Source organism: Notechis scutatus, chromosome 9 (assembly GCF_049901735.1).
Source record: "Notechis scutatus isolate UNSWTSFEM ecotype Mainland chromosome 9, rNotScu1.2, whole genome shotgun sequence".
NCBI lineage: Eukaryota > Metazoa > Chordata > Lepidosauria > Squamata > Elapidae > Notechis > Notechis scutatus.
Genome location: NC_142017.1, coordinates 1,761,067 through 1,901,477, shown reverse-complemented (window position 1 = coordinate 1,901,477; position 140,411 = coordinate 1,761,067). Strand labels below are relative to the sequence as shown.

The window sequence follows — 140,411 nt, the reverse complement described above, 5'->3', positions numbered from 1 at the left end:
TTTGCAAGCGGCCGGACTGCCAAGCCGGGTTCCCGACCCCAAACGGGACGCCCCTTCCCCAAGCAAGGCGCGGCGGAGCTCTCCAAAAGCGGCCGCGGCGCGCTCCTTCTTCTTCTTCTTCTTCTGGGCAGGCGGCCAGCATCCCCGGCCGTTTTCCAAGCCGCCCAGGCCAGGCTGGGTTGCAAGGCAGCGCCTCTGAGCACGCACAGAGAGCCCCCCTTCCGGGTGACGTCACCCTCCCCGTCCTCCCCGTCCTCCCTTTCCCTCCCCCCGTCCGGTTCGGGGAAAGTCGGTCCCCGGTTCCCCGGACTCGGCGCGCCCCGGGAGCGCCGGCATGGCCGGTCTGCGGGCATCCCCACCCGGCCCCTTCACTCACCCAAGGCCCCCGGGGTCCGGCCGGCCCAGCGGGGGCTCCTCCGCTCCTCCATGGCCAGCGCAACTTTCCCGGGCGCGCACCGGGCGGAGCGGCAGGGCGCAGGGCAGCCCTCGGCCTCGCTGCTGGCGGCTGGCTCGCTCGCTCGCCCGCCCGCCCTGCCTGCCCCACTTCCTGCTTCTGGCGCTGCGGCGGCGGCGGCGGCGGCTGCTGCTGTGCTCGCTTCCCCCGCCCGCCCGCCGCGGGGCCCGGCCCGAGCCAGCCCAGCTGCTCCTGTGCTGCTGCTGCCGCCACCGAGTGACTCACCGGCTCCAACCGGCCCGCGGGGGGCTCGCCGCCTCCCTCCCGGGAAGAGCCAGGGGGCAACCAGGGGAGGGTGCGGGGCAGGAGGGAGGGGAGGCGTCCCCACGCGGGAGCGCGTCCTGGGAAGGCAGCCCCGAGGTCCCGTCCCCCCCCGCGCGCGCCTTCGCCAGTGGCCAAGCGGAACGGAGCGGGTGGGCAGGCAGACTGGCAGACGCCTGAGCGTCTTTTATTTGGGGGAGGGGGGAGCTGTCGGGGCGAAGCCGCACTCTGCACCCGCTCAGGAAAGCACTCCGCATCACACACACACACAAACACAAACACAGGCAGCCTCCAACCTCCAGCCCAATTCAGTTTCGCCCACCGACCGGCAAAGGTGGCATTGAGTTCGGCTGGCACATGGCGCACGGCTAAAGGTGGCTTTGCTGGTTGGTGCCAGCCCAGACCCCGTTGGGGCTCAGAGCAGCTCTTGGCACAACCACCCTCTGCTACACTATTAAGCCACCCCTCTTAAACCCTGGTTTGTGGTCTGCAACAACACTGGGCGGAGGGGGAAACCCCAAAAGGAACAAGCAGAAGGGGCCGTGGGGGAAGCCAGCAAGCAAATTACAGCTTGTGGGTGGGTGGGTGGGGTGCTAGGCATTTCTTTTGACAGCCGCCCCCCACCCCTCCTCCTCCAAAGAGGCACTGAAGCACTTGGAAGTTTCCCCCAAACTTTAAATCAGAAGTGGGGCCAGGAGAGAAAGAGAGAGAAAGGGAACCTGAATCTCCACGCAAATTTGGAATTTTGTTTAAACAGGCCCTTTAGGAAAGGCTTGTAAAAGCCCCCCAAGTAGCTGGAGGACATTTCAACAAAGAGGGACTTTAGTCAGATCAGCCTAGCAGCAGGGTGTCCACACAGATAAGCAGACCTGGGGGGGGCGGCAGGGAAGGGAAGAGAGGGAGCTGGGAGGGAGGGGTCCCAGCTTTGCGTTTTGGCAACCTTCCCTGGATGATTTGCTCAGGGCTTGCGGATGCCATCTGCCGGCGGCGCTGAAAAATTATAATGATCATGATGCCTCCAAGATGATGAGGGGACTGGAGGCTCAAACATATGATGAACGGTTGCAGGAACTGGGCCTGGCTGGTCTAGGGAAGAGAAGGACCAGGGGAGACAGGAGAGCAGTCTTCCAATATTTGAGGGGCTGCCACAGAGAGGAAGGATTCAAGCCATTTTCCAAGGCACCCAAAGGCCAAATAAAGAATAATGGATGGAAACTGAACAAGGAGAGATTCAACCTGGAAATGAGAAACTTTCTGACAGGGAGAACGATCAACCAAATGGAACAGAAGTTGCATTTAGAAGTTGTGGGAGCTTCATCCCTGGAGGCTTCCAAGAAGAGATTGGACTGCCATCTGTCAGAAATGGTGTAGGGTCTCCTCCTTGGGGGGGTGGACTAGATGACCTACAAGGTCCCTTCCAACTCTAATTATCTGTTATCTGCCTCTCAGGACTTTGAGAAAGCAGCAAAACTCACTTCGATCAATTTTTGCAGTTCCCACCCCCTCCCAAAACAAAACCATTTTCCTAGCTGTTGTGGGAAAATCCTGAGGAAACGGGGGGCTGAGATGGTATTAAAACAAAGCCAAGAGGTCTCCCTTGTACTGGTAGTTCTCAACTTACAACAGTTCGTTTAGTGACCGGTCAGTTACAATGGCCCTGAAAAAAAAGGGACTTAACGACTGTTTTTCACACTTCTGGAATCCCCAGGGTCACAGGATTGACGCTTTGACAACTGCGTCATCTTTATGACGGTTGTTAAGTGGTCACATGATCCCCTTTGGTGACCTTCTGACAAGTGAAAAAGGTCGGAAAACGGGACAAAACTCAATGAGCAAATGTCTCACTGAGCAGCATTAAATCTGGGCTCAGCTCTGGTCGTAAGGAACGCCAGGAAGCCCCATAGGGAGTCTCTCTAATAATGCGTGCTGGCTGGGGGATTCTGGGAGTTGAAGTCCACCCTGTCTTAAAGGTGCCGCCTTAAAAAATCTCTGCCCTAATATCTTGAAGAAGGCCCCACTCTTAACTTTGTACATCTGCAAATATGGAGATCTCCGGAGATACGTTCTCTACAGAGGTTAAAAAAAACAAACATGAATTTAAAACAGAAGGCTGCCTTTCCTACATCAAGATAATTTTTACTCCCTGCCCTACAAATTGGGTAGCTGAACCCTATGCGGCAAAAATTCCAGAGCAGAGAGCTTTGGGGAAAGGGGGGGAAGGCACCTTAAAGGACACATTTTCTCCCATGCTGATTGCTCCAGATTCCCAGAGGAGCATCTGAAATCCGTTTCAGAAGTCAGCAGTTTTGTTTTTCAGCTGGGACAGAGCTGGAGGTGATGAGGATGGATGCCGGAGGGGGGGAGAGAGAGAGAGAAAAGGAAGGGGTGCACAGCTCACCCAGCACCGTGGAGCCGCTGCGCCTCGCACAGCTGCACTGCAGGCAAAGATGCAAAGAGGGCAGGCCAAAATCAGATGCCCCCCTTGGTTGAGTTGCAGGGCTGGCTGGCTGGCTGGCACGAAGTCGGGGGAAAGCGAGGCTGGCCGAGGAAAAAACTGGAGTGAAGGTCACTCTGGGAAAGGATGGGATGGGAAGGCAGCAGTGGAATTCTTGCTCCTGAAGGGAGGCTCGGGGTGGGTTGTGGGGAGAGAATATTTTCTGGAAAAGCGCCGGCTGGAATGTGTCTGTTGGCCTTGAACTTCCTGCAGAAGAAGCCCCCCCCCCTCTCTGTTGCAAGAGGCCGGCGGAGAAATTCCCCCAGGGACCGACCCCGTTGCTCATCTGGGGGTCTTCCTCTGAGGATTACAGATGCTTCCAGACAAGTATTTGATTGTGCAACGGAGGGCTTCATTCACAAAATTTTAAGGGGGAGGTGGGGAGGGAGGAAAAGAAAACCCAGAAGAATTTTCCCTTGGCAGATTTCCTGTGCCATCCCGGCTCCTCTTGCAACTGTTTTCCCACCAAGTGGAGGGGGGAGGCAGAGGGGAAGAAGGCTGTGGGGAAGGCTAGCATAAGTTGTGCATATATATATACAGGTAGTCCTTGATTTACATATCCCGGAAGCCCTGGGGGAGAAGGTCGCAAATGGAGATCATGTGACCCTGGGACCCTCTCAACCGTCGTAAATGCAGGCTGGTTGGCCAAGCTTCCAAATTCTGATCACGTGACCTTGGGAATGTTGCGATGGTTGTAAGTGTGAGGACTGGGGGTAAGTTCCGTTTTTCAGTGTGCCAACTTTGAACGGTCACTAAACCAATGGTTGTAAGTCAAGGACCTCCTATCTCTATTCAAAGCATTAATCTTCTGAGCTGCCCAGACTGGGACTTCATCCTAAATAAGCCAAGTGGCTGCAGGAAGAAAGTTTTCCGAAGCAAAACACACATTCCCATGTGCCGGAGACCAAGCTGTCCCCACCCATTGTTGACCCCTTTTAGCCCTCTCTTCCCATCCGACTGGGATTCACCTGGCCTGGACCAAACCTCCCATCCTCCCCAGACATCGTGACCGGGTGCAAAACGAAAAGTTGTGCTTCCATACGCCTGGAGGCCATTCCCCAAGAAGGAGGATTTATACAAGTGGGAAGGACACTGGAATTATCCCGCCCACCCCCTTTACGGCCGTAGAAAGTTAGCACCCACCCTTCTAGAAGAATAAAGTATTTTGAGACATATTAAAAAGGCAAAATATTATATTTCCCTGGATGAGAAATGGGAGAAACATGCTCTTGAAAAGCACCACCCCACCTTCCTTAATAGCCCTCAGCAGATGTTCAGAGGTGAAGAGATGGCTAGCTCTATTCATAAGTAACTACCCTCACCCAAGATCCAACAAAGGTAGGATTAGCCCTCAGCCACAATAAGAATTGACCAACAAGCCCCTTCATTGCCCCCCACACACACACACCCCGGGAAACCTTCAACCAAACTTAGACAAACTCCTAGGATTTGCACACGGCCCCATGGGAGTCTGACAAGAGCCAATAGAATACACGATCTTGCACAGGAACAGGAAGCTCAAGTGCAAAGCCCAAGAGAAGGTATAAATACGCCCCCCACCCCTCAACTCCATGGGGTGAGCTGCCCAGAACCACCCATGTGGTTCTGCTTCATCATTAAACCGTCCTTCCAATCAGCCATCCTCTTTCCAGCATCTTTCTCCCAGCTTGGAACTGAACCAGATGGATATTTCTTCCAACACATTTTTACAGAAAGGCCAGATACCATAGGATCACCAAGTGAGGAACAGCTCCAGATTGAAGCCCTTTTCACCCCACCCCAAGTGAAAAGAGTCCTTCACATTCGCCCCTTTTACTTCTCCCTGCCCCCCACAAACAGAAGCAAGGTCGCCCCACTTTTCCGATCTGGAAGCTGACCCGTCTCTGCCTTACATGCAGTGGGTGAGATCTCTCCTCCCACCTTCCGTATTTCTCACCAGTGTACAAGCACACACACTTCCATGGATGCCCACATACACACCCTTGGCGTGGCAATCAACACAGCACTTACTTGTAGCTGGTGGGGCGGCTTCGTCCACATTCAACGTGGCCCTGCAGTCCAGCCTGGCTGCGTTTCCCGCAGCCGTGCCCTCTGCGGTGCCCGCAGGGCGTTGGTCAGTCTCGTCCGCCACCCCCGGATTTGCAGGAGAGGCCTCTGAAGGCGGGAAGGGGACCTAGATCAAACGAAGGGAGAGAGAAAGGGGTCAGCAGGGACCATCTGGACACTGGAGGTCATAGCTGAACCTCACCTCAGCTCTCCAAAGAAATGTAGATTATTGTTTTCCCTGCAGACAAGAAGAACCTCCCACACAGAGAGATTGGAGCTCCTTCTAGCTTGACATGGACCAGGGCAAACATCACCCAGATCCATGCTTGCTTAACCATCACTCATTGTCCAAGGTGAGAAGTTGTGCGAAACCAAAACTAAACCAGCCACACAGCCTTCTTGGAGGACAGTATGTGAACCAGGTTCCAAGTTCACAGATCTGGGCAGATGCCATGGAGAACTTCCACCAGGCCATACTTCTTAGCAAAATCTTTGGGCTATGAAAGGGCTACTGCGTTTTGGAGACACATGACATGGAACCGGCATGTAGTCCCCAAATTGTCAAAGAGGCTATCCGTGAGGAGTATGAGATTAGCAGGCCCATCTGAAGAAGTTAAAATGTGTCTCCAGAGACTTTTCACAAGAATCTTTCTACCGGGCAGTCCAGAAGGAGACCCCCTTGGAACCCTCCCCAAAGACCCCTAAACTCAGGAGACCAAACCCATGTGCAACCAGACCCAAAGAGGTCTTCTTCTGTCCCAGCTCTTGACGGGAGATGCTCAACTCCTCCCAGCTTAGACCTCTGCAAGTAGGAACACCTTGAAGCCTCGTCCTCACTGCTTTGGTGAGAACTCCAAGTCCTGACCCACATCACTTTCAGGATCAAAGAGACAAGGTGTTCCAGGCCAGGTGAACACAATAAACAAAGGTGTGGCCTTCCCAGCTCGTCCTTGTTTCACCTTTCAAAACCACCTTGAGTTTGACACAGGTGTCCTTTCATTCTTTCCAGCAGGAGATGGGCTGTGGAGGCGTATGCCCACACACGTGAAGAGGTGGTCATGTCACACAGGTGCGGGAAACTTACTCATTTAATTAACTAATTAATTAATTATTAATAAGTACCAACAAATATTGGAGGAGGTGGCTGTTTTCAATCATCATCCTAATAAATCCTTAGATAGAGAGATATATATCCTTCCTTTTCTCTGGGCCATTTCTTCTCAACCTTGGCAACTTTAAGAGGTGTGGACTTCAACTCCCAGAATTCTCCTAATGGCTGGGGGATTCTGGGAGTTGAAGTCCATACCTCTTAAAGTTGCCAAGTTTGAAAAAACCCTGCACTTCCTTCTTCTTACTCCTGCTTATAACTCCTACTCCGAACAACTCTGAAGTCACCATCTGACTGCGATCACCGTGAAAAGTGGACCTCGCCGTGGTCTCTTCCAGGACTGTGAGCTCCTTGTGGTTTTCAGCTTTCATTTTTCCAAAGGACAAAACAGCCAGCCTGATCCCCCTCACTTTTCAGAGAGAGACTTGACAACAGAGTGCAAAATCTCACCTTCCCAGAGATTCGAACGGCAGCCCCTTCTCTGTCTGCCTTTCTCAATTGCCCAGGTTTAATCATGCCAATGTGTGCCCAGGCACTTAAGGAGCCTGGCTTAGTCCAGCCCGTGGCTTCTTCACGTTTCTTTGATTCTGCCTCCCCACCCCAGCCACAATCCTTGACCAAACCTGGCATTTTCACCACTGTTGTTGTGGTTCTGGATTACACAATGCCCCGATCTTCATAGTAAACGGGGGCGTGTGTGTCTTGCAGAAGAAACAAACAAACACGTAGCCCAGCCCCTGGCTTGGCCTGCCTCCCTTTCTTCCCTCAAGTCAGTCCGGAGATAACAAAACAGAGCAAGCTTTTCCTATATAAGGCAGGACCCGCATGCAAAACTTGTCAGCTGTGGGGATGACAAGCGGGAGGAGATGAAAGGAGAACAGGCTCCCCTGCCTCTTCCTCCAGGGTTTTGATTTACCACGGCACAGCCCTCTCCGGCTGATAAATAGAAAGAGGGTTGCTGTTGTTTTTTAATGGCTGATCCAATTTTTTTTTTCTTCTTCTTCTTCTTCTTCTTCTTTAAGGATTAGTCCTCTAAAGCCAGAGCCGCTAAATAAGATGAATGCCTTGTGCTGAACGCAGCAGCGGCTGCCATTGCCACAAAGCTCTTAGGTTCAATGAGGCTCGCAGGCACGCAAAAGCATATAAATCTACCCTTGGCTTCCTGCAATGGCTTAATTTATGGGCTCCATATGGTAATGCCTCTCCTGTGTTTTTTTTTAAAAAAACAACAACACCCGGCCCTCCACAGATCCTGCAACCCTCGGCATGGCTCTGCCACCTCCCCAGAGAGCAGGAGGGCACCTGGGTTGGCCCCGGTGGGAAAGAGAGGCCGGAAAGAGGAGGAGGTGAAGCCAGGGTCAAGAAGAAAGATGTAGAGACTCTGGAAAGAGTGAAGAGAAGAGCAACCGAGGTGATTAAGGAGCCGGAGCCTCAAACCTACAAACAAAACGGTTGCAGGAATCGGGTCTGTCCAGTTTAATAAAAAGAAGGACTAGGGGAGACAGGATAGCGGCGTTCCAGTCTTTGAGGGGCTGCCACAAAAAGGAAGGGGTCCTGTACAGGTGATCAGTCTCCCCCCCCCTCTTTAAAAAAAAAACAGAACCATCAACATTCCGCATCTCAGGAAACTTCCAGCTCATCTCCACTTCAAAGGAGCTAAACCAAAGTTTGTAGCCCTGGAAATCCGAAGGTGAAAATGAGTCTTCAAGGGAGGGAGGGGGCAATTGTTGGTCAAGCTGTCAGGGCTTGGGGGGAGAGACAACTCAGAAGCCAAAATAAATAAATAAATCACTGACTTCCGCAGAACCAAAGCTTTCCCTAGAGGCGCCGCCGTCGATCCCACTGTGTCTGGGGGCAGAATTTATGCCCAGCCCAACCCCACCTTCGCTTTTGGCAATCAAAGGCTGTGCCCACTGCAGAGGTGTTGGAAGGTCATTTAAGGTCAACTTTGGGAGAGACAGAGCTGGTATTGAGTCATTTATTCTTTTGAGTTGAGTTGGGAAGGAAGGAGGAGACCTCCAGATGGTTGGCTGCCCGTTAAGACCCATGTAATCTATTTAAGTGCAAATTTCCAACTTTTGCAGGAAGGCCATTCTGGAATCTTTTCTCTGCATGTGCGTGTGGGTGGGTGTGGGTGTGAGTTCATGTGTCTGTGTCTGTGTGTTATAAAGGCACGGCAGGGCCAACAGAGCCAACCAGCTTCATCCCAAAGAAGTAACCAATATAGTCTCCAAAAAGATAATCTATATATAATAATAATCTCCAACACGCGCCAGCCTGCACATCTTATAATTAGATGTTCCCAGCCGTGAGGCTACAATCTCCCAGGTTCAAAGTGGGTGGCTTGTTTTCTTTCCAACAGCTCTCTTTAAAAAATAAAATAAAAGCAAGGGGAGGAATGGAAAGCCTTGAGCATTTCGTGGCTTGAAGGGTTCCTACAAGAGCCGGATTCTGTTGGAAACTTGCCCATTAAGATGCCAAGGTTATGGTCTTGTTCACCTCTGGTTGGCAGAATATGCCACCACTGGGCTGAACTACATGCTGGTTTACAGAACCACACAGTTCACAACCACAGACTAATCCCACATCATGGCTTTGGGCAAAACATTCATGATTAGGGAACATTTGTGATTAGTAGAGCAAGTGGTTTCTTGGAGAACGTCTCTGGATGTCCATGCGCTGAAGCAAACTCTGATCTTCTCTTCATGTCACAGAATCCTAGAAGGGAAGGTACCTTGAAGTCTATCCCCCATGTCCACTGTAGGAATGCAGGACATGAGTATCCTGGTCAGATGTCCCCCCCACACACACTCCATATCCACTTCTAACCACAATGCTGAACCTCGTCATAGACATCACAACAATGCCACCAGTTCGTTCCTGCAAAGTGGTGCCCTTGTCACCTGCCCGTCCTCTCCCATCATCACAAATGGATTTCAGGCCACCAATACATCTCAAACCAAGAAGACCAACCTTTGATTCTGATCAAGCTGGGATTATTTAATGACAAAGAGGCAGTCCATACATAGTGCTAAGCCACAGCTTGTCTTGCTTTTAGTTTAGAACCAAAGGCCAACAATTACAACAGAGCCTGGCGTAGGGTGAGGGGCAAAGACAGCTCACTTCCGCCTCCTGTCTAGCAAATGAGGGCCAAGCCATAAGGCTGATCCGCTTGGAGAACTGGGAATATTTGGCCAGAGATGTGAGGAATCAGTGGGGAGGAGCATGGTGCATGGCTTCAGGGAAGGAGCCCTTCTCACACCTCACACTGCCTCATCATGGCTTATCTCGACTAACCCAGAGAAGGTTCGTGTTGTTCTCCAAAGCACCAGAAAGCCCAACAAAAGCAACGGATGGAAACTAATCGAGGAAAGAACCAACCTAAAAATAATTTAGCAATAATAATAATTTGCATTACTATTAATCTTCCCATCCTTCCTTTCACCCATCTCCTGCGACTGTGACTGTAACTTTGTTGCTTGTATCCTTACAGTTTTATTGACTGTTCCTAGCATGATTTGATTGCTTATTGTACCTTATGACTATATAACCCTATGACTATCATTAAGTGTTGTACCTGATGATTCTTGACCAATGTATCTTTTCTTTTATGTACACCGAGAGCATAGGCACTAAAGACAAATTCCTTGTGTGTCCAATCACACTTGGCCAATAAAGAATTCTATTCTATTCTATTTTAGTTTACTTTATTGTCACTGAACCTCGTACATCAAAATTAAATGCCATCTTCCGTGTACATTATGACTATGAAAATAAACACAAACACACATCCTTCGCATTCTATGCAATTGAATTGAAAGCCCCTGATATTGCATTAATATTGCACCGTACAGTAGAATTCAAAAGTTACTGCCTATTCTATTCTATTCTATTCTATTCTATTCTATTCTATTCTACTCTACTCTATTTCCTTCCATTCCATATTCTATTCTATTCTATTCTATTCTATTCTATTCTATTCTATTCCTCTATTCCATTCTATTCTATTCTATTCTATTCTATTCTATTCTATTCTATTCTATTCTATTCTATTCTTTCCTTTATTTTATTCTATTCCCCCATTCCATTCTATTCTATTCTATTCTTTCCTTTATTCTATTCTATTGTATTCTATTCTGAGAAATTTCCTGACAGAACAAGGATGGCTTGCCTCCAGAAAGAAGAGGGGTGTCCAACCTTGGCCACTTTAAGCCTGGTGGACTTCAACTCCCAGAATTCCCCAGCCAGAGTTGAAGTCCTCCAGGTTTAAAGTGGCCAAGGTTGGACACCCCTGCACTAGAAGGCTTCCAGCCTTCCAACTCTGCTATTCTGTTCTCTGCATCTCCCACTTGGGCTCCAAGGGAGAGCGAGACCTGCTGAGAGCTCCCTCCTCCTCGGGGGTCTCCTGCTTTCCAAGGGACAAGAGTTTACCGTTCCCTCAAACCAGCATGCGGCCTGCTGCAAACCCATCTCAGCTTTCACTTCAGGCAAGCATCCATTCCAGCTTTTAATTTACACCCCCTCTTTTGTGGGGGGGAGAAGGCAGCCAATCTGCTTGCTAAGAACCGGGAAGAGCCAACGGGGCACTTCTTCTTCTTCCGCCTCCAGACAGAGTGCTGGAAAACACAGGAGTGGATTTAAAACACACACACACACACACACACACACACACACACTGTTTTTTGTGTGTGTGTGTGCACACCACAAGTAATCAAACCAGTTTCAGCAAGCCCCAGGCTGAGGATTTTGGAGAGGGAAGGAAAACAATTGCTCCAGAACGCAGCCAGTTCCCCCTCTCCGTCAGAACATGCTGATAGTACGACGATGGCTGTGCGGTCTCAGCCCTGCTATCTTGTTAAGTTGTGTTAGATGCAATGCAGAGGGGGATCATGGCTCGGGCTTGGGGGAATGTGGTGTTTGCAGGCTGAAGAGAGGAAAGACTCACAACCCTCTGGGGAGGGAGGGAGGGAGGGAGGAGGGGGGGAGTAGATGAGAAGGAGGAGGAGGTGCATGAGCAGAGAAACAGGAGGAATGGTACAGGAGGAGAGGAAGAGAAAGGTAGAAATGAGGAGGAGGAGGAGGAGGAGGAGGAGGAGGAGGAGGATTGTGGGGTCCTTGGTGCTCTCTGAGCTTGACTGCTTCTTGCAGATATTTCAAGACCCAAGTGGGGAACATCATAAGTGCTAGAAGGGAGCAGGATTTGCAGAGGAGGAGGAGGAGGAGGAGGAGGAGGAGGAGGAGGAGGAGGAGGAGGAGGAGGAGGAGGAGGAGGAGGAGGAGGAGGAGGAGGAGGAGGAGGAGAGGAAGAAGCACAGATGTCTAACACCAACATGGCTACTCCTGGGAGCAACCCCACTCCAGTGGCCGCATGACCACTAATGCCAGGAAATATTGAGAAGCCCTCAAACTTCTCAAGGGGGAAGAGAGAAGCAACTTTTCAAGAAAAGAAAAATTGTTGGCCATGAAAGCAACTTCCACAGATAATTGGATTGGGGTGATGTTGAGGACAGGCCCCCTTGGAAACCTGCCTTTGGAAGAAGCCCGTCTCCTTTCGGAGCAGGTCTTTCCATTTGGCCATAGAGTCAACACCGATTTCCTAGCACCATCTCCTCCTTCTCTTCCTCCTCCTCTTCCCATCATCATCATCATCATCACCATCATCTAAGGGATCATGAGGCAGGCTGAGGGGCAGAAGACTTTCCAAGAGGCGGAAAGAGGCCCCGGAAGCAAAGGACGGGAAGGCAGCCCCCAAATCAGGAGGACTGTAAAAAACCAGAAGAACTAAAAAAACCAACAGCTGAGAAAAGAGCCCAAGAAAAGCCCTGTTTGGAGACCTGTAGAAGCAGCTCTTCACTGGCTTCCACAAGGCGAAACTGTCTAGATCAGGGGTCTCAGACCTTGGCGAATTTAAGCCTGGAGGACTTCAACTCCCAGAAGAGAAGAGAAGAGAAGAGAAGAGAAGAGAAGAGAAGAGAAGAGAAGAGAAGAGTAGAGTAGAGAAGAGAAGAGTAGAGTAGAGTAGAGTAGAATAGAATAGAATAAAATAAGGAATAGAATAGAATAGAATAGAATAGAATAGAATAGAATAGAATAGAATAGAATAGAATAGAAGAATACAGAATACAGAATAGAATAAGGAATAGAATAGAGGAATAGAATAGAATAGAATAGAATAGAATAGAATAGAATAGAAGAATACAGAATACAGAATAGAATAAGGAATAGAATAAGGAATAGAATAGAATAGAATAGAATAGAATAGAATAGAATAGAATTGAATAGAATAGAATAGAATAGAATAGAATAGAATAGAATTCTTTATTGGCCAAGTGTGGTTGGACACACAAGGAATTTGTCTTAGTGCAAATGCTCTCAATGTACATAAAAGAAAAGAAAAGCTGGCTAGGGAATTCTGGGAGTTGAAGTCCAGAAGTCTTAAAGTGGCCAAGGTTGGAGACCCCTGGCCTAGACCCCCTCCCTGTGAAACAAAAAGTTGATCCCAGCTCCACGATGCTGTGAAGGCCCAAATCTCAGAGCTTGACCAGAAGTTCAACCCTCCCTAGATGGCTTTCTTGGAGCCTCCACCATCTCATCTCACCATTGAGCGAGGCATGGACTCTGCCTCATGGTGTCTATGCTTTGGCCTCCCTCCCCAAGGGGATGAAGCCACGGGTTCTCCAACAGAAGGGTGGAGGCCTTCCATGGTGCCAGGCTGCCAAGGCATCAAGGACAGCAGGACCTCCCGAGGGATTGAGTGGGACCCATCCTTCCGCCTTGGAAGACCGCAAAGGCCATATTTGGGACAGGAAGGAGCCTCAGATGCATCTTCTCCCATCCCTTCCTTCCCTCCTCCACTCCCTCCCCCTCTCCTTGCTATCTGTCAGAAAATCATCCCCACTGAACAGATAAGAAATAAATGAAGCCAAAGAGCCATCTGTTTGCAAATGCAAACTATCTGCTCAATTAAGAGGAATCTGTCCCGCCAGATAACGCATTTCTCATCCCCTCCTGGAAGCCCAGAGCTTCCAACCAGATCCTCTCAATCTCATCAGACATCACAGCCCAGCGGAAGGAGGAAGGGGCTCAGGGGTTACCTTGTGCCCCCCTCACCCCCTGGCATTCCTGGAAAGGAATGTGCCCACCTCTGAGCTTAGGGTTGAAAAAGAGGATTGCAATTCTAAGGAAATGTTTTACCAGCGTCAAGCCCAGTTGAAGTAGCTGCCCCCAGTGAAGGCAAAGAGGAACCCCCAAAACTGCATGCCCATTCCCTCTCCTCTACCCCTCAGCTCCCCATGCCCCAAACAGGGGCTGCAACCCGCAGCCATTATCCACAATGAAGACCTCCAGATTGGCTTCCTGCAGATTCAGCAAGCAGAGGTCACCATCAGCAGATGGTCTCGATATTCCCTCACTAGCCTACTCATCAAAACAACCCGAGGATTATTTGAGTGAGCGAGTTTTGGCGGTGCGGCTGCTGTGACCCCAGAGAGATTGAGTTGTCAGCCACACAGTACTGACCCAGGCCTGTGCGTTACTTGAGAGCCAGCTGACCTACTGGCCTCCTTGACCTCTGCTTTGAGGAAATATGTCAGCTTCCTTCTGGGGAATCGGAGATATGATGACTTACTTGAATTCATGAAAGGGAGGGGGAAGGAAGAAGAGAGAAAGGCGGATCCACACCGAGGAGCTTTTAGTCAATCAAAGGATAACCAGGGAACTAGAAGGTGCACAAAAGATACCACTCTAGGAAACCAATGAATGCTTCTCTAGAAAGTCAATGGGTGCCTCTCTAGGAAGTCAATGAATTTCTCTTTAGGAAGTCAATGAATGACTCTCTAGGAAGTCAATGAGTGCCGCTCTAGGAAGTCAATGGGTGCCTCTCTAGGAAGTCAATGAATGCCTCTTTAGGAAGTCAATGAATGCCTCTCTAGGAAGTCAATGGGTGCCTCTCTAGAAAGGTCAATGGGTGCCTCTCTAGGAAGTCAATCCTGCAGATTAAAAAAGTCTTCCTTGAAATGAGACCAGATGGAAGGGACAGACTCCCACTCGCCCAACTACAAAGAGAGAGTCAGAGAAGGACCAGCCATGTTCATGGTTGTAATTGAAGAGGCTGCTTGGCCTGAGAAGGGGAGCAAACACAGACCCATGGAAACATAGAGTTGGAAGGGCGTCTAATCCACCCCATTGCTCAACCCAGGATCTGCCAAAGAAGATAGATAGACTCATGACACTGGAAGGGATAGCTTGGTCTTTTTCTAAAGCAGAGATCTCCAAACTTGGCAAGACCTGTGGACTTCAACTCCCAGAATTCCTCTGCCAGTGTAGACCCCCTGCTGTAAAGCTGAAGCAATGTTTTGGTTTGCACAGTCACCCAAGGCCACGATGTCACTGGTTTGATTCCTGTAGTGATATGTGGGAAGGACCTTGGGAGATGCTGCCAAGGAAACAATCAGATAAGAGGCAGCATGGCCCACACCTGACAGTAGGTGGGGCAAGAGACGCAGAAGGGACTCTTCCCTAGTTTCTCGGGCTATAAAAGAGAGAGAAGGAGATTTCTGCCTTCAGACTTGCAAGATTCTGTTAAGCAGCCTTACAACCGAGTAGAATTAGCTCCTCTAGTTATATTTCCTTCCCAGCCCAGTGGGGGAAACCGACAATTCAGAATTGTATGGAAATCTACCACCATACGTCTCAGAGCTGCTTTTTTTTCTTCTCCAAAAGGAAACTGAACTTTCTTGGGTTTTTTTTTTTATTTGAAAAAAAGAAAAAAGAAAAGAAAAAAACTGGAGTTAGAACCGAAGAAGCTCCTTGGACGAGATCTCACCTCCCTCCTTTTTCTCAAGCCTGATCCAACGCTTACCTAACTGCTCTCACATACCTTCAAGGTTACATACTCCTCAACATTGAGACACCTGCCTGTGGTTCTTGCTTTCACGCAACTGGACAGGTTGGGTCAATGTCTCCCGATCATGAGGTTGATCCTTCATACCTTGCCAGTTTGGGCAGGAATCTGATCTTTTAGGCCTCTGGGGAGCCTAACCCAAGAAGAGACACGCTCACCCGGGGACTTGCAAGAGGCCTCTTTCTAGGCAGCTCCCTTCCTCATCCCTTCCTCTCCTAGGTCAACACTGTGTGAATTCCCTTCCAGGGTGTGCCCACGAGGGAGTCGTAGGAGAGAGCAACAGGACTCATCTTGCCTCTTTGGAAGGCCAGGAGAAGAACGAGCTGCCCACGCAGTGCGGTGCCTTTCAACCGATCCCACCCCATGAGATCCTCCACGCTGCGAGATCTCCCAGCCCGGAGAGGGTGGCAATCTCTGGCTCACCACAAAAATGCTTAGAAAAGGATTAAATCTTGCCAGGGCTCCAGGACAACGTTCAACCTGGAAAACGGACCTAAACCGCCACCCCTGGGTAGAGCTTGCCAGAAGGGAAACCACAGGGACATTGAGGGACGTCTACGAAGCAGCTGCCCTGCCCTGCCCAGGTGTTCGAAACCATGGGAGCTCTTCTGATGAAACCCGCTTGGAACGAGACACGTTCAGCGTTAAGGAGCCGATTCCTTAAAAGGAGCAGAATCTTTTCTCCAGCCGTGGTTCCTGCAAGCGGCTTCCACAGCTCAAGGAAAGCTGCTTATTCTTGCCATTTTTCTGACCAACTGTTGATTTTAGCCATCCTGCATTCTGCTTTTTTTCTCCCTCAAGCTTCAATCCAGGTTACAGGGAGGGTCCCTCTCCCTCCTTTTGTCCCCAGAGCCACCAACTTTCAAGGTCAGCTGTCCAAAGGGCCACCTCTTTTCAGCAGGCAGAGAAAAACATTTGAAGGTGTAATGAAAAGGGTGCCAACTTGGATGATCAGACACGAGAGGGGGAAAGTGATAATTCCTCACCCGCCCAATTCTGCCTGTTTTTAGCCCCTGATTCCCCTTCAGTCACATTGCATGATATTGACAGTCTGGGGTGAGCAATTGTTTATTTTATTTATTCTATTTTTATTTATTTGATTTGTCAATTGCTTACAAGATAATAGGTATAAGTATAAACATAGTTACGAATCCGTGGATACATCTAAGAAAATAAAAGAAACAATAGGACAGGGACGGTAGGCACTTTGGGGGGCGAGGCTCTCCGTACAGATCATCCAACTGCTAGTTGCAAGAGGTGAGGAGAGGGGCACCCAAAGGCCATTTGATGGGTCTTTCTAAACCACAATTTTTTATAGACTTTCTTTGCAATTCGAAGAGAGTCTCTAAAACAGGCAAATTGCTGCGTTTAGTGCCCTCTCCTGGCCCAGTTCGTACCTACAGCTTGGCTCACCCCAGATCAACTTGCAGGCAAAACGTCTACTCCTTTTTCAGCTGCTATTTTTCTACAGTATCAAAACATGTTTATACTTCCAGGCAATAAATTCTCAACGCACTTTAGCGGGAGAGGCTCTCACTGATGACAAGAGCGTATAAAACAAATCCAAGCCAACTTTGGAGCATTTCTCCACTTCGACTTTGAAGAGGGGTCGACTTTAACTCCCAGAATTCCCCAGCCAACCAGCCACGGAAGGAAGGAAGGAAGGAAGGGAGGGAGGGAGGGAGGGAGGGAGGGAGGAAGGAAGGAAGGAAGGAAGGAAGGAAGGAAGGAAGGAAGGAAGGAAGGAAGGAGAAGGGAAAAGGGAAAGAATGAAAGAAGGAATAGGGAAAAGAAGGGAAGGAAAAGGAAAGGGAGCTAGCTGAAGGTTTGCATTCAGAGCTCACTAAGTGTCAAATAAGGAAAATTGTCACTGAAAATTGTCTTACCCCTCTGCCGCCTCTTACGACCTCAGTGAAATGAGTGTAATATATTCCACGCTGTTGGGAATGTTCTGGGCTCCCTCAGAGGACGAGGGGAAAAAAACCAAGGGCTGCTGCTCATTTGCACCAATGCAAATGCATGTAAAACATCTTCAGATGCAGAGCTGCCAATGGGGTGGGCATGAGGAGGGAGAGAGAGAGAAAGAGAAGAAGGGAGGAAGTGAGAAGAGGAGGAGGAGGAGGAGGAGGAGGAGGAGGAGGAGGAGGAGGAGGAGGAGGAGGAGGAAGAGGAGGAGGAAGAAGAAGAAGAAGAAGAAGAAGAAGAAGAAGAAGAAGAAGAAGAAGAAGAAGAAGAAGAAGAAGAGAAGAAGAGGAGAAGGAGGAGGAGGGAGGAGGAGGAGGAGGAGGAGGAGGAGGAGGAGGAGGAGGAGGAGGAGGAGGAGGAGGAGGAGGAGGAGGAAGAAGAAGAAGAAGAAGAAGAAGAAGAAGAGGAGGAAGAAGAGAAGAAGAAGAAGAAGAAGAAGAAGAAGAAGAAGAAGAAGAAGAAAGAAGAAGAAGAAGAAGAAGAAGAAGAAAGAAGAAGAAGAAGAAGAAGAAGAAGAAGAAGAAGAAGAAGAAGAAGAAGAACTGGGCCGGAGGGTGGCTTTCCTGGCTTTTTAAGAGAATCTACTTCCTGCCCATATCACCCTTTACTTCCAAGCATTGTCTTCTCCTCAAAGAAACGTTTTCTTCCTTCTTCCCTGAAAAGGGCTGACTCAGAATATTTGGAAGAAAGCAGGAAGCCTTTTCTCCACTCCTGCCAGCGTGCTTATAAGGTCACCTGCCTCACCTAGCTACCCTGGGGTATACCTGTTTCGTGCCTGGATGGGAGGCCACCAGGAGATCCCATTGGGAGGCTGCTCCTACGCTCTTTGCCAAGTAAAACTATGGACTCCTCCGGAGCCGAACTTGACTGAGGGGGGGTCTTCCCCGTTTCCCCAATTGGAAAACTAAAGATTCGATCCTCATGCACAGGCCGCCCTTGAGTTAGGACCGTTAAAGGAGACCACTCGTTACGGTAGTCAGTCATAAAAGTGGGTTGCTCACACGACGGACCTGACTTTGCCATCTTTTCTGTGGGGGTTGCTAAACGAACACGGGAGCCACGAAGTCATGTAAACCCATGAATTACAATGAGCCCGTTTTGCAAAAACACACACACACACAAAAAAAAAACTGGAAGTAAATGACATTTTGGGGCAAAACTGTCATAAGACGCAATCCTCTGCCGGTGGGATTCTGCAAACGTTCATCAGTGCAGACCCCGAAGTGCAGCCAGTCAGGGGGGGTGTCCGACTGTCCGGACTTCTAATGTCATCTCTATTCCCCCATCATAACGTCAAACGGCCGCTCAGTCGCAAACCGAGGACGCCCTGCATTTCCTCTTTCTGGAAAAGAGCCCACCGATCTGAGCAGGGTGACCCCAAAACACCCATCAGCAGATCGTGCTGATGCCACCATTTCCTGGGGAGGCCCTGCTGCATCCGTCATGCTGCCCCATCTTTGTCCAGACCCCAAGCCCACCCAGCCCCCCTCCTTATTCAGTGAAGGCGGGGGGAGGGGGGGGGTTGAATCTGTTTCCAGCAGATGGAGAGTGAGGTGAGGCCGGGAGGAAGACAGCAGCCCCCACCTCCTGCCCCCTTTCTCAGCAGGCAGAGGAGTTGAGGGAGGGGAGGGCCGGTCATTGTTTCCCTGCTTTTTACAAGGGGACCCTGCAGACAGATTGGGGGGAGAGCAGCCCCTAAGTGGCTTATGGCTGTCGAGAAGGGGCTGAAGCTGCCAAGCAGCCCCGGGATTAACAAAGACGGCCTCTGTTCTCGGCTGGGTCATGTGGAAAAGGCCGAGAGGGGGAGTCTCCGGCAAGGGGGCAGGGTAGCCTGGAAGCAGGAGGGGTGGGGTGGGGAGGGGAAAGGGGGAGGCTGGCTGCCACGAGCGGGGCAACTTCTGTGCGATCCAGGAGATGAGGAAGAATCTGGACTTGCAAAACCGACTGCAGGGCAATTCTTCCATCACAAGGCAAGGGAGACTGGCAGGCCACGCCAGAGGGTTTAGCACTATGGTCCTCCCTTAGTGACTGCCCTGTTTAGCGACCCCATGAAATCCGAGGGCTACCGCAGCATGCTGCAGTCGCCCGATTGCCCTTTGCACGCTCCACAGCCAGATTCCCAAATGCAATCCCGGGAGGATCCAGAGGTCAACTGGATCCATACAGTCACAGGATGTCTCCCTTAAGAACCGTCCCATTTAGCAACAGAGGGACCCAACTCAACGGTGGTCGCTAAGTGGAAGCCACCTGCACGAGGGGAACACAACGGAGGGCATAAATAGTGCTATGAACACAGCAGCTCTTGTCACGCTTTCACCAATGGCTTGAAGAGGTGCGGACTTCGCCTCCCAGAATTCCTCCAGAACCCAGATGGGTTTAAGGTGCTGGCTGGGGGATTCTGGGAGTTGAAGTCCCCACCTCTTCAAGCTGCCAAGGCTGAGAAACCCTGCTCCAGAACATGGCATTTTGGGGAAGTGAACACAGCCTCTTCCGTGCTGGGAAGGAGAGGATCTCATGCCAGGAGGGGCCACCAGGATTCACCCCAACCGGTGTGGCCCTCAAGTTGGCTGGCCACAATGCAATGGCTGCATTCTCCTCCCAGGCAGCTCTTGAACCCACAACCCTCTTGATCCCAACATATGCTGAAATGCAAACAACCCAACTGCACAGCCAGCCTCCTCCATGGGTTTAGGGAAGCCAGCTGTTCACCGGGGTAGTTTGGAGACCGACCCGTTTGAATGTCCGCAGGCTACAGGAGCTATCCTAAGTGAGCCAAAAATCTTGGATGCCAATGAGGTGCTGTTAGAAGACACAAACCAGAGGTGGCATTCATTCTAGAGAACCGGTAGCAGAAATTTTGAGTGGTTTGTAGAACCGGCCAATCCCACCTCTGACTGGCCCCGCCAACCCCATCTCTTCTCCGCCTCCCATCAAGTCCCAGTTGATCAGCTGGGTCTCCTTTGGTTGCCCTACCCAGGAGAACGGAGCTGGAAAGCAGGTTAGTGGGATGGGGAGGGAAGGGGGATTTTGCAGTATATCCTTCCTCTGCCACGCCCACCAAGCCATGCCCACAGAAACGGTAACTAAAAATGTTTGAATCCCACCACTGACACAAACCATCATGTGAAAGAGGCTCGGAAGCAAGTGTTATTTTAAGCCTAAATTTGCTCTCTCCCACTGCCCCAGATGCATGTAAGGAGAGGAAGTGATTTTCAAGCAGGAGAAAGGGTAAAACGCAGCCCCCGCCTCCTTGCAAGAGTGCAAAATAGAGATGCCGCTCCAGGTTGCTTCTCACAAAAACAAAACACACTCAGCCACCGATATGCCCACGCATGCACACACACCCACACACACACACAACCAGCACATTTCTTCTCCACCCACCCACACCCCCCCCTTGCATTCCTCTTTGGCCCAGGTCAAACCCTTAAGCTTCCTTCTTCTAATCTGCTTCACCAGCAAGGCTCAACCTCTGCATGAACCTTGCACACATTTCTGCAAAGCCAATAAAGGGGCCGGGAGAACCACTGGGCCGGTCAACGGGAGGAGAAGTGTGCAAGAGGCAGGGGTGAAACCTTGCACCCCCAATCCCACCCTGCTGGTCTTAGCAACCTGGCAGGAAACCAACACGCCTTGCACCCTTCCCTTGAAGTGCTTCAAACAGCCATGTGAACAAGACACGCTGAATGTGCGTGTGGCCATCCCGTCTTCCAGGAAGGGAGGTCAAGGAGGTGATAAAATCATCGGGGGAGGAGAGAGGAGGAAAAGTGGGGTGAGGCGTATAAACCATGGGACTCCAAACTTGGCAACTTTAAGACTTGTGGACTTCAACTCCCAGAATTCTCCAGCCAGCTATGCTGGGAGAGTTGAAGTCCACAAGTCTTAAAGTTGCCAAGTTTGGAGGCCTCTGGAACTTTCAGCAAATCTTAAAAGGTGTCCTTGCAAACTGGGGTGCAGGAAGAGTTGGGGTTTCTGGCCTCTTCCAAATGGCCAAACTCAAGAAAGAAGAGAACCACGAGATCTGTGGGGATGGAAGGAGCCACCGGGACCCTGGAAAACATCGCTCTGCTTGGTGCCAGGCAAAAGTGAGGAAGGGAGTCCTTCTGGGGGAAATTTCAGGCTGTCCTTCCTCATCTGGCCTTCTGCATCGGGCAAAGGGATCCCCACTCCTAAAGGATCTCGTAATTCTCCAAAACTGCAGGAGAAAAATATCTCCTTCTTCCTCTTCAAAGGTGACGTCTTCGGCAAGGCAACTCAACTCCCCACATCAAGTTTGTTCGTTTTTGGGATTCTCCCCCAGGATGCAAAAGGCTGCCTGTGTCTGTCTTCCAAACAGTGTTTTCAACTCTAGCCTTGGGATCACCTGGTGGCCTTCAGTCCAAGTATTACGTGCCTCTGATCCTGCTGAGCCAGTTGCTGCCTCTGCTGGAGACCTTTTCCTGACCTCCCAAGGTTTTAGTAACGCCTCCTGTGGCCAAGTGGCAAGCCACCTTAGCTCCTTCTGCACCAGGGCTGTTATTCAACAGGAGCGGCTCCTTCTCCTCTGCCCAAAGCCTGAGTCTTTGAACCAGACCTTGAAACAAACCCTGGTTAGTCTCCAGCAGGGATATAAAGCAAGTTGTCTTGTTTGCTCTTGCACTGCCCCCTGGTGGCCCTGGGGGGTGGAGGAAGCCATACTCAGTTAAGTCAGAAGGGGATTTCTGCCTCCCCCCACCCCTATTTTGCATACTGAGAGCTGTCCGGGTAACAGATAATCAGAGTTGGAAGGGACCTTGTAGGTCATCTAGTCCAACCCCGCCCTCCCAAGCAGGAGACCCTACACCACCTCTGACGAATGGCAGTCCAATCTTCTTCTTGAAAGCCTCAAGTGATGTCACTGTAGAAACAATGCATTAGTCCAGAAAACAGGGAAGCCAGAGACCCAGACAGGCTGGAGGAGGTCATCACTGGGTCGACAAAAAACGGCGTTGAGACTCTGGAGACAGTGCCAAGAAGAGCAACCAAGATGATCAGGGGACTGAAGGTTAAAACAGGTGAAGAAGGACTGCAGGAACTGGGTATGTCTAGTTCGATGAAAAGAAGGACTAGGGGTGACACGATGGCAGCAGTCTTCCGATACTTGAGGGGCTGCCAACCTCCAAAGCACCAGAAGGCAGCAGAAGCAGCAGCAACGGGTAGAAACTAATCCCTGGAGGCTTTCCAAGAAGAGACTGGACTGCCACCTGTCGGAAATGGTGTAGGGTCTCCTGCTTGGGTGGGGGTTGGACTAGATGACCTACAAGGTCCCTTCTGTTATTCTGTTCTGTTATTCTGACAATTGGCTCTCTCGGGGTGGCCATAATCATGGGGGAGGGGAAAGGGAGGGCAAAGAAGGCTGCCCACCCCTTACCTGAGCTGTGGCAGGGGAGATCTTCTGCGCCACCCATTCCCCAAACTTCAGAGGGCTCTGATGCTGCTGCCCTGCGGGGACCCCAGCTGGCCTCCCTCTTTTCTCAGGTATCAGCTTCAGACCCTCCAAGAACCCCTTGCCCCCTCCTTCTCACAGCCAATCTCCTGGGAAGAGGGCAGCAGAGCTCCAGGAGTCGGTCCAAAGGGCTGGAGATGCCAACATTGCAGGAACCGAGTCGAAGGCGAAGCCCCCCTGACCCCAGCACAAAAAGCCAGCGCTCTCCCGCTTGACTGAGCCCAACAGCTTGCTGCATGCAGGGCAAGCTCCTAAAGCCAGCTAGGAAAACCCTGGGGGGTACCCCCTTCCTCCACCCCCACCCCCACCCCAAACCAAGAGGGTGCCAGAACTATGGGGCAACCAGGCAGTGCAGAATGGGGACAATCAGCAAGCGTGGAAGGATGATCACTGCCAGCCCAAACACGAAAAGGCAGAGACGCTGGCAGTGCTCATCCCCAGCCATGCATTCACCCTCCCAGCTGCTTCCCCCACACTTCCTTCTCTCCTCCCCCTCTCACACACACACGCACACACACACACAGTCTGCACGCACATGCCAAGGGGCAACTGCAGGCACGGAGCACACCCCTCTCGCCCTTCTCCCCTCCTTGAAGCTGTCGCCAGCTGGTCTTCTGAAAGCCCAGTTAAAAGACCCCGGTTGCTATGGGGCTGGAGGTTAAGCCACAAAGTCGTAAATCAGTCGAGACAGGACAGTTTCCAGCTTTATTCGGGATGCACCAGAGTGCGTATATTCAGCCTGCTTTGAGCCCTTTAACTTGAAACTTGGACCTAAGAACTATATTACCACTACTCATTTCTATCAAGCATTTCAAGTTGCAATCTATGAACCTCCCTCAATGTGAGTTATTAGGCATCAAAACCAGAAGCAACAAATAAAAGTGGTTTTTTTTAAAAGGTGATTAAAAAAAATAAAGATGGTACAAAGGCCACAATTTGGCTGGGGGAGAAATGTTGATTTCACCAAAGTTGTTAGGTGCAAAACGGGAATAGAATACAGAATAACAGAGTTGGAAGGGACCTTGGAGGTCTTCTAGTCCAACCCCCTACTCCTGTTGGAGGGGTCGCTTCCAGGTCAGGGATCTTCTCCCTGTCTCAGGCTTTTTTACATGACCAGCTAGGTTCCTGGACAATCCAAACATTTGCAGGAAAACAGCCAGGATAGAGCCAGCATTTCTGAGTCTTCACAACTGGGGAGAGCACAGCCATCTTTTCTGTCCTGGAATGCTAAACAATCCAACAACCCAAGGTCATTATCTCAATAAAACTCTTTGAACTGCTGTCCACGGCTGTAAAATATCTGGGCTAATTTTGGAATGTCCTTGCCTCTTCTCCACCTCCTTTTTGCAACCTCCTGAAAAACTATCCACCCTGTTCCCAAAGGGTCCTGGACACGACTAAACTATCAGTGAAGCTTTTGAATGGAATCTTGGAAGCCGGGGGCAACCGGAGTTCAGAAGTCTTTTTTGACCCAAATTTTTAGAGGGATCCATCACGGCACGAGGGAACTTCTGCAGGACAGCCCACCATCCCACCAGCTTCCAGACACATCTAATACCAAGCATGGATGACCTGCCGTTATGTTCAAACATCTGGGCAGCCTCTTCCCACAGGGTGCTTTCAAGCAGTGTGGAGACTACAAACCCCATTATCGCAGCCAGCAAACCATACACATCTGAAGAAGAGACCGTTGACGCGGCGCTACTCAAAACTATTTGCCGGGAATTAGGACGGTCTCCTTTTTTCAATGCACCCCAAATTTTCTTGGTTCTAGTGGAGCCATCTGAAGCCAGCAGGGAAAGAGGAGGGTGGATGTTGACATCTCCCAGATGGTACCCATGTCAAGAGGAAGATGGGATGTCACCCCCTTTAATGGCTTGGTCTCCAATTCTCTGATACCAACATGCCTTCCACGCAACACACAATTCATTTAGAACAAGACAGCCTACTGGGATTCAGTAGCAAGTGAAGAGGCCACCTCCTCACCTGTTCTGCAGTTGACAGGTGTCCCAGGAGGACTAATGGAACACTGAAGGAATCGGGATGATGGATGAAGTCAGGGACCAAAGAACCATCCACCTGGAACCATCAAATCTGCAGAAGCCAAGCCCAGAAAGCAGATGTTCTCCACCTTGATTTTATCCATCTCTATCATAGTTTAGGGGTTGTTGTTGTTGTTGTTTTACAAAAAACTTGTAGTCCTCAGTGGGCAACTTGAAGGTGGTGGACTTCAACTCCCATGCTACTTGGGGAATTCTAGGAGTTGAAGTCCACCCATCTTTGAGCTACTAAGGTGGAGAAACATGGCTATGGAGAAAGACTGCTACATATAGCCTGCTCGCTCCGTTTCACTTTGTCAAAACGCAAATGGGAATCAGAATTTGCATTCCCACAACAGAGTGTGTGTGTGTGTGTGTGTGTGGCCCCACGCAGCATCTTCAGATGTTTCGGGCAAGTTCCTGACGGAAAGGTTTGAGGGTTGATCTTCTGCCTCCAACTGTCCATTCTCTCTCTAGCATTATTTACACAGGTTTGTGGCCCCTGGGAGTGTGATCCACAGGAGAGTTTTAGTGCAAAGGACCATTCCGTTCCTGACCAGAACCTGGAGAGCAATAGATCCTGGTGACCAGCCATACCGCGTAGAAGAGCTATCTCAACAGCCACAAACTCCAGAGGGGGAATCTCGCCATCCATCTCACTGGGAGACGATTCACAGGAGGTTCACACCAAGAGAATAAACTTCAGACAAACACACAGAGACAAGACTCACAAAGGCAACTGCGATGCTCAGCTGCACCTGTCTCTCTCTCTCTCTCTCTCTCTCTCTCTTTTCCAACAACGCACCAGCTTGTAGTAAATTTCCCAAGCCAGACCAACAGAAAGTCTTGAAAAGAGCAAGTCCTGGAATAAATGCGAGCCTCCGAGTGAGCACAACCCGTCCCTTCTCCAACCTTTGACTTCCAATTTACAGGGAAAGGTTTGATTTCTGCCAGCCTGGGTGCCATGGATCCCTTCCCCCATCTTAAAAGTTTCAACTATTTGCCAAATTTTAACCAGGAAAGATAAAATGTCACTGTCTGGTCTTCATACACACACACACACACACACCCCTTTAAAAAGCCCACTTCTCCATCCCAAACAAGCAGGTGCAGTCTGTAAACTGAGGTTAGCCCAAACTTTTTTCAACTAGGGGCAGATTTTTCCCCCTAGTGAAAAAACAAAAAAACAAATAAGAGCAGCTCCAACGCATCATAAAGCAAAATATATTAGGGATGCCCCAGTCTTGGATCTAAGCAACAAGTTTTATAAAAGGGGAGAGGGGAAGTTGTCCTTGTAAGTCCTGCCCTGCCAAAGAGAAAGATACACAGAGAGAAGAGACACACACACACACACAGTCACAAAAACAAATCCAAGAATTTTGGACTTCTTGTCGATCTATCCACCTCAGTGCAGGGAGCCTTTAACAAAGGCTGCAGTTTCTGGAGGGGGTGGCAAGGGCCTCTGCTCCCCCAAATCCACCTTCCCTCCCTGCCCCCCCCCCTCTGCAAATCAGGAGTGGGGGGGGGGAATCCTGGACAATGAAAGACCATCCTGGTCTAGGATGCACCTACCTTAAAAACAGAGGGAGAGAAAGGGACGCAAGACGCAGCCAAACCGCCAGGCTCTCCTGGAGTGAACTGATGACAGATTGGGGAGGGGAGAACCACAAAGGGGAGGGTGGGGGAAGGGGAGGAAAGAGGTGGTGGGGGGGGAGATCTCTGTGAATCCCTCTTCTCGGTCTGGAAGGGATGGGAACGCAGGAGGAAAGGGAGGATGGATGGACGGACGGATGGAGAAAGGGGAGACCTACAAATCCCCCCCCCCACTAGCAGAAAAATCACACCATGATGGGGGGGGGAGGAGCTGGGGAAGGGAGGGGGGGACAGGACTGAAAGGGAATTTCCTGCAATTGCCTCGTGTTTGGGGGGGGGGCGAGGGGGTGGGGGAGGCAGAGGAGGAGGGTGGATTTCTGCGCGAGAAGCAAATTAGAAGAGGCAAAACCCGTGACACAACAAAGGGACAAGCGGGCGCAAGCCTGTAAATTAAACATAAAGGGGACATTAGATAATTAATGAGTGGCTGCCCGCCTGCAACGCCGCCCCCTCCCCCGGGGCAGAGCCAGCCACTGCTGGCACAAGAGGCAAAGGGGGGGGAGGAGGAAGCAGCCCACACCGCGGAACCAATCGGGCTGCAAGGGGGCAGGCGAAAGGCACGGGGAGGCTGGGAGGGAAACCACCTGTAAGGGCCAGTCTGCCCCACGGCCCCACGCCTAGGAGGCCAGCTGCTCTGGCTGGCATCTGTGGGGATCCTCGCCAGAATGGGGAAGGGGTGTGAGGAGGCTGGACACTGGATCTGGAGTCGGAAGGTGAGAAGCAAGCAAGCTGGGTGAAGCAGCAGGTGAACAGCTCCACACACACACACCCATCGATGACCTCAAGGGGGCTCTCTGACCTGGGTGGTTTTCTTGCAGACATTTCGTGACCCAACTAGGGAACATCATCAGTGTCACAAGACAATGGGGTTTGCGAGGAGGAGGAGGAGGAGGAGGAGGAGGAATCCTTGGAGGGCGGAGGTTTCTTGCAGGAGGAGGAGGGGGTTGAGGAGGAGGAGGAGGAGGAGGAGGAGGAGGACTGTGGGAATCCTTGGTGCTTTCTGAGCTTGGTGGTTTTCTTGCAGACGTTTCATGACCCAACTAGGGAACATCCTCAGTGCTGATGTCGAGGCTTGGGTAACACTGATGATGTTACCTAGTTGGGTGGTGAGACGTCTGCAAGAAAACCACCAAGCTCAGAGAGCACCAGGGGCCCCTCATCTCAACCCTGAGCTGCAAATACTCTCTCATAGCAAATGCTCCCAGTCCGACCACCCAATTGGTGTGGCATATCGGAGTTAAAGTCACCCTACTGAGGAGAGGGGTGGCATATATTGTGGCACAGCCAATGCCTGGCATACCGGTTTGCTCTGCAGCCTGGCATGTAAGACAGCCACCCATCCCTACCCTTACAGACAATATCTCCCTCCCTCTCTCTTTCTCCATCACTTCCTCCCTCCCTCTTTCTCTCTCCCTCCCCACTCTCCCTCCCTCTTTCTCTTTCTCCATCACTTCTTCACCCCCTCTCTTTCCCTCTCTCTTTCTTTCTCCATCACTTCTTCCCCCCTCTTTCCCTGCCTCTTTCTCTTTCTCCATCACTTCCTCCCTCCCTCTTTCCCTCTTTCTCTCTTTCTCCATCACTTCTTCCCCCCTCTCTTTCCCTCCCTCTTTCTCTCTTTCTCCATCACTTCTTCCCTCCCTCTTTCTCTTTCTCCATCACTTCTTCCCTCTCTCCCTCTCTCTTTCTCTCTTTCTCCATCACTTCTTCCCCCCTCTTTCCCTCCCTCTTTCTCTCTTTCTCCATCACTCTTCCCCCTCCCCTCCCTCTTTCTCTCTTTCTCCATCATTTCTTCCCTCCCTCTCCTTCCCTCTCTCTCTCCTCCCCCCTCTCTGCCTCCCCCTCCCTCTCTCCTTCTAATGTCTTGCCTTCTCCCAGTTCCTCATGGGGGGGGGGGGTCAGATGCCAGAGGAAACCTGACCAGGATCCAGACAGGCAAAAGGGAGGGGGGGCATGTGGGGGGGTGGCAAGGCACACAAACACATTCTCTCCCCCCCTTTGCTTTGCACACCCCTTTGAAATGCAAAATGTGTTTGTCCTCCCTGGCTCAATTGAAGCCTCCACAGTCAGACTTTGAGTCACATCCAGGCACACAAAGGCGAAGGCGAGGAGGGGGCTCAGGGTGGGCCAACACACTCCAACCTGCCCCCCGCTGGCCCACACATTGTCCTACGGCCGAACAAAATGCGTTTATTAATCTCTGTCCCAACTGCAGCCGCCGCCCCCCCCTGCAAACACCCAGGCACGGTGGGACTCTCTCCCCCTCCCTCCCTCCCAGGGTGCCTGGGTGCGAGTGTGTGCGTTGTGTGTGTGTGTGTGTGTGTGTGCGCACACACACACACGCACGCAGAGGCCTTAATTGTCTCTCCAGCCTCCAAGGACAGCCGGGGTGAGTCACGGAGCAGATGCTGAACACGGGAGTTCAAGAGAGATGGGAAGGGGGCAGCGTGGCGAGGAGGCTGGATTCTCCGCAGGTCAAGATGGCTGCTAAGTCAATAGCCGGGTGCTGTTTACCGAGCAGGGGGTTACGAAGCAGCTGTTCCTCCCATCTCTCGACATCTTTCACACACACAGAGGGGGGGTGTGGGAAAAGACAGCAAAAAAAAAAAAGGGATTAGGGAGCGTCTGCAAAGATTGGCCGCCAGCCGAGGATGAAAAAAAAAAAAAGAGAGGGGGGAGGAGGACGTGTATTAGTCATGCAGGATTTGCAGCTGTAGAGGGAAGTCGATCTTGTGGGGAGGGGGAGACTGGCCTGGTCGGAAAGGGAGGGGGAGGCACAGGGCAGGGAGGTAGCCAGGATTCGGGGCTTGCAAAGGGCAAGAAGAAGGGACCCCGGAGGTCTTCTAGTCCAACCCACTGCTCAGGCAAGAGAACCTGTCCTATACACCATGTCAGTCCAATTTCTTAAAAGCCTCCAGTGATGGAGCTCCGGTGGCGAGCTGTTCCGCTGGTTAACTGCTCTCACTGTTAGGACGTATCTCCTTGGAACGGTCACTCAATGAGCCATTGTAAGCTGGGGACTGTCTGTGCTGGGCCTTGTGGCCCTTAGCTGCATGCAGTCAGGTGACTCGGTGTTTCTGCCAACCTGGCTGCCCATCTTTTTAAGCCAGGATTTGCTGAACCAACCAACCACCCCTGCCTGGCTCACCTCTTGTGCCAAGCCCAGAATGGTGGTTTGCCAAGCTCCAAAGCCGGAGCCCTTTCAACTCAAACCAAACCGCCACCCAGTCGTGGCTTGGCGTCCCCTGCATTCCTGGGAGCCCTGCTCCTTCCCTGCCGTCTCCTGTTACCAGGAAGCCAGGGAGCCCGGTGCCAAATAGCCAGCCGCCCACCGCGACATGTTGCACAGGCTGGACGGCCGAACACACAGAAGCAGCTTCCCAGCAGAAAGCAGCCAAACCAGAGACGCCAACAGCCGCCGTTGTCGTCTGCGATCTGATGCGCTCTGCACTTCAGAGCCCTCCAGAAAAATATCCTGAATCCTTTCTGGGCATTCCCCCTTTTTTCCTTGCCGGTGGTTCTCCTGCAGAGCGCTGGGCTCTCCTCCCAGCCCCAAAACCGCCACTGGCCGTGTCCTGCCTGGGTGGTGAGGGGGCAGCTGCGGCAGTTAATGTTTTGCACCATCTATCCAGAGCTATGAATCAGAAACCACAGGTCTTCTGGCCAAGAGCTTCAGCACAGAACAATGCAGGAAGCCAATGGCTCAACTTGGAAGAGAGCAGGGGATGCCTCGTTGACAGCTGAAGGAGGAAGGAGGAGGCCTTAGCCCAGAAGATCCCAGGCTAGAGCATCTTTCCAAACTATTTGGGTTGTCCCTCAATGAAAAAGCTGGCTGGAGAACATCTGGAAGAGGAACTTCAACACTGGAGCCTCTGCCTTGGCCTGGGGTCAAGAGGAATCCCAAGGGATCAAGTTCTGCCAGCAGAGATCTGATTTTGGAGCTGGCCCTGATCAGGGAGAACCAACCCCAGCAATTGCCGGACCTTCACAGCTGGCTTGGGGGTTCTGGGAGCTGAAGTCAACCCAATTTAAAGTTGCCAAGACTGAGACACACAGTTAGACAATCCAGTCGGGAGGGGAAATTATCAATCAATGCAAACATAGCCAGGACCCCCTTCCGAAAGGGATCCCCTCTTCTCAGTTTTTATTCCCAGGTTCCAAAAGCGGAGCTCTTCCTGTTCAAGTCCTCTGCCTGCCTCCCAAGATGGGCTCCTTCCTCCTCACTTTCTCGGCGCGAGTTTTAATTGCACCGCCCTTCCTGAAGACCCCGCGTCAATTAAGGAACCCACTGGCAAAGCAGAAGCCGCTTGGAGGGCTGCAAATCCCTTAACCAGCCCAACGGTTTGTTTGTCTCCAACCAGCTCTGAAGAAGAGCAACTGGGAGGACTCCAAGCAAGTGTTCAAACAGAGGCTCTGGGAGACCCTCCTTCCTCCCCGGCTCAGTGAACTTCCACCAAGTCGGCTGTCTCCATGGGACCCCAGAGATTCTGCCCTCCCCACGTGCAACCGAGGGAGGGGAGGGGAGCTGGTTTTGCAGCTGCTTAAGAGCATCCGAAGCAGCTCGACTGGAGGAAAGGCCCCCATCATCTCCAGGATCAGGGACTTTTCTGGGAAAATCCCCCCCCTCCACCCAACAACAGCAAGGCACTTCAATCCTCCTCTTGGTCTCCCAAACTGCTTCTCTTCAGCCGAAGGAAGCCAAGTGCTCCCACATCCTCCCACCAGCTTCAAGTTCAAAGCAGGAGTGGCCTACACGCCAGGGAGCCAGGGCCGTTAGGCTCTTTTGAAAAAGAATCCCCAGGACTCCTTCTGACTGTGTGGAGGAAAGAAACACATTAAAAAAAGTCGAGATGGATTCTGTGCCATCAAATTAGCAACCACATCGATTTTCCTGCAGGTGGATCGGCTAGTCTTTCAAATCTCCCAACAGGATCCATCACCCCTGTATCTGAGCCCACCCATATCTCCCCTTCCTCCTTCTTCCTTTCCCTTTTCTTCCTCCTCCTCCTTTTCCTCCTTTCTCTTCCTCCTCCTCCTCCTCCTTCCCTAACTACCTACCTACCCATCTTTCCCAGGTATTACAGACCTCAAGGGAGCTGAGGCTTTGCATTGATTGATTAAGTACCATCAAGTCAACTTTTGCTCATCAACCAGGTATAATTAGTACTATAATCCTCCTCCCAGGCCAATAAGGGGCCCAGGGCTTTAAGGTTCCTCCGAGCCCCCTCCCCCAGGAGGGAAGAGAGACCACCTGGAGACAGATCCCACCCTGGAATGCAAGGAAGCTCTTGGGCCAAATTCCACTCGTTCATAGCCAAGCAGATGCTTCTCTTCTGTCATGTTCTCATCAGATGCTTCTAAATAAATATCTTTGGCAAAAAAAAGGAGGTGAATCCCCGTTTAAGCCTCACCCCACCAGCGAGCCCAGGATCCCCCCCTCTGCCCAGCTGGGCCTGAAGCAAAGAGGGAAGGCAGGACGAGGCCCCTAACCCAGCTGAAGACCCTGTTTCTTGCAAGCAGCTGGGAAGAGGGTGGGAAGGACAAGAGGCACAATTGGGGGTGGGTGGAGGGGGGCAGAGATGGCATACATCATGGCTGAAACATCTGCTAATAAGGTCTCTGGGGAATTATGAAAGCCCAAGGTTTTCGCCAGGGGCATCCAAAGGGGGGCGGGAAGCCAGGCCCCCCGGGATGAGAAATGCCAATAGGTTCTGCTGCAGTCAGTTCCCCAAGGTCCCCCTCGGCTGACGGGAGGCTGACCTTCGAGCGGTGACGGGACAGGTAGGGGGTGGGGGGCATGACAACCTTGAGGCAGCAAGCAAAACAATTTGCTTGAAACTTAGAAAAAATTGAGCTGAGGAGGAGGAGGAGGAGGAGGAGGAGGAGGAGGAGGAGGAAGAGAAAAAGGAGGAGGAGGAGGAGGAGGAGGAAGAGGAGGAGGAGGAGGAGAGAAAAGAAGAGGAGGAGGAGGAGGAGAAAGAAGAGGAGGAGGAGGAGGAAGAAGAAGAAGAAGAAGAAGAAGAAGAAGAAGAAGAAGAAGAAGAAGAAGAAGAAGAAGAAGAAGAAGAAGAAGAAGAAGAAGAAGAAGAAGAAGAAGAAGAAGAAGAAAGAAGAAGAATTAGCGCCCCCTAGTGTGGGCTGCTGTGCCTCTGTAGCATGTTGGCGCCCCCTAGTGCTGGGTGGGAGTCATTACGCCAACTGCTTTGCAACCGATGACGCCTAGGAGAGCCAATTCAAAGGCAAGAAGAGTCTTCGGGTTGTATTAAGCCCCGATTCAACCAATCAGCCCCGATTTGCACAAGGGAGGGTTGGGCCCAGAGGTTGACCAGAGCAAGGAGCTGCAGCCCCTTTCCTGTTCCAAAGCCCCTCTTCTCTGTCCCTCTGCCATGCCCTAAATGAGTCCCCCCCCTCCCCTTTTGCAGTCAGGGTGCTGCTTGTTCCCCGCCTGCAGCAAATCGCCAATGTCAGAGCGAGCGAGAGCGAGAGTGGAGGATGCGGGCTTTGGGCCAAAGGCTTTTGTTTACCTTCCTCTCTCGTGCCAGCAGTGACCCTCAGGGACAGACCTGCCAAATGGCCTTGTGGCAATAAGGGAGGCGGCAGGACCCTCAGCCTCCTGCTTTCTCCACCTGCTTGCAAAGCATTTAAGGCCTCCCAAGGTGGATGCTTCCAAAGTGAGGGGGGGCAGCCTGTTTGACGGACAGAACCTTCCCCCACCCCGAACAAACTTCCCAAGAGGAAGTCAGGCTACTTCGCCCTGACCAGCTCGAGCCAGAGAAGGGCAGCGGGAGACGTTTCCTGGCTTGAATGCAGCTCGTAATCTTGGTGGCCTTCGGACTGGCCCCACTGGCCAGAGACTCTCGGAGAAGGGAAAATGCAGAATGCAAAACACTTTGGAGGGTGTTAAGACAGGACTGGCCCTTGTCCGTAGCAGAAGGACCGACCTCAGGCTCCTGCAATGAAGGAGGAGCAACGGATGGAACCCACCAAGAAGCACGGATAAATTTCCTGCCAGTCAAAACAATTAATCAGGGGAACGGCTTCCCTCCAGAAACTGGGGTTTTATTTTTTTAACTGAAGAAGAGATTGGACAGCTGTTTGTCTGAAAGAGAATAACATCTACTGCTTGAGGAAGGGGTTGGACTAGAAGACCTCCAAGGTCCCTTCCAACTCTGCTACTCTGTTATTTTGATATTCACGCTTACGGTCCTTTGAGTCGGCAAATGGAATAATGTTAAATCTTATAATATTAGCAACAACGATCGACTATTATAAAGAGCAGAGGTAGTTCTTGCCTTACCACCATTCATTTAGAGACTATTCAAAGTTTTACAAGAGCACTGGGGGAAAAGGTCATTTAAAGCAGCCCCTCGCAAATATGACAGTCATAGCATCTCCATGGTCCCTCAACAAACATCCACTGGCTCTGTTGTTAGTTCAACTAGGGGCCACACCATCGAGGCAGGGGGGCCAAAAAGCCAAGGTGGGCACCCATACCTGTATGCACCTGAGCCCTGAGATTTTTTTTAAAAAAAATATGCATTGTTTTATAACAGCTTGGTAAACATCTATCAAGTTTGCTAGCTGGCTCAGGCCTCCTTGTGAAAAATGGGACATCCCTTTTTTTTTATTATTTGGGGTTGGGGAGTAAAGAAAGACAAGCCAACTCGGTTGAGATCAGGCGAAGCTTCTTGACCTCAGGCAGTCATAAAAACACCAAAGCCGAGGTTTTGGGCCAAGTCTTCCCTGAGCAAAGCGGCCGAACCAAATCCAAATGAAATGGAGACAACGGGGAACCCATTTGGGTCTCGCTCTTTTGCTCTGCCCTCCCCCCCCCCAGCACTAATGACGTAGAGCTGTGAATTGCAGCAGCAGAACCAATTGAGCAGTCAAAGCAGAGATATGGAGCGGGGTGGGGCTTCATAGCCCCAGTCCATAGCCCCCAAACCGAAGAGGCTGGGGGACTCAGCTGGGACCCCAGGCAGCCTCCCTTTGCAGCCCTGACAATGCATAATCGCACTGCTGACCTCCTGAGCGAGGAAGATTTAGAACTCCCTGCAGAGCGGAGGGCTCGTTTATTTAAATAATAATAATAATAATAATAGTAATAAAATAATAATAATAATAATAATAATAATAATAATAATAATAATAAAAGGAATTAAAAGTATGCAAGAAGAGAAATCCTCTGGGGAGAGGAGAGGACGGGGGTCTCGGTTTTACCCAACGATCTGCATCTGCAGCTCCCACCCACCGACCCTCCTCCCTCAAAATACGACAGCAGGAGTTTCTGCAGCTCAGAAGTTTGTGGGGGGGGGGAGGTTTACACACACACACACACACACACACACACACATTAGGACTAGGAAGAAGAAGAGGGGGAGGAAGGAAGACTAATACAGCCAAACGCTTCTCCCACCCTTGATGGAAAAAGCCTTGCTTTTCTTCTTCTTTTTTCCCCCCCCTTGACCTGTGACTCCAGGAATCTTCCAGATAAATCATTTCGGGAACTTTAGACAATGAGGCTGAGGACTCTCCCGGGCAGGACAGAGAGGGGGTTGAGCGGGGGGGCTGTGGGGAGCCAAAGAGAAAGGAATTTGGTGGAAATCAGAGGCAGCTGTTCTTCGGTTGGAGGGGGACAGGGCACTCCTGGGGGAAGATTGCAAGCATTCCCATCCTGGCCCAGCTCGGGGCTCCTCGCAGCCACAACAAAGGGAGGGAAAGGCAAACACGGGAGATGGTCGCCTCTCTCTCTCTCTCTCTCTCTTTCTCCAGGCTTCTCCCCACCCTCCCTTCCCAAGGTTTCCTTGGCCCCCTTGCAAAGGGGGAGGGCAGACCTCTCACGCCTGCCGTGCAGCAGACGAGGCCAGCAGGGAGAACAAGGCAGGCCCTGCATGGAATAAACCTGCAGTTTCTCCACCTCGGAGGTTTTCGCAGGCGTGGACGTCAACTGCCAGGATTCAGCACGCTGGTTGGAGGAGGGGATTCTGGGAGTTGAAGTCATCACAGGGGTAGTCCTTGACTTACAACCCCTATGGAGGCTCAACATTTCTGTTGCGGAGCGAGGCGAGACGGCGGTCTCGCTCCGCAACGGGAATTCTGGGCTGAACCGTGAGTTTTTGGCCCATTTTACACCGCAGCCGTTCAGTGAATCCCTGCCGTTGTTAAGTGAGGAATGCAGTTGCTAAGTGTGTTTTTTGGCTTGTCAGGAGGTCGCAAAAGGGGTCTCCCGTGACCCTGAGACACTGCCACTGTCATAAATAGGAGTCAGCTGCCAAGTCAGACGGCCGTAAGGATGTTGCAATAGTCATAAGTGGGAAGAACGATCCTAAGTCACTTTTTTCAATTGATCAGCTGGAAGGGACCTTGGAGGTCTTCTAGTCCAACCCCCCCGGCTCAGGCAGGAGCCCCTGGCTGCCCAGTCTCTTCTGCAAAGTCCCCAGTGCTGGAGCAACCACAACTTCTGCAGGCAAGTCGTTCCACCGATTAATGGCCTTCCCTCTTGGGAAGTTACTCCCTAATGCTTCCCCCCTTGCATCCGTGGTTTGCAGCCGTAGCTTCATGCGTTGTAACTCCGAACGGTCATGAAACAAAACTGTTGTAAGTCGAGGACTACCAGCGACCTCGGCAGCCCTGCCAAGGGGGAAGCAGAGCGATTTAGGGCGGAAGGAAGACTGCAAGATGCAACCCAGATCCATCTTGTGCTGGAGCAGAGTTGCGGTAGAGTGGGAAGCTCCAGTCAAACCACCCACAGCTTCACCCTCCGCGCACACGCGCACACACACACACACACACACACCCAGCCTCCCAGCCTCTTGGAGCTGTGCCGCCCGCCTCCCCCCCCCCAGCCCAGCCCCCCTCCAGCGGCATTCCTGCAAGGTAACGCAAAGTCAGGCGCAAGGAGACAGTGAGAGCACTATCCGGCTTTCCTCGCACCAGATGTTTGCATAAATAAGGCAGCTGCCCTCTAAGCTAACAAGGTCAGTCTCTGGCTCCAGCAAGCCGAGCAAACAGGCTGGGTCTTGGCAGCCGCACGGCTCTGGCTTGGCACAAGCTGCGCTTCGGCTTCCTGAATTCTTCAAGCATCAAGAGAGAGAGAGAGAGAGAGAGAGAGAGAGAGAGAGAGAGAGAGAGAGAGAGAGAGAGAGAGAGAGAGAGAGAGAGAGAGAGAGAGAGAGAGAGAGAGAGAGAGAGAGAGAGAGAGAGAGAGAGAAGGAAGAAAGAAAGAAAAAAAGTGGCCAGAGAGGAGGAAGAAAAAGTGGTGAAAAATAAGCAGCAAAAACCCAGGCTCCCTGCCACCATGGCTTGCTTACACACACACACACACACACACACACACACACACACACACACACAGAGTCTCAAAATAAGAGGCTCCCTTCAAACAGCACCAAGGGGGCTGCCAGGGTCCCAGGGTGGAGGGGAGGCAGATGCCAGGGTTGGGCGCCGTTGCCAGTGCTGCCCCTGGCACCGTAGGGCAGAGAGGAAAAGGGGCCAAGATCTCCCTGGGTAGGAAAAACGCCGGTTGGTTTGCAGGATGTTGTGGTTTCAAAGTGAGGGAACTCGATCCTGTCCCTCTTCCGTCCAGGGCAAAACAAAGGCAGCTTCAGAGCGGAGCCAGGGTTAGCTTGAACTCAGTTTGTTGAACAAGCCATGTTCGGTCGCACATCATGCTATGTTTTATAGGCTACAAGCAGGGATTCGCCTATCACGCATAGCCAAACAAGCTCTAAGCACAGGGTTTTTTCTCGAACTGGGCACCCTTTCATATTTTGTGGGGTTAAATTTATTTTATTTTATTTTACAACAAATCGATCTTTCAGTTATACAGTGTGTCAACTGGGTATTGTGCAAATATTGTGCCAATATTTATATTTAGTATACATTTCTTACTACAATTACATTCATATTAAAAACTACTCAACCTTATATAGCTTATCATTATACCCATATTCATTTTACTTCTTACTTTATTTTCCAACCGTTTATAAAATAAATCCCATATCCTATAATATTCCGCTTCTTCTTGTTCTTTAATTGCCAATGCTAATCTATTCATTTCTGCACATTCCAATATTTTCATGATCCCCTCTCCCTCTATCAGAATCTTTGCATTTTTCCAATTTTGAGCAAATACCATTCTAGCTGCTGTTAATACGTGTATAATTAAATATATTTTTTCTTTACTCTGACTCGGCTGGGCAATTCTGGGAGTTGGAGTCCACCCATCTGAAAGGGTGCCCAGTTTGAGAAACACTGCTTTATCGTAGGCATACAAATAATGCCCCAAATGCCAGCCACTAAACAGCAACCGAACCCCCACAGGCCAAAGGGAGATAACCCTGGAACCGCTCTCCAAATTCAGCCTTTGGACAAAGTACTGTAATTTTGGAAGAGAGGCTGGCTTGGAGGAGGGGGAGAACCAAATCAGAGGCCCCAAACTTCTCATCCCAGGATCCTCAGACAAACTGGGTTTCCTTTCCTTTAGTTAAACCATGTCCTGCAAAGGTCTGCTCCAATAGAAGACACTCTCATCTGGGCCAAGCCATCTTGGCTACTGCTGCAAATACAAAAAAACCACCATTTTCAAAGTTGGGTGCAAGACCCACTTAAAAATGGGGTGGGACACGAAGAATAGGGGGGTCAACCAACCCTATGGTTGAGCAGGGGGCTGGACTAGATGACCTACAAGGTCCCTCCCACCTCTGTTATTCGATTCGATTCTCCAAAGCAGCAGAGGCCAGGACAAGAAACCAAGGATGGTCTTGAAATAATTGAAATGAAAGGAGAGGATGTTTAGATTGAGATTAATATTAGAGATCAGGATTAATTTGTTTGTTCTTCTTTTCTGTAACAGTTTGAAGGGAAAAGGTAATAATAGAATTAAGTAAAAATTGGATGATAGGAAGTTGAATGTAACAAATGAATATATAACGATTGTCATATTTGCATGTAAAAGTGATGACCCGGAAATATGTTGTCCACTGAAAAGAGCCTTTTAGTATTTGCAATGTGAAAAATTGAATAAAACTTGTTTAAAAAGAAAAAGAAACCAAGGATGGAAACTAATCAAGGACACATCCAACCTAGAAGCAGAACTTTCCTAAAAGTGAGGACAATTGACCAGTGGAGCGGCTTGCCTCCAGAAGGTGTGGGCGCTTCTTCACTGGAGGTTTTGAAGAAGAACATAGGACACAGAATAACGGAGTTGGAAGGGCCCTTGGAGGTCATCTAGTCCAGCCCCCTGCTCGAGCAGGAGAGTCTATTCCAAATAGGCCATTTCTCTGAAATAACGTAGGCAGGGTTTCCTGCTTGAGTAGAGGGCTGGACTAGAAGACCTCCAAGGTCCCTTCCAACTCTGTTGTTCTGTTAACATTTCCGGCAGAAGCAGCGTGCGTTTGCGCAGGTTCCTATCTTTGCAACTGAAGAGGAAGGTGACAGAGTTGGGTCCAAGAAGCATCAGCCGAGCAGAGTCCTTCCACCCCCCCAAAGGGTCCCAGTTAGGTCAGGAAGGGCGGCAGGAACTCTGCAGGCGGTTAAAGGACAAAAAAGGGGGAGAGAGGCCTGCCTGACAGTCCCGATCCGCCCCTCCCCCCACCCCCTTCTCCGCTGAGCTCAGCTCAAGTCTGCTTTATGGGCCACTAAAAAGTGGGGGGAGGAAGGGAGGGGGTTGCGTCTGCTGTTATCACCGCATAATTTCCCAGCATTTCACCTCTACCAGCAGCCTCCCAATCACCAGCCGCCCCATCTCGGCGCCTGCAACCCTCTTTGTTTTAAATATTATAAAGCAAGCCAGATGCTGCCTCTAATCCCCCAGCTGGTGGGGATTTGCAAACACGCTGGAAAAAGGCCAGCCTGTTTCTGAGCCAGGCTCACCGCCGCTACTGCACCTCGCCTCCCTGCCTGCCCAGCCTGCCTCCCTCTCCTCCCTCCCTCTCCTTCCTTCCTTCCTTCCTTCCCAATCTTCCTCTCTCCCTCCCTCTCTCTCCTTCCTTCCTTCATCTTGTCTCTCCTTCCTTCCTTCCCTTTTCTTCCTTCCCACTCTTCCTCCCTCCCTCCCTCTTTCCTTCCTTCATCTTGTCTCTCCTTCCCTCCCTCCCTCCTTCCTTCCCTTTTCTTCCTTCCTACTCTTCCTCCCTCCCTCCCTCTCTCCTTCCTTCCTTCATCTTGTCTCTCCTTCCTTCCTTCCTTTCCTCCCACTCTCCCTCCCTCCCTCCCTCCCTCCCTTCCTTCCTTCCTCCGTCTGCTGCTGCTGATAGTCTCTATATTAAGAGCAAGAAAAGGGTCCCTCCAGGCCCACATGGACACAGGCTGGGGAGGGGGACTCTGGGGTCCCCAGGAGAATGTCATCCCAGAGGAGAAGCCGGGGTTTAGCAGCAAAGGATCAACCTCTCTCGAGGCTCTAAGACACTCAACTTCAACTGAAGATGGGTGGACTTCAACTCCCAGAATCCCCCCCCGCTTGCTAGGAATTGGAAGCTCACCCATTGAGAAGCTCCGCTTTCACCTCTTTCCGGGGTGGGATTCTACCGGTTTGGACCGGTTCGAATGAACCGGAGGTTAAAGTTACAGCTGGTTTGCCGAACCGGTATTTCAACTGACCGGCTGGCCACTCCCCTCCCAGGAGTCTCCATGTGGCCCCCTTTTCAAGGGAGGTAAGTGCAGGGTCCCCATGGAGGCTCTGGGAGGGGGGAAATGGGCCTTCTGGAAGTCCGGAAATGGGCTGTTTCCGGCTTCCGGAGGGCCTCCAGAGCCCTGGGGAGGCTGTTTTTGCCCTCCCAGAGGCCCGGGGGAGGCCTCTGGACCCTTGGGAGGGGGGAAAATGGTCTCCCCCGGGCTCTGGAAGCCCACTGGAAGCCGGAAACAGGAAGCTCCAGGAAGCCATGCCCACCATGGGGTTTTAAAGTTGCAAGTTACAAACTCAGCCCGGATTGGATAAAAGGCTGATCTGGATCGTCCAGGCTAAGAAGCCCCCTTCAGCTCAATTGGGGGGGGGGGACATCTGGAGGGAGGAACAGATGTTGGACGTGGGCGAGGAAGAGGGCAGAGATCTGAGCTGTTCCAGAGGGGCCTGGTGAAATTACGGGCAGGTGAGAAATTAGGGGGGCAGTGGTGGGATTCAATTTTTTTACTACCGGTTCTGTGGGCGTGGCTTGGTGGGAGTGGCAGGGGAAGGATATACTGCAAAATCCCCCTTCCCTCCCCACCCCACTAACCTGCTTTCCAGTTCCGTTCTTCTGTGCAGGGCAACCAAAGGAGACCCAGCCAATCAGCTGTGAGCATGGATTGATGGGCGTGGCATTCTGTGGGCATGGCTTGGCAGCTTGGTGGGCGTGGCTTGGTGGGCATGGCAGGGAAGGATACTGCAAAATCCCCTTCCCTCCCCACCCCACTAACCTGCTTTCCAGCTCCGTTCTCCTATGCAGGGCAACAAAGAAGTCCCAGCCAATCAGCTGGGACTCAATGGGAGGCGGAGAAGAGATGGGGTTGGAGGGGCCAGTCAGAGGTGGGATTGGCCGGTTCTCTGAACTACTCAACATTTCCGCTACCGGTTCTCTAGAACCGGTCCGAACCGGCTGAATACCAGAACCAGTGGCATCCCTGACCTGGGGTCAAGGCTTGGCCTCCCTCCTAGATGCTCCCGCCAGGTGGGCCAAAGCAAGGGAAGAAAACCTCGCCTGAACTTCACCACCCGAGACAAGTTGATGTGTGACTCATGCCAGTCCTTGGGTGACTTCGAGCAGATGCCTCCTTTGCGATAACCCATAATAAGGGGCTGGGGCTTTGGTTTTCCCTTGTGTGAACCTCATGCCTGGTGTTTCTTCATCACAGCACAGACTCCACTGAGTCACCCTCTCGTTGTGGCTTTGGGGGGAAATGACCCCATAGACGGCATTCCTTCTGCAAAGTGACTTCATCGGGGGCCGGAAAGAATATGGAACACAGAAGAACTGAGTTGGAAGGGACCTTGGAAGGCCTTCTAGTCCAGCCCTCTGCTCAAACAGGAGACTATACCAGGGACTTCCAACCTTGGCAACTTTTAAGACTTCAACTCCCAGAATCCCCCCCAGCCCGGCTTCCCCCATTTGCTTGACAGAAGCTGGCTGGGAGGGTCCCCCTCCTCCAGGAAGCTGCAACTGTTCCAAAGACATCAAGGTGTGTTCAAACAACCTTTTTTTCCCCCTTTTGCATTGTTTATTCAGCTGGCTGCATTTAAGCCATGGTTTATAGAAGCGTGGCTTGCTGGGAAAAAACAACAACCCTCCAGGGCATGGCTCTCCAACTTTGGCCACTTTAAGACTTGACTTCAGCTCCCAGAATTCCTCAGTCAGCTGGGTACCCACAACCTGCTTAAGTAAATCACACTTTCACAAATTGCAGGGGCTGAGCTGGCAAATCCACTCAAGGAACCGCAGGAAAAGCTGTACGAAAGGTCGACAACTAACCGCAACCGAATGCATCCTTTGAGCTTCACAAGCTCTGCAGCCAAACGGCAGATCCTCCACGGAACCCAGTTTCGAGGTTCAGGTGCCATCAAGCCCTCATCTAACCCCCCCAAACTGGCCCCTTCCTTTTCCCACCAGACAGCCCCGATCCGGCACCTTCCATCACCTGTCAGCTGCTCAGCGGGAATTTCAGGTGGAGCCAAGCTGCAACTTTCCAAGAGTCGCCCCCAGATTAAGGATTCTGTGGTTGAGGGAGACCTTCTATCCCAGGAGCCTGAGCTTCTCCAAGGAAGCAAGACTGTACCCCCTCCCCCAGCCTCAGGGCAGGCCCCCCAAGAGGGTGGGGGGATCCTCAGGGAGTATGGGAGCCCCCAGGCCCCGATTCCAACCCAGGGAGGGGCTTTTCCAAAAGTCAATTGGTCTTTGTTTTTCTTCGAAGACTCCTCATCCAAGAACTGAAAGCAAACACACACACACACCCAAAAAAAAAGGAGGGGGGAGGGAAACAGAGGGTTGGACTAGAAGACCTTCACTTGTCCCCTTCCCAACCCCATTGTTCTATGTTCTGTGAAAGGAAAAGAAGAGGCTTCGCCCGGAAAGAGCCAAACATTGAAACACGGGGAGTGAAGAAGGGAAGAACCACGGGAAAGAGAGGGGGAGGAGCGTGTGTGTGTGTGTGTGTGTGTGTGTGTGTGTTTAACACAGGAGGGGGGAGAAAGAGAGAGAGAGGTGGTTTGTTGATGACCCAAGTCCTTTTGGCAGGCAGGCCTGCCCCGGGAACACTGGCCACTGGCCCAGTTCAGCGCTGAACTTAAACAAACTCCTGTTGCAGCCATCTGCTTGATTTTAAAATAAGTCAAACAATCTGTTGAGCTGTGGGTAATCAAGTTTCCATCTGCGCGGACGCCTGCTCGCCTGCCTGGAGCCTCCGGTGCCTCTCACAGCCAAACGGCCCAGCATCCCATGTGGCTGTCCTCCTTCTTCCAGCAAAGGGGAGGGACCGGAGCCGGCCACCTCTGGGGGCCACCACTTTCATACCCACGGTCCAAGACTCAGCCCTTTGTAGACCTATCCACTGGAGACGGGGGCCTAAAGGGAAGGGAGGGAGGGGAAAGGGGTCTCTTGGCCCAGCCGGGGGGGCAAGGGGATTCAGCCCCATCTGGCCCTGGGTGCAACAGAGCAGGGGTCAGGGCGGATCCAAGGCCAAATTAGGTCCATCACTAGGTCCACCAAGGGGTGGTTCTTCATATCTCATCAGGCTCTGGAGCAGTGTTGTTCAAGCTTGACAACTTTACGATGGGTGGAGTTGAAGTCCACCCATCGTAAAGTTGTCAAGTTTGAACAACACCAGCTCCAGAGGTGGTAATTCAGCAGGTTCTGACTGGTTCTGGAGAACTGGCAGCGGAAATTTTGAGTGGTTCAGAAAACCGGCCAATCCCACCTCTGACGGGCCCCACCAACCCCATCTATTCTCTGCCTCCCACTGAGTCCCAGTTGATCGGCTGGGTCTTCTTTGGTTGCCCTGCCCAGGAGAACGGAGCTGGAAAGCAGGTTAGTGGGGTGGGGAGGGAAGGGGGATTTTGCACTATAGTCTTCCCCTGCCACACCCACCAAGCCACACCCACCAAGCCACACCCACAGAACCGGTAGTAAAACCTTTTTGCATCCCACCACTGACCAGCTCCATCTGAGATGAAGTTCAACCAAAATCTTTGGCTAGACGCCAGCAAGTGCTCCATCACTGGAGTCAAAGGCCAATAAGTGACAGGTAAAAGGAACTCAAAGGGAAAACAGCAAGAAGGATGAAACCAAAGTGAGGCCAATGGCATCTTTCTTTCTTTCTTTCTTTTTTTTTGTTCCATTGTAAAAACGCACCCAACGGCACCCGTCTCGTCCCAAAGCAGCCGGAAAGAATGCAGAGGGAGAAAGACGATGAGCAATGTGCCTTTCGCAGTGTGTGTGTGTGTGTGTGTTCTTTGAAGCAGGGGTCTCCAACCTTGGCAACATTAAGTCTGGCGGACTTCAACTCCAGGAATCAATCAATCTATCTATCTATCCATCCATCCTTCTATCTATCTATCCATCCTTCTTTCTATCTACTATCTATCTATCTATCTATCTATCCATCCATCCATCCTTCTATCTATCTATGTATCTATCTATCCATCCATCCATCCTTCTATCTATCTATCTATCTATCTATCTATCTATCTATCTATCTATCTATCTATCTATCTATCCATCCATCTATCATCCATCCTATCTATCTATCTATCTATCTATCTATCTATCTATCTATCTATCTATCTATCATCTATCTATCTATCTATCTATCTATCTATCTATCTATCTATCTATCTATCTATCTACCTATCTACCTATCTACCTACCTACCTACCTACCTACCTACCTACCTAGTCTATGTATCATCTACTTTTTCTGTCTGTCTGTCTATCTTTTTATCTATCTATCTACCTACCTGTCTATCAACCAATCAATCTCTGGGGGTTGAAGTCTGCCAGGCTTAATGCTGCCAAGGTTGGAGACCCCTGCCTTGAAGGAAAAGTGAGGGGGGGGGAGGCAGGGAAGACCCACTGCAGGGGAGGGGGAAGGGCATCTGGACAAGGAAGCCTCCTTTTGGGCTCTTCCTTCCCTTTCTCCCTGGAGCGTCACTCGGTCCCAGCCAGAAAAATGCTTTGGCTGTGCATTGGTATGCGACGGAGCCAAAAAAAAAAAAAAAACCCGGCACTGGAGGAGAAACAGAGCTTGGCCTGGCCAGGAACCCCCAGGGACCGGGGGGGAATTGCCCCAGGGGGGCTTCTCCCGAGGAAACGTGAAGGGAAGAGCCAGACGCTGTACAGGTAGAGTCCTCCTCGGCTTACAACAGCCGGGTTAGTGGCTGTTCAAAGCTTCAACTGAAAAAAGGAGCGTTTCTCACACTTACAACTGTTGAAGCATCCCCACGTGACCAGAATTCAGGCGCTTGGCAACTGACTCATACTTATGACCGTTTGCAGTGTCCCATTTGCGTGATCTCCTTTTGCAATCTGCAAAATCAAGCCTTAATTCACTTAACAGCCTTGTGGTCGTAAGACAGCACACACACACACACACACCCCAGCAAGTCATACGATCCCAGGGGCGGAGCCGAGTGTGCTGAGAATGAACAGCACTGGGTCGTGGGGGAGGGGTCTCCCATGGGGGGTGGGGGATTTGCAGAGGCAGAAGGCCAAAGATGCTGGCAGGAGCTTCGAAAGAGGGAGGGGGGAGTTGAACCCTCTCAGCCAGGCTGGAAAGAATGCATGGGGTGGGGGCGGCGCGGGGGGCAGAGGTTTGCATGCTGCCCTCCCACAAAGTAGGGCAGCCGGTCAACCGAGACCCTCAAAGCAGTAAAAGGCTAAAGGCCTTTGTGCAGCTTCTAGAGAGCAGGCACTCTTGACCTGTTCAAGTTCAAAGGGCAAAACAAAGACAAATCGTTTGGGGCATTTTCCACCACCCCACCCCCAACCCAACTCAAAAGGGGGAGAGGTCCTCCTCCAGGGGTGCTGAATCCCACCTCCCAAGACTGCGCAGGATGGGAGTGACAGGCCACGCATCATATTCTATCCCAATTCCCAGTTGGAATTCCAATTATTCCAATTCCTAGAGGAAGAGATTCCCCCGACCCCGACTTCAAAAGAAGCAGCACGGTGGTTTGGGGGACCAGAGCCACAAAGGCTGGCAAACCCACAACCTGCCCCGGTGCGCCCGAAAGGCCTGTCCCCAGGCGAGGGCAGCTGCCTCCTGGTTGCAAGCAGCAGAAGGAGAGATCAACAGGAAGAGGAACAGCTGAAGTCCCCGGCGGGCCGGGGAGGGAAGGGGGGGAGCTTTGCATACTGAGCCTCCTGCATGCAGAAATATGCAAATAGGCACGTAGGCTGTCCTTTCAGAAAAGTTTTCCTTTTTTTTTCCTGTTTCTTCTGGACAGCACAGCTGTTGATGGAGGAGGGATGGAGGGACAGCAAGGGGAAGAAGAGGAGGAGAGAGGAGAGAGAGGAGAGAAAGAGAAGAGCAAAAGACGAGAGAAAGAGGAGAGAGAGAGGAGAGAGAAAGAGGAGAGGGGGGAGAGAGGAAGAGAGAGAGAAGAGAAAGAGGAGAGAGAAGAAGAGAAAGAGGAGGAAAGAGAGAAAGAGGAGAGAGGAAGGAGAAAGAGAGAGAGGAAAGAGGAGAGAAAGAGAGAAGAAGAGAGAGAGGAGGAAAGAGAGAAAGAGGAGAGAGAAAGAGGAGAGAAGGAGGAGAAAGAGAGAGAGGAAGAGAAAGAGGAGAGAGAGAAAGAGAGGAGGAAAGAGAGAGGAGAGAGAGAGAGGAGAGAAAGAGAAGAGCAAAAGAGGAGAGAGAGGAGAGAGAGAGGAGGGAGAGAGAGGAGAGAGAAAGAGGAGAGGGCGGGGAGAGGAAGAGAGAGAGAAGAGAGAGAGGAAAGAGAAGAAGAGAGAGAAAGAGAGAGGAGGAAAGAGAGAAAGAGGAGAGAGGAAGAGGAGAGAGGAAGGAGAAAGAGAGAGAGGAAAGAGGAGAGAAAGAGAGAAGAAGAGAGAGAGGAGGAAGAGAGAGGAAGAGGAGAGAAGGAGGAAAAAGAGAGAGAGGAAGAGAAAGAGGAGAGAGAGAAAGAGAGGAGGAAAGAGAGAGAGAAAGAGAGAGAGGAGAGAGAGAGAAAGAGAGAGAAGAAGAGAGAGGAGGAAAGAGAGAAAGGAGAGGGGAGGAAAGACAGAAAGAGGAGAGAGAAAGAAGAAAGAGGGGAGGAAAGAGAGAAAGGCGAGAGAAACTGGAGAGAGGGAGGAGAAAGAGAGAGGAAGAGAGAGAGGAGGAAAGAGGAGAGAGAGAAAGAGGAGAGGGGGAAGAGAAAGGGAAAGAGGAGAGACAGAGAGAGAGAGACAGAGACAGAGACAGAGAAGAGAGAGAGAGAGAGAGAGAGAGAGAGAGAGAGATGGACTGCAGCCAGCAGAGACAAGGCCAAAGGCCAAATGTCTACAAAGAGAGCACCCCTCCTAACCATCCGTGCCAGAGATGGTCAATTGTTATTTGCACCACCAGAGTGGCTCCCCCCCAACATCAGCTACAGCCAGAGAGAGAGAGGGAGGGAGGGAGGGAGGGAGGGAGGGAGAGAGAGAGAGAGAGAGACAGAGAGAGAGAGAGAGACAGAGACACACACAGAGAGAGAGAGACCTTTTGCAAGGTGGGAATCGGTTTCCAGCCGACTCCGAGGGGAGCCCGGCTGAATTGCAGGGGGCATCGTTGCCCCTCAACAGCCGGGCAAGTTTCGGAAACGAGGTCAATGGGGGCCGTTGATTCATGTGGTTCCGAGCTGGTGAACCCAGAAGGTTCTAAGCGGCTTGCAGAACGAGAGGAGGCTTAAACGTGAAAGACGTTCCAAAGCAAAGAAAGTTTCCGAAAAAGTTCTGGATCCTCCTGACCCCAAAGCAAAGGAAGCGGCTTCCGGAAGCTGGATCCCGCCAGGCTCAATGCCTGGATCGTTCTGGAAGATTTGCATCAGGGTGGGTGCAATTTTGAGGGTGAGACGTTGGTGCTGCCTTCACCTGAAGACAGGAGAAGAAGAAGCAAGGGATGGAAACGAATCAAGGAGAGAAGGAACTAGAAAGTTCCTGACAGTTAGAACAACTAAACCAGTGGAACGGCTTCCCTCCAGAAGTTGTGGATGCTCCGTCACTGGAGGTTTTCAAGAAGAGACGGGACAGCCATGTGTCTGGAATGGCATCAAATGAAACCAACAAAAAGTTTCAAAGTTACGATATTTATGTAGTTGTTTATCAAGCACATCTAAATTATATTAAAGCAACCAAAATATATTTTACAATCCCCAAGGCATGTCACAAACGTTTGAGCACCCCTAATGTTTGGAAATTGAAAGCTGAAATGTTCTGACACACCCTCACAAGTGCAGGTGGCTGGACTAGATCTCCAAAGCCCCTTTCCAACTGTGATATTATTATTCTCTTATTTTGCTGCAGGAGCTCTGCCTCTGTCAGCTGCGAGTCCTCTCAGTTTGAGATTTTGCAGACTTCTCCCCTTTCCAGCTGTTGGAGAAGGAAACCCCAAGGCCCGCCCCCCTCCTCTCTCTCTCACACACACACATACTTTGTCCCAACCCAAAGTGTCAGTCCAAAGACAACAAAGGGAGCTTGTGCAGGCCAGGGCAACGGCTGCAGCAACTTGACCGTGAGATCAGGGGACAGGTCAATTCCTTCAAGTCTCTCCATGAATGGACAATCTGTCTTCGTGGGCTCCCGCCTCTCTGCCCAGGTGCCAGGCTTCAAATGCACCCAAGGGCCACCTTCACTTGTGACAGCCAAGAAGCTCTCTAGGAAAATCAAACCCACCAACTGTCACTATCCATCCAGAAGCGAAGCCCTGAAGCCTCTGGAATAATAACATAAAATGTTTTCCAAAAGGCAGCGATGATGCTCCAAAAGAAAAGATCATTTAGATCCATCCCTTGCTCTGAAGACTTCGTACTCGTTCTTCTCTTATTCCTTTGGCTTTTGTTATTTATTTTGCATCTCAGGAAATCTAAGCATGCTCAGGGGATGCCTGCTTTCCTAATTAAAGGCAAAAGGAACAGGATAATGGGAAATTAACCAGCTCAATCTGTACACTTCCTTTTTGCATAAACAACAGTCTCGACAACGGAGACTATTTCAACAGGTTTCTAGTTGCTTGAGCAGCGTCCAAAAGCAGAGCCAAGAGATTTAAGAGTGAGCCAAGTTGTCCCTATAAATTCCTAGAATTTTACATGCAACGGAGGAACTGAAATCTTGCACATCACACCGCCTGCAAAGATTGGCTGCACAAAATCTACTGATCACTTCTGGGCAGGCATACAGGAAAAGGGGCGACTGCGATGAAGGGAAAAATTACTTTGGAGTAGACTTATAGGCATGTGCAAATGATGTCCCCTCTTTTAGAACGCTTCCTGAATTCTTTTTTTAAAAAAAACTCTATCCCTTTCACATCCAAAGTGGCACCTGAAATCTTTCCCAGAAATGTCTTATAAATGTTGTGTCGTTCTAAATGGAAGAAGAGTAATCGTTATTTAGTTGTTTTGTCTGGCTGGATCCTTTGAGGGCAGTGTTTTTTCAAGCTTGGCAACTTTGAAGATGGGTGGACTTCAACTCCCAGAATTCCCCAGCCAGTTTAGCTGGGGAATTCTGGGAGTTGAAGTCCACCCCTCTTAAAGGGGCCAAGTTTGAAAAAAAAAAAAAACCACTGCTTTAAGGCTTCAAACACAGAATTATCTGTTTGTTGGGGGGGGGAGATAGCTTCAGTCTCCTTCCCCTTCTATTTTAAGGTAGCAAATCAGCAGAATTCTCATGTTCCCAAAGCATTTTCTGGCAGACCCACAACTCCATAGTTCTGGCGTCATTGGTGTCCACAGCTATCCGGTGAAGTCCACCTGAGCTTGCCTCAAAGACAGGCCCCTCCCCCTTTTACATTCCACCAAGGTGGGCTGGGGAGGAGTCTTCTCCCTGGTGGTCTGCTCAGCTTCCTTTGCATCGATTTGCAAGAGTGCAGCCCTTAATGGCCTCGGTGGGTAAGTGTGCCATGCCAGCGCGAGAGCAGATGGGCTGTAGTCTGCTCTGAAATGCAGAAATTAGCTTGGCTGCCAACCAGCGGAAATGCAGCCGCACCAACAGAGACTCCACATTCTCATCACTTCTCTCCATTTCATGACTTCAGTTTCCCACAAATTGTCCTCCTGGAGCTTGGAACTCCAGAGGAAATCCCCCCCCCCTCCGCCTTCAGCCCCATTAGGAGGGGCTATTAGATCAAGACCTCCTTTGCTGCACGGCCCACCGAGGCCCAACAATCAAGTGATCTCTCCCTGACTCTTGATAAGTAAAAAAAATACAAGTTTTGCTTGCTTTTCCTTCCTTCCTTCCCTCCCTTCTCCCCTTCTCAACTAACTTCCTTCCTTTTTCTCCCTCCCTCGTCTCTTTCCTTCCTTCCTTCCTCCCTTTCCCTTCCTTCCTCTCCCTCACACCCTCCCCTCTTTCCATTCCTCCCTCCCTCCCTCCCTTCCTTCTCCCTTCCTCCTACCTACTTATCAAAGCTCAGAAGCTGAAAATGGCAACATGCATTTTTCTTCTAAAAATCCCAGTTCTATGCCTTTTCAGCCTTAGAAACCCCGTGTAAGGAAATCTCTCCTTGCAAAGGGGGACCAAGGCAGCTTTTTAAGCCAAGGCCAAACTCTGCCTTTCAGCTTCTCCACTGAACCTTTCCCACAGCTTTTGACCTGGTGCTCCTGGGCCGCCAATCACCGCAGACAGCACCTGTTATAGAGACCTACGATCAGCCAGGCAGCACAATCGGGGCTCCTAATTTTCTTTTCAATCGAGTTTCCAGCTTTTAAGAACATGGAAGCAGAGGGGAGTGAAACCAGGTGGACTCACACCAGGTTGGACGAATCCGTGGCCTTCCGTGACCACCTCATGGCTCAACGACCGTCTGAATCCCACGCTTGGGCGCTGTGCATTATTGGAACGGCGCCTGGATAAACAGATCCGTGCTTTGAACCCTGGCTGCTCCGGAAGCCCAGGAAAAAGCTGCGCTACCGAATTATCCACCCAACCAAGGAGCCAAATGGCCACCGAGCTTTCTGACCACACGGCGTGGCTTTGGTGAGCCTCTCCCCCCAAAGCTTTCCAACCTTCACGGTGCTTCGTTTGGCCCTTTAAGGGTGTCTTGCACCAACTTGGGAGCCCTTTCCCCAGGCTCCGGTTTCCCCCAGAAGGCGAGCCGAGCGTCAAGAGCTGTTCGTGGTGAATGAGGCCAGAGCCGAAGGAGCCATTTTTCACGGGCCTTTCCTGAAACAGATGCCGGCGCAGGCTGCCAAAATAAGCAGGAACTGCTGTTTGGCAGCCAGGCGATCTGTGAAAAGAGCACAGGGCGGAGCTGGGACACCCAACCCTTCGTTCCTCCCCTCCCTCCCGGAAAGTTGCAAAAGGGGGGGGGCATCGTTTGTTGGGTAGGACAAGGCGGCCACCGGACTTCCTAGCCCAGCCCTCCTCCATTGGGCAGGGAGCCACGGGCTTCAGGGTGCAACCGGGCCTTTATCGGCACTTCCCACCCCTTTCCTTCTCAATGACAAACGGCTGTGGGGAAACAGATGTGGACGTCTCCCTGCCTGATATTCGTGCGATGACAGGCCAGGCTCTGCAAGGAGGGGGCCGGGTTCCTCTCTAGCACCACCTGTTCCCTGGCCTGGCACAGAAAATACACACACACACACACACAGCCCTCTGTGAACTCATGACATTATCCAGGGAGGGAAAGGAAAACTCCAAGCAAGAAAAGCAAGCAGCAGTGAGTCAGGCAGCGACCCTCACTGGGCTTCAGAAAAACCGGCTCCCTCCCTGCCACGAAAACCCAGGTAGTCCTTGACTTATAACCACAACGGAGCCCCAGATTTTTGCTGCTAAGCAGGACATTCCTCAAGTGAGTTTTGCCCCCCTTTTCCGACCTTTCTTGCCACAGTTGTTGTGAACCACCGCAGTGGATAAGTTTTAGTAGCGAGGCTGTTAATTGAATGAGGCCGTTTCCCCCAATCTGGACTGCAAAGTACTTCAAAGCAGAAGAGAAACTTCAAGGAAGCCGCTTCTTCCTCACCCTCCTTACTCCAGAGGTCTCCAAACTTGGCAACTTTAAGACTTGTGGACTTCAACTCCCAGAATCCTCCAGCCAGCCATTCTAGGAGTTGAAGTCCACAAGTCTTAAAGTTGCCAAGTTTGGGGACCCCCTGTCCTACTCCGAGGAGCTCCATCCAATACCTTCTGTCCAAGGTATTCCTGGGATGCTCTTCCTTTTATGGCTATTGTGGCTGGCCATAATTCCTTTCAACTTTGTCACTGACATAAAACTTGCTTATCACAAAGGTCTCCAGGCAACAAATAATATTACAAGCAGAGGTGAAACTTCTTTGAGTCAATCCACGTGACGGGGTGTCCTCCCTCAATCAACCTGGACCAAGGCCTTGCTGGCAGACAAGCACTTTTCATTATTATGGAAGGTGAACAGGATAAAAGGCTACAGGTGTCTCTGGGAAGAGCCTTGTGAAGAGGGGAGGCTACTACAGGGAAGTAGTAGCCCTGTGTGTGTGTGTGTGTGTGATAAGTGTGTGTAAGTGTGTGTGTGTGTGTGTTATTTTTAAAGCATTTTCTGCGGTCAACAGCGCAGCCCTCTCTAGACTACCTAAGGATGCTGCTCAGAGCAATCAAGCCAAAGAACCCTACGAAGTCTCGCTACCTTGTTTGCTCGCTTAAGAGGGCAACCAGAGTGAAACCAAGCCAGGTCCATCAAGGATTTGCCCTTTGGTGCTCCCTCACCTTGCAAAGAACTGGAGGCCACCCTTGAAAGGCCTTTGCCGCAAAGGACCCAAACCACAGGGAACGTCTGCGCATCTCCATCAAACCCTCGCCTGCCAACTAGGACTCTTGGGGCTTTGCTGGGCAATTGCTCTGCCTTGTGCAGCACTCGAGATGGGCTGGCAAAACGGGACCTGCTCCCTCCAGAAATGTGGTCTGTGGAGAGTCTCCGTTCTCCAGGCCATGGTTGTCCCAAAGGTGCTTTTTCCAGAAAGTCCAGCTGCCTCTTGAAAAAGCACCTTTCTGGGGGATTCCAGAAACGATGTGCAGCACAGAGCTAAAAAGCAATGGGTTTTTTTTCTCCAAATGATTAGGATGCAAACCTAGAGCAGCACCCGTGCTTCAAAACAATAGCTTCTTGCAGTAACACGCCCCAGCGTTCTCACGCACCTGGACAAAAAAATTCATTGCCTGAACGTTGATGCTGGAGATACATCTTGGCTCAAAGGCACCTGCTGAAGAGTCACGGCCTTTCCTATGGCGGTGCCAGGCCGCCAGGCCCCATCCGAAGGCCAACCAGAAGCTTACCTTTTGGAGAGACAGAGGCGCAGTTACGGGCAAAGCCAAAAGATCCCTGGCCACGGCCGATTTGCCTGCCAGCACCACCACAGCGCATTCTGGGCAAGCGCCGATGGTCAGCCGCTTGCCGTCATCCACCAGCAAGGTCCCCGGTCCCCGGAAGGAGCCCAGGAAGATGGGCAGCCGGGTCACCGGCACCGCTCTTAATCCAAGGTGCCGTTTCTTCTCTTGCCGGCAGAAGAAGCAAGCAAAGGTGTCCACCTTGTACTGCCGGGACCAGGCGCTGCTGGGGTGCTGGGCACTGCCCTGTTCATGCTGCAGCCACTGGGCCAGGAGGTCATGGTAGCACAGCACACAGGTGGCCACGATCCCGGTGGCATCGGCTGGCCTGGCCCGCGGAGCCGGCGGATACACGGCCAGGAAAGGGAAAAAGGGCTCCTTTTCGCCAAAGCGGCTGGCAGGAGGGTTGACGCTGACTTGGAACTCCTTCCCAGGGCCCAGCTGGGCACCACAGACGTAGCAGCTGGAGGCCAGGCCTGTCTGGGTCAAGCTTGGGGTCCTGGCCGCGGCCTCGGCCTCCCCAACAGCAGCGAAAACCTGCTGGTACCTGCCCAGGAAGCTCTGCGCGGAAGTGATGCATTGCTCGTTTCCACAGGCGCGGTAGGTGGCCCACAGGTCCTGCAGCACCAGGTAGCAGCGGGGGCAGCTGTGCACCTGGCAGCGTTGGTCGGGCCCCTTGGCACGTGGCGGGCAGGGCAGGCGGCTGAGGAAGGGGAAGTGCATGGCCGCCTTGGAGCTGCCGTTGGGGGCCTTGGCCGAGACGGGGCGCCAGTCCTGGGTGCAGTCCTCCCCGCAGAGGTAGCAGGCTTCCGGCGAGCGGGGCAGCGGCGCCCCCGGAGGCCCTTCCTCTCTGGGCAGCCCGACCCTGCGGGGCTGGGCGGCCGCCAGGGGGCACCACGTAGAGCCGCTGCAGGACGGGCACGTCGGCGCCCTCGAAGCTGTGCCACTGCTGCATGAGCGAGGCGTGGCAGGCCGGGCAGACCAGGGCACTGCCCGCGGGGCTGAGCGGGAGGGCGCCGGGCGGCGGGCTGTGCAGCCAGAGGAAGGGGAAGAAGGGCGCCCGCGAGGCTCTCTCCTGCTTCTGCACGTGGATGCGCTGCTGCGAGGCCGGAGTCAGCGGGGAGCCGCAGACGAAACAGGCCAGGCCGGCCCCCCTCGCCGAGGCTGCCCCGGTGCTGTTGCTGCTGCCGCCGCCGTTGCTGGGCGCCGTCCGGGACTCCTCGTCGCTGGTGATGTTGATCTCGCTCTCCTCCGACGAGCCGCGGTCCGACGGCGGCCGGGCCCGCTCGCCCGCCGCCCCCTCCGCTCGCCTCGCTTCCAAGCCGGCTTGCGACGCCCGCGACCGTCCCAAGCCGTCCATGGCCGCGCTCCAAAGAGGCTCCCCGCTTGCCCGGCGCCGCACCGGCCGCTGCCGCTTCCGACGAGGCTTCGGAGCCAGTGGCAGCCCGTTCCCCGGGTGAAAGGGGATCGCCGCCCCCGCCGCCTCTTCCGGGGGCGGCCGCAGCTGGCTCCCCTGGCGGGGCCGAGCGGGCAGATGCGCGCCCGGCCTCTTCCGCTCCTCGGGGCTGGGCGGCGCGGCGGGGAAGCGCGGCTCGGTCTCCGACCAGGTCTCGGCGTCCGAGAGCGAGGAGAGCGAGGAGTCGTTGGCCGGCGCCGCAGCGGCCGCTCCCGGGGCCGTCGGGGCTGCTGCCGGGCCGGCGCTCGTCGTCCGTCCCCAGCGCGTAGGCGAGGTTCCACTCCTGCGGCGCCCGGCGCAGCCCGCCGCCCGCCGCCGCCGCCGCGGGTCCCTCGCACTGGTAGGGCCGCTTGAGCCAGTACATGCGCTTCTCCACCGGCGTCCGCGCCCGCTCGAAGGCGTCCCACTGCTCGGCCAGGAAGCAGCGGCAGACGGCGCAGACCAGGGCGCAGCCCTCGGCGCTCACCTCCCGCGCGCCGGGCGCCGGCTCCTGGTGCTGCAGGAAGGGGAAGAAGGGCTGGTTGCCGCGGGCCGCCCGCACTTGCAGCCGCAGCTCCTTGCCCCGGCTGATGCCGCCGCCGCAGATGAAGCAGCAGAGCGCCGCGGCGGAGGAGGAGGAGGAGGAAGGGGGCAGGAGGCGGCCGGGGACGCGGGCGCGGGCGGGCAGCAGCGGCTCCTCGCCGCCGCCGGCCCCGCACCTTCGTCCCCGGACGCGACCGCGGCCATGAGCCGCTGCTTGCGGGAGATCGGCGCCTCCTTCCGCGGAGAAGCGCTCATCGTGGCCGGGAGGAGCGGCAACGGCGGTGGTGGCGGCGGCTGGAAGGGGCTCCCCCGGGCCGGCCGCTCATCTTGGAGGCGCCGGGCGGCCGGAGCGAGCGGGGCGGGGAGTTGGCGGCGCTTAGCGGGCTCCCAGCTGCAGCCGCCCCGCCGCCGTTGCTGCTGCTGCTGCTGCTGCTCCGCCGGCGCTGGGGAGGCTCCGGGACGGGCGCGGGCTGCTGTCCTGCTGCGGCCGGAGCCGAGGGCCCTTCGCCAGCCGCGGCCGCTCTAGCGTTCCCTTCGCCCGGCCTGAGGAGGAGCCGCCGCCGCCGCCGCCTGTGCAAAGTTTGGCTGCGAACTCGGAAGCGCCATCGCGCCGGCGGGCTGGCTGCTGCTGCTGCTGCCTGGCCTGGCCCCCGCCCTCCCGGAGGAGGGTCTCCGCCCCACCACCAGCCGCGCTTCCCCGGCCAGCCAAGCCCCCGCCCGCCGGAGCCGGCTCCTCGCTCCCCGCCGACTTGGCGGGAGGTGGGAGGGTCGGGCCGCCCGCCAAGGCCGGAGGGGACGCCGCTGCTCCCCCCTCCCGCCGCTGCGCCTCCTTGACGCCGAGAGGAAATGCCCCGGGGAGGCGGGGGCTGCCCTGGACCCGCCGCGGAGCCCGGCCCTCCCCTCCCCGAGCAGCAGCCGAGCAGGGCCGAGGAGAACTCGGGCTAAGTGAGGAGGGGCTGGGACCGGGGCGCCTCCTTGCAGCCTGGAGGAGGGCAAACCGCTGGACCAGACCAGGGGCAAGAGGGAGCGGAAAGCAGGGGCTGGGCGGGCGGGGGGCGTTGAAGGTCACCCCACCTGGAAGGCACCGAGGGGCATCGCCGGTCCTCCCCGCCTGACGCTTTAAGCCGCATGGATGGCAAACTGTCCCAGAAGCCCAAGTTGGCGGCCAAGGGAAATCCCACCAGGTAGCCAATGCGGGGTGAGGGTGGGGAATCTCACCCCTCTGTGGGGGATGCCTCGGCTTTGCCCATCAGAGAGAGAGAGGGTTGCAGAGCTCCCCATCCAAAGCCCCAGGGACACCCCCCCCCCCCAAGCCAGTGAAATGCAATATTTCCAGAGGGTCAAAGTTGACCCAGAAGGGAAGCAGCCTAAACTGAAGCTGCCCCTGCTCTAAATTTAGCTCCCCAATTCTCCTCGGACAAGAACCCAACATCCCTCGGGGGTTTTTCTGCACAAAACTACGCTCAGTATCTTTGGATCTCAGGGCCAGACAGAAGCTCCCAGAATCCCAAAACAGCAAGTGGGAATCCTGGATCTGCATTTCAACCTGTCTGAGAAGACAAGGCATAGGATAGGATCAGAGGTGGGGATTCAGCAGGTTCTGACCGGTTCTGGAGAACCGGTAGCAGAAATGTTGAGTAGTTCAGAGAACCGGCCAATCCCACCTCTGACTGGCCCCTCCAACCCCATCTCTTCTCCGCCTCCCATTGAGTCTCAGATGATGGGCTGGGTCTCCTTTGGTTGCCCCGCACAGGAGAACGGAGCTGGAAAGCAGGTTAGTGGGGTGGGGAGGGAAGGGGGATTTTGCAGTATCCTTCCCCTGCCACGCCCACCAAGCCACGCCCACAGTAAAAACATTTTGAATCCCACCACTGGATAGGATACAATAGGACAGAATAGGATAAAATGGGCCAAGTGTTATTGGACATACCAAATTTTGGGAGGCTGGGAAGCCAATGAGAGTTTCCCGTGATCCTGGGCTGGGGAGCGGGCATTTCCCAGGCGAGATGGGTAGGTGGGCTGCTGGAGACTTGGACAGGCCAAACATGTGCTGTCCTGCTGTTAGGAAAGCCCCCCCCCCTCCTTATAAGTTGGGAGGGGTGAGTCGCTCCAGAGGCCAGCGGGAACGGCTACCAAGAGCCTGGCTTTGGTTAGCCAGCTGAGGAGCAGAGATCCCCAAAGGCAGTGACACACACACACACACACACACCCCGCCTGGCTGAGGAGCTTTCCCACACTAACACCACCCACCCACCGTCAGTGCTCTCGGCCTCCCCAGTTCTGCTGCTCCCAACAGCTGCACTGCATTTTGCACATGGGGGGGGGGGATGTCATTGCTCCCGGTGCTGAAAGCACAATGGCTGCGGGATCACGCAGATTGTGTGACCTCATCCCACAAGACCAAAGTCTGTGCTCTGATCCACCAGGGATCCCTTGCTCTGCCTGGACAGGGGAATCAGGGAGGGCAGCTAATGTCTGGGGGGGGAGAGAAGTTGAAATGGAGGAGGGAGGGACTCTCAAATGGCACTACAGAAATGTTCCGTGTTAGAATGGATCTACAGGCTTCAAGGCATTTTCAAAGCCAGAGGAGGGCTGGATGGGAGACCAAGCAGCGACCAAGGGCTTTTTTAGGTGGTTTATTCTATGCAAAATTTGCCTGGGATCAAAATCTTGGCGGCTTTAGGACCCGCATTCTTTCCCTGGAAGCTACAGCAGAGCATGGTTTTAAAAAAAACAACACACCAAACCTTCACACAGGATCTGAGATGCGCTTTGTGAGACGTTGTTTGTGTGAAGAAAGAAGGAGAAATGACTGGGGCATTGAATTCCAACCGTGGTGCCTAAAGATCCACCTTTTTGTGAGCCATGCCAAGGAATCCCACCCATCTTTCTCAATCTTGGCAACTTGAAGATGTGAGGACTTCAACTCCCAGAATTCCCCAGACAGTTTGGGCCTCCCTTCTGCCCCTTGCAGTCACCAACGGTGGGATCTACCAAGATGCTGCAATGTATCTTTAATTCAATCGGTCACTATAATCGTCGTACTATTAAAACTGTCCTGTTTGTTTGCAGCCACGGGCACATGACTGGCATTTCCAACTTCCCCTGCCGGCTTCCCATAAAGAAAGACAGTGGGGAAGCCGGCAGGAAGTCAGAAGTCAATCCCCACTGCTTTTTTTTTTTTTTTTTTTGCCTGTCTACGGTCTCCCTGTTTCTCTGTTTAGGTAAGGAAATATGTCTAAACAATGACCCACAAATTGTCTGCTTATTACTAGTATTGAGGCAAACTTTCAGCTCTGAACTCAGTTGAGAGTTTGCATTTTTACTGCTAATATTGTACATGCAAAAAGCAGCTAGACGTTTTCCTTCAACCAGGTCAGGGGTCATTTACTGCAGATCTAAGCCCCTCTGCCAACTACCAGACGTTTCGGACTACAGTTCCCACGATCCCCGCCGCTGGCTGAAGCTCCTGGAAATGACAGTCAGTCTTGGAACCTAAACCCTTCCCGTCGAACCCCAACAGCCCGGCTGAAGGCAAAAATCTCCCTGTCTGGGCCTGACCAACAACTGGAATAACAAGCCAGCATCCGAGAAGCTGTGCTTAACACAGATCCCGTTTGGAAGAACTGGAGCAGAGCAGCGGCCTCCAGAAAGGAAGCCAATCACTCCCCAAAGGGCACCTTTCGGTCGGGCAAAAAGTCGCCTCGAGGTCGCCCATTAATATTTATCCAGGCAGAAAGCTGAGCTGGGAGGGAGGAGGGAAATAACAGCAAACAGGTGCTGACATTTGCAGCGAGCAAGCGAAGGAGCAGAAGGGCAACATCAAGCACAGGTGGTGCCACTCGGCCACGGAAAGCAGGCTGGGCTGTCTGGCCCAGGCCAAAGGGACATTCTCCCCAGGCCTGGTCAGAGGCTAATTTTACCCCAAGCAAAGCCCCGGGCTGTTCCCTCTTCCAAACAACAGTCTGAGCTCAAGCCAGGGCAAAGGTTCTGGAGACAGCTGAGCTTCAGACAGAGGCTGGCTGGATCCTTCCTCTACAAAACGGGGCTACTCAAGGATCAGAAGGAAGCCACCATCTGTGATGGATCACGTGGGAACGGTTCCATGTCTTAGTCTCTTCTTAAAACCTCCAGTGATGGAGCACCGACAACTTCTGAAGGCAAAGCTGTTTCACTGATTAACTGTCCCGTCAGTTTCTCCTCAATTCCAAGTTGCTTCTCTCCTTGATGAGTTTCCATCCATTGTTTTTTATCTGGCCTTCTGGTGCTTTGGAAAATGAGTTGACCCCTTCCTCTTTGTGGCAGCCCCTCAACTACTGGAAGAGTGCTATCATGTCACCCCTGGTCCTTCTTTTCTCTAGGCTGGCCAAACCCAATGCCTTCAAACCGTTCTTTGTAGGTTTTAGTCTCCATTAAGATCCATCAGGACTCATTATGGGATCTGGGGGAGAATCCAATGTCCTCTTCGTGACTTTTCGCCTGTTGGAAGCCAGTTGGGAAAGTGATTGCATGACCCCTGGATTCTGCAACTGTCTTCAATACATGCTAGTTGCCAAGGAACTGAATTTTGATCGTGTGACTGTGGGGAACTGTCGCATAATCCTAAGTGTGAGGACCAGTCATTATTTTAGTGCCATTGTATGGTAATTTGGAAGAATTGCTAAGCAAATGGTTGTAAGGCAAGGAGTAACTGCGCACAAATTGTTCAGAAAGGACCAGGCAGGAATGAAATTGTGGGACGCTTGCAATTTCTTGCTCAGTTGGCGCTTACCGAAAGCAAATAATAATAGTAATAATAATAATAATAATGAATTTTAAGAAAGGAAATTAGAAATCCTTCCAGCCTTAGCAGTTTCCTTGCCTGGCGGGAGCTGTAGAGCGAGAATTTTGTCCAAGAGTTTCTTTGGCACAGTCCTGAAAGAATTGGTGGAAGTTTTTACTGGGGAAAATGTTGGCTGAGGTCTCCCTCAAAGACAGCCAAGCTTTTACTCATGGCAGAAGGAGTCCAGAAATCTGCTCATTGCAAAGAACGTCCCCAAGATTGCAAAAGATAAACCTTCAGAAACACAACGGCGGGGGGAGGAACATCTCCAACCTTCCTCTGGAACCTTGGGAACAATATTACAGGAGGAGTTGAGAGGATGTGAGATACAACTTTATCAGATGAAATTTTATTTGGCTCGCTCTCTTATCAACAAGCATGCTAGAACGGGGACTGTTTGCTTCTCTTTTTCCAAACTGGTCCCAAAAAATGCAGAGTTGGAGCGGTGGATGGGGATTGGGTGAACTGCTGCGACGTCAGAGAAAAGCCAGCCTATTAGGGGACCCTTGAGTAATAGACTTTCCTTTCCCCAAGGAAAGGAGTAGACAGGATTTTCAAGCAGTGTTTCTCAACTTTGACAACTTTTAAGAAGGGTGGACTTCAACTCCCAGAATTCCCCAGCCAGATGGGCTGAAGTCCGCCCATCTTAAAAGGGGCCAAAGCTGAGAAGCACAGCCCCCCAAAAGGGGAAGGCAAGACGTGGGAAAAGAGGATCAAGAGAGGGCAGAGAGAGAGAAGAGGACCTCTTCAAGTTCAGTTAAGCTCAGTTAACTGTCTCGCTTAGCGACATAAATTTTGGGCTCCGTTGTAGTCGTCAGTTGAGGATCACCTGTACGTTGGGCTGATGCACCACCGAGACGCCTAGCCCTGGACCTGACACTTCCCTGGTGAGAATTGCGTGGACTCGGCACTTCCAGAAAGTCTTGGGATATGCTCAGGATGGAAGGGGTCTCTGGGCTTCTCCCCCCAACCCCCCAAATTATATGTCAGCTCAGCTTTGTTCTTCCCACACTTCAGTGACATGAAAACAAACCCAGAGACGAGTTTATTTTAATGGGTTTCTCTCTCTCTCTCTCTCCTTTTTGTTTTGCATGGTGTTGGCAGCCGGCCATTGGGGAGAAGCGGGAGAGGGGAGGGGAAGGGAGAATTCAGGGGGAGTTTGTGCATCTCCAAAGCTCCCTCCCGCTACAAATCAGCTCCCAGCCGTTCCCTTCCTGCGCCGACCTGCCGGAGTCTGCTGTTGTTCTTGGCAGCCAGCCCCAGGAAGAAGGATCAACCCCCCCCCGCCCCCCATCAACACCCCTCCCCACCTCCCAGCGGCTGGAGAAAGGCTGATGCGATGATGACACCCTCCAACATCCTTCAAGGTCGGGAGAGGGAAGTTGGAGAACAGCAGGCATATCTGTTCAGAGAAATCTCCCTGCTCTTCGGCTCTCCCAGGGCCCAGGCCGCCTCTTCCAAGCCCCAGAGGCAGCCTACCACCGCCCCCCCCCCCCAGCCGCCCCCTCCCCTGCAATAGGATGGCCCTGACTGCCTGGCCCGGCCCGGGAGCCCAAATGGGGGAGGGCTTTGCTCCGATTGAGATACCCAGCACTCAGACTGCCTCTGTTTTCAAGGAAAGGGACCCTTCTGCAGGAAAGCACAAGGCTACCCCTTTAGCGGTCAAAGGTTTCCCCATAAAAGTTGTGTTATCTTTGCAATGTGGGCCCATGCCCCAAATCTTGTCTGCTGGAGGGAGGGAAAAGGAAGGAAGGAAGGAAAAGGAGGGAGGGAAGAAGAAAAGGAAGGAAGAAGGAAAAGGAGGGAGGGAAGAAGAAAAGGAAGGAAGAAGGAAAAGGAGGGAGGGAAGAAGAAAAGGGAGGGAGGGATGCAAGCCGCCAGACATGTACAATTGACAAGAGAGCATTGATAGCACAAACACAGCCTGCGGCTACGCATGACTCCTTTTCCCAACCAGCTGATCCTCCTTGAGAAATGCTGATCCAGAACTCCCATCATCCCCAAACAGCTTCCTGGTGGGAGACCGGGCTTGAAAGCCTCTGGAAGGGCTTGCACGGCCGGTCTCGCTCCTTGAGAAGAGCCATGGGCGAAGTGACCCTCCTTGTCCCTGGACAGTTCTGCCCACCAGCAGAAGGGAACCCTGCTGGAAGCACTACGAGACAAAGCCAAGCAAGGAAAGAGGCCCACAAGGTGCCTTTTGGATCCCAAGGCCAGGTTATCTGGCCATCGACCAGAGCAGCTCCACAGAATATTCTTAAAAGAACAACACCCCAAGACATTGTGTTTCCTTTCGGGTCACGGATCAAACGAGAGAGAGAAGAAACAGAATGAATTCTGCCCACAATTTCTCCCCCCCTCCCAGAGAACAAGCTGTCGGTCATCCCCCAACTTCTTGCGGTCCTGGCCAGCTGGACGCTTCCTCTACAAACCCCAAATCTGCTTTCCATCCCAACTGACTCCTGCAATTTCTTTGTTGAGCTGTATTCGGATCCGCTTCCAAGGGAATAAATCCCTCCGACCGCTGGAGAAAACGTTCTCTGATGCCTCCGTTAATTGCCCCAAGGTTCGTATCACAGGTTTGGCTGAGGTCCCATCTCCAGCCACCACGGAGAGCTTGTTCAAAGAACGACGTCAAAACCACCGTCGGAAGAACAGCGAGGTTCAGTGCCGGGGACTAAAAATAGAGCCACCTTAACCACGCTTGGCCCAGGCTGGGATCAGAGGAATAAATAACTTCGCGTATCCTGAATATCAGCTGTTTGATATGCCGAAGACTTCTGCAGATGACATTTGATTTTGCATTTTGTGTTTACACAACTTCACTAGAAAAGGAGCTAATTTGTATGTGGGGAGGAGGGGGAGGAATGTCAACACTGAAAATCCATATCCATAACGCAATGGGTGGTCTCACTTATTACATGGAGCCACCGTCTTTTAAAACCATGCTCTGCGGAATGAGCCATAGCAACCTGGGGTGCGCAGAAAGCCAAGCTGTAATGGTTTACACACCACACTAAGTCAAGGTAAACCTCGTTTTGACTTACTCGGCCGTCCTAGGAAAGCTCTTTCCGTACATACCGGTAGCCACAGCTGGCGATGGGGTCAACGTCAGTTTTCATACACTGTTCCGTATCCTATTGGGGTGGGTGGGTTCAAGGAGCACCTTGCAGAGGTTAAGCTACCACGAACACAGTTGCAGATTTGTTCCCAGGCAGTGATGTAACCCTCCACTTTTGGTAACTTTTCTGCTGAACTCACATAGCTCGATTTGGCAGTGACACAGCAATAAACTTTTTCCAGGATTTAAAATCTCTTGGTTTCCCAGTCTAGCTACTATGTGGGGATTTCTTTCCTCCATCCATTTCCAAACCTTACCTGATACTGCTTAGCTTCCAAGTCTAAAGAGTTGCTATTTCTCTGCCATGGCTACCCTTCAGAACCATCACCACTGAATTTACACCTTCAAAGTCAGCAGAGCAAGATTTGCACTGCTTTATATATTCTATTTTCTGGTCCCTTTGTTAAAAAAAAAAAAACAACCCTCCTGAAGATGTGGGGCTTAAGGCATAAAAATGTACACATAAACATAAAATTGCAATATTAAATAATTAAAATGAACACCCCAATGTAATTTATGAACAGAATTCTAAGAAACTTCTTAGACAGATGGGTCGCTGGGCCTACCAAACTATTATTATTTTTAATCAATCAGCTGTCAAGATCTGCAACAATCAGAAAGTCATTTCATAAGAGGGAAATAAAAATTGGCATGATGCTTCTCAGTCAACCCACACAAGACAGCTTCAAATGTCCATGTAATCTACGGATATGTTTGAAATAAAAAAAAATGGCCATTAATGAACAAAGAATAAATACACATATGTGTGCAACTGGTCATCGCAGGAGAAGAGGAATGTGTTAGCCTACAGCAGGCATCTCCGAACTTCGCAGCTTTAAGACTGGTGGACATCAACTCCCAGAATTCCCCGGCCAGCCATAGCTGGGGAATTCTGGGAGTTGAAGTCCACCAGTCTTAAAAGTTGCCAAGTTTGGAGACCTCTGGTCTACAGGGCCAGAACATCAGAGGTCTGGCAGCAGCACCTTTTCTGACTAACACATTTATTCCAAATGGAAACAATCAAAGTGTTCCTGATTTATTTATTTTTTGATACAGAATCTAAAACTTCTCCAAACCAGAAGCTTGGATTGACCAAGATAGGAAAGGACAAGCAGAGATTGTAACGATTGTTATGCCACCGAGGGAAAGACAGATCTGCTGGCATCAAATAAATATATATATTAAATGCTGTTTTGCGGCCTACATTGCCCTCATTTGGTATTATGGGATCCATCAGAACGAAGACCTGCAATATCAGGGGTTTTCAATTCAATGTATAGAATGTGAAGGATGTGTGTTTGTGTTTATTTTCCTCGTCACAATGTACGCTGAAGGTGGCATTTAATTTCGTTGTGCGAGGTGCAACTTGGCCCCTCCAGCTGTGGAGGCTTTTACAGCAGGCAAAAGAAAATCATGCTTCATCGGTCTAAGAGGCCCAAGGAAGACACCCTTGGAAGTAAGTGCGTAGCTGGCTGTGCTTGGCCTGCAGTTGTGTTCCCTCCCCGCCGCACACCCACAGAGCTCATTTCTGTTGACATGTCTCGCTACTCCCCATGGAGACACAAACTTCAGTTGGAAGGAACCTCCCCGCCTCTCCTTGCGCAGAGGACAAAAGGGGGGTGAAAATCAACACACAACCCTCTGCCAAAAGATGGGGAGAAGCCCTGCCAACTCCCCCCACCCCACCCCCTGCAAGCGCTGAGGGTGGGTGCCCTAATGCGTAACAGCACCTTCTCTTTGATGGCTAGTCAAACAGCTTTGCAACCCCCGGGGGACTGAAGCAGCCTTTGGAAGAATCTGTCCCCATGACGGATGGATGCCATTCCAGGGGTGCCTAAAAGCTGCTTTCTGTCCCACTGCCCGGCCCTAAGTTAAGCCATCTGCAGTCTGTCAAAACGTTCGAAGTTTAATAGAAAGCATGAAAGGGAAGAATGCGGAGCGGCAGAATGGGGGTTGAGGGCCGATTCATAGTAGGCGCTCCTTGGTTGCCCTACGAAACAACCACGGTGACTTTTGCTGTGCCGAGAGCCATTGCTCAGGTAGCCCTGACGCCTTGTCCTCCCACCCTCCCACCCTTAAAAGACATCACACACACACCCTAATTCACCGGTGTCAAAATTAAGTGCATAGATGTTTGGATGGAATGAACAGCACCCAACCTCAGCTCCAACTCCATTGCCCGAGAGAGCATCTGTGAACAACAGACACCTGACACAGAGGTGGGTATTCAGCCGGTTCGGACCAGGTCTGGAGAACCGGTAGCGGAAATTTGGAGTAGTTCAGAGAACTGGCAAATCCCGCCTCTGACTGGCCCCGCCAACCCCATCTCTTCTCTGCCTCCCATTGAGTCCCAGCTGATCGGCTGGGTCTCCTTTGGTTGCCCTGTACAGGAGAATGGAGCTGGGAAGCAGGTTAGTGGGGTGGGGAGGGAAGGGGGATTTTGCAGTATCCTTCCCCTGCCACGCCCACCAAGACACACCCACAGAACCTGTAGTACAAAAATTTGAATCCCACCACTGATTCCTTACAGCCTGAGATGAATCTCCCATCCATTGACGATTTCCCATTCTTAATTTGTGCCAAAAAGGAATGGGTTCCTAATAACCCCAGAGGTGGCTATAAGCTGGGCGGCTCTATAAATCGAATAACTAAATTTCAATCCCTGCAACAAATTGGCTCAGAACACATGCTGATCCTGTCCACCATTAAACCATCTTTCCAAACATGTTTCCAGTGTCTTTTCCCCCCGCTTGGAACTGGACCCAGAAGGATCATTATTCCAACAGTAGAAAGGAATAACCCAGCAGGACCAACACACAGACAAAAACTTGGCTAATTCCAGGGTCATTTTGGGGTGAGTTAATTCCATCACCGAGTTAAGGGTGTTGTATCAACACAGCCTTAAAATAGCCTTTTCCTCCCTCCTCCCACACCGAGGCCGGTTTCTGCCCCATCTGCCGATGGCATTTTTGGATGTGCTTCAAAGGCAGGCAGGGCGCCTGGTCTATTTACAGCTGCGTCCCTTTCCAGGAAGGACACCTGTAAGCGAGGCTTCAGCACCGCCTACCACCAACAGATGCGGGTTTAGACAGATGGGCAACACACCGGATCTTTTGGGGGTGCCAACAAGGAGGAGAAGGCAGCATTCATCTAAGCCAGAGTTTCTCAACTGTGGCCACTTGAAGAGGTTGTGGACTTCAGCTCCCAGAATCCCCCCAAACTGTCATTGTATTTACAATGGCTGCAACATCCTGGGTTCATGTCATGACCGCTTGCCACTTTCCCAGTCGGATTCTGACAAACAGAATCAGTGGGGGGGGAGGCGGTTTGCTTCAGGACTGCATTGATTCGCTTAGCAACCATGGGGGGAGGGAAAGGTCGCAAAGTCAAGGGTGATTCATTTAACAATTACTTTGCAATGGAAATTCAGATCCCAGTTGTAAGTCAAGGATAACCTAGATGGGGTGATTGTGTTGGCCCTGTCCACTGGTGGGATTCAATTTTTTTTTACTACCGGTTCTGTGGGTGTGACTTGGTGGGCGTATCAGGGGAAGGATATACTGCAAAATCCCCCTTTCCTCCCCACCCCACTAGCCTGCTTTCCAGCTCCATTCTCCTGGGCAGGGCAACCAAAGGAGACCCAGCCGATCAGCTGGGACTCAATGGGAGGCAGAGAAGAGAGGGGGTTGGAGGGGCTAGTCAGAGGCGGGATTGGCTGTTTCTCTGAACTACTCAAAACTTCCGCTACCGGTTCTCTAGAACTGATCAGAACCTGCTGAAGGCCACCTCTGGTTCTGTCAAGGAATTTTGATGGAGGGTCCAAAATGAACCTTTTCCATATTGGAAGCCCCCCTGTGAGTTCTCCTAAAGCAGAACTCCTCAACCTTAGCAACCTTGTGGACTTCAATTTCCAGAATTCCCCAGCCAGGATGCAGTGGGAGTTGAAGTTGACTTCACGTATCTTAAAGTAGCCAAGGTTAGAGACCCCTTTCCTAAAGGGGAGGAAACAACTCCACCCCACAAGCTTCCCATCTGTCAATGCCCTTTCTCTTGCACATTTCACAAACCAGGTGCCAAGGGATTGCTCTGCTGACTGCCTTCTTTTGTGTTTTCTAACCTGTCTTGTTTTGCAGATATCTGAGCGCAGGAGCACTAAGCTGCTGAGCTTTGCAGTTATTCCTCCCGGAAAAAGAGAACGAAAAGAGCCCTCTGCTTTTGTTTGCTTTCTTTCCTTCCAGCTGGACTGATTTGTAACTTGGACACCTACACGAAGGCACACCTGTTATGTGCTGAGCACTGCCGAAAGATCCGTTGAGGTTTGCACCCTTTGGCAGAGGGGGGGAAAAGCAGCAATTTGCAGCAGCTTCGCTTCAAGATAAATTCTGCCAGGGACGATTCTTCTGTTGCATTGACTTTTCAAGTTTAGGTGGCCGTGACTGTCCCCCAATTTAATGACTAGATCGTTGTGGCTCTCCAATTGCTCCTGGATTACATACTGAGATCCCCAAGTCCAGTGCCCCTCCCATGCCTGAAGTTACTTGGGTCAGGAGGGATCTAATTAGAACCTCATCAGAGTTGGAAGGGACCTTGGCGGTCTTCTAGTCCAACCCCCTGCCTAGAAGAACTCCCTTCCAACTCTGATGCTCCTAGTGCTAGTTCATCAACTTTTGAAGTAGTAGATCTTCTCTATCCCTCTTCAACTTCATCAAAGAGTGATGAAAGAAAGCCATCTCTCTTGTGAGCGAGACTCATCATCCAGACCAGTCAGGGTCATTATGGCCAACCTTCCCCGAAAAGGTGTTCAAATACCATCATCCTGGGTCATTGGACATGGGGGTTGGGCCTCATGGGAACTGCACCCCAACCTCTTGATGATTCTACCTCCTTGGCAGGATCCTCCAGTGGAGATCAGAAAAATGAACTGGCGTGAGGTGCCAGCAAACTCCAGTGAAAAGACAGCAGTTTTGTTGTGGTTAGCCAGCAGCAGGTGAGGACGGCTGAGGAGAGCGAGGACTCAGATGAGGGGCCAGGACCCTTAGGGAGTGGACTGCTGTGGGGGCTGGAAGCAGCGATGAGGAGGTTCCCGAGGAGCCTGTGCCAAGTGCATGTGAGCGCAGGGCTGCTCGTAGGAAAGAGCAGCTACAACAGGAGTAAGGCTGCAAGGTAATGGCCCCTCCTTCAAGAAGATAAAAGCCATGAATCGGACGCTCTTTGCAGGAAGCAAAGACGTTTTGAAACTCAGCCTCGTGGATATTATAGTATCTTAAGTTGGTATTTGAAGACTCTTGTGAAATATTTCTTATCTGTTATTCTTGGCAGTCTCACACAGTTTTGGTGAGGCTTGTGCTTATCAGATTAGTTTGCAGCAGCCTTTTAACCAGGGATTAGTAAGAATCATTAAAAGGTTTCTGTTCCCTTTGGTTCGTGTTGGTTTTATTGGGAAAGGGTTTGGGTCAGAACAAGTTTTTATAACTTTGATAAGGTCACCAGTACAGCCCTCAGTTTCCCCAAAGCAGTCTGTCTTGAATCTCTCAAATTGATTGCAAGGCGTCTATGCAGAGAGCTATCGGGGTAAATAACAGCCTGGAGAAAACATTTTTTTCTCAACAAGCTAAAATTTGTTGGCAGACAAAGACAGACAGAGGCAGAAGGGAAGGTTTTGAGTGGATAACCACAGTAAACTGGTGGCTTCCCTCCGAATTTGCCCTCGGTTGTTTCCAGGAGTCTAATTGCCCACAAAGGGTATGTCCTAACTGTTTGCTTTATAAACCAGACAATTTTTTTTAAAAGTATGTTTCTAAGATGTTTGAAGATAGAATCTCCCCAGGCACATACAAACAATCCTCGGATTGTGTTGCTGAAAACCAAACAGGCTGGGATTTCTGCAACTCACAGAATCAAGAAGGAACAGGCCCCCGTTTTCTCTAAGATGCTGAATTTAAGATGTGGAAAACCCACATCAGCAACCAGAACTTTCACTCTGCAGCTATAAGCATTCCCTGGGACTTTCTGCCCAAAGATATCAGCAACGCAGAGCAATCCTTTTGTAGATGGGGTTTAAAACACTTTCTGCTTCGACTGATTTTGGAGGATGTGTACATGCAGGCTGGATCGATGCTGTGTGTGTGTGTGTGTGTGTGTGTGGATTGCCCAACACAGGAGGCCATGTGGAACACAACCCACAAAAGGGAACCAAGATGGAACTCTCATATTGGTCAACGGCAGACAAAGTCAAGCAGAACAACAACAACAACAACAAAAACAGGGTCGATCCACGTGGTGCCCTGGCTTAAACAAATATTCAGTCAAGCCCAGCTTCATAAATGATCTGCCTTCAAGAATCTGTGATCCATGGAAACCAGGAAGCCCCTCCCTTTCCCTTGGGGAGATCTTTGTTGATGGGGTTGCCATACCAACCAGGTCAGGAGCAGCACCTGAGAAGACAAGGGTGCAGCTCTCCGTTCACCGTGTTTCACGGCTGCAAAGACTGAGGAGGCCAGCTAAGTTCCCCTGCAATCATGAACGTCATTCTTTTCAGGTAAGGCAAGGGGTTTACTCTAATTGGAACTACTCCCTCTTGCAAAACAGGCTTAAGCGTTGCTTGTTGGAGATGCAGAATTTTCTGTGCAAGCAAGAGGATCTGACGGTGGGAGGCTGAAGCCCTGGTGGGAGTCACTCTGGTGCCTTTATTACTTAAAAGAGCAGTATCGATGGAGACAATAAGTGATTGAGATCTGCCCCAAGGGAGCTAAGAATTTAACTTCTGCCCTGGGACAACCACAAGGAGAGAAGAACAGGTGTGAAGCCAACAAGACTAGTGCATGATTTGGGGGATGGCGATTCAGAGGGAAAAGCGTGAGTTGCAAAAAAAAAAAATATGTTGCGGGTTTAATTCACTGGGGTGGGAGCTTGTCTAAGTGTGCACAAGGGCACAAGAAAAAAATAGCAAGAGCACTTAGATATATACTGCTTCACAATGCTTTACAATTCTCTCTAAGCGGTTTAAGAGTCAGTCTATTGGCCCCAACAATCTGAATACTTATTTTACTTGGAAGGATGGAAGGCTGAGTCAACCTTGAGCCAGTCAGGATCGAACTGCTGGCAGTCAGCAGAATTAGCCTGCAATACCGCATTCTCACCTCTGCGCCACCACAGCTCTTATACCTGACAGAAGGTCAAAGCTCTTTCGTCTTGACCCATGGATACACCGTCCACTGTTTGGAAATTCTGCAGCTATTAAAAACCACTTGCCTCCATAACAAAGCATCCACCTGGTAGTCAATTGAATCCAGATGTGTCCCACAGCTCCCCCCCACCTCAAAGCTGTCTTCATGGCTCCCCTCCAGAGGGCGGCAGGATAAGCCACATCTGGAGGAAACCATCTACAGGAGATCTGAAAGCAGGAGGGATTTCATTCGGATCTACTTCTAGATCAGGGATTCTCCATGGATGGTCCATGGACATCTGGCAGCCCCAGTCTTCCTGCTGTGTGGCCAGTGTCCAATTTCTCATGCATTTCTCTGCTTTCACCAACAATCCGTTGCCTGGTCTTGACTTGCCATGCCAGCCTCCGTCTCAAGTGAAAAATGTGTAACTGTTGTGGCAGCCAGCAGCAGAAACAGACAGTGGGGAAGAAAGGGGACCAGTCCAAGGACTCGGATGAGGGTCCTGCATCCAATGCAGAGATGGGGCCAGGACCACCTGGGAGTGGGGTGCTGCCTCCAGAGTCTGGCAGCAGCAAGGCAGAGGAACAACGGGAGCCTGTTTCCTGTGCGCGTGTGCACAGAGCTGCTAGAAGGCAAGAGCAGCTGAGACAAAAGAGGTGACTTGGGAGTAAATCTGGGAGGTGATTGCCCGTCCCATAAGGCAGGGATCCCCAACCTTTTCGACGCCGCGGCCCGGTTCCGGCGTCAGCTGGGCGCCGCGGCCCGGTTCCGGCGTCAGCTGGGCGCCGCCATTTTTTTTTTACGAAAAATCACTTCCGGTGACATCACCGGAAGCGATTTTTTCGTCAAAAAAAATGGCGGCGCTAGCGCTTGGTGAGCTTTTTCGGGTAGAAATGGCTTTCTACCCGAAAAGCTCACGAGCGCTAGCGCAGCCATCTTTTTGACGAAAAATTGCTTTTTTACCAAAAAAGATGGCGGCGCCCAGCAACCAGCGGCCCGGTAAGGCTTGTTCCGCGGCCCGGTACCGGTCCGCGGACCGGCAGTTGGGGACCCCTGCCATAAGGGATAAAAGTCAGACCTCAATGACAACACCTTTTCAGGAAGCAAAGTCATTCAATAGATTCTGAGTCTTCCTTGAAGCTCTGTGAACTTTGGTTGGTTTTTTTTCTGGTACTTCGGTTGGTTTCCTTTCTAGTCAATTGGATACTTCTGTTTTTGGCTGCATTCCACAGAACTGAAAGGTGGGTGCTTATCTTGGGGACTGTTTAAGATTAGTTTTGGCTGGGAATGAAAACAATCCCCAGCGTTGCAATAAACTAGGTTTTGCTTTTAAAACAAGTTTGTGATTAATTACGTTTGATGAAGCCTGGGTCAGAACAGTAACTCTACAAGAATCTTGCTATTGAGGTGGGCGGCATATAAAGTGAAAGAATGAATGAATGAATGAATGGATGAATGAATGAATAAATAAATAAATAAATAAATGAATGAATGAATGAATGAATGAATGAATGAATACAGTTAGTCCTTGCCTTACAACAGTTAATTTAGTGACTGTTCGGTTACAGCAGCACTGAAGAAAGTGACTGATGGCCGTTTTTCACACTTATATGACGTAGCATCCCCATGGTCACGTGATCAAAATTTGGCTGCTTGGCCACGGACTCATATTTATGATGGTTTCAGTGTCCCGGGGGGAGGTCACGTTAACCCCCTTTTGCAACCTTCTGATAAGACAATGGGGAAGCCAGGTTCACTTAACAACCATGTGATTAACTTAACAGCTGCAGAAATTAACTTAACAACTGTGACAAGAAAGTAAAATGGGACAAAACTCACTTAATGACTGTCTTGCTTACCAACAGAAAGTTTCAGCTTTCAGATGTTTGATGGATAACGGAGATTTTTTTAAAAAAAGAAATCACTTCTTGTTTCAGGGAAACCTAAGCTTAAAAAAAATTACCTCTTGTTCCTTTGTTCTAGAGACACCCAAGTGCAGATCATGGAGAACACAATTGCCAACGCCGAGAAATACTTTGGCAGCTTCTGCAGCCTGATGGCGGCCTACACCCGCAAGACTGCCAAACTTCGGGACAAGTCTGATATTTTGGTGAAAAAGCTCATCGACTATGCCAACACAGAGAATCCTGAACTGCGAACAACGGTGAAGAATTTCGCCGAGGACCTGGCCAAAGTGCAGGACTACAGGCAAGCGGAGGTGAATGTGGCGATAGAAACCCCTTGTGTACTGAAAGGTCCTTGAATATTAGTAGCTCGGGTTGGAAGTTCTGTTGTGGGTTTGAGCTCTGAGTTTGGCTCCAATTTGGTTGCCAACGTTTCGTCCCCATTCCAGGAGATTCTTTGGTGTAAACCCAAAGTGCACTGAAGATGTCTCCCCAAATGGGGACAAAACATTTGCAACCAAATCAGAGCCAATCTTGGAGCTCAAACCCACAACATCCATTCTGTACGTCACACCCAGGAGCACCACGTCTTAGCCCCTAAAGTAGAGGTCCCCAAACTTGACCATTTTAAGACTTGGGGACTTTGGCTCCCAGAGTTCTCCAGCCAGCAATTTTGGGAGTCGAACTCCACAAGTCTTAAAGTTGCCAAGTTTGGGGACCCCAGCCCTAAAGAAATATTTGGCCTCTGCAAAAAGGAAAGGATCAATAGGGTTAGGACATGGGATGGAGGGATGTTGATTTATTTTAGGGGATGATGAAAGGGCTCCAATGATTTCTGCCTGCCTGCATTTCTCCAAGGGTGCATCCTGTTTCCATCAAGGGGTGGATGATTACAAAACTGGGGTGCAAAAGTAGTTATCCCAGAAAGATCACTCTAGAAAAGAGTTCTGCTAATCCCTGGTTTGTGATCCTATCTTCCCTTCCTAGCATTCTGGGAGTTGAAGTCCACCCATCTTAAAGTAGCCCATGTTGAACAATATGGCTCTAGATCAGGGATGTCCAACCTTGGCAACTTTTAAGATTTTGTGGACTTCAACTCCCAGAATTCCCCACTCAGCATGGCTGGGGGATTCTGGGAGTTGAAGTCCACCATCTTAAAGTGGCCAGGGTTGAGCAATGTGACTTTAGACTGTTCTGACCACAATTCCCAAAGTTCCCAGCCAATCTTGGGCATGACACATCTGGAGTCCAGCTGTTAAGTAGCAAGCTGCAGTGCAGAGGGGAGCTGCGAGCCAACTGCCAAACTGTTTCTTTACAGTGACCTTTGAATAGTGGCCAACACAATTTCTCATTTAGGTGGAGCGGCTGGAACAGAAGGTGGTTGAGCCTCTCAAGGTGTACGGAGTGCTCATCAAACAAGCCAAGGTAAGCAATTCATCTCCCTTTTTTTTAGCACCCCTGCACTGAGCTGGCAACAGCAGAACAAGAGAGCTGAGCTGGATGTATCATTCAGGGCATTTTCCCCATCCTGCTTAATCAGGAGGTCCAAGGATGGAGAAGTGATAATGATGAAATATGTATGTTCTTGATGCTCATTGAACTTGTTTTATTGCAGATGTTTCATAACCCAACTGGGTAATAGCATCATCACTAAAAGGAGTGAGGTTTGTGGAGAGGAGGATGAGGAAGACTATGGGGTCCTTGGTGATCTCTGAGCTTGGCTGTTTTCTTGCAGATGTTTCATGATCCAAACTAGGTAACTCATCAGGTCATGAAACATCTGCAAGAAAAGAACCAAGGACAGAGAACACTAAAGGACCACACAGTGCTCCTTTCCTCACACCTCACTGCTTCCTAGCATTGATGATATTCCCTAGTTGGGTCATAAAACATCTGCAAGAAAACTACTAAGTACAGAGAGCATCAAGGACCCCATGATCCTCCTCCTCCTCCTCCTCCTCCTCCTCCTCCTCCTCCTCCTCCTCCTCCTCCTCCCTACATACCCACTCCTTTCTAACACTGATGATGTTCCCTAGTTTGGATAATGAAACATCTGCAAGAAAACAAGCTAGCTCAGAGAGCACCAAGGACCCCACAGTCCTTGAACCCTGAGCTACAAATCTTCTCTTCTATGGAATATGTACTTTTAATTGACTTTTGCCCCTACACTTCAAACCATGGTTCTTTTCTTACCATGGTTCTCTTCACCGCTTTTCTTGAATCAACCATAGCTGATTGAATTCACACAACCCAGCAAACTGCAAAGCCTGGGCTTACAAACCAGGTGCGACCAACTTGTCCATCTGCAAAGATGCCACTCAGATATATTGAGCTGCATAAAATGTTTTCAGTTCTTCGGGGCCAAACAGTTTTTTCTTCCTTGCCTTCGACAGGCCGAGATTAAAAAATTCAGCAAAGCCCGGAAGATTGAAATAAAGCAGCTAGAAAAGCTGGAGAAAACCAGACACAAGTCGCCCTCCAATCAACATATGATTGTATCCTTGGCTGAACATAATTGAGTCAATTTCTCCTTTGGCTTCTGGAAATGTATTTACCGTTATTTATTCCAGTGTTTCTCAACCTTTGAAGATGTGTGGACTTCCAATTCCCAGAATTCCCCAGCCAGCTACGCTGTGCTATGCTATGCTATGCTGGCTGGGGAATTCGTGGAGTTGAAGTTCCATATTATCTTCAAACTGCCAAAGCTGAGAAACACCTATTTATTTATTAAATTTATTTGCCAACTATCTCACCATGGGGCTCTCTAGGTGGCTTAGAATAATGAAAAGGAAGAAAATAAAACAGAAGCAGACGTAAAATAATTAAACCCATGAAATAGACAATTAAAAGGAACACAAGGAGAATAACGCAGGTAGTCCTTGACTTACAATAGTTCATTTAATGACCAAAATTACAACGGCACTGGAAAAATTGGCCTATTACTGTTTTTCACATTTATGACTGATGCAGAATCCTGTTCATGTCATGAAAATTTGGACGCTTGGCAACTAATTCATATTTATGATAGTCGCAGGATCCCACTGCAAAGTTATGGAGAAGTCAGATTCACTTAACTTAACAACTGCAATGATTCCTTGAACAACTGTGGCAAGGAAGATCATAAAATGGGGCAAAACTCACTTAACGACTGTCTCGCTTACCAACCAGGCTCAATTATGGTCCTAAGTGGAGGACTACCTGTATATCAATATGATAACCCCAAAAGATGGAAGGGTAGAGAGCAGAGAGGAAGGGGAGGGGAGGTGGAGTCTGCCATCAATCCAGCAACCAGCCCCAGTGTGGAATTCCCCCATTGGACCCCAGGGGCCAAATGTACCCCAATCTCCCACGATCATCGAATTCCGATTTTCCCAAGTTTGGTGGTGTTTGGGTTTTTTTTTTTTTTGGGCCAAGGGAGGTTTGTGTTACCAAAATGATTTCTTCCGAAAACTCTCCACAAAGCAGCCGAAAAGATTGGAAACAGACATGCACGGGGGAAATATCGCTCAAACGAGGAATGCCAATAGACAATTAATTTCTCTAGATTGCTACCAGCAGCCCTGAGAAGCCGAGTGAAAAACCACAGGGACATAGTTTAATACCCAGAGGTGCCAAACCTTACTCACAGATGGGCAAGCTGTCAGTTTTAGTTTCTCGGTTTTTTGCAAATATTGTCAAGTAATTCTGCTCCACGTCTGAATTGGCCAGATCTTTCTTAAACTTCACACAATAATGTGTGCACCTTGGTTCACCTTTTCCAAACTGCTTGGGGTGTTTTTTGCTTGCAATGTTGCCTGGCGATTCAAATTACATCCGTCATTTCCTCTACAGGAATGCTTTTCATAAATACATGCATTTTTTGCAACCTTTCCTTGCGCACATCACATTACAATATATTATGTTGAACCAAGCAGTTATACTTTGAGGAAGCCTAAATCCGCACGTTAACTAGGTTTTGGATTTGCATTCTAATTTGAAATGCAAAATTAAATACGTTTACACCTCGATGCAAATTAAATATTTCCCCCACCCCATGTTTATGTATCGCAGGGCTGCAAAGCTAAAACAAGAAATTAAAAATATGCTACAGAATCCTAGTGAAGTCAGATGCTTATTGCTGTTCTAGATTTTAGCCGGCGAATATCGTTATTAGGCTGAGACCAGGAAACCTTTTTATGTATGCAGAAGGCTCAGAAAGAGATTTTTAAGCACGTATAAAAGAGAGAGGTAACTGAAGATAACCCCTCCCAAACCCTAGTTGTTTTCCTAACATCTATCTCCAAGCCTGTTTTTGCAAAACCAATCAAAATGTCCCCTTTTCACCTTCAGAGTGATTAAAAACCTTAAGATTTTCCTGCAAATTCCTCGGGGCCTGCGATTGACATCAAAACAGCTTCTTAGCATCCACACCTTTAAAATGCCAGCGAGAATGGCAGTCACCTTCTTTCATGACATATTAAACCTACGGGGAGGGGAAATAAGATCTTGCTGGGGAAAGACACCACAAGATAATCCTGAGAGATTAAAAAAAATAAATCTTTTTTTATCATGCGTCTTCCTGCAGATATTTTAAGCGGGATATTGAAGAACCAAATCGCTGTAGTAACAGACACGGAGGGAGGGAGGGAGCAAAATTAAAGGTGGCAGCTCTGAAAAGCAAGTCCTTTGGGAAAATCCTTTGGAGGGGGGGGCAGAACAGGTCAAGCAGCTGTAGGAACTAATTTGGTGCTAGTGGTGAAGATGCCGGATTAGAAATCAGGAGGGGGTGAATTCTGTTTCTCCTCTGGTCAGGAAAGGCAGGTGCTTAACTTCAGGGCTAGCCCCTTGCTCTCAACCCCTCAACAACACAACACCTGCCTGTTGTGGGGAAAAGCAGGAGAGGAGGGAGGATTAAGTACGCCTGTCTTGAGTTGTACAAAGCAAAGGGGCATGAATAAATAAATAACAACACAGGGAAAGGGAGAAAGACACCTGGAGATCGGTAGAGCAGGGAGGGAGACAGGTGATGGCATGGATCATCCATCGTTATTGGATGGGAAAGGAGCGAACACCTGATAAACCAGCATGTTCTCTTTTTCTAGGGCCAATCTAGCAGCTTGGTGAGATAGACCAGATCAGGAATGGCCTCAAGAGCAAGGCTTGGATTCTATTTGATTAAACATTTATTGAGTGTTCTCCAACTTTAGGATGTGGGGACCACAACTCCCAGAATTCCCCAGCCAGCATGGTGCTCACACCTTAAAAGTTGCTGAAGTTGGGAAACACCAGGCTACAATAAGGGGATCTTGCAAGTCTTCCCTTCCCTTCCCTTCCTTCCCTTCCTTCCCTTTCCTTCCTTCCTTCCTTCCTTCCTTCCTTCCTTCCTTCCTTCCTTCCCTTCCTTCCTTCCCTTTCCTTCCTTCCTTCCTTCCTTCCTTCCTTCCTTCCTTCCTTCCCTTCCTTCCTTCCTTCCTTCCTTCCTTCCCCTTCCTTCCTTCCTTCCTTCCTTCCTTCCCTTTCCTTCCTTCCTTCCTTCCTTCCTTCCTTCCTTCCTTCCTTCTGTCCCTTTCCTTCCTTCCTTCCTTCCTTCCTTCCTTTCCTTCCTTCCTTCCTTCCTTCCTTCCCCTTTCCTTCCTTCCTTCCTTCCTTCCTTCCTTCCTTCCTTCCTTCCTTCCTTCCTTCCTTCCTTCCTTTCCTTCCTTCCTTCCTTCCTTCCTTCCTTCCTTCCTTCCTTCCTTCCTTCCTTCCTTCCTTCCCTTTCCTTCCTTCCTTCCTTCCTTCCTTCCTTCCTTCCTTCCTTCCTTCCTTCCCCTTCCTTCCCTTCCCTTCCTTCCTTTCCTTCCTTCCTTCCTTCCTTCCTTCCTTCCTTCCTTCCTTCCTTCCTTCCTTCCTTCCTTCCTTCCTTCCTTCCTTCCTTCCTTCCTCCTCCCCAGGAGACAGTGGGGAACCATCCCAGAATCTCTTCCTGTCTTCTTTCCCTGAGCTTCTATCCTTTTGTATCGTAGTTTCCTAAAACCTTCATCTTCACCATCATCTTCACCTTCACCATCATATTCTCAGGAGCAGATAAATCGGCCTCCTTCCATCCCATTCTCACAGATCCTGGAATACCGGTTCCAATTTTTCAGCCACATCTCCTCTTTTGGCTCCTTCCTCCACAGAGGAATCGTTACCAAGATGAACTTTAAGTTACCAAGCTCATCTTGGTCTTCGGGGACAAAATTGGGTGCCCCCATAATTCTAAAAAACCCTGCAAGGAGCATCCAGCATTTCTGGACTTTCAGAGAAAGTTTTGCCTGTGGGCTCTGAATCTGCTCACTCTGGGATTCATTCCCATGTTTTGACAAAGTCTGTAGACAGCCAGATGGAGCCACACGCCCACACAATTACAGCCCCTCGTTTCCTTTCTTCAAAATGTGGTTTTGCTTTCCTTTCACCAAATGTTTCCCCTCGCCAAGAGATGAAAACAGTCAACCTGAGCATCTCGGAGACTATTTTTTTCGGGGTCTCAATGACCCAGATGTGCTCCAACCTTCAGACTATCCTTGATCAGATGACCTACCCACCTTCTAATCCTCCTTCTGCCTCCCCCACCCCAGAAATGTCTCTTCCTGCTGTTTCTCCACCCAAGCTCAACAGACAAATCTTCCTGAAGGCTCTGCGACGGATTCATGGACACGGCTGCCCCCTCGTGTTGAAGTTACCGAACGGCCAAGCTCTGTGTAACTTGATAAATGTTATCCGTTTTAGTTCAGAGAGTCCAGACGCCAAGTTCAAAGGTAGTGTTACCCCAAAATGGACTCTGGAGGACTGCTACTAGACGGTTTCTGATCTAGTCTTTCTTGCTCTCCTCAAAGATCAGTCTTACGAGCTACCTGAAAGAACCAGCATACTGCAAAGCACGATGTATCATTTTGTTCCAAAGAAGCCATTTATTTTAGCAATGGCTTAGCCAAGCCTTGGTAAGATGGACTCCATCACAGCCAGAACGGCTACTATGAAAAAAGGTTCTGTTTCCTGTTCAATGTTTTGCCTTGACTACCACCTTCAGTCACAGGTAAGGGGTTTCTTTTCTTGTAAATGGCCACCAAAGACCCAGACTCAGTATTGTTAAAATAAAGACACAAGTGGAGATCGTCTTGATACAAGAGCTGCTCTCCAGAATAAATGTCTACTGGACACAGTGTTTCCACAAGGGTATATTCACAAGAGAAGTTCAACTATTTCTTTTTTTGAAAACGCTTCTCCAATAAGGAGACATGCCAAAAGACCCCCAGATAAGGCAGATGATGTCATTCTTCCATAACTTTATGCTCCTTTTAGATATGGGGATTTTCAATATATTTCCAGACATAATTTCTAAGAGGGCTACCAGGGTGGAGAAGGCTTGGCCAAAAGACACCTCAAGTTACTAAGTCTTAAATTCAAATCGATCCATAAAAAGCATTTGCCTTTCTTTCAGGAACTTCGGGAGCTAAAGCAAAGTAGTTTAACTGTGCTCTTACAAAGTATGTCTTCTACACATTTTCTCCAGATGTTGTATGAGGGCCCAGGAAATGTGTCCACCCTCTGATACCTTCCATTGTTCCTGTAAATTCATGAGTTAAGGAGGAGATACAGGCTGAGTTGACCCCCTCCTAATCCACAATGTGGAGAGCGTCATGAATAGTGAGTCACGTTACTTTGTAAAGCTCTGTGTTCTATGTGACACAGACCATCATGGCTTGTCTAATGGACAACCCTCAAATCAAACTGCAGCAAGAGAGATGATAGATGGATAGATAAATAGATAGACAGACAAACAGACCAGAGAGACAGACTGACCAACTGACTGACTGACCATCCTGGGGTAAGTGACATTTGATCCAGAATTCCCTCAAGCTTCTGTTTCAAACCATACATACAAAATGACACCAGTTATGCTCAGAATTGGAAATAACATGTACTGTATTCCTTTCACTGCAGTCCAAAATAAAGATAGAGCAATTCTCATCAATATTCTAAGAACAAACCAGAGTCGTTCAAAGTGATGTAGTCCTGTTGAAACCAGTAGTGGGATTCAAAATTTTTTTACTACCAGTTCTATGGGCATGAGTTGGTGGGCGTGGCAGGGGAAAGAATACACTACAAAATCCCATTCCCTTCCCACCCCACTAACCTGCTTTCCAGCTCCATTCTCCTGTGCAGGGCAACCAAAGGAGACCCAGCCGATCAGCTGGGACTCAATGGGAAACAGAGGATAGATGGGGTTGGCGGGGCCAGTCAGAGGCGGTATTGGCCAGTTCTCTAAACTACTCACAATTTCCGCTACTGGTTCTCCAGAACTGGTCAGAACCTGCTGAATCCCACCTCTGGTCCTGTTGAAACCACGCCAAAGAAACTGCTTCCCTGTATGATGTGAGGAAGCTCCTTATGAAGCTCTCAAAAGGCCTAGCTGTCGGATGTCCTCAGATCAAGCTTTTGACCCGTCACAGAAGGAGACAGGGCCAAGGCCCTTGAGGTGCTTCCTTGTACCAAATTAACTACTCGTATCTAGCGAGATGTTCGGAAGACGTGTTCCTCTTCCATCTTGCTCAGTACCATTGATGGGGAAAGCGGCGCTTGATGTGATGCACCTTCCCCATAAATATCTCCCTGGGTTCCGGGCAACCATCTCATCCATGTTCCACCCCTTTTTTGGCCAGGTTGAGTCTCAGGCGCACAAAGCTTCACTGGATGCAAGTCGGACGACTCAACAGCTCGAAGAGACTGTAGATGAGTTCCAGAAGCAGAAGTTAAAAGATATCCAGGTAATCTGTTTAGGAGCTGCTTCAAAAGCTTTGAATCATTTGTGCTGTTGGCGGAGACTAAGATCCCAATTTTTTCCCCAATGAAAGCATGTTCAGGTGAGGCTGAGTAGAACCTTGTGAAAATGCGCAATATAACCACAGAGAGCTACATTTTAAAACTGCAAACTACATCAAGCAAACAGACCTAGAGGAATCCTATTTGTTTTAAATTATCATCATTTTTTTATTTTTTTAAAATTTCTTGATTAAGAGTGCCCAACTCCAAAATTACTCTGGGCAGCTTATAAAACATCCTTTTATTGTCTTCTGCAAAGGATTAGAATGGAACATAATATAATGCAACAAAAACTGCCACTGTGGGAGGTCTCACATAAAAACTGAAAAAAATCCATATTGTTATAATTAACCTAAATGTATTGACCCCTTCATAAATACTGCAATGCTTGATTACTATTGGATTTGACTATTGCTGGAAAAAAATGAATACAAAATTCAATATTCAGCTTCACTTCACTGAGAAAAACTGCTAAAGGAAACTTGTCAATTTGCAAGTTAGAAATTGAAAAGAGGAACTATATACATGTGTTCTCTATAAGTACTATCTATGTAGTACTTGGATGGATGGATGGATAGATGGATGGATGGATGGATAGATAGATAGATAGATAGATAGATAGATAGATAGATAGATAGATAGATAGATAGACAGACAGACAGGCACAGAAAGACAGACAAGAGGAGGAAGGAAGGAAGGAAGGAAGGAAGGAAGGAAGGAAGGAAGGAAGGAAGGAAGGAAGGAAGGAAGGAAGGAAGGAAGGAAGGAAGGAAGGAAGGAAGGAAGGAAGGAAAGAAAGAAAGAAAGGAGGGAGGGAGGGAGGGAGGGAGGGAAGGAAGGAAGGAAGGAAGGAAGGAAGGAGAGAGAGAGAGAGAGAGAGAGAAAGAAAGAAAGAAAGAAAGAAAGAAGAAAGAAAGAAAGAAAGAAAGAAAGAAAGAAAGAAAGAAAGAAAGAAAGAAAGAAAGAAAGAAAGAAAGAAAGAAAGAGATTTATATTTTTCTGTAATTTGCTTTCTTCCTTTTGGAGGCTGTAATTTTGACCTCACAGTTACAGTAACATCAAGCTAGAACAAATGTATATTCCGTTATGGAGAAGACATTTGGGGTTTTCAATTTTCGCTCGTCAAACTTCACATGAAAATTACATGTCCCAAGTGACTTATTCAGACCAGTTCTTATGAGGCTGAGAAAACAGGACGCTTCCAAATATGCCAAAGAAACTGTTTACAAAAAAACTGTTAGGAGAATTAAAAAGACAATCAAGACTCACATTTCGTTGCTCTGCTGCTTCCTTACCTTGCAGAAGATCTTCTTGGATTTCACCGGCATCGAGATGGCGTTCCATGCAAAAGCTCTGGAGGTTTATTCCCAAGCATTCCAAACTCTGGAAAATTACGATGCAGAAAAAGATTTGGAGGTACCGAGCGGTGGGAAAACACAGAGGCTGGGTGGTGTCCATTTGTGGGCTTTGGCATAAATCCTGCAACAGCACAAAGGCACCTGGCTAAGCTTCCATCGCCAACATTTGCACAAAAGGGGAGCCATTCTGGTTTGCATTGTTCGCAAGAAGCCCCAAGAATCACATAACTCACCAGAAACTCCACTAAGACTCCAAGATCCCTCTCATAGTCACTGCTATTAAGCCTGGCTTCACCCAGTCTTTTATTTAAGTATTAAAATAATGCACGAAATAATAAACAACTTTTTGGTATATATCTTTTTTTAGGTAATTAGGGCAAAGAAGTGTCGTTGAGTTGGCCACACCTATCGAGTCACATGACCACCTAGCCATGACCACCCAATCACATGACCACCCAGCCACGCCCACCCAGCCAGTCATTAGGGCAGAGAGCCCCTTGCTAAAAAAAATTTGAAGCCCACCCCTGGTTATAGGTTCAAGCATGTAGTCAATATAGCCAAACTATTCAGCTTTATTGGGTGGTTTTTAACCTCTTCCCAACATATAGATCAGTGTAACTCAATCTTGGCCACTCTTAAGATATGTGGACTTCAACTCCCAGAATTCCCCAGGGTTCAAAAGTGGGATTCTATCCCTCCAACCGGTCTGCTGGCCTCCTCAAAATGAAATTCTTGCCTTGACAGGACTTCAGAGCAAAAATACAACTTGCTTCCGGAAGGTTCCCCGACTCCAAGCCAGCCACTGCCACCAACCCAATCTCCAGCCTTCCATGGTCCAGAGGAGCACAGGTAAGGAAGGACAACCTGGTTGCCTAAACCTGGCTTGGATGAGGAAGGACTATGGGGAAAGAAAACTCCCCAGGAAAGGGCAGAAGGACGGATTTTGGCATTCCAAGGACAATCAACTCAAATGGTGTAGGGTCTCCCGCTTGGGCGGGGGGTTGGACTAGATGACCTACAAGGTCCCTCCCAACTCTGATTATCTGTTATCTGTTAGGTTCAAGAAGACTAGGGGTCTATGGAGATTCTCAGTCTTCTAGGTCATGGTTGTCCCAAAGGTGCTTTTTCAAGAGGCAATGGGACTTTCTTTGCTTTTCTTTGAAGACATTTCGCTTCTCCTCCAAGAAGCTTCTTCAGCTCTTCTTCAGAGCTGCTTCTTCAGAGCTGAAGAAGCTTCTTGGAGGAGAAGCGAAATGTCTTCAAAGAAAAACCAGAGTGTCCCGTTGCCTCTTGGAAAAGCACTTTTGGGACAAGAAGACTAGGTCCAGCCTACATAAACTACCTTGTTCTGTGGGCCACAGGAAAGAAACCCAGAGGGCAAAAGGGAGTTATGGAAGGAAAGGAGTCAACTGTCACCCCAAAGGGCAAGGAACAAGAGGCAGAGCCAGGAAACAAACCATCATCCACAGTCTTAGGTCCCGACCAAGAAATGCAGCCTAAAGAATGAAGAGAGCAGCTCTGACAAATGTTGGTGGCTTGCTTGGAGCAGGTTTTCTGGTCTCCACCCAGCTGCTGCTCATCAAAGGATGATTGGCAAGAAGGCCTACTAGAAGCCAATGCTTGCTCCCGAGTAGACCCAGGATTGAGGCTTCCAAGCCAGCATTGTTCCACCCAAATTAAGGGTGGGGTTGTGCGAAGAAAAATACTTTTGGGTTTTTTTTTTAACCCACTCTGATTCATTTGGATGGAAGGAATCAGGACTTTAGTTTTCCCTCTTCAGGACTAAACGGGACTCCCCACGTTTCCATGGGATCCTAAGAGAAGCCATCCTGAGGTGATTTTTTTTTCCCCTCAGAGGACTTTTTCCACATGGGGCGAATGGGGGAAAGAAAGCAGGGCTGCTTCACAGCAGCGGAAGGTGGGGCGTCCACTGGAAAGTCCCCCCACAATTACGTCCCTCCAACAACTCCCTGAACCCCAAAATCTCCACTGAGGCAAACTCCAAAGAAGTCCTCAGGGGCGCCAAGTCTGAGGTAGGAAAACAGGCCCCTTTCCCACCGCAGGAGAAGGACACGCCTGCAAAATGGCGGGATTTTAACTTCAGAAAGGGCCCAGGCTTTGATTCATGGTTGGGCAACTAGGTCTTAGGTTGCAAAACCAGGTTTGGGTGGAGGGAAAGAGGTCTAAATTTGGGATCTAAGATGCTGGCTTCAAGTCAAGCAGGCAAGTACAGGTAGTCCTCATTTAATGACCGTTCAAAGTTACAATGGCGCTGAAAAAAAGGAGACTAATGGCCATGTTTCACGCTTACGACTGTTGCTTCCCCCGTGGTTACGTGAAGAAAATCCAGACGCTCGGCAACTGTCTCATATTTATGACGGTTGCAGCGTCCCATGTGATCCCCTTTTGCGACCTTCGGACCAGCAAAATCGACGGGCAAGCCAGATTCACTCAACAACCCCGTTTACTCACTTAACAACTACAATGATTTCACTTAACAGTGGTGGATATAAAGGTTGTCAAACGGGGCAAAACTCACTTAAGAAATGTCTCACTTAGTGACATACATTTTGGACTGAATTGTGGTCGTAAATCGAGGATTACCTGTACTGCAGGTGGGGAATCTGACTTCCTGGAGTGAGGGGGATGCCCAAAAGAGCTGTTGACCAATGTGGGGTGCCCATAAGAGGGGGTGTTTCGGGGGTGGGTGGGGGGAGGAATTGACCCTCCCCGAGTCAAAACACAGCCTTGGCACTGACCATGACAGCAATCGTGGCTTGTTGTGCTCCCATAAATGTAACCCTGGTTTTCTTGGTTCCTCTCTAGAGTGTCCCTAGCACGCTCCAGAAACTGACATTGGTGGAGACGGAAGAAGAATCTGAAGAAGAGCAGATGCGAGAAACCAGCACCGCTAAGCACCCCCAGATCTGGCGGGTGGCCAGCAGGACCCCCTGACGAATTTCTCCGTTCGTGATATTTAGACCTTTTTTTATTTTGTTCCTCGGCCAACTTTCTTTGCCCCTTAGGTTTTCCTCCCGCTCGGTACCCGCTCCCTGCTCCACACCCCCAAATCGGACATCACAATAAAAGCCTTTGTTATCAAGGACATCCTTTTATTTTCGTTTGGGAAAAGATGTCCACGCAGGCCACCCTTTCAAAAGCCGGTTTTCATACACATCAGATCGGGGTTTGCAAGAGGCAAGTTGCTAGTCCACTGAAGAGCGGGGGGGGGGGTGTCTCTCCAAAGTTGGTGGCTTTAAGACTTGTGAACTTCAACTCCCAGAATTCCCCAGCCAGCATAGCAGCAGTTCAGTCGTCAAAGTCATAAATCGTTGTTTTTAGTGCTGTTATAACTTGGAACAAATTATGAAACAAACGGTAAATCAAAGATTCTCTGTAATTTTACTGGGAATGTGCTGAGCCTACAAAGAGAAGCACGTGGCCATCCAAACTTCCAAGCAGAGGCATCAGGTCTTTGTACCCCCCTAGGAAAATACTCCCCCCACATCCTTCCTCTTGCACATGCTTTGAGTGAGAATCCTGGAAACAGAAACGATTGAGACATTTCTTCCCTAAAAGAGGAAACTTCCTAGGGTGGGATTCTTTGCAAGCGCATCTGCAACCTGGCCAGAAGAATCTCCTCTTCCCGCATGGAAGGACTCGGTGGCGAGTCTTAAATCAGGAACTGCTTATCCACCAAGGTCTTCTCCGCTAGATTTCGCCTCCCGAGTGCGTCGCGCAGTATTTGCACAAGCTGAAACACAAGACGGGCCTCCGTTTGTCCTCGGCACAGCTGACCCTTGTCTTCCCCCTCTCCAAAATGGCCAAGAAAAAGCAAATTAACTCAGCGAGAGCTGCCTCGCTAGACCACTGGCCCTCTTTCCTGAGTGCCACCACCATCAAGCCGGTGTTGATGGCTCTGGGTCAGCATGCACGGTGAGCTGAGATGTATGCCGACTGGACACAAAATCATCTCACAGCTTCCTCAATTCACACATAACATTTCGAGGCAGGTTGCCTGATTCAACCTCACATCTTACTCCTGCCTTTAATGCTCCCAGGACTTGCGTTAAAGACTCACACGTGGCCTGGCAGCCGATCTTCTGATGAATCAAAAACAACTTTTTTGGGGGTGTGTGTGCAAAACCTTATCTTCTTCATGCTACGTCATGCCTGGTTTTAAGAAAAGGAAGGGAAATGGCATTTTTCTACTATTTCCTCTCCACCTAGAAATTTTACCTTCTGCACGGCAAAGGTAACAATGGTCGAGAGCACGAAATCCTGTGTCCCCAAATCCACAGCGCAGAATAGGAGGGTTTCAAAGAGAAGGAGCAGCGTCTCGTGGCCATAGAAGAGCGTCCGACTGAACAACGCACCATCATCTGAAGGAGAAAGTCGCCAGAGCCTTCAAGCTCAGACCATCATGCAGGATAATTCCAAGGGTTCAACCTCATCTACTGCCAAAATTGTGTGAGCGAGCCCTTAAAGCAGGGTCCCCAAACTAGCCAACTTTAAGAATTGTGGACTTCAACTTCTGGGAGTTGAAGTCCACAAGTTTTAAAGTTGCCAAATTTGGAGGCCTCTGTCTTAAAACTAGATCCCCATAGCACGATGGGTACCGTTATAGAGAACTGATATGTCTCCCTGCTCCTGAAAGTCCAAGTCCATGATCCTCTCCGAGAAAAACTTATCCTTCACTACGTAGTCCATATCGTTATACCTCTACAGGACAGGGAGAGAATGAGAAAGGGTTAGAGAAAGGATCGATGAAAAGGAAAACGAGTCTGCAGAGGGGACATCTTATTTAGAGTAGACATCCTAAGAGCTGCTACATTATGCTTCATTGCACGGTCAGCCAGGTGTTTAGGCTGGATTTGGCAGTTTTGTCCACCCACCGAGTCCTTCCCAAGGATCTGGAATTGGCAGATATGGTTGTTGGACAGGATTAAAGGTCTTCCCACAGGTTCCAAGTCAAGCTGCCTTTTGCAACTGACTGAGGGTGACTCTGTCAATTATTTTGTCTTTTTTAAAAAAAATCAGTATTCTTCTTTTTCATCTTTTCTTCTTCCCCTAAAAATGTTTCCAAAAAAAGTTTGATTCTTCTGGAGTGGGTGGCTATGATAACTTGAACATACACCATTAATCTAATAAAATGAACTCGAATACATTTTAGAAAAGAATACAGTTTTGGTGAAAAGAGAATGGATAATAAAGTAAAATTCCAAGTGGAAGATCACGCAATGTCTCTGACACACCTAAGAAGCCCCTTGACCATGTTCGGCCTCTACTGACGTAGACCCAATGTCCTCCTCAAACCATATTTAGAGCTCTTTTCCAGCTGCTCAACTCAAGGGGACGACAGAGTGAATAAATCACCACCCCTGGAAGGAGTTTAGCGAAATGTAGCTGAAGACTCACATGTTCCAAGAAGCAGACCAGGAACCAATTCAGCGCATGGTAGCCCTTCATCCTCTGCTCGTGAAGATCAGGGCGACTATGGAGTCCTCTCTGGTGCTATAAGGAGAATATTCATGGACTTTAAAAGTTCAAGCCTGCCCCTTGGTAGGCACAGGTGAAAAGGTGGTGGAAAAATTGATTTATTTTCCTCGGATCTTCCCTTCGGGGCGGGAGAAGTGTCAGTTCGATTTTCACCTGCCTGCATTTGAGAACTCATCTCCAGCCCCAGGGGGAGTTTTCAATTAGAAAGTGAAGAAGAAAGTGAGAAAAAAGGTTGGCTACGCTCAGCCGCTGTTCCTTGAAGGAGCTAAACCCAGAAAGTTCAACCAAGGTTCATTTCTAAAAAAATATAAAAATAAAAATAAAAAAAAAGAACACGTTTTTGTGGCACCCAAGAGCTAGATAGATTTATAGGAGCATCTGTTTCCATGGTCTGCTACCCAATACTTCAAGAGGTCCTCGTAGAGCACAAAACCCCTTGGCACAATCAATCCAGTATTAAATGGTTCTATGTTTAGATGGGAATTGCTATTTTTCTCTCTGATCACCCTTGACAAAAAACCATGCACAAGGTTTTTGCCACTCTGTCGTTTTTCTTAGTAACCTCAAGATCTTTTCGTAGCTCGAACTTTCAACAGCCCCCTCTATTGAAGGAGGGTGAATGGAGGCGTTTCAGAGCTACTGAGCCTTTCGGTAGAAGCTTCCTTCTGTTTCCGAATAGCTGCCCCCTCACCTGCACGATAATAATCGATTGCTAATTAATTAGCCCCACTCCTCCCCAGGAGTGCATCAGAACTGCTTTTACAACAAAATTTTGTTTCCTATTTAATCGGAAGGATTACAAAGAAGCAGCTTCCAATTCATATGGCATGGGGGTTCGCTTCTAAGCTAACGTGGAAAGGGTCCTTTTAGCACAGCTAAAAGGATTATGAGTTCACCAGCATGAGCTGTGACAAAAATGTGTGTCATTGCATCACAATGTCTGACTCTTATGTACATGCATGACACCAAATGATGTCACAAAACTGCAATTCGATGTTTCATTAGTTGCCTCCACAGCTTCCCCTCGCAGATTAGCAGCCAAGGAGAAAAATGTTTGAGCTTCGAGGCAGATTTCGTGCACTCCAATGAGGTTCACTGGGAATGTCTCAGCCTTTGGGCTGAATGGAATATCTGCCCCGTCATCTCTGGAGGGTGGCCGATAAGGAAATGGGCCTTGATGAGATGGATCACCGAGTCCCTCTGCTATGAAGGACAGGTAAATCATTCTTAAGGATGCTTGTGCAGCGTTTCTCGAAAAGGCAATTAAGAAGGAAATATTGCAAGGTCTGCTACCTCCATCAACGAGAGGAGGATTCTGTCGTAGAACATCCGAGTCCGGTCAGTGAGAAGCACCTCGAAGGTCTGCACCTCGGAATTGGGCTCCAAGCCCCTCAGGGGGCAAAGGTTGTCCTGGGAAGAAAACCAACAGGAAGGGGAAAGTTCCAGTGGAAACACACGAGAGATTCCTATGCTTACCAGTTCCCTAGACCTCGCTTCAATTTTGCAGGTTTAAATTATGGGACTCTTTAAGTTGGAATGTTTTTTCTCGGTGAAGGAATCCGGATTAAAGTCTCCACAAGAACTGGCCGTTTAGCCTTTGTTTTGGACCCACTCGCTGAAATGAAACTCACCATCCCTCTTGGGTTTTTGTTCTAGTGTTCATCTGCTTTTAACATCAAGAATTTTGTTTCCTAATATTTATCCCACATCAGCGTTCCTCTGATTTAAATCTGTTATTCTGCATCTTGCGTTCGTGTAAGTGAAAGTTATGACTCATAAGGGAGATTGGAGCAGGAGGAAAGAGGAGAATTCGCCCAGATGATTTCTGGAATCCACACAGTTGGCTGAGAACAAGGCGCCCCTGGAGTTGGTGTTTCAGGGAAGAGAACGGTTCCTCTTCCCAATTCTCGGCTACATCCAGATGGCTACCAAGAAGCCTCCATTCCGTTACTTTGAAAGAGCGAGATAAATTCATGGAGGTCAACCAGCGGCTTTTTGTTACGATGGCTCTGAGGTTCAGAAGCAGCATTGAGGAGAAATCAAAGCAAGAATGTTAATAGGTTGGGTGTTCTCCTTGCACACCTTCCATGGGGTTGGACCACAAATGAATCCTTCCTATCAGTAGGAGGTAAAAAGAAGGCACAAGGAGAAGAAGACCTTCACTTGAAGGACCAACCTGCAGGGAACCTCCAGCCACATTCACCTTGAGAAGGGCCCAAGGCAATGATCCTGCAAGGGACTGCTAGAAAGAGCAGCCTCCGAGCCACATGATGAAAAACCAATGACCCAGGGTTACCTCTTCCTTCCTGAGATAAGACAGCATTGTGTCCAAGCTCACTTCTGCATGTCCGTGGATGCTTCTCCCATGAATGTAGAATCCGTAGCATCTGTGTGTCAAGATGAACACGGACACCTGCAGGGATGACAAGGAAAGGTCCCTTTTACGGGAGAACAAGGGCACTTCCAAACTCCACCTTTTAAAAGCCAGCCTAGAAAGCAATGTAAGTGTGTTTTTTTTTTAAATGGCTCAGAGCAAAGCCTTAAAACTTGCACCAGAATCCCTCAGGTAAGCAATTAAAAGCAGACACAAATCAGGGCTTTAAAAATGAAAGAATTTCCTAATGAACATTCGGCCACGTAAAAATCACAAATTAAGACATCCTGAAGGGCAAATTAGCCTCACTCAGCATATATGGGGGGTGGCGCCCCCAATTATGAAGAGACTTTTTCAGCTAGAATTCCCCATGTCCTCATTATCACGGCATTATTAATAGTTGCACTACATTATCACCGCCCGCTTTTCTTGGAAATGTACAAGCAAGTTTCAATGTCTTTGTCTGAGCTGAGATCTGACCTTAAAAGGTGGGAAAGTAGGTAGCTCTAAAGGAAGGAATGGGTAAGAGAAGCGCAGAAAAGAAAAAACCCAGGATCTAGTTTCTCCCTCAGATATTCTCTTCCAGATGTGTGTGCACTTCTGCTCTCAGGATTTGTCAGCAATGGGAATCTCCACATCTGGCATTGGCCAAGTTGGGAAACACACAATCTGACCTGAGGTGTTGACTTTGGTGTGACTCACGTTGCTCAAGGAACAAAGGTCAATGAACTGATGAATCTTGTCCTCCACAAAACGTTGATATAACCCAACGGACACCAATATCTGGAACAGAACCAAGAACACTTGAGGAATGGCAAGACATGTCAACTTCCCGCAAGAATTCAGAGATCCTTCTTGTAAAAATCTTAGCTGGCTTCCTCCAATCAATTGGAATAAGTCAATTCATGTTAAAATACCACCTAAGAATATCTTTTGCATCATGAAAATGTTGCATGAAAGGGGAACCAAGAAACAAATAATAGACAAAATTTAGGAAAGCAGAGTGAGACCCATTTTTTTCTCAACATTTCCAACTCTTGGGCACGATTAGGCCATCATTTATCATCCATTCTTCATCCTAGGTGCTATTTATTTTCTTGTGAAGATATAAAAAGCTTTCTTCACAAATTTCTCATGTTAGGGAAGACTTCTAAGAGGGGAGACATCATTTTACATGGAATGGAGCACTTTTTCTCTGCAACAGGATGATTTGGAAATATTATATTTGTTCAACCTCAAGGAGAGTAGGGTAGGGTAAGGTATGGTAGAGGGGAGGAGAGGAGAGGAGAGTAGGAGAAGATGACAGGGAAGGGAAGGGAAGGGAAGGGAAGGGAAGGGAAGGGAAGGGAAGGGAAGGGAAGGGAAGGGAAGAGAAGAGAAGAGAAGAGAAGAGAAGAGAAGAGAAGAGAAGAGAAGAGAAGAGAAGAGAAGAGAAGAGAAGAGAAGAGAAGAGAAGAGGAGGAGAACCTGCACAATGGCCACCACCAGCCAAACAGAAGCAGCAACCCCAAAACGAAGAATTGGGCTCCAGGGAGCTTGGTAGGTATTTGGCTCAGGCTGCAGACTGACGTTCAGGTCTCTTGATGCGAGGTTTTTGAATCCCACCACCTGGGGATGAAAAGAAGCCAATGTCATCCCCATGTGGAGATACCTTCTCTTCACCTATGGCTCACCGGCTGACTCTGGGTAAGGATTCTCATCCTTAACCCTAACATGAGATGATTGGTCCACAGCTATACAGTTTGTGCTGAAAACGTTGGGCTAGGAGAGGAAACCAGGATTTTAGGAGGCTTCCCAAGGGGATTGGACAAGGACATGAAGGAGAAATTGGCTGTTGATTTGGTCCCTCCAGGTTTTTCCTAAGGGGATGGAGAAGAAAAACCACCAGAACAGAACAGGGAGAACAAGGAGCTTCTGCCATCAAGACAAGACCCCAAGTTTCTCTCCTGCTGTGTCTCACTGAGCTAACTCTCCAGACCAGGAGGATGTTTGAAGGCATGCAGAATCTTTCTCAGGGCTGCAGGGAGTAACCAGCAGAGCACATCATAGTTGGCCTGCCTGTGTCTTGCACTGACCTCCAAAAGCAACAAAACAGCAAAGAGCTGAAGTGAAGGATGCACCTTCCGGTGTGTCTGGATTTCATTCCACTCATTAGCGATCAGAAAAGTCCTCCAGGCACTCACTGATGAGGCTGGACCTCCTGGAACAGGGTGGGGTGGAGAAGGAGGGAACAGGCAAGCAAACAGACACAATGAGCTTTATTGGAGGGCTCTGCATGCACCGCTCAGGAGTTTTTGACCAATTGCAGAGCTTGGCACTCTGGAGACCTCTGGAGTTTTTGCTGTACACTCATCTGCCTCTCCAACAGCAAATTATTCAGTGCAGCTTGGTTGGCTTCCAGAAAGGGTTGGGGCAATTGTTGGAAGTCCTGGGGATCCATGGCTATATAGGGCTTCAGTGGGCAATTGGTTGGCCACTGGAAGAACAGATGACCGAGGATCCAATCCAGTAGGACAGGGGTCTTCAAACTTGACAGCTTTAAGACTTGTGGACTTCAACTCCCATAATTCCTCCTCCAGTCATGTTAGCTCAGGAATTCTGGGAGTTGGAAGTCCACAAGTCTTAAACTTGGCAAGTTTGAAGAGCCTTGCAGTAGGATATCACTGATCTTCTCAACCTGAACTCCACTCCTTTCTCATCTGCTGGTTTCCTAGCAGCCCTGGGGGTGATCTAGTAGTGTAGCTAATTACATGAGTGATATCATAACCAACAGTTATGTGATGTAACACGAACAGCTCTTTCTGCTGGAGATTTGTCCACAACACAAAATAACAAAAGGAGAAAAACAAGATGAGGCTCTTTTTGGACCATGCATGCAATGAACATGATATAACCAAAGCAGTGATAAAGGATAACCTTTCGTTGCTGGTTTTTCCTTCGGCTTCTCCCAGTCTATCAGGAAGATGGAGATTGCTAGCTGGGTGATCAGAAGATGTAAGAGATCGAGGCTCTGGAACAAAAACATCCACAGGGAATTTTATCTCTGGGGTAAGGAGCTATAAATTCTTCTTCTATTCCACATTTGGTCTTTTGATCATCTAAGGCAGGGCTTGCCAACCTTGGCCCCCTCAAGACTTATGGACTTCAACGCCTAGAATTCCCCATCATATCTTAAGAACATGACCTCTCCTACAGGTATTTGCAAATCCTACACCCTTAGTATCTTCCAAAGAGGAGCAGAGCTCATGTTCAACTCAAGTGCCTAAGACTAAACCAATGGGAATTTGCACAAGGGCCTGGGGCTTTTTTTTGAGCACTAAACCTTTTCCCCTTGGGACAGATTATGGGCATGACGGATGAGCCATCCTGGCAACAGGTAGCAGAGGATTCTGTCCTTGAAGAGGACAATAGTTGATTACTTTCAACTGTTGCCAAGAAAACAACATGACACAACTGCCACGCAGCCCTCAAGAATTAAGCTGGACTTGGCAGAAGTTAAGAAGGTCAAATAAAATCAATAGTGCCACAAAGAATTAAGCCGTGATGGAAGGGGTTTTCTAGTATGAGATGCTATTTTTTTCACCTTGTAAAATCGTTGGGATTTTTTTTCAATGTATTAATCAATTCTCAGGCTACCGCAGTTCCAGACAACATGCTATAAAATGGCTTGGTGGAAAAGATAAAAAATCAACTCAGTTTTGACCTGAATATGAAGGCTGCTTGGAGCCATCCTGAATTATAGATTTGCATGACAAAAGTCACCATGTTGTCCTCTCCAATTTTCTTGTGGGGAAGTTCAATCAAGCCAGCTTTAAAAGCACTCTGGGCTAGTGTTTTCCAACCTTGGCAAGCTTAAGATGTGTGGACTTCAACTCCCAGAATACCCCCCAGCTGGCCATGGGAGTTGAATTCTGGGAATTGAAGTTCATAGGTCTTAAGCTTGCCACGGTTGAGGACCGCTGCTCTAGCGAATGAAAATTTTCCAAGCCATAATGTCCCAAAGACCCCAGGTCTTTCACACAAGCTCTTTCCAACCTCTTACTTTCAGAGTCAGAGCACACAACGCATAGATGATAAAGTTGGTTTCTGCTTGACTACCAGCAGCTGGGAGTGTAATTGCCATTGTAGAAAACTGCTGACCCTGTAGGAAAAAAAGACAAAACACACGAGATCCTTCTGCTTGTGAGGTTCTATAGCCCTCAGCACAAACCTTATTATTATGATTCTTGTTGTTGGCAGAATCTTCTTCCTCTTCAAGAAGGAAGCCCCAATCAACCAACGCCATAAATGCAATATTCACTCAAAAGTAATTAAAAATAAACCAATGAAACACTGGATGGAGACACACCTGCTCACACACCGCCATGGATCCTTACTTACCTTGAAAGCGATCAGCCAGTAAATGCTAATTCCCAAAGTGACCATGAAAAAGACATTTGCCAGAGATCCAACCAAGCAAGCAAAGAATTTCAATATGGTCTGAAAATAAAATAAAAAAATTAACGGGAACAAAAATCAGAACCCAGGGAGGGCCGGCGTGAAGAAAAAGCAATTTTGCAACACTTGTTTCTTTCTTAATATCTGGCAAAAGTCTAAGCAAAAACATCTGGTGTCCCCAGTGAAGCCGCAAATTCTCAGAGGCAGCCCATTTTCCAGACGTTCAAGATCAAAAGGCGAATTTCATTCTTACCATGAAATCGATGTTCTGCAGACGAGATCGCCGGGCCCAACTGCTAGTTTCCATCAAAGCATAGAGGACAGCAAGAAATCCCAGGACCCCAAAGGAGATCTGGGCAGAGACGATGTGAGTGTCATTCCCAGCAGATGGATAAATTAAGCAGCTTTCCACAGTTATTTTGGATCTGTAAGACTATCCCATAAACTTCCAGAAGCATCTTTTGGGAACAAGCGGATTAAAAGAGTATAAATAGCTCGATTGCCCTTCTTCAAGCTAGAGGTCTTCCAGATGTGTGGACTTCAGCTCCCAGCATTCCACAAAAAACACAGCCTCACCAAGAATTCCAGGATTCTAGAGGAATTCAAGGACCTTTCTAGAAAGCCTGCAGGGTGAGGGAACCGTGATGTGGGTGAAAGCATCTTCCTGGTGGAGCTGTTTTTCTAAGGAGATGGGGCCATTCCCTTAGTGAGAAGAAGAAGTGCTCTTCACAGACCATGACCTATTGTAATGAAGATACTTGCAGAACCTTAAGGACTAGCAGTTTTAGCGTTAGGAAGGTGTCTACCTTCTAGACCAGGGGTCTTCAAACTTGACAGCTTTAAGACTTGTGGACTTCAACTCCCATAATTCCTCCTCCAGCCATGTTAGCTCAGGAATTCTGGGAGTTGAAGTCCACAAGTCTTAAACTTGCCAAGCTTGAAGACCCTTGCTCTAAACCTCAACTGGTTGTAGCTTTTATTTTCTTTCCACCATCTGTCCGTGCAGGAAAATCAACCCCCCAAAATGGTTAAATGTTCAACAGACAGTCCAAAAATCTTGCACTGGGCTTACTCACATCAGTTGCTAGCTGGGCTGATCCAGGACTCTGATTGTAGGAGACTGAAAATGACACCTGCAAAACCAAGCAACAACAGCAGGTATATCTACACAGTGAGATGTCCACAAAGCTGAAGAGCAGCGAAAGCTGGAAACTGAGGGTGAAGGGAAGTAAGAAATCCATGCACACCCCAACATGAAATGGGAATCAGGCCCACCTCTGCTTCTGGATGTGCAGAACATAAAGCCGGCGGCCGTTCCCACCACACAGACTCACCTGGGCAATCCCTGGGATGCGGCGTGTTGCGTATCTGATGGTCAAGAAGAAAGGTGGGTCTTCTCCAGGAGCAGTGGTTGGTAGGTGGACACTGCAAAAGCCAGGAAGAAGAATGGTGATTGGTTTTGAGGGAAGGGGGGCTGAAGAAGAACTGGAGGAGAAAGTCGTTAAGGTGAGCAGTGCCACCTAAGCTTCTGGGCAGCTCCTGAGACAGTCGTATATGGGGTACCAGCAAAAGGACATGTCTACTAGGTAGATGCCATGGACATTTGTATTCACTGCCATGCAAAGGGATAGCTGAGAGAAAATTAGAATAAGGACAGGATCACCTAACCAACTAGGCGCGTGTTCTTCCTCCCTTTTTTTTCTTTTTTTTCTTTTTGTCATTTCTATTCACAAGAAGTGGCCTCCAGCCTCTCTTTACTACTTCTAGTAAAGGAGAGTCCACCACCAGTTCATACTTTTAGGAAACACTTCCCTACATCCAATCAAAATCTGCTTCCTTGTGATTTGAGTCATTGCTTGAGTCATTGCTTTGAGTCTTCTGGAACAATTTGAGCTTGTCTTCCCCACAAAAGTCCTTCAGATGCTTGAAGATGGCCATCAGCCTCTCTGCCATCTTCTCTTCTCCAGGGTAAACTTAGGCAACACTTTAATTGTTCCTCCTCAGATTTTCCTTCCATCTTGATGGTTTTTCTCTGGATATTTTCCTCTTTCTCAACGTCCTTTCTAAAAATGTGGTGGGCGATATTCTACCTGCCCTAGGCAACCCCCACCCTTAATCAGGCCTTGGAAAGTGCTATTTTTTTTTTTACCTGAGAAGCAATTCCTTTGCCAAGGTAACAGATGATGGAGCATTTGACAAATTCCCTTTCCTGTCCGACAGTCCATCGACCAGGAAGAACCTCCTGAGCGCTTGATTCAATGGGGGCGCTAAACATCAAAACAAGATGGCGGGAGAAAGATACTAGCAAAGGTTCCAGAGCTGTTCTTTCAACACAACGTACAAAGCTGAACAGAACGGCTTCGGAGAAGCTGTTTAATATCGGTAAGGTCAGAAGGGGTCAAGCTATTTTGAAACTCCAATCTGAACCAGTGAACCTCCAGGGCACATTCAGACACGGCACTTGTGGACAAAAAGCTTGTTGCAAACACATCTGCGCCTCAGAGGTGGTGAATTCAGCAGGTTCTGACCGGTTCTAGAGAACCGGTAGCGGGAATTTGCAGTAGTTCAGAGAACCAGCAAATCCCACCTCTGACTGGCTCCGGCCCCATCTATTCTCTGCCTCCCATTGAGTCCCAGCTGATCATTGGCTGGGTCTTCTTTGGTTGCCCTGCATAGGAGAACGGAGCTGGAAAGCAGGTTAGTGGGGTGGGGAGGGAATGAGGATTTTGCAGTAACCTTCCCCTGCCACGCCTAACAAGCCACGCCCAACAAGCCACACCACGCCCAGCAAGCCACACCCACAGAACCAGTAGTAAAAAAATTGAATCCCACCACTGCTGCACCTGCATTTCTACAGGTTGTGGGAAAAGGCTGGGTTTGAAAAGGGAAACTTTACAGCCTTCGTAGAAGAGGAAAAGGGAAAGAAGAAATTAATGAAGGAAGCCAAGTTCCCAGAAATGGGGGGGGAAAGGGGGTCCCAGCAAATAATGTAGGTTTTAATGACAATTTGAAGACGATGCCTTTGATCTAAACCCAAAAAACTCCCAAGGGTTGCTTTACCTCGATTGTTGGTTACTATTGCGGGATTGCTTATAGGAACTGGCCAGAGTTGGGTGTTCCCCTTTTCATCTTCAAACTGCAAAAACATCTCATAGAAGATGGGTTCTGGAGTCCTTTGCAGCAGGGCAGTGACTTCAAGGGCACACTAAAAACAGTGGAGACCAGGTGGATTCCATGCCATTGTCTTTGCTGGGCCCATTTAAGAGAACCAGCAAATCCCACCTCTGACTGTGACACATCTGAGACTGGCATATTTAGTTAATCGTTGATAAGGAAGCCCCCAGATTCACAATAGGTTGCAGTCTATCACTTGGAGATGGTTCCCATTGAAAACATAGGACTTGACTTGTCCCATGGAAACAGTTGGTGTCCTTCAGACCTGCTGGGCTAACTAGTTGGACCCGTATCTCTGAAGGCCACCCAACTGGAAAAGGCTCTACAAGAATAAATCAAGGGATTTTCAGTCCGAGGGGTAACCTGTCTGCCTAGATCCCAATGCTGCCTTCAAAACTCCAAAGTAAGATCCCATCCATCAAGGACCAATTCCAAAGCTTAAGCTGAAGGAGAGGCATCACTTACAGACTGTCGGTAAGTGGTTCCCATGGTGAAAGCAGCATCCAGGGTCTTCTGGCTGTTTGGACAGAGCTAAATGGAGCAAACAGAAAAGAGGAGACAACCATTTTTAAGTATTTTAAATGAATTTGTGGGAGGGAGGGAGGGAGGGAGGAAGATCAGAGGAAAGAAGAATAGAAAAAGAAATGGATGGATAGATGGAAGGAAGGAAGGAAGGAAGAAAGAAAGATCAGAGGAAAGGAGATTAGAAAAAGAAATGGCAGGAAGGAAGGAAGGAAATAATCTTAGTCTATGTGTTCATCCGGTATTGTAAGAAGCGGACCACATTTAAAGATGAAAGTAATTCATTTACCTGAAGTGTTCCTCCTTTTACATCCTGCCAACCCAGGAACTTTCCCTGGGCATCGTACTGAATGACCTTGAAGTCCATCTGCAGAAAAGAAAAACAAATTCAGTGGTCACTAGGTCAGGCATTTTAAGAAGTTCTCCTGGCTCATCCAATTAGTCCAAAGGTCTACTCCGCTTTGCTAACGTGTCTATTCGGTTGAAACAGCCACAGCTTTAGGGGCTGGCTTGGGAATTCTGGGAGTTGAAGTCCACCCATCCCAAAGTGGCCATTGTTGAGAAATATTTGAGGGGGGTGGGAACAGGACACATGCACAGGCTTTTTTTGGATCTGCCTCAACTTGCCTTTGAATGCTTCCCAAAAGCCACAGAAGGAAAAGGCCTGGTGTTGCTACCATACCAAAGCTTTGGAAGGTCTTGGCTCCTGAAAAGAAAACATATTCCTGCTTTGCAGAAGATGGCAGGTGCTCCTGCAGGAAAGAAAGCTCCCACAAAGCCCAGTGGACCTTCTGAAGAGACAAGGGTCAGCTTGCAAGCCAGAGAAACCTCACAAAGCCGTTGCACCAGAGATACCTCCTTGGTGTCATTCGCATGATGCGTAGGACACCAACTCCTCCCTGAGATGCCATTACAGGAGCTGGAAAACCAGAGCTGGAGTTACTTACTTGGCCTTGGTGTAAAGGTCGTAAGGTCTGGTTTGCAAAGAAAAAGCTCTGAGGATGACCATGTTGGTGAGCATTTGACAAGCCGTTGCATTGCAGGGGTTCTAAGGAGAATAAAAGAAAGATACCTGAGGCCTGGGCAGCAGGTAGAATGGGTGGACTTCAGACCACTTTGGTGTGACTCTTCGTAAAATTAAACCCTTTCATAAGTTACTAGCTTCCCCATGCTGGGCCCCGGGCCCCACATCAAGGTTGCAACCATTTAAAAAAAGAAAACAGTTGGCAAGGGGATTGCATATTGTCACATGAAGCTATCTAACAGGGTTTGCATACCACAACTGCAAGCTGACCTGTAAAGAGAAGGTTAGAAGCCATTCCTATATTTATTGGTTTTTTTCCTTGCATTTTTTTCTTTCCTTTTTTGATTTATGGGGAAATTATTCATAAATAAAAAGATTAATTCAAGGCCATCAAATCCCTTCTTGGTTGTAGCAAGGAGAGGCAGCAGAAATCCACCCACCTCACAAGCTAGGAAGCTCCAGTCAAGAAACTCAGATTCCCAGAGGGTGCCAGTGGGAACGCTGCTCTGTAGATAAGGGGAGAGAAAGATCATGTTGATTTTTTTAATGCTTCTGCCTGCATCCCCAAGAAAGAGCCAAAAAGATAAGCTCTTACACAGCCAGGGCATGAAAGACGATGGGGTTCTCCGCTTGACTCTTTCGATCCGGGCTTGCAAACACAACTCAAGCCTACGAAGAGGGAAACTGAGTCAAGACAGGGCTTCTGAGTCAAGCTACTTGCTCACCGTAGAGGTCTCAGGAGTTCACTCAAAACATTGATGGATAAATTGGCAGCCAATTCTGCTGTGAGTAGGTGAAACTAGCATTTGAAAGAAATCAGGAATTCCGGGAGTTGAAGTCCTCACATCTTCAAGTTGGATGAAAAACACCACTGTAATTACACATCTGTAATGCAGCAGCTGCCAGGCCCAGGGCATTCTTCCAATGGGTATTCCTCCTGTGTGCCTGCTTACTCTCATGTAAAACTCTCCTTTCTCTCCAATGAATGCAAATGCAAACATCAGTTCCCTTCATGTGAATTATCCCAGTAGCAGGGTTAGCACTCCAAGTGGGGGAATCAGGATTATGACCACTTGACGTAGCGATGGCATTGCCGTTCCCAATTCTTATGGCTAAACAAGAACTACTTGTACCCTTGCAGAAGATATAGAAAAACCCTTTAAGGCTTCACCCCCAGAACAGCTAAATGCGTCTCTTATTATGGAGTGAATGTTTTTTTACATAGGCAAAGTAACGGGAAAAGGGAGGCAGGCAAGGAGGAGATTGCAGCAGGATCCTGCCACAAATCAAAAGCTTCCCCCTCCCATGTTCTGCAATTAGCCGTGGCACATAATTTCATGCTCACTGCACGGCCCCAAGGGCACCCGCAGGATGCACCAATGCGCTCCTTTCTGCAGAGCTGGCATTTTGCTAGCCGTAAACACAGCGGCTAATCACTCATTAAGGCCTCTCATTCCTGCAGCTTCTTCGCAAAAGGGAAGTGGGTGGAATTTTTCCAAGGGCCAATTCCTTCCCCCAGATCAGAGATCTCCAAACTGCTGGCTGGAGAACTCTAGGAGTTGAAGTCCACACGTCTTAAAAGTTGCCAAGTTTGGAGACCTCTGCCCTAGGCATTCACCTCCCACAACCTGGTTCCCTTTAGGCTAGACCAAGGCTGTTTCCAACCTGGTCAACTTTAAGACTTGTGGACTAATTGCTCTGCTGGCTGGAGAACTCTGGGAGTTGAAGTCCACACGTCTTAAAGTTGCCAAGTTTGGGGACCCCTGCGCCAGATACTTGCTAAATTGCAATGTTGCTGCTGGACGTCTACTCCCCCTTTCCCCGTCCCAGCCCTCCGTCTATTCCCCCACTCACCCTCAGGACTCCGGATCAGCTCTGGGGCACAGGCGCTGCACTGGCCAGTCTCAAGACTGAAGAATTTGTCGGCCGCACATTTTTCAGGAAGGCTGGTGGTAGCACGCTCATTCCTTAGACCCAGCACAGAGGAGCCCTGCAGTGGATTAAGAAGCAGCAGCAGCAGGAGGAGGAGGAGGAGGACGGAGTGGTTCCACATTGGCATTTTGGAAGGAGCTTGCAGTGGGGGTTGGGGCACTCCACTCCCCACAGATTGATCCTCTGTGGGGCAAGAAGAACAGGAGGAGCCTACCCAAGGCAGAGGACTGGCTTTTTTGTCGATCCAGGTGTATCCGTAGTAACCAAACACAGGTGTGGCTTCTTAAGAGCTGCAGCGCTTCGACTCACCTGCCGTTTTAACCTGTGGTCATAGTCTGTGGCCAGGCTCAGCCACAAAGACAAAGCATAGGGCGATCTTGGCGCCCAATTAAGGAACCTTGATAGACAAGCGCTATCTATGGTTCAACACCAGCGCCAAGACCACACGGAAAACGCAAAGGAAGACATGCGATTTATGAGGTGGATTGGCAATAAAAGAATAGATTATGGAAAGAAAACAGGGATGGTATAACCTCAGAGAAAGTGGATGAAATCCAAAGGCATTTAGAACTACTGTAAAGACCACAAGCCATTTTCCACCCTACATTTTTCTTTTCTTTTTCGGTTGTTCTCCTTTCTCATAAGGGCGAGGACCTCTCCTAAATCACCTTTTTTCAGTGCCGTTGTAACTGTGAACGATGGCTAAATGCATGGTTATAAGTCAAGGATCACTTGTATTTCATTGATTTTTTTTAAAAAAGAGAGGGAATAGCACAGAAAACGGGATCTGGAATAAACATAACCTGGGCAGGGGGAAAAGAGTGAAGATGTGGTTTCATTTATTTATTGAAGCTTTATTTTATTTCCCCTGATTCTGTCGTAACCAGAACTTGAAATGTTTTCAGTACATAAGTTAAAAACAACAATATTCCACATAGGACATGAAGTTGCACTCTTGATACAGGGCACACACAATGCACCCAATGTACATCAGAACATTATACTGTATATGTATATATATATATATATTACACAACCAAATACAGCAGTTTTAAAACTTCAGTGAAACTCACATGATGGAAATGCCACACTGGGACACTCAGGTTTACAATCATACAATATGCAGTTCTGGGTTTTTTGCTTTTTAAAAGAGCAAAGAAGAGAAGGATGATCCTAAAATTACATATTTAGCAGCATCCTCCCACACACACACACACAAAACCCAGGATCTGTTGCAGACCCATCCTTCTTTTCATTCCAAGAAGTCACTTAAACTCTTTGCTGCAAATTACCTCCCCGAGCCTTTAAAGCAGACCTCAGAAATGCAAGCAAACATCTGGATTTACATCTTTTGCATTCCACAAAATGTAGACTAGCCTCGCTCACTCACATTCAGTTCAGTGCTGCTCTCCATCCATCCCCCACCTTAAAGGGAAAAAAAATTGTCAAGATTTAACAATGGAATGGAGAAGAAAAAACAATGAACACAATTTACGAGAGAGACCTGGAAGGATTCAGGTATAAAAGGAGACGGGACAATATGCGTCGGAGGAACGGGACTCCTGCAGCCTTCACGAAATACAGGCCACGTCCTGGATTGCTGTGGCTTGCAGGAACTCGGGAGAAATCCACGTCTTTAAATCTTACTCCGGGCTTTCAATTGTCTACAAGTGGGAGCTGAGTCTTGATGCTCTTTGGCCCACCCTGAAACACCTTTGCAGTCGTCAGTGGTGGGGTATCCCTCGGCGTGTCGTTTCCGCTGTGTGTCAAGCTGATGCAAGCCTGCTGGGAGAATCGGATGTCTTCCCCAAAGTGGAAGGAAAGCCTGAGCTAGAAGAATTTAGCGGAGGCCTCTCTCCAGATGTGGCAGTTTGGGCTTTATCTGCAGGATTAGGAAGAGCAAAAGCCAGCCGTGCGGAATGCTGGTGTGCTGAGCCTCCTCCAAACCTTTGGGTTTTCAACCGGGATTGAAGCAACGCTATGAAGAGAAGCTACCACTGGCAAAGACCGGGCTGCTAAGGACAGCAAGCTGCTTGTTTTGGAAACCACCAGCAAAGGGATCTGGTTAACAAGTGGAAACAGAAGAGGGTTTCTAAGGGGAGCATCCAAAAATCCTACCAGTAGAAGTCACCCCCACTCCTAACTCAGACTCTAGGGCAGATTCAACATAAGCAACCAACTAAGCAAGGATTCCTTCCTTGAACCCCACAGGAGGAAGCATGTCAAAAACCTGTTTCTGTGGGGCCCTCTCCTGGTGGCCACAGGAACTACAGGAGTCCAACATTCGAGAATCACACACACACACACACACACACACACACACACACACACCCATACAGAGGGAGGGAGGGAGGGAGATGGAGTTTCTTGTGGACTCTGTAAATCACCCAACAACTCACTAGCAGCTATATCTTTTCCCAAAGAATGAAAAACCAGCATCCATCAAGCCAAAGTGAATGGAAAACACTCCCCTACACACCCAACATCAACCTGTCCTTAGAAACACACACACACACACACACACACACACACACACCAGACACAAGACACCAGAGGCTGATCATCAAAGGTGTGAGAAGCCGCCCAGAGGAGGCTTCTCCAAATGGGAGGATGTTGAAGAATATTGTGGTTGCCCTCAAGATGGCTTGTTGCTGCCATGTAGGCCTTCACGTTCATGAATGGTGGAAATATGGCAGCACCTCACAGACAACCTTCCACCTACTTCATGTGGACAAACCAGACAAAGGCTCCGTGAGGTTGACAAACCAGAGAGATGGGATCGATCAATCTTGGTCAACCAGTTGAGCAACCACGTCAACCACAGTGGTGGACTTGTTCTTCTTTACACCTCCGGAGTTAGATCAGCTTCCTGGTTTTATTCAGAACATATTGCATTGAAACCACACAGGAGGTCCCAGAACTGGTCCAGGGAACCAGGAATCTGGGCCCGGTTGGCTTGCACAGCATCTCAGGGTCCAAAACTACAAAATGTCAGCTCCTGCCTACCTTTAAATATCTTTCTCTGCCTAACAGGATGAATCAAACCAGGCCTTCTGGGTCTACCAAATACCTTTCTCCAGAATGACCAGCTCTGCAGAAAAATTAAAAGCTCTTATCTGCCCCTCCGTTCCATTGCAGCTCGGGCCCATATCCTATTTCACATTTCATGGCTGTTGAAAAAAAAAAAAAAAGGATTCTGGATGCTTAAAATAGTCCAGGATAATGCGTGGAGGTTTCTTCCGGTCCTTCTCACAAGGACCTCCTGTCCTGGTCCCCAAGGACTCTCCCTGCCTTGCATGGAGGAATCTCCCCAGACCGGGAGGGGGGGGGGCGCAAAGCCAGAGCTTCCATGCCCAAAGTCTGAGGAAGGGGTTGGGTGTCCTTGAGGCTGCAGAAGGAGACTGGCGCCTTTGGATGGACAAGTTCTACAGGCTGCTTAGCACAGCACAGACACAGTTGAACAGCAATCATGCAGGATTATTGCAGAGTCTATGGGGGGAGTCTGTTGCTTTAAAAGCCCATCTGAAGTCTTCAGACGGTCCCCCGAGGTGGGTTTCCCAGCCTTTTTCCTCCGCCGGCCTCTTCTCTCCATCCTGGTCCTGGCCAAGCAGGTGGTGGAGCTATTCAGCAGCCATTTGGTCAATGTGGTCACTCAGCAGCTTGTACTGCTCTGAAAGGAGAATCAAAAGGAGAACCATCTGAGAAATCTTCAGAAACAAGGCTGGGTCAGGTCAAGACAGCAGCGGGGAGAACGGCTTGGCGCTCCATTCAGCAGGAACTGTTCCAGAGATGGAAATCCCTAGAGGATGGAAATCCTTTAGACCAGGCCAGCTGGGCCCCTTAAACTTGTCATTCACCTCCTCAGCTTTTCCTTCTAAGCACTTTAGTGGCTATTTCAACTTGTCCCTTTAGAATTCCTCAGCCAGCTGGCTGAGGAATTCTGGGAGTTGAAGTCCACAAGTCTTAAAGTTGACAAGTTTGGAGACATCTGCCCTAGACATTCACCTCCCTCAACTTGGTTCCCTCTAATGCACTAGACTAGACCAAGGCTATTTCCAACCTTGTCAACTTTAAGACTTGTGGACTAATTGCTATGCTGGCTGAGGAATTCTGGGAGTTGAAGTCCACGATCCTTAAAAGTTGACAAAGTTGGGCCAAAGTTGCACCAAACCAAAACGGTTCCACGACATCTGTCACCGGCATTGCAAGAGCAGCAAATTGTCCATTATTCAATTTACAGTTTGGGCTATTTCTGCCTACTCCTTATGTCAAAACCATTCTTCTTGAATTGATGTCCTCCAGATGTCTGGGGATCAGCTTCAGTTATGCGAAGGATGGGAGGCACACATCTGGGGTGGCAGAAGGCAGCCGAAGGCAAAGCAAAAGGCTAAGATGGGAGCATCTAAATCCCCAAACAGCTTTTTCTGTGCCAACCTGAAGATGTGTGGACCAACTCCCATATTGGTTGAGGAATTCTGGGAACTGAAGTCCACTGGAAGTTGGTCCTTAAGTCTCAGAGGAGTGATCTTTAGAGCAGTGATTCTCCACCTTGGGAGATTGAGGTGTGCACTTCAACTCCCAGCAAGGCCGACTGGGGAATTCTGGGATTTGAAGTCCACACATCTGAAAGGTGCCCAGATTAAGAAACATAGCTCTGAAGGGAAATTGCCCTTCTTCTTATCCCCTTTCTCTTTCCCCAAGATGTCTCTGGCTTTGCAAAGACCCCTGGGCCTTTCCCAGCCCCACCTACCTTCATCCAGGTTGCCAATCACTGCCTGCTTCTTCAAGAAATCGTTGCAAAGCTTCTTGTTCAGCCCAAAAGCCAGCATGTTATGAGTGAAAGTTCTGGTCAAGGAAAGGAAAGAGAAGTCAGAACAAGCCAGAAATCTGGCTTTGGAGGTTTGTTGGTTCAATCCAGTTGAAAGAAACAAACAAGAAACAAACGTCAGATACAGTTTTGCGTGAGACCCCGAAAAAGCAATGTTGGATTGAACTGACCGAGAATCTAACCAGGATTCCACATTTAAGTTGTGGAAGTCAAAAGGAAGACATGGGGACAGCGGGCATCCCTGTCTTGTGCCTTTCTTAATATTGATCTTCTCAGTCATCTCCCAGACATTTATTATCACCTTTGCATTTTCTTTATATCTCCTTAACTATGTTAATAAATCTCTCCTCAAAGTCCTTTAATTGTGTTAACATGAATTGCCAGTCCACATTATCAAATGCTTTCTGTGCATCTAGGAAGACCAATGGGATCCCAGATGTGGCGGATCTACACAGCCCCAATCAAGGATCAGCCATGGTTTCCAGCTACATTTCTGCTGTCCTCAAAGCCAACCCCCCCCCCCAATTTCACCCCTTCAATTTTTCCCAGGCAAAACAGAACATTAATTTGCATCCTGTCTTCCAGGGATGACCCCAGTCCATCACTACCTACCCAAGCCACTACTGGAGGCTCCCGGAGGTTCATTAAAATGATGATAATCAGAACTAAGTCAGCTGGGGAGTCAGAACTTTGGCCACCTCTGTGCTGTGAAGTTTATGTTATCACCAGTCCCCAAAATAAATCCATAAAGCAGGCAGGGGTTAGATCTTTCCAATTCACTCTTGGTTGGTGGCTTTGAGCCCTACCTAGTCTGAGCTGAAAGCAAGCCCACCCACCCACCCCACTTTTACACATTGCATATATTTATTTCAAGACACAGCTGATGTGACTTTTATTAGAAGAGGTGATTGAAGCCGTTTGCTGCTCATTTCTGGTGATCCAGAAGAAGCTTCTCCAGATACGTCCAATTCCCATTATTGGGATTCTCAGAAGACAAGTCTAGACCTTCAGAAGTCCAGAAAGAAATAGAAGGCCAGCATAGACCTCCTGAGAAAGTGCAAGGCAAATGACACACTGCATTTGGGAGCCTGGAGATGAGAAGATATTTGGGATGCATAGATTTTCAGTATGATTTATGGCACGCATTTAAAGAATAATTACTGTCTTAAAGGAGAGAGAGGGAGGAGAGAGAGGAGAGGGAGAGGGAGGAGAGAAAGAGAGAGGAGGGAGAGAGGAGAGAGAGAGAGAGAGAAGAGAAAGAAAGAGAGAGAGAGAGAGAGAGAAGGAGGAGGAGGAGGGGAGGGGAGGAGAAGGAAGGAGAAGGAGAGGAGGAGGAGGAGGAGGAGGAGGAGGAGGAGGAGGAGGAGGAGGAGGAGGAGGAGGAGGAGGAGGAGGAAGGAAGAAGAAGAAGAAGAAGAAGAAGAAGAAGAAGAAGAAAGAAGAAGAAGAAGAAGAAGAAGAAGAAGAAGAAGAAGAAGAAGAAGAAGAAGAAGAAGAAGAAGAAGAAGAAGAAGAAGAAGAAGAAGAAGAAGAAGAAGAAGAAGAAGAAGAAGAAGAAGAACTACTACTACTAATCTCGGAAGGCTGCGAAAGTTCATCTTCTTTTTCTCACTTATTTGAAAACATGGCTGGTTTTGGTACTTACCCCAACTGTCCAAAGGTGATATTCTCATTAAAACGGAGGCTATCGTTCCGTTCTTCTTGGGTCATGTGGCACCACTTCTCCCTGCAAACACAGGTGGGGAACATGGAGCCAGGGTCCCTTGCGCAATTGATTGGCACATCGTTTGTCAAAATTGGCAGGCATTGATGGGAGCAAGGTTGAAGGGCACAGCCTGCTTTCCCATATTAGCTATCAATTGTGGCAACCACTCGGGAGATGTTTCTAAGGCCACCTCCCAAGATGGGTTGTGTCTGGCCAATTTGAGGTTCTGTATTTGAGCTTGTGTCACTCCAAACTTGGCAACTTTAAGACTTGTGGACTTCAACTCCCAGAATTCTTTGGCATAGCTGGCTGGAGAATTCTGGGAATTGAAGTCCACAAGTCTTAAAGTTGCCAAGTTTGGGGATCCCTGCTGTATGAAGTCCAAAGACCAATTTTAAATAAGTTTCCCTTCCATTTGTGGATTGCATCTGTGGTTATCTAGCTTCTTTAGAGTCCTCTTTCAAAAGCAAGTTCAACTTTACAAGTGGAGACGTTTCTGCAGGAAGTCATCTCGGTTGCCACCATAATGGTGACTACTGTGACACACCCCCAGTCCCTTACAAGCCATCTGTTGTGTGGTGTGCAGGAAAGGAGAAAGCCAAACACACAGCAAGAGGGGAAGGAATGAAGTGGAAAGGAGAAAGGTTCAAAAGGAAACCCCAATCCCCAACCTCTTAAGGTCCAACTGAAGTCTTTCTCCCGATAACCTGATCGAAATGTTAGCTTTAAAGCTGAGCTCCCTCCATCTGGAATTAAGCTTTCTGGAACTGGCCAAGTGCTGGCTTTTCCCTCCAACCCTGACAAAAACAGGTCACCACTTCAGAGAAAGGAGACCCCAGGTTCCCCCAAAGGAGACAGAAGAGGCCCCCAAGAGAGACCGGATGAAAAGAAACACACATCTTAAAAAATCCAGCCTGCTGTTCTTAGAAATAAGGTTTTTTAAAAAAAAGGTTTCCCAAGAGAGAAATAAAAACAACGCAGAGCTGCAGGTTGCAAGAAGGACGGGCGGTTGCAAGTCCCAAACCAGCTCTTCCAATCATTCGGGGAGCGTTTGAAGCTCCCCGTATTCCTTCCTCTGGTTTTTAAATGCAAGGATCTTGCGAGCAATTTTTTAAAGCTCGGGGGGATTTGAAATTAAAAACCTTTTGCACGCCACTTCCTGGGAGATGAGCTGATCTATGCTGGCCTTACAGAGAAGGGGAACTTCCCTAGAGAATGAGGCTGGGGGCAATTTCTCCTGCTTTGGCCAGAAGGAGACCAGAGCAGAGAGGGGCTCCAGCCCTTCAAGGCTTCAGGTCTTGGTATACAGCCTCCTGGCCCCCATCTGTATGACTGGAGGACGTGCAATGGAGACTGTGTGTGCAAACCCCCTAGGACAGTGGTGGTGAACCTTTTGCACTTGGGGGAGGGGTCAACAATTCAGGCCCCGCTGGTGTGTTTTACACACAGAGAGAGAGAGAGACAAAAGAACTCTCTCTTTCCAGACCACCTCTCCAGATCCTCTGGAGTTCACACAAGAGTGTTTTGTTCTCACAGGGTCTCCGAAGGTTGTGAAAACCATGTGAGAATATTGGCACATTTTTATGGGGGCCACAAAAGCAGCACAAGAGCAAGGCCCTCTTCCACACCTTCCAGAGGGTGCAGAGGTGTGTCACCCAAAATGGCGTGGCAGCTCACCAGTTCTCATAGGTTCACCACCATCCCCGCTCTAGGAAGAAGAGCAAGCCAGCCTCGGATGTGGGCAGGATAAAACACCAGTTAAGGGGGGGGCAGGGAACACAGAGTACCACCATCAGTGTAAGAGAGAACTTACTCAGAAGAGGAGATGTTTAAAGTCCAGACAGTTAACAAAGAAAGGGAAGGGAGAGACAGAATATATCAGCCAGTCACCAAAGGCGCTCAGAAGCCAAAAGGAAGGAAGGAGGAAAAAGGGAAACCAAAACAAAACACTGAAACTTTAGAACTTCTTACAGACTCAAAGCAGCAGCCACTTTCCAAAAACTTACCCCTGTTGCCGAGACGCAAAAATGGCAAAACCAAATTAACTAAACGTGATACTTGGTGTACGCCGTCTTATGGGGATGGAAACGTTGAATGCAAATTCAGAAGACTATAAACACTACTCAACCCATATATTTTTTAAAATAAACTGTGGCCCACCACCTCTGGCAGGGAATCAGAAGATGGGCTCCTATGCTGGAAGACAATCCAAAGGTAGTTTAAGGCAGGCCTTGCTGCCTATTAGTTTAGCGTGCAACATTTCTTTCATTTTAATCCGACTTCTTTTGTATTGCAGCTTTCCAAAACAAGGCAAATTTTAGTCACAAGGCCAAAGATGTCCATTTGAGAGGCCCCCGGGGCAGCCTTGGTCCTCTGAATTTGGTCCAAGAGAGAGGGCTGCCCACGGGAATAAAAGAGACAGCACCACCAGGCCAAAGAAAAGCAAATTTCAATAGAAATGAATTCAATAAATTAATGAACGAACACGTTCCGTCGTCTAACAGGATTTCTCATCCCCGTTGGCAGGAGGCAAATTTTTGGGCTGGGGTAACCATTTAGGGGGAGGGGAAAGAAAGGGAAGAAAGTAAAGGTGGGAAGACACACCTCTTTTCCTCTTCCTCCCCAGTGTCCCCTCTGGAGTGGCAGCAGGAAGGGCCAAGAGAAGTCACATGTACATGCAAGAAGGATGGAAGGAAGGAAGGAAGGAAAGGACGGAGGAAATGAACCAAGAAAAAAAAAGAACAGGATTACAGGCATTGAGAGAGAGAAAGGGAGAGAGAGAGAGAGAGAAAGAATTAGTTTTTTCAACCCACCCACAAGACAGTACAAGAGTGAAGGTCCTTCCCACCAATCTCCCCTTTTCTAATCCAAAGAGGAACATCTGAGAGCAGCTCGGCCACAAACGAACAGAAGGAGCCATCCTGACAAGGGAGCGTGAAGGCCACGGAGAGATGGGAAACCTCCTCTCCAGCCAACCTTTCCTCCCCTCACCCTCCTCCAAAGCCAGAGGAGGCCCTGAGAGATGTTACCTGGTGGTGGGAGACCGTTTCCGCCTCTCGCAGTGGACGGCATCAAAGAAAGCCGCGTTCCAGAACCTCAGAGTGTGCCTACAAAACCGGGAGGAAGACACCGAGAGTTGCTTGGGATAGTGAGATGGGTGGCATATCAATTTAATAAATAAATGAAAGCATGGAGCATGGAGGCCGGTGCCAACAACAGCCGGGTTCTGGGTGGTTGGAAGGACCCTGTGCTGAGCTGCTCTGAAGGCCACAGCCGACTTTCTGTGGAGGCTGTGAAGATTGAGAAGGCCATTGTTGTGGCCTATCGGCTGCTGGCCCCTCCAGATGAGGCAGCAGCATGGGAGTCAGGGTCAGGATCAAGGCAACCTGAGAGCTCCGAGGGGGAAGAGGGAGGGAGGGAGGGAGGGAGGGAGGGAGAGAGAGAGAGAGAGAGAGAGATGGAGCCTTGGCCATCCGTCAACCCTCAGATGGAGAGTCAACAGCCCCCAGGTCTGGAGGTGGCTGATGAGGAAGAGGAAGAGGAGGAACAGCCGGGTCCAGTGCCTGATGCATGGATGCCCAAAAGGCAGAGGAGAGGAGAGCAGTGGAAATCTATGGGCTGGGCCTTGAGATGGAAGAGCCACTGCTGCTAGTGAGGCCCCACCTTAACTCTGGGGATAAAAGGCAGGGGGCGGAGATGAATAGATGTGGCAGACGGACTTATTAGCCTGCAGTGAGGGAGAAACCTTTTGCCGGAGCTGCCAGCATTCCTAATAAAGGAATCATCGATTTAACTTCAGAGGGTTTGTCGTGTTAGGGGAGCTGGGTCAGAACCGCCGTCTTCTCCGTCCTTACCAGATGGGCTGTTGCTTGAGGTGCGTGTACAGGTAGATCTTCTCCCCGTTTCTTTCTTCCTCCTCCTCGGGACTGTAGAGGGAAACTGCGCAGAGAGGGACATTCAGGCCACGGGGCCTTAGAGGAGGCAGACCCCCTTCCGCCTTCTTTGCCCTGCTGGAGAGATCCGGAGCTTCCACCCAGGACCACCAACTATCTGGGCTGGATCTGCTTACCTGATTTCTGCATTCTCTCCCTGGGCTTCTCTTCGCCATCCCTACAAGAAGAGCACAGAGGTGGGATTCAGCCCAGCAGAGCAGAGGTGGCAAGCCCCCCTCTGCCACGGAAGGCTCAAGGGCAGCCCATCCTTGGCTCCAATCCATCCAGGGACCACGATCAGCTGCTTCTACAGAGTCGATTCCACAACCAAACTGCGTCCAATGTTATTGTCGAGTCCGAAATTGACATATGCATAGCCATTTTATTTAGCCTTATTATATATTTCTTTTCCTTCTTTCTCTTTGCTGGTTATGGGGGGGGGGTTTCAGGTTTACCACATTCCTAAGGCAGGAGGCGTGGAGATAGAGAGAGTTGTTGAGGCTAGGTGGTTCTCCTTCCCGTGGGAACAAAAGCCGACCCTGCTGAGACCTGGAGGTGGAAATTAATGACACCAGGCAAACGTTGATTTACGTCTATTGGGGAAATGTGACTTTTGGGGGGCTGTTTCTAATTTCCAATATTAATGTGGTATAATTCCGGGTTATGTCAGATCCAGAATTACAACAGGCTTTTCCAATTTGATACTTTCCTAAATAAAACAGATTGTTTAGAAGACAGACCTTGCTCTTTTCTTCTTAAGTGGATTTCATCCCTTGGAAACCTGACAGTTACGATGTTCTCCCTGACCCTCAGATAAAATCCGCTTTCCTGCCAGTTCCACCCTCTCATTTTATTCCTGCCTTTGGGAATCTCAGGGGACACTCCATTCCTTGAGAATTTACAGGTGACAAAGCGGATGCATCCTTTGGAGCCTGCCCTAAACCTTCCCACTGGGACTCACTCGCTCTTCCTGGTCCCGCTGGGACCCCTCAGTTTGCTTTCAAAGCTCCCGAAAAACCCTTTCATGTTCTCCGTCTTGGCCGAGGTGTTTTTCAGCAGCCGTTCCGCAATGTCCTTCTTCTCGGCCAGCCAGCTGTTGGCGGATTTCAGGTAGGAATCAATGCTCCCCGCGGCTCTCTCCTCCTTGCACTCTGGGGGGAGAGTTTGGGGCTTGCCTGTACAAAGATCAAGGGGGAAAGGAAACAGTTTTAACCCGGAGTTTCTCAAACTTGGCAACTTTCAGACACGTGGACTTCAACTCCCAGAATTCCCCAGTCAAAATAGGGAGCAACCCGTCTCCAATCTCGTATAAAGAGAGCCACTTCTTTTCTTTTTAAAACAAGCCAGGTTACTAGTCCACATGGCAGCCTATAAATAGGCAGGATTCCTTTTTTTAATTTAAAAAAAAAATACTTCTTGGAAAGTCCATGTGCTCCTGCTGGAGACAAACCACTCCTCTGGATTTGACTTTTGCTACACTTACCGACGTAGTAGTAAGTAAAGCACATGGTCATCAGGTTTTTAGCAGGGCTGAAGTCATCCATCTGGTAGCATCTACAAAGCCAAAGAGAAAAGTGGGTGAAAAGTGTGGAGGGAGGGACCTTATTCCAGGGAGCGTGGCTCAAAAATTGGTTTTTGCAGAGGGTTGGATTAGAGAGCAGCGTTTCTCAAGCTGGCTGGGGAATTCCGGGAGTTGAAGTCCACCCATCTTCAAGTTTGAGAATCGCCAGTTTGAGGGTCTCTGATCTTCCAAACCCCGTAATTCTATGATTCTGTGCTTTGGCCCAGGGTCCTTCCAAGGAATGAATTACAGGGCCAAAATGGAAGTGTGAGTGTGTATGTAAGAGAGAGACAGAGACAGACAGAGACAGACAGAGAGAAAGAGAAAGAGACAGAGAGACACAAAGAGAGAGAGAGAAAGACAGAGGCAGAGAGGCAGAGAGAGAAAGAGAGAGAGAGAGAGAGACAGAGGCAGAGACAGAGAGAAAGAGACAGAGAGACACACACAAAGAGAGAGAGAGAGAGAAAGAAAGAAAGAGACAGAGATAGACACACAAAGAGAGAGAGGGACAGAGAGAGACAGAGAGAGAAGAGACAGAGACACAAGAGACAGAGAGAGAGAGAAAGAGACAGAAGACACACACAAAGAGAGAGAGAGAGAGAGAGAGAGAGAGAGAGAGAGAGAGAGAGAGAGAGAGAGAGACAGAGAGAGAGAGAGAGAGAGAGAGAGAGAGACACGGACTGCTTGGAAGATCAGGGATTTAAGGAAATCTAGCCAAAATATTTGGTGGATCTGGCTGTGCAGAAAGTCTACTGAATTAAGTCTTGTTGAAACACACACACACACACACACACACACACACAAAAGATGACTGGGCTTACTCACTCAAACAGCACAACAGCAAAGGACTGCACCAGGCGATAGAAAGTCTGCTCGGAAACACACTTGGAATTGCAGCGCTGTGAAGGAACCGACAACGGACGAAGTTAGGAATACCAAGATGGTAGACTGTGCTTTTCCATGTAGGTTCACAGGGACTCTTAACAAATCCTAGAAGAAGTTCCGAAGCAGGCTGGAATTGCACTGCATTGCCAATGGTAAGTCGGGCGCGTTCCCTGAGATCTACGGCATGCCAGATTTAGCAAAGCGGTTTGATCCTAAATGCTTCCTTACCTGGGCGCTGACGTATCTGGCGAACCACTCTCTGCCTTTCGTGTTCTCGCCACTGCACAGCTCCCCGAATCTGGCTTGCTCCTCTTGGTCAAACTCCTCTCTGAAATCACACATCATCACCCATCACACCTTTGCACGCCTATAAATAGAAATATCTGCTTCCAGACGGCAGACGGGGCCCCTGCTTGCCTGCCTGCCTGCCTGCCTGCCTGCCATTGCTGCTTGTCCTGCCTTCAGGTACTTTGGAAAAAAGGTTGACACCCTCCCCTTCATTGTGGCCACCTCTATGGATTGGGTCTCTTGAAGCAGAAGGAACTGAGATTCCTACAGACCAACAATGAAGGCTTCTCTGCGAAAGACCCTCTCCCAGGACAGTTATACCCCAAGCTTTAAAGGCAGCAGGTGGGCCACAAAATTTCATTCCTCCTTTAAAACAGTGGTCACCAACTGGTGGGCCAGGGACCACTGGTGGTCTGTGAGAAAATTTGGGTGGTCCGCAGAGAAATGTCACCCCCAAAGCAATTAATCCAGGCTGCGCAGGAACACAAGGCTTGCGTCGCTTGTATTGCGAACAACCCGAGGTAGTGAGGGGTGGGGGGAAAGGGCGGAGGGGGGAACTTGCCCCACTCACCCCACGCACCTGGCCTGGCCACCAGGCTGCTGCTCTCCGCTTCTTTCTTCTTCTGCTTTTGGCTGCACGTAAGGAAAGCAGTAAAAGTCTTTCTTTCTCTCCCCCAAACTCCGCCAGAAATGAGTCAGGGACCCTGCAAGGCCTCCTGCTCCAAGAGGCTGCGCCAGCAAAGACTCATTTCTGGTGGAGTTTGGGGGAGAGAAAGAAAGACTTCTGCTGCTTCTGCTGCTTTCCTTGCATGAAGCCAAAAGTCTCTCTCTCTCTCTCTCTCTCTCCCTGAGAATGGAGCACCTTGGAGGGCGTGTGGGTATGTGAGGGACCTGTGTATATGTGTGGGGGGGGGAGAGGGAGGGAGGGAGGGAGGGAGAACATCACCACCGGCCCTCTGAGGTTAGATCGCCTCTCTCACTCTCTGTCTCTCTCTCTCCCACCAATGTCAGCAAGCCACCGTCAGTCAAAATTCATATTAGTGGTCTGCGGGATTTAAAATTATGAGTTTGGTGGTCCCTGAGGTCCAAAAGGTTGGCGACCCCTGGTTTAAAACATATGGATGCCTGCAAGTTATCACCAGGTAAATCCCTGTCCTCAGAAACCACAGGACCTGCCCTTTTCTATTCACTCAAAACAAAGAGAAAATTGTGTAACTGCGGATCGTGGCATCTGCCAGGGTAAATAAACAGGTTTCCCAAAGGCGTCAAAAAGGATAGGAAGTTGACTGCGGTGATTTATCCTCAACCTCAATTCCAGGAGTTTGTAAAAAAAAAATAACCCAGCTGCAAAAAGAGAGCTCTTGTTCGGCGAATTTTATTACACTTATACAGTGATTTAGTTCCAAGGACTCCCTGCATATTACAGGGGCATGCAATAAATCCAGGAAATTAAAACATCCGTAGAAATAGTAAGGTAGCATATACAAATAAGTGAACTCGGTAACAATGGAGGAAACAGTAAGCATGCATAGGAGCATTAAGTTTCCTCCAGAACAGGGGTCTCCAACCTTGGCAACTTTAAGTCTTATGGACTTCAACTCCCAGAATTCCTCAGGCAGCTTTGCCAAGGTTGGAGACCCCTGCTCCAGAACAACTCTCTATTCTGGAATAAAACCCGTGGATAAAAGAGCTTCCAAAGCAGTATTTCTCAACCATGACAACTTTAAGAGGGGCAGACTTCAACTCCCAGAATTCCCCAGCCAGCGGAGAATTCAGAGAGTTGAAGTCCACCCCTCTTATTTTTACCCTATGACTTTCATTAGGTGTTGTACCTTATGATTTTTGACCTATGTATATGTGATGACCCAGGGTGGGATACAAAACAAATACAGTCACAGAAAACAGGCGAAGCCCCTTTTATTCCTTCACTTTCCTTCCAAGCTCCGAATATCCTTGACTGAAGACAAAAAAACTCCCACACAAACAGTTACAAGAAGGAGGAAAAAAGCAATACAAACCAGGCAAGATAAGGGCTGGAGGACATCCACAGACACACACTGGGAAGGACGCCAAACTCAGACAGGAACCATAAACTAGAGATATTTCCATGCTTTGTTTCCAGCGTTTGCCAATACACATGTCCGTTCTCTTATTCAGTTGTCACAGCTGCAGTCCATGAAGAGGATCAAGATCCTCTCCTCTCCAGTGGACCACATCTTTCCCTTATCCTCTCCTCCCTGCGTGCCCTAGGATGGAGAGGGGATGGGCCTGGGTCCTCCTCTTGACTGCCCAGCCGGCCTCTGCCCTTGCCCAGCCTCCTCCACAACCTCCGGAGCCCCACTTCCACTCCCTGTCGGCTGTTCCTCCTCTCCCTCAGAGTCAGTCTCCGCCAGGGGCATGACAGTATCTTTTCTTTTTATGTACATTGAGAGCATATGCACCAAGACCAATTCCTTGTGTGTCTAATCACACTTGGCCAGTACCAGAATTCATTCATTCATTCATTCAAGTTGTCATGGTTGAGAAAACACTGTTCCAGCAGGAAGCCGTTCCATAGGATTGTTGCCATTATTAACAGAAATGTTAGCATCTCTGGGGCTTTGAACTTGCCATGACGTGGATGTATTTTAATAATAATGGGTGCAGGAGCTATCCATGCTATACAGAGACTACTTCGAAGGTGTTTCTCTCTCTGGACCTTGGCACCTGTCAATCTCGGTCTTTCCACCATGGGAAAGAGGTCAATGAATGAATTTGTATGCACAGAAGGTGAACAGAAAAACCCCTTGTTTGTTTATATTCAGAAGGACCTAGTTGGCTCAAAAAGTCTAACCAAACTCCAGGCATAGCCCTGTTCCAAGGGGCTTGCAGGAACTGCTTGGGCTTTGTTAGGTATAACATTGATACCAAATATGGTTTGGGTGAATAAATATATAAAACTTAGATATCATGGTTTAAGTGCTTATCGCTTTAAGCACAATGCAGCAGGCAATTAGCCGATTAAGGGTGCGGTTAGAAGATACAATATAAGGAAGCATTAGAAGCTGGAAAGCTGTGACTGTAACTGTGTGCTGCTGCGACTAACTGTGTCTTGCTGTGACTAACTGTGATTACTGACTGTGAGTGCCTGTGACTGAACTGTTCTTGTTTGCTACTGTTTACTGAATATCCAGCGTTTGTTTCTCTGGAGAGTGAAACCGGAGGAGGAGAAGATATCTTTATCGGCTGATAAAGATATTGCAAGGACTCTTAACTTGGACTATACTAGTGAGTCTTACTGGATGGAAATACTGTGAATGACTTAATGGACTGAATGACAATGCTTAAACTCTAACTGGATTAAAAACTATTTAAACTACAAACAGTGTTTGTGTTCAGTGTGTGTATACTCTGGGGCCCTTCCGCTCTTCTTTGGCTTCCTGGTTTGACTACTGCTGCAATACTATGCTAGGGGTTAATCCTCAAACCCTAACATTGGTTATGGGCCCAGCAGCATAGTCTAACTAACCAGGATATAGCAGAGAGAGTTGGTGTGAGTTGCACATTACTGTAAAACAAACTGTTTTAATTAGTTTAAAATAGTCAAAATATCTGAAGAGTAATGGCACAAGTAAATTTGTCACAACTGTCCATGATATCCAGACTGGATGGAACAAACTATGTTTCATGGTCAATGAAATGTAGTTTACTTCTACGCAGAGAAGGTTTGTGGGACATTATAGTAAACCCACCAGATGTGAGTAGCTGGGATCCTGTTAATGATGATGATAACGAAAAGTTACAAGACTTTAAACTGAAGAATGAGCAGGCTTTATGCATCATAGAACTGACTCTCTGTGATCAGCAGCTTGTCCATATTCGTGGAGAAGAAAATGCTGCAAACTGCTGGGAGAACCTCAGGAAGATTTATGTTCGGGACAGTGTAGGAGCACATATAAATCTTACACGGAAGCTTTTTCGAACGCATCTTCAGAGGAATGGAGATATGTTAGTTCATTTAAACTGTATGAAGAGCATTTTTCAAGATTTGCAAGAAAAAGAGCTTATATTTAATGAACTGCAACAAGTCTACATAATATTATCTTCATTAGATCAAAGCTATGATGACTATGTAACTTCGTTGGAAGTATTGCCAAAAGAAAGCCTCTCATTAACCGAGATTACAGGCAGGCTACTAGAAGAAGCCAGAAGAAGGCGTGAGCGTGACGAGCTGAGAGAAGATAAGAAAGAAGAGAAATTATCTTCAAAGTTTGAAAGAAACCAGCAAAGCAAAGTAAAGCACCTGGAAGGAGAGAATTTATCTTCAACAGCATACACAATTAAAAAGTGTTTTAATTGTGGAGGCAGAGGACATTTGGCAAGATTCTGCAAAAAGAGAAAAAGCCAGAATGTAAAAAAGCCAAAGAAAGCATTTGATCTAGCCACGTTTAGCAACTCTGATGTGAAGAATAATCTATGGGTGGTTGACAGTGGCGCATCCCACTGCATCACAAGAGATAAGACAAAATTTATAAAAATGTCTACAAGCTCTCAACATATATCTCTTGCTAACGGCTGGAACCTGAAAGCGAAAGGTCAAGGTTTTGCACGTTGTCCGTACATAAACCAGGATATAAAAATGTTGTATGTACCGCAACTAAAGTTTAATTTGCTTTCAGTAAGGGTATTAGATAAATTAGGTTATGTAATTACTTTTAAAGATAATAATTGCATAATTGAAAAAGATAACAAAAGGGTAACTGCAGCTTTAAATGGAACATTATATGTATTAGATAATAGTAAGAAAGGGGAGGCTCAAACTGTATTTAATAATATAAAGCCTCATGATGAATGTATCCATTTATTGCATAGGCGTTTGGGGCATGTAAATTTTAAAATGCTAAAACGTACAGTTGAGTTATCTGAAGGAATAAGGTTAAAACCTTGTGATAAATATTTGCGTTGTAATGTTTGCTGTGAAGATAAGAGCAAAGTATTGCCTGCAAATAGGCTAAATGGTTTCAAAACAAAAGAACCTTTAGAAGTAGTATTTGCAGACATCATAGGTCCAAAGAAACCCAGTATGGGGGTGCTAGATATATACTGAGCATTATGGACCATTATTCTAGATATGGGTTTTGCTATTTAATGAAAAGCAAAACTGAAACATATCAACATTTTTTCAATTGGCTTAAGTTTGCTGAAAGAAAGTCTAAACGACAACTGATAACCCTGGTGACAGATAATGGCACGGAATTTGTTAATAACAAATTCCAGAACAGACTTAAGATAGCAGGAATAGAGCATAAGAAGTCTGCTCCATACAGGCCAGAACATAATGCTTTTATTGAAAGAAGAGGCCAAACACTACAGGCAATGGTTAGAACAATGTTAAATGATTCTGGGTTACCTGATTCTTTGTGGGGAGGCTACAATGTGTGCTAATAACATATTGAACAACGTTGTTAATACAACAACAGGTGAAATTCCATTCACCAGGTGGCATGGCAGGAAACCTGATCTAAGTTACCTGCACACATTTGGTGCACCAGCATGGGTGCATATTCCTGCACAACTCAGAAAAAAGGGCAACATAGAGCTAAAAGATTTTCTTCGTTGGTTATCAGGCAAACCATAGGGCATATAGATTTTGGGAGAAAGGCACATCTAAAGTGTTATGTAGTGCTAGTGCCCAATTTCTAGAACATGAAGGATGGGAGAAATTAGAACAGGATGCCAATAAAGATGTAATTATTGAATCCTATAGAAATCCCATTAGTTATCCCTGTAACTTTAAAAATAAGGTAAAGAGACAAATACAGGATGAAATAGTGCCCATAAAGGAAGAAACAGATTCAATAGCTGAACAGGATGAGGAAGATGAACAGGTAGTAGTTCAACAAAGTCCTCCTGTAAGCCCTGTAATTCCCAGAAGAACTACACGTATATCTAGACCGCCTGATAGGTACCAGGCTAACACAGTGTGCCAGATTAATCAAGTTCCTAATTCTGTTGAAGAAATTAAAAAGTATCCTAATAAGGAAAAAGAAAGATGGTATGCAGCAATGAATAAGGAACTGAATTCATTAAGTGATATGAAGGTGTATGAAAATGCCAAATTACCTGTAGGAAAGAAATCCATTGGCTGCAAATGGATATTTAAGGTAAAAACAGATAAGGATGGTAATTTAATCCATAAGGCAAGGTTAGTAGCCCAAGGTTTTAGGCAGAATGCTAATGACTATGATGAGGTGTTTGCACCTAGTCTTAAGGCAGCAACCTTGAGGGCAGCTTTAGTGTGGGCAGCTAGTAAAAACTATATAGTTAACCATCTAGATGTGGAAACTGCTTACTTGCACGCCCCATTAAAACATACTATTTATATGAAAAAACCTGTTGGTATTAAAAGTGAAAATAAGGATAATAATGATTGTTGGTTGTTAAAGAAAAGCCTCTATGGTCTAAAACAATCAGGCTATGAATGGAACCAGTATATTGTAAAGGAACTAGACAATATAGGATTTAAAGCTGGTTTAGCCGATCCATGTCTTTTTAAGAGGGAGACAAATGGGAAAGTATCATTATTATTACTATTCACAGATGATATTGCTTTGATAACTGAAACTAATGATGAAGCAAATAAAATAATAGCATCATTAGGAAAGAGAATAAAGATCAAGCAATTAGGGGAGATAAAGAAGTATCTCGGTTTGAATATAAATAAAACACGGAAAGGTTTTAAGATATCTCAGGAAGATAAGATAAGCAAATTGCTAAAAGATTACAAGATGGAGCTTTGTAAGCCAGCTAAGACTCCAATGAGTCAGGAGTTTAGCAACACTGATGTACAAAGCCCTGAGTTTGATAAGGTGATTTATCAATCTTTAATTGGTAGTTTGAGTTATATTAGTAATTGGTCTAGACCAGATATATCGTACTGTGTGAATCAGTTGGCTAGATTCAATTCTGCACCATGTGAAAGACACTGGATTGCAGCTAAGAGGATATTAAGATATCTTAAAAAGACAATGAATTATTCATTGTATTTAGAACCAAAGGGTGATTTAATTCTGAGTGCTTATGCAGATGCTAGCTTTGCATCAGAAAGAGACACTAGAAAGTCGACTTCAGGAACAGCCATAATGCTGGGTAAGACATTAATAGGCTGGAAGTCAATAAGACAACAGCATATAAGTTTGTCTACTATGGAGGCAGAATTCTCCTGTTTATCATTGTTATGTACAGAATTAATAATGTATAAACAAATGTTAATTGATATAGGTATAACAGTAGATTATCCTATAATTATACATGAAGATAATCAGGCAGCAATTCAAATGGCCACAAATATTGGAGTAAAAACAAGGAGCAAGCATACAGATCTAAGATACCTAAACGTGAGACAATCTGTAAGAAGTAAGATGATTCAGCTAGAGTACTGTATGTCGGATGACAATTTAGCTGATAATTTTACTAAAGCCCAAGGTGCCAGTAAGCACCAGGAGAGTTGTGAAAAATATGGGATTAGATTGTAAGGTATTATATATTTATTTCACCCAAAAGGGGAGTATGTTAGGTATAACATTGATACCAAATATGGTTTGGGTGAATAAATATATAAAACTTAGATATCATGGTTTAAGTGCTTATCGCTTTAAGCACAATGCAGCAGGCAATTAGCCGATTAAGGGTGCGGTTAGAAGATACAATATAAGGAAGCATTAGAAGCTGGAAAGCTGTGACTGTAACTGTGTGCTGCTGCGACTAACTGTGTCTTGCTGTGACTAACTGTGATTACTGACTGTGAGTGCCTGTGACTGAACTGTTCTTGTTTGCTACTGTTTACTGAATATCCAGCGTTTGTTTCTCTGGAGAGTGAAACCGGAGGAGGAGAAGATATCTTTATCGGCTGATAAAGATATTGCAAGGACTCTTAACTTGGACTATACTAGTGAGTCTTACTGGATGGAAATACTGTGAATGACTTAATGGACTGAATGACAATGCTTAAACTCTAACTGGATTAAAAACTATTTAAACTACAAACAGTGTTTGTGTTCAGTGTGTGTGTATACTCTGGGGCCCTTCCGCTCTTCTTTGGCTTCCTGGTTTGACTACTGCTGCAATACTATGCTAGGGGTTAATCCTCAAACCCTAACAGGCTTCCAAAATAATTGGCTAAAACTTCAGATCTTTCGGTTAAGTTGCCTGAAATAAAATGAGGAATTAAAGGACTTATCCATGGAGACAGGAAGTTAAGGTGTACAGTGGAGAAATATTGCCTTGGGCTACTGCCTTTCTAATTCAATCCGTTCTTTAACAATTCACATTAAAAGCTTTGCTCCAAAGCACACGGGGTCTTTCCCTGCTTCTGCAGAGGGAGGGCCACCCCCCCCTTTTGGTGCCACCCAAGTGCAAGTTGCACAGGGAATATTCTGGATAGCTCCAGAACCCCAATCGAGCTCCAAGCAAGCGAGGGAGCCAAGCCAGCCGCCCTTCCCCCCATCACTGCTCAGTTTCCATCACATTAACTCAGAGCGGGTTGACTCAGAATGCCGCAAGCTTTGCTGAGATCCAGTTGGGATTTTATTTTATGTCTGAGCCAAAGATGGCTGGCAGGAGCTATCAGATCTGCCCTGCCAGGTCTCCCAATGTCAGAGCTCCAACAAATCCACCCCCATTCAAATCATAAGTCTCTAGCCGCATCCTACCTGTCAATGAATACTTCAGCTTCAATCATAACAACCCAAGAGCAAACAATATATACAAACTCAAGGTTAACCGCACCAAACGATTGCAGGAAATACGACCTCAGCAACAGAGTGGTCAATGTCTGGGATACTCTGCCTGACTCTGTGGTTTCTTCCCCAAACCCCAAAAACTTTAACCTTAGACTGTCTACTATTGACCTCACCCCTTTCCTAAGAGGTCTGTAGGGGGCGTGCATAAGCGCACCAACGTGCCTACCGTCCCTGTCCTATTCTTTCTTTTATATTTTTCTTATATGTATCCATTTCATGTATTCATAACTATGTTTATACTTATACCTATTATGTTGTAAGCAATTGACAAATCAAATCAAATGTAAAAATATGTAAAATCTCTCAGAGTAAAAAAAAAACTTGATTTATTAGGAGTGACCATGTCAGCATTAGCTGGGTACAGCCGAATCTAAGACACATCATTCGTTTCCCCCTTGGCCCTGGTCTTCCCCTCACCCTCTGGATGTACTGTATATTCTCCAATGGGACACCTCCATAGCCAAGAGTCATCAATCATGCTCTCCACTAATATTCTTGCGTGCTGACAACTTTAGGCTGCCAGGGCATTCCTTCCCCCTTCCAGGGTCCCACGGGGTCTCCTGCAACACTCACCCACCAGTGAAGATCTTCTCCACGTATTGGCTCACAAATTCCCGCTGTTCGGCCGGCGCTTCCCCCCGAGTGGACTCCGTGCTCTGGTTGGACGAGTAGGACTCCGAGGAAGAGCGCCGGTGGTTATTCCAGCTCGGGTGGGTGGGCGAGTCGGTCGTGTCGTTCTCGCTGTCGGCCGACTCGGTGGCATCGCTCTCCTCGGCCGCAGGGCCCGCCTCGCGGCGATCCAGCCCTGCGTGGCCGTTGGCGGTCGAGGGGCCGGTGGGGACCGATTCAGAGGTGTCCGTGGTAGACAGTTCAGAGTCAAAGTCAATGAGGTTTCCCACCGGGACGTCCATCACCTCCATGGTTCGTGTGAAGGTGCCGGAATCGAGGCCTCAAATTCCCTTTTGGGGGAAGGCTGGAGGCCACCAGGAACAAGCCATGTTCTAGATCAGAACTCCTCTCTGGCCAGGATGCTAGAAGACTCCTGGGGGAAAGAAAAGAAGATGTCAACTCATAAAATATTTCTATGGTCTTTTTAGAGTTGCCAACAGAAAGGGAGGGGGGAAAGGGGTTTGAAAGAGCAGCACGGCAGCTTAGAAACTGAAACTGCATTCCATAAATAGTTTGGAAGTTTGGCTCGAGACTCATAATTTAATTGGGGTAACTGCCAGAATCCTGACAATTGTGGTTAATCATGAAAGCCCAATGGATTATTTATGGGTGGTCCTTGACTTGCAACCACCATTGAGCCCAAAACTTCTCCTGCTAAGCGAGACAGTTCAGTGAGTTTGGCCCCATTGTACGACCTTCCACAGCTGTTAAGTGAATCGTTAAGTCAGCAACACAGTCGTTAAGTGACATCAGGCTTCCCCCATGACTTTGCTTGTCAGAAGGTCGCAAAAGGGGATCACATGACTTCGGGGGACACTGCAACCATCGTAAATGTGGGTCAGTTGTCAGGCATCCAAATCATGTGACCACAGGGATGCTGAAAGGGTCGTAAGTGTGAAAACCAGTCGTAAGGCACTTTTTCCAGTGCTGTTAAAACTTTGGTCACTAAACGAACTGCTGTATGTCCAGGACTAACCTGTAAAGAGGTTCTTAAGGGAAAGACAGAACTTGGTACCCAGGCCAGCATTCAGAACTGCTGACAATTGGAAACCTCACCTGATTCACATCCAACAACCTCCAAATCAGACTCCAGACGTGTCAATACTGATCTACCCTCCTTGGCTGCAGGAAGGATAGGATCAAATGGAGCTTGAAATGAAGAGAAGCTCCAGAAACTTTAGAGCACCCTGGACAGCTCTTGGAGAACATGCTTGGCTAGAGGTCTCCAAACTTGGCAACTTTAAGACTTGTGGGAATTCTGGGAGTTGAAGTCCACAAATCTTAAACTTGCTAAGTTTGAGGGTCCCTGTTCTTGGCAGCCTTGCTTCAAGACCAGGGAAGCCTTTGGGACCCATAAAAGCCAAGAGGTGGGAAAGAAAGGAAGCTCCCCAAGGACAGGAATAAAATTATTGGCCCCGAAGAAAGCTGGCTTGGCCAACGTTTTGCTTTCAGTATAGAGTGCGCTCAATCCTAAAGGAAATCAACCCTGATGGTGTTTTGGAAGGACCGATCTTGAAGTTGAAGCTCAAATACTTCGGCCACCAAATGAGAAGAGAGGACTCCTGATGTTGGGAAAGATGGAAGGCCAACGGAGAAAGGGAGGGCAGAGGATGAGAGGGTTAGAGGGTGTCTAAGACCATGGTTCGAAGGTTGTATTGAAGAATAACTCTGTCCACTGCCAGGAGTTCGATGCTGACTGGCTTGAAGTGGACTCAGCCTTCCATTCTTCCGAGATCGGTCAAATGAGGACCCAAAGTGTTGGGGAAAATATGCTGACTCTGTAAACCGCTTAAAGCAGTAGTTGCCAATCAGTGGGCCTTGGACCGCTGGTGGTCCGCGAGGAAATTTTGCTAGTCCACAGAGAAATGTCACCCACAAAGCAATTAATCCAGGCTGCAGGGCTTGAGTTACTTGCTTTGTGAACAAAACAAGGTAGTGAGGGGAGAGGGGGAAAGGGTGGAGTGGGGGACTTGCCCCACTCGCCCCACCCGCCTGGCCTGGCCACCAGGCTGCTTCTTTCCGCTTCTTTCTTCTTCTGCTTTTGGCTGCACATAAGGAAACCAGCAGAAGTCTTTCTTTCTCTCCCTCAAACTCTGCCAGTAATGAGTCAGGGACCCTGCAAGGCCTCCTGCTCCAAGCGGCTGTGCCGGCAAAGGCTCATTTCTGGTGGAGTTTGGGGGAGAGAAAGAAAGACTTCTGCTGCTTCTGCTGCTTTCCTTGCATGAAGCCAAAAGTCTCTCTTTCTCTGTCTCCCCCTGAGAACGGAGCTGGAGACGGTATCCTGCGATCCCAAATAAAGAACGATAGATCGGTAGGAAAACGGGATGGGGAATTTTCCTGCAGACTTTTTGGGGGATTTTCCCAGGGTCTCTGGTCTGTGGGATTTAAAATGATGAGTTTGATGGTCCCTGAAGTCCAAAAGGTTGGCAACCCCTGGCTTAAGAGGGCTGTGAAACACTTTGAAGTGGCGTATAAGTCTAAGGGCTGTTGCTAGTGCTAGTGCCATCAACTCAGTGGACATGGATTTGGACTAACTCGGGGGATAATGGAGGACAGGAGAGTCTGGCATGCTGTGATCCATGGGGTCGCACAGAGTCCGACACAATTTAGCATCTGAAGAACAACAACAACAACAACCAAATACAGTGCACACTTTGAGGCCACGTAGCTGCCTATACTGCCCTCCTTTCTCAAAGCTTGGCCACTACCCCAGAGCCCCATCAAAAGCTGCCATGGAAAGGCCATTTTAAATTTATCTATATAAATGTAAATAGAAACAATATGCAGCTAGCACTACACTAATAACATAAGGGAAAAAGGAAATTAACTGTTATGTGTATCTCTATAGTGTAGCTTGTATGGCCAAGAAAGTTGCACTGTGTTCAATTGTTTTTAATTTTTATTCAATAACATTTATTATAAAAAAAATTGTTTTAAAAGAAAGGCCATTTTCAATTTCTAAAGACATCCTTAAAAGCTTTTTTGGAGTGGGATTCTCCACTTTGGTCGATCTTGTGGATCAATATTTCTTCATTCGGTTGAGGTGCAATTGATCGTTTCAGGCCCGAGTTTCTCGTTTCACCTTTCTTTGCCCCCTTTCATCGCTTCAGCCGGTCACCTTCTGCCCCTAATCTCTGGGACAGCCCTACATTTTTGCTCCTGTAAACAGACTCTGCAGCCACTTCAGTATCCTGCTGAAAGAAGCCAAGCTAGAAAGGGGCCAACAGCTGCAATCTAAGCCACTTCACAACCAGCATTTAAAAGGCTGCTGGGCCCACCTCCTTTCTCACAATGGCACTTTTAAAAACAGGCCGTTATCGCGCTTCAGCGAGAGGTGCAATTTGCCTGATTACGGTGTTAAAACCCGCAGGCCCATCTGTGCCCTCTGCCCGACAAAGAACAGCAGAATGTCACGCAATTCAGGCAGTGCCAACTGACTGGCATGGGTAAATAAGGAGGCAACAGGCAACTCTGCCCACAGCCAGCTGGCTGAGTCTTGGCAGGCTGATATCTGCAAGGGAAGGTTTTCCAAAAGAACCAGGGTGTCGAAAAGAAAGTCAAGACAGGGGCTGGAAGAGCACTATCAAAAATCTATTTTTATGTGCCGACAAGGGGAACAAGAAAGCATAAATGAATGCAGTCACTTGGTGGCTTCCATCTCTGCTTGGGGTCCCTGCCCCCCCCTCAACAAAAACACATTTTTAGGAAAAGCAACAGAGTGGGGAGTCAACCATACCAGGAATAGAGATGGGCCACCACCGAGAAGGTCTATTTTTTTGTGGTTCTGCTACCCAAAGTCCATCCCTAATATAGTGGCTGGTTTCCCACAACACCAACTTCCCAGACCCATTTTAGGCTTTTGTGTGTGATGTGACTCTGTGATGACCCAGAGTGTAACACAAACGTAACAAAATCCAAAACGTAAATAAATGTCCTTTAATGCCTCAAACTTGGCCCCACTGTTCAATAATTCTCAGCTGGAGATAAAACTTAAGTCAAAAATAGTCTTCAAAAGAAAGCAATACAGTCCAAACTTAATGAGCAGAGAGAGGTGAAATAAAAAAACTAAAACAAACTACAATGAAGGAATGTCCACAACGGACCAGGATAAGTAATTACCAACTTCAAGGAGATAACAAGGCACAGTCTGATGGAAGGACGCCAACCAAGATAACTTCAGCCCAAAATAAAACACGCTTTGCTTCTGGCAATGCTGTGTTTTAACTGTCTCTCTTATATACTATTCTCCCCAGCTGCAACCAATGAAGGGGATCATGGCCACTTCCTCTCTCGTAAGCCAAGTTGTTTCCTCCTCCATTCCTCCCTGCATGTCCTAGGATGAAGAGGGGATGGGCCTGGTTCTTCCTCTGACTGTCCAGCTGGCCTCTGCCCTTCCCCAGCCTCCTCCACAACCTCCACTCCCTGTCGGTTGTTCCTCCTCTCCCTCAGAGTCAGACTCTAACAAGGGCGTGACAGACTCCACCCAGAAAGCACAACGTGGAACTGGAATGCTTCAGGGTCCCAAACAATTCCATCCTCTCCTTTGTAAGTGCACTTCCATTTGTCCATGGAGAGTCTCAGTCCTCCAGATCACGGTTGTCCCAAAGGTGCTTTTCCAAAAGGCAACTGGACTTTCTGCTTTTTCTTTGAAGACGTTTCACTTCTCATCCAAGAAGCTTCTTCGGTTCTGACTGAATGGTGGAAGAGGGAAGGGTTTGTATTCTTGCATATTTGTATTCAAGGATTTACACTCCTTGCAGAACAGCTGGTCATTTGCATTCTTCCTGAGAGCCGTTGAGGCCGCTTGGAGGCTTACCTGCGCCCTCAAGGTCACCTGAGTCAGAGTGCAAAGGGGTGTGCGACCTTCTTGCCCCTGCTGAAAAAACTTGTGTTGTAAACAGGGGATAAGAGCCCATTTCTACCCTGTGGATTTGCCACTGACAGCTCCTCCTCCCTCTCCACCCTCCTCCCCGGTCTCTCGCTGGCAAGCTCACCGGCACCCACATCCAGCCTCCCGCTCTGCTTGGTGCTTTGGGGAGCTGAACGGGGCCACATCTCAAGCTGAAAACCTAAATTATTTTCCCAGCTGGGCTCTGCCCTCTCCCCGGCTGAGCAGCCTCACGATTCCTCCTTCTTTTGCACCGGGGGCCCTCACCGTAAATAATTATCCCCTTTCAAGGAAGGGAAAGATGATGCAGCACCAGCTGCTCCTGCTGAATCGACCTGCTCTCTGCTCCTGACAGGAAGGCGGATGAGCCGTCCCAGGCACCCCCCCCACCCCCCCACACACACAATCAGCCTGCAAAGCTGCACGAAAGAATTCAGCCGCTTTGGCAGGCAGGCGAAACTAAGCATCTCACGACTGCAGCTCTGCCCAAGAGTCCTCTTTGCAAATCACACACACACACACACACACACACACACCCCCACATTCCGTGCCCCATGGATGGGGGAATCTGGAAATGGCATTCAGCTCAGACTGGGGGGGGGGGTGTTTCGAAGCTGCAATTGTGGCGTTTAAGTTACAGAAAAGTGGGGAGTCACGAACGCCGCCAAAGTCAACCTCCCCTCTCATTAAACCTGACAGAATTGCCCCCAAGGTGCAACGGAACAAGCATTTGCAAGAAATTAAGGTTGATAAATAAAGGATGGAGGGAAGGAGGAAAGATAAGAGAAAGACAAGCAGGCAGGAAGGCAAGCAGAAAAGAAGGGAGGGAAGGGAGGGAGGAAGAAGGGAAGGGAAGAAGGAAGGAAGAAGGGAAGAAGGAAGGGAAGAGAAGGAAGGAAGGGAGGAAAGGAGGAAGGAAAGGAGGGAAGGAAGAAGGGAGGGAAGGAAGGAAGGAAAGTAGGAGAGGAAGAAGGGGAGGGAAGGAACAAAGGAAGGAAGGAAAGAAAAGGGAGGGAGGGAAGGAAAGGAAAGGGAGGGAGGGAAGGAAAGAAAAGGGAGGGAGGGAAGGAAGGAAAGGAGGAGGAAAGGAAGGAAAGAAGGAAGGGAGGGAAGGGAGGAGGGAAGGAAGAAGGAAGGGAAGGGAAGGGGAAGGGAAGGGGAAGGAAGGAAGGGAAGGAAGGGAAGGAAAGGGGAAGGAAGGGAAGGGAAGGGAAGGGGAAGGGGAAGGGGAAGGGAAGGGAAGGGAAGGGAAGGGAAGGAAGGAAGGAAGGAAGGAAGGAAGGAAGGATACAATTAAAAACAAACAAATATGGCTTCAGTCCAAAGTTTACAAAAACCCTTCATCTTCATGGAGGCATCCTCGCTTTTTCCTCTCTTGAAGCCCCAATCCACCTACAAGACATGCCCTGTTTTATTTCTTCAGTTGACAAAAGCCGGATTTCAAACCCATGAAGAATCCGACAGACAGACGATGGCAGGAACAGTGAAGAAAAGTTACGCCTGTTCCGTTTAATCCATGGTCCATCGCAAACCCACCCACCCCCGCCCAGCCTCCAACGCAGCCTTGAGACAGAGCAAAGTCTCAGCCCCCCAAGGGACGCAACGTTACCTGCTCCTGGGCTGCCCTTCGTATCGAGGCGAGCTACGGATGCGAGCTGGAGAAAAACCCATTCTGGCCCAGAGAAGCTCGGCGGGGGGGCGGAGAACATTCCTACACAACCGGCTGAGCAATTCAGCACCGTTTCCATTTGCTGCGTGGTGCTGCACGGGGCACGTCGCCTGCCTCCCATTCCAAGGGAGGTTCCAAGGGAGACCCAGAGATACACTGAACCGCAGCCCCGAGCCCCCACCCCCAAACCTCCGGGACAGGCGGAGAGCCAGCCAGCCGTGCCAGGGAACGTCCCATGACGGAGTAAACATGAAGTCAGTTCACACAACCGAGTTTTCTTGAGACATCTCACCGACCCAGGATTGTGGTCCCAAGGAGATCCTTAAAGAGATTTACTGACCCACAACAAAAACACCCCAATTCTGAGAAGTGCTTGAGAAGCTACACCAAGGCCCTCTTCCCAGCTGGTAAGCGAGGAGATACCTCCACCTGAGATCCAGGTATGGTCGGGCAGCTCCAACCTCCGCACCCCTGGTGGCCTGTGAGAATGGAGCAGACCACAGGGTGAGGAGTGCAGGAGATGGACTTACCCACAAGCCCCGGGGGGGGAGGAGATCCGGAGCCGGCCAGCTGGCTTGGGCACCTCTGGATACAAAGCAGGCAGGAAAGGAGCTGGAGAGAGAGTGAGCAAGTCCCAACTTCACACCAGAGAAACGAAGTGTAGATGATGATCCAAAAACAAACACGTCCCTCTTCTCTTCTCCCAGTTAACCTGCTGAAACCACGTCAGAGAAGGGGGGAGCAGAAATCTCCCAGTGACTCACACACTCAATGACATTTGAGAGAGAGAGAGAGAGAGAGAATCAGCCCAGCCGAGGCAGAAGGAAAATCTTATCAGGATTAAGCAGAGTGGTTCCTTCTTCCGTGTAAAATGCCAAATTGGGGCAGAAGTGGAAGGCCTCCACCACAAGCGACTCTCAACGGCTGACCTTGGATGGACCGCAGCGCAAAGACCTTGTTGCAAGATTAACTAGACAAAACAAAAGGGTTTAATCTCAAGCCCCACCCTTCCCCCCAAACTGTAAGCCCGGAGGGAGATCCTGGCACACACAAAGCGAGTCTCTGCGTCAAAGTTGTGCGGTGAAATTCTATGCAACACGTCGAATGAGCATCTCTCTTGGCTGGTTGCGATCCGGGATAGCAAACCATCTCTCTGCATCGCAGGCAGGCGATGAGTTTGCATTCCCAAAGATCGCAAAAACCATATTCCCCTGCAAGGCTAACGTCCTGTGCAGGTCTACTCAGTGGCTATGAAGCTTAAACTTGAGCAGGAACTCTTGTGAGATGTGACTGAATACTATTTGCACACACACACACACACGTACACAGAGTGCAAAGAAGAGCAAGAAAGATGATTAGGGGACTAGAGGCTAAAGTGCATCATGAACGGTTGCAGAAACTGGGACTGTGTAGCCTCATGAGGAGAAGAACAACGGATGGCATGACAGATGTCTTCCAATACTTGAGGGGTTGTCAAAGAGAAGACGGGGGTCGACCTATTCTCCAAAGCAGTGGTCGCCAACCAGTGGGCCTGGGACCACTGGCGGTCCGTGAGAAAATTTGGGTGGTCCGCAGAGAAATGTCACCCCCAAAGCAATTAATCCTGGCTGCGCAGGAACACAAGGCTTGCGTCGCTTGCATTGCAAACAACATGTGGTAGTGAGGGGAGGGGGGAAAGGGCGGGGGGGGGAACTTGCCCCACTTGCCCCACGTGCCTGGCCTGGCCACCAGGCTGCTTCTTTCCGCTTCTTTCTTCTCCTGCTTTTGGATGCAGGCAAGGAAAGCAGCAGAAGTCTTTCTTTCTCTCCCCCAAACTCTGCCAGAAATGAGTCTTTGGGACCCTGCAAGGCCTCCTGCCCCAAGAGGCTGCGCCGGCAAAGGCTCATTTCTGGTGGAGTTTGGGGGAGAGAAAGAAAGACTTCTGCGGCTTCTGCTGTTTTCCTTGCATGAAGCCAAAAGTCTCTCTCTCTCTCCCCCCCCCTGAGAACGGAGCTGGAGACGGTCTCCTGCGATCCCAAATAAAGAATGATTGATCATGATCGATCAGTAGGAAAACGGGGTGGGGAACTATCCTGCAGACTTTGGGGGGGATTTTCCCAGGGTCTCTGCTCCATGGGATTTAAAATTATGAGTTTGGTGGTCCCTGAGGTCCAAAAGGTTGGCGACCCCTGCCCCAAAGCACTTGAGGGAAGGACCAGAAGTAACGGAAGGCTAACCAAGAGAGATCCAACCTAGAATTAAGGAGAAATTTCTTGACAGCAAGAAGAACAAATCAATGGAGCAGCTTGCCTAAGAAAATATGGGTGCTCAATCACTGGAGGTTTTGAAGAGACTGGGCTGCCATTTGTCCGGAATGCTATAGGGCAGAGGCCCCCAAACTTGGCAACTTTAAGCCTTGTGGACTTCAACTCCCAGGATCCTCCAGCCAGATGTCCACAAGTCTTCAAGTTGCCAAGTTTGGGGGCCTCTGCTATCAGGCTCTCCTTCTTGGCCAGGAGGGTTGGACTACAAGACCTCCAAGGTCCCTTCCAACTCTGTTCCTCTGCAATCTTATTCCCAACAGAGCCCAAATATGCTCCCACCCCTCCGTCCCAGCGTGCATTCCTCAAAGCACAGGACATCTCGGCTCTGCCTTGAGACCCAGCGCTCGCCTCTGGATCCGATACGGAGATTGTCGGGTTCAAAAGATCTGCGTGGGATCAGGGCAGCTGGCGGCAGCCCCTTTGAAATCCCCCACGTCCCTTTAGGCAGAGCTGGCAGGCTCCATTGAGGCACAGCCACAGCCTATCCGCCCCCACTTTAGCGCCTGAAAACGAGCAGCGTCTGTTTGAGCGGAGCCAGGTGGACAGGCCACGCGTGGTCTCCGGCACAGCTTGAGACGGCCACCCCCGCAGGAGGCTGTCTGCGCCGACAGCTGCCACCCCTTCGCGGTGCAAGGACCTTCCAGCACTGGGGAGAGGGCGGGGTCTGCCGAGCCCTTCACCCCAGCATATTCTAGGAACAGACGAGAGGCCTCCCATCGTGCTGTGCATTTTGGGAGCTGCAGGCTGTGGGTTTCTTCCTTTCCAAGGGTGTCATCTCCATTCTTGATCAGAAATCCTGGTTAAATGCAAACCTACAATGCCGGCTAACCATTGCCTCGCTCCTTTTCTTGGGGAGCCCCTTGATATTCCCCTCCCACCCACCCACCCATTCCTGGATGTTTGACAGCAACGCCTAGAAATCTGGGATAATTTGCAAGCTAGCAAATGTGTCCTCGGAGTCCGGGTGCTCCCTCCACTGCTCGTTTGTCCCCCCCAAAATGAAACAAATCTGGCTCAATCACACCCCAATGTAGCGTGTGATGATGTTTTGCTGTCAGTTCTTTGCCTCCATCACTTTTAGGCTTCCTTTGGGAAATCAACCAAATAGCAGTGGTGGGAGGAAGAAAGCGAAGGGAACAACTGCCAGTTCTCTCTCTCTCTGTTGCTCCATCAGCTTCCTAAGCCAGTAAAAATAATTTCTTGCAATGAGGCAGGAAATGAACAGCCAGCCAGTCGGGCTCTAACTTCATTTCAGCCGGGCCTGATGAAAGCTAACCCAGCTCTTATTCATCCTGTCTTGGACAGACCTGAATTTTGGGTTGCTTCCAGCGTGGAAGCCTGTTTTTTTTCTTCATTCAGAAGGTAGGACTTAGGCCAAGGGTGGGTAACTATGGCCTCTTTACGACCTGTGGATTTCAAGTCCCAGAATTCTGCAAGCAGAGGACTTCTGGAGCATCTCAATCAATCAGAATTGAGCTGGAAGGGACCTTGGAGGTCTTCTAGTCCAACCCCGTTCAAGCAGGAGACCTGTATCATTTCAGACCAATTTCTTAAAAACCTCCACTGATTTAAAAAAACCACAACTTCTGGTGGTGAGCTGTTCCACTGGCCGTCCTCCCAGTTAGAACGTTTCTCCTTAACTCCAGGTAGCTCTTCTCCTTCATTAGTTTCCGTCCATTGTTTCCATCTTCTTCACTGCATCCAGCAAATGCATGGCTGGCTCAGGAATTCTGGGAGTTGAAGTCCGTAAAGGGGCCGCCCACCCCTGGCCTCGGATCACATGGGAAGGCAGAGATCCAACCCCCAAACATAAGCAGACTGGTGGAACCAACGCCCCAAGCTCCTCGGGTGGGTTCTTCTTTGCTGGATGCAGCCAAGGAGATATGCCAAACTAGCCCTCTGCGTGCAGAAAGTTCAATTCCAAGCAGCTTTCTAGATTGAGGTTCCTGGAAATTGCAAGTTCACTGAACTTTCAGCTCTGGGCACCGCATTTTAAACCATTCAAAGCAAGCGCAGAAAATAGCAATGAAGACGTGGGAATTAGAGATCATCAGGGACTACAAAGTGAGACGGAAGCGAGACACCATGTTTAGCCTTGAGAAACGATGAGAGAACAGATTCCGCTGGGATGTTAAAAATAACACTTCCCAGCATACAAGAAGCTTAGCACATAGGCCAGAAAAGGAGCTATCGCTGATGCAACCCTGTCATTTCCACCCCCCGCCCAAAACACATTATTACAATTCTACCAGTTACACCTATTTATTTAATATTCTCTCTTCTCTGGCACTTTCAAGGTTAACTTTTTATTAGCTGATCACGCAGCACAGGGTCCAGGTTGCCAGTTTCTGAATGAAAGCCGCTGGACTGGAGCTGAGTCACTTGTCCATCAAAGTCCTTTCTTTGCCTTTTGACACCTGTCACAAGACCATCCCACATTCCTGTGGCACCTGAGCTCCTTGGGCAGGTGTGAGCTGCAAAGCATATGGTTTCTCCAGAAAGACAAGGCTCGCCCAAGGATAAGCTGTCAAGCATTAAATATTTCTTCACCAGCTTACTGGGGACTTTTGCTAGCTCCATTTAGGCATGACCGTGTCACCAGCTATGAAAAATGGACAATAGAATTGTTCCTTCTCAAGAGGAGGAAATACAGCAGGTGAGACTAAAGTGGTTTTGCTGAACTGCCCTGAACTGAACTTTGGTTTTCCAAGAACGACTGTTGCAAAAAAAAAAAAAAGTGTAAAATTGGGGGTGATCCATTGGTGATTCATTTAACGACCAGCATGACTGGCTCGATTGATGACCGTAATTCCAGGCTCAATTCCAGTCTTCAACTGAGGACTTCTCCCACTGCCAATCAAAGCAGTTCGACAAATTTCCAAATTGCTCAGTGCTGCGCCAAGAACATTTAGACGCAGTTTACGTTTGCTAACGTACCTTTGCAACTGGCACAACTCTAGCTGGACTTTGCTGCCCTTCCAATTTATGGCTGAAAGCTTTTTTTTTTCCTTTTTTTTTCTGGGCACTTCCCCCTTTCCTCCTTTCTCTGCCTGAGAGGATGCAGACCGTAACAGCTTTCCGTGTCGCTGCCAGTGAAGGAACCTGCTTTAAAGAGATTTTCTTTGACCTTTTTGCCCCGGAAAGCCACGGCTGAGAGGTTTCAGCACTTCTCACTGTTTCAGAAAGGACAAGCGAGGAGGTTGTGTGTGTGTGTGTGTGTGTGTGTGTGTGTGTGTGTGTGTGTAGGGTCTGACTAACATCCCTGCCACTGGTGGAAATGTTGGCCTGGTAACTGAATTACCCAATGGTTACACAACACACAATTATTGCAGCCTGCCACTTGGTTTTCTCCCCCCTTTGGCTGGGGAAGAGGAGCCCGGCGCAGGCTTGGAGAAACGGGGGGCAGCACACGGGGTGCCCGGGGGCAGAGTTAAAAGGCGAAACAAGCTACCGCACCAAAAGCAGCCGGGCAGGGGCTCCTTGGTTCCCGCTGTGTGGGTGTGTGTTGTCAGCTTTCTGCTCTCCTGAAAGTGCCGCTTGGCTGCGTTGCAGGGAAAAAGCATTTCACGGGGGGAAAGGCTAAGAAAAGCCGGATGTGTGAGCTCTTCCTCCTTGTAGCATCCTTTGGCCAAATTAGAGCTCCGGCTGCTTCCATTAGGTGACATCACGGGGGGGGGGGGGTCTATGGTTAAGGATGACGCAAGTAGCCAGCGCGCCAGGCCAGTCGCGTTGCAAATGCATCTCTGGGTTTCCGATTTTAGGGCTTCGGAAAAGCCAATTCTAGCCAGTCAGGAGGTCTGGCAGTTGTGTAACTTATTTTTAAAATAGCACAACCTTGCTTTGGGTCACATGCATCCCAGCTTCGTGCTCTGGGCTGCGCAGGGCCTTCTGGTTTACGTCAGGCTTCTCCATGACATGATTTCCTTTGGCTGTTGCCGATTGGAGGACATTCTGAAAATGAGAGATCTTATCTAGTTGCGTTCATGGCATCGAGCATGAAGAGGCAGCTCAGTTTTTCTTTGAAATGGATTCAGGTCTCCTCACATGCGTCCCTTCCATGCATTTGAATCCCCCCGCCCCGGACAGAGGACAACTCAAATAAACTGCAATTCTTCCCCATCACTTTCAGTTTTGAAAATTACCTAATTATGTTCATTAATAAGGATGGGTTTATTTCATTTAGCTGTTCAATTTATACAGGTAGTCCTCAAATTACAACAGTCCATTGAGGGACCGTTCAAAGTTACGACATTGAAAAAGATGACTTATAACTGTGTTTCACACTTATGACCATGGCAGCATCACATGATCAAAATTCAGACTCTTGGCAACTGATTCGTATTTATGACGGGGGCAGTGTCCCTTTGCAACAAGCAAAGTCAACGGGGAAGCCAGGTTCACTTAGTGTCATGCCCCTGTCGGAATCTGAATCTGAGGAGGAAGCCGGACAGCTGACAGGGATTGTCAAGGAACCCTAGGGCATGCAGGGGGGAACGGAGAAGGGAGCAATGTGACTTGCATGGCTTATGGGGGAGGAAAGGGCCCTGATTCCCTTCATTAGCTGGAGCTGGGAACACAGTGTTTAAAAAGGGAGTTTGCACACAGCAACTTGTTGGAAGCAAATCATTATTTTTTATTGTCGAGGCTTATCTGGGTTCCTGGCGTCTTCCCAACTGTGTGTGCTTTGTTGGCCTTTGAAGTCTGCAATTCCTTATCCTGCCCTGTCCAGTTAATTGCTGCAGCGTGGGTTGTGTGGATTTTTAATTACAGTTTGAATGTACTTTGTTTTTGAACTGAATTTCTTCCATTTAAAGGCTGCTTTTGAGAGTTTTTTCTCCAGCTGAAGGTAATCTGGACATTGGGGGCAAAGTTGGAGTTATTAAAGGGACTCTTTTTGCTTATGTGACTGTGTTGCCTTTGGGTCATCACACTTAACAGGTTACTAACTTATCAACCGCAGTGATTTGCTTAACAACCGTGATAAGAAATGTCGTAAAATGAGACAAAACTCACTTAACCAATGTCTCACTTAACAACATACGTTTTGGGCTCAGTTGTGGCCGTCAATAAATTTTGATCATGTGACCATATGGGGATGCTGCAACGGTCATGCGGTGGGAAAAAAGTCACTTTTTTCAGTGCTGTTGCAACGTCAAACTAAGTGAAGTATCATTTTGTCACTAAATGAACTGTTGTAAGTTGAGGACTACCTGTACTAGACCTGCTTGTGTAAACACAGTTGAGAGGGCCAGAATACCCACAAGCAGCTGAACTGATGGCCCTCCCCTTCCTGAGATCACGTAGAAATGGTTTCATTCTGGGAAGATTCTGTGAAATTCTGGAGAGAGAGAAAAGTAGCAGCATTTCCTTGTTGGCGAAAGGCAGGGACAGTATTGCTTCACGCTGCAACCCACAACCCTCAGCAACGCACCAAAGTTCCTCCAAGCAAAATCACACTTTTTGTCCTCTGCTTTTTTTTTCAGCCGCGCTCAACCTGCAGATGTGACTTCGCCCAACGTGCCAAAGCCCAACCGATTCGGGTCCAAACTACGCCCATTTTGCTGTACATTCCTTTCACCTCTGGAAGCCAAAAACCAAACCAAGAATCCACCTTGTTGACTTTCTTAAAACGTTGCACTGTGTATTTTACAACTTCCCTCTTCTACAAATAGGAGGAGGTTAATAAAAAGTCATTCTCTTGGTGAAATGAGCAAGAGGAGGAAAGTAATTGTCTCATTTGAGCTCAGTGGAACTGACCAGCCTTAATTATATATATATATATATATAAAAAAGCACACACGGTTTTGTCCTTAAACCATGTTGGTCAAACAAGAACGCTGCCTTTCTGAAGGCCAGATGATCTCTTTGCAAGACCTCAACCACAACCACAAGCCCAAGCGCTCATTGGCTGAGGATTTGGCATAGGTATGGTCTGAGTAAGGTGGGTGAAACTCGCAGCTACATGCGATTGTGAAAGTCTTTACAAGCTGAAGTCACAAGATCTGGGTTAGAAGTTAGATTCCATCAGCCAGAAAAGAATGGGTTGTATTTTCTTCCCCTTCAATATGTGTGGGTTTTTTTAAAAAAAAAATATACATCCAGGGGGTGAGGGGAAGACCAGGGCCAAGGGGGAAATGAATGATGTATTTTAGTGTTGGCTGCACCCAGATAACACCCAAAATGTCAATTCCTAATAAATCATTTTTTTTAAACTCTGAGAGATGCGGCTAGAGACATATGATTTGAATGGGGGTGGATTTGTTGGAGTCCTGACAGCCTTTTCAAGGAAACAAAAAAAGGCACGAAAATCCAGCCACTTTTTGAAAAAGCACATTTGGGACAACCACGACCTGGGTCAGAGGTCTCCAAGCTTGGCAACTTTAAGACTTGTGGACTTCAACTCCCAGAACTGGCATTTGCAGAGGATCAGTGTAGCTGGCTGAGGAATTCTGGGAGTTGGAGTCCACAAGTCTTAAAGTTGCCAAGTTTGGGAACCCCCCTGACCTGGATTTTGGGGAAGCTCCACAGACATTTTACCAGCAATTACACAATATTTTGTTGCACTATTTTGCACCAATCCGGATTCACCCAGCTGAGCCAGCCAATCCACCAGATCCCAGATCTGGGAACCCGAAGCTCTGAATCAAGGCTGTCCAGTCAATGCCATTCGCCCTGCTTTTTTCTACAGGTTGCAAAAGACAAGCGTCGCCACCCCCAGGAAATGCCTCCCTCCCTCCCCCTCCCCTCTGGTCTCACCTGCTTGTCCAAGCCGAGCCACCAGATCAGGGTTTGTTGCAAAGGAGGACTCGCCAACTTTTCCCTGTTCTTTAGCTGCTGCCGCGGATCAGCTGGCAGTTTTGGTGCCTTTTCAAAGACAATAAAAAAAGAAGGGGGTGGATCCCTGACCGGATCTTGGCCGGGAGTCGCAGCTTTAAAAGGAAAAAAAAAACAAAAAACAAAAATCTCCAGCCTGGCTCCTCGTTGCACCGCCGGCCAAGCCAAACAGCCCTGCAGGGAAAGGCGCTGCTGGCCCGAGCCAGAGGGAAAGGTGAGCGCGGGGCAGGCGTCATGCCGGGCCACCCACCTGCCAGGAGGCTGCACCTGCCCGGCTGCGTTGGGCCCCGGCAAGGCACGCCAGCCGGGGCCAGAGCTTGCCCGGGTCTCGCTCAGCTGGTCTCCAGCCTCGCGAAGCCGGAACGGGCCGGCTTTGGCGCTCAGCCTATGCCCAGGAGCTCGAGAAGGGCAGCCCGGAGGACGCGGAAGGGCAGCGAAGCCGAGAGAGGAGGGGGCTCCGCACCGACCCTCCCCACCCCCCGGCCTGGCCCGCTCCCCAAATCAGCCCGGAGATGCCCGTTTCCCCGCCCCGGGGCCAGGCAAAGCGCTCTGCACGTGCCCAGGGGCGCCCTGCCCGCCGGGCACCGGCCCCACGCCGCCCCTACCTCGGCCGCCGCCTCCTCCTCCTCCAGCTGCTGCCAGCGGAGCCAGCAGGGCGCGGAGGCGGAGCCGCGGGGTGCGGAGGGTGTGTGCGCGCGCTCCCGTGTGTGTGTGGAAGCTCCGCAGCTGCCACGTGGGGCAGGAGGAGGAGGAGGACGAGGAGGCGGGGAAGGCCGGGCGAGCCGGACGCGCAGCTGCGGCCAACATCTGGAGCGCGCGGGCGCGTGGCTGGAGCTCCGCGCGGGGGGAGCCGAGCGGGGGCTCATCCTGGCCAGGCTTTGCTTGCCCTGTGGCCGTGGGAACGCGTGGGAACCTGGTGGGGGGGGTGCCACGCGTGCGGGGACGCGCGTGGCTTGGAAATGCCCTTCGAAAGCGGAGGACTTGGCGCGTCACGGACGGAGGGAACCCCGCGGGAAGAAGGTGTGCCGGAGGCTGATAGGCTGTTGGAGCTTCCAAGGGGGGTTTATAAAGCGGTCCGGGACTCCAGAAATAAAATATATACCTAGGATGCTTCAAGGTAC

The 140,411-nt window shown here is 49.2% G+C and overlaps 4 protein-coding genes across 14 annotated transcripts in view; 1 reads left to right on the top strand and 3 right to left on the bottom strand.

Annotated features, from left to right (window-relative positions):
- GSE1 (Gse1 coiled-coil protein) overlaps positions 1 to 53,606 on the bottom strand; it is a 258,953-nt gene extending 205,347 nt beyond the window's left edge. For 2 of the 4 annotated variants that reach the window (XM_087971395.1, XM_087971396.1), the window contains exons 1-2: positions 52,767 to 53,606; positions 5,220 to 5,382 (exon numbers count right to left, since the gene is read on the bottom strand). In XM_087971395.1, coding sequence (XP_087827521.1) covers positions 5,220 to 5,382; positions 52,767 to 53,540 — 937 coding nt within the window. In that variant the 5' untranslated portion in view covers positions 53,541 to 53,606. Of the gene's footprint in view, positions 1 to 376; positions 550 to 5,219; positions 5,383 to 52,766 lie in introns of those variants that run through there. The other 2 variants (XM_087971399.1, XM_087971404.1) reach the window with 2 other exon arrangements.
- A 15,531-nt stretch (positions 53,607 to 69,137) lies between these two features.
- CIBAR2 (CBY1 interacting BAR domain containing 2) lies at positions 69,138 to 85,086 on the top strand. Its single transcript, XM_026689773.2, has 9 exons — positions 69,138 to 69,273; positions 71,885 to 72,119; positions 73,162 to 73,230; positions 74,199 to 74,300; positions 78,836 to 78,841; positions 80,469 to 80,573; positions 81,931 to 82,044; positions 82,731 to 82,835; positions 84,813 to 85,086. The coding sequence occupies exons 1-9, from the start codon at positions 69,254 to 69,256 to the stop codon at positions 84,939 to 84,941; spliced, it is 885 nt and encodes a 294-aa protein (XP_026545558.1). The 5' UTR covers positions 69,138 to 69,253; the 3' UTR covers positions 84,942 to 85,086.
- LOC113427301 (meckelin-like) lies at positions 85,078 to 101,214 on the bottom strand. Of its 2 annotated transcripts, none has more exons than XM_026689772.2 (24): positions 100,871 to 101,214; positions 99,612 to 99,685; positions 99,457 to 99,522; positions 98,940 to 99,040; positions 98,620 to 98,698; positions 98,282 to 98,359; positions 97,936 to 98,001; positions 97,357 to 97,501; positions 96,446 to 96,563; positions 95,631 to 95,721; positions 95,373 to 95,429; positions 94,550 to 94,648; positions 94,240 to 94,338; positions 93,902 to 94,000; positions 92,776 to 92,869; positions 91,935 to 92,059; positions 91,327 to 91,467; positions 90,562 to 90,642; positions 89,782 to 89,898; positions 88,779 to 88,895; positions 87,405 to 87,500; positions 86,606 to 86,708; positions 86,226 to 86,368; positions 85,078 to 85,740 (listed from the first exon to the last, which is right to left on the bottom strand). In XM_026689772.2, exons 1-24 carry the CDS (start codon positions 101,073 to 101,075, stop codon positions 85,660 to 85,662), a joined length of 2,475 nt encoding a protein of 824 aa, XP_026545557.2. In that variant the 5' UTR covers positions 101,076 to 101,214; the 3' UTR covers positions 85,078 to 85,659. The 2 variants fall into 2 exon arrangements, with proteins under 2 accessions (XP_026545557.2, XP_087827514.1); XM_087971388.1 differs by having other exon boundaries at positions 85,365 to 85,408; positions 100,871 to 101,177.
- A 564-nt stretch (positions 101,215 to 101,778) lies between these two features.
- Positions 101,779 to 139,999, bottom strand: KIAA0513 (KIAA0513 ortholog). 7 transcript variants are annotated; one of them, XM_087971391.1, is made up of 14 exons: positions 139,558 to 139,694; positions 139,213 to 139,320; positions 123,501 to 123,969; positions 114,088 to 114,187; positions 113,800 to 113,873; positions 112,897 to 112,967; positions 112,375 to 112,588; positions 111,551 to 111,591; positions 111,336 to 111,420; positions 110,511 to 110,588; positions 110,086 to 110,115; positions 107,422 to 107,502; positions 105,699 to 105,793; positions 101,779 to 104,618 (listed from the first exon to the last, which is right to left on the bottom strand). In XM_087971391.1, the coding sequence occupies exons 3-14, from the start codon at positions 123,845 to 123,847 to the stop codon at positions 104,569 to 104,571; spliced, it is 1,266 nt and encodes a 421-aa protein (XP_087827517.1). In that variant the 5' UTR covers positions 123,848 to 123,969; positions 139,213 to 139,320; positions 139,558 to 139,694; the 3' UTR covers positions 101,779 to 104,568. The 7 variants fall into 7 exon arrangements, with proteins under 7 accessions (XP_087827517.1, XP_026545562.1, XP_026545561.1 ...); XM_026689777.2 differs by lacking the exons at positions 110,086 to 110,115; positions 139,558 to 139,694 and adding an exon at positions 139,896 to 139,999; XM_026689776.2 differs by lacking the exon at positions 110,086 to 110,115 and having other exon boundaries at positions 139,541 to 139,908.
- Positions 140,000 to 140,411: the final 412 nt, after the last annotated feature.

Excerpts from the sequence above, each read along its gene's own strand:
- CIBAR2 (XM_026689773.2), top strand. The coding sequence starts at position 69,254 with ATGAACGTCATTCTTTTCAG. Across the intron at positions 72,120-73,161 it reads AGGACTACAGGCAAGCGGAG|GTGGAGCGGCTGGAACAGAA; the intron begins GTGAATGTGGCG and ends TTTCTCATTTAG. Across the intron at positions 82,045-82,730 it reads ATGCAGAAAAAGATTTGGAG|GACTTCAGAGCAAAAATACA; the intron begins GTACCGAGCGGT and ends TTGCCTTGACAG.
- LOC113427301 (XM_026689772.2), bottom strand. The coding sequence starts at position 101,075 with ATGCCAATGTGGAACCACTCCGTCCTCCTCCTCCTCCTCCTGCTGCTG. Across the intron at positions 92,870-93,901 it reads TGTGTGCTCTGACTCTGAAA|AGCCTCGATCTCTTACATCT; the intron begins GTAAGAGGTTGG and ends TTTTTGTTCCAG. Across the intron at positions 92,060-92,775 it reads GGAAAAACCAGCAACGAAAG|GAGGTCCAGCCTCATCAGTG; the intron begins GTTATCCTTTAT and ends ACCCTGTTCCAG.
- KIAA0513 (XM_087971390.1), bottom strand. The coding sequence starts at position 123,847 with ATGGAGGTGATGGACGTCCCGGTGGGAAACCTCATTGACTTTGACTCT. Across the intron at positions 111,421-111,550 it reads GGAGAGAATGCAGAAATCAG|TTTCCCTCTACAGTCCCGAG; the intron begins GTAAGCAGATCC and ends CTCTCTGCGCAG. Across the intron at positions 110,589-111,335 it reads CTCAAGCAACAGCCCATCTG|GCACACTCTGAGGTTCTGGA; the intron begins GTAAGGACGGAG and ends CCGGTTTTGTAG.